The 138,354-nt window shown below is 52.7% G+C and overlaps 7 protein-coding genes across 13 annotated transcripts; 3 read left to right on the top strand and 4 right to left on the bottom strand.

The window, feature by feature from the left end:
- The first annotated feature begins 30,760 nt into the window (after positions 1 to 30,760).
- SULT2B1 (sulfotransferase family 2B member 1) lies at positions 30,761 to 79,087 on the top strand. The gene is made up of 7 exons (XM_055370101.2): positions 30,761 to 30,925; positions 55,011 to 55,153; positions 66,961 to 67,169; positions 71,342 to 71,468; positions 72,458 to 72,552; positions 76,406 to 76,586; positions 78,805 to 79,087. The coding sequence occupies exons 1-7, from the start codon at positions 30,855 to 30,857 to the stop codon at positions 79,065 to 79,067; spliced, it is 1,089 nt and encodes a 362-aa protein (XP_055226076.1). The 5' UTR covers positions 30,761 to 30,854; the 3' UTR covers positions 79,068 to 79,087.
- A 1,080-nt stretch (positions 79,088 to 80,167) lies between these two features.
- FAM83E (family with sequence similarity 83 member E) lies at positions 80,168 to 94,247 on the bottom strand. The gene is made up of 5 exons (XM_055370099.2): positions 92,516 to 94,247; positions 90,301 to 90,468; positions 89,502 to 89,626; positions 83,110 to 83,527; positions 80,168 to 81,046 (listed from the first exon to the last, which is right to left on the bottom strand). Exons 1-5 carry the CDS (start codon positions 92,978 to 92,980, stop codon positions 80,786 to 80,788), a joined length of 1,437 nt encoding a protein of 478 aa, XP_055226074.1. The 5' UTR covers positions 92,981 to 94,247; the 3' UTR covers positions 80,168 to 80,785.
- SPACA4 (sperm acrosome associated 4) lies at positions 85,882 to 87,341 on the top strand. Its single transcript, XM_055370105.2, has one exon. It carries the CDS (start codon positions 86,599 to 86,601, stop codon positions 86,980 to 86,982), a length of 384 nt encoding a protein of 127 aa, XP_055226080.1. The 5' UTR covers positions 85,882 to 86,598; the 3' UTR covers positions 86,983 to 87,341.
- A 737-nt stretch (positions 94,248 to 94,984) lies between the features above and the next one.
- Positions 94,985 to 98,921, bottom strand: RPL18 (ribosomal protein L18). The gene is made up of 7 exons (XM_055370104.1): positions 98,783 to 98,921; positions 97,434 to 97,520; positions 96,959 to 97,066; positions 96,368 to 96,466; positions 95,733 to 95,856; positions 95,531 to 95,600; positions 94,985 to 95,101 (listed from the first exon to the last, which is right to left on the bottom strand). Exons 1-7 carry the CDS (start codon positions 98,783 to 98,785, stop codon positions 95,026 to 95,028), a joined length of 567 nt encoding a protein of 188 aa, XP_055226079.1. The 5' UTR covers positions 98,786 to 98,921; the 3' UTR covers positions 94,985 to 95,025.
- Positions 98,922 to 98,959: 38 nt separating this feature from the next.
- SPHK2 (sphingosine kinase 2) lies at positions 98,960 to 109,665 on the top strand. 7 transcript variants are annotated; one of them, XM_055370093.2, is made up of 7 exons: positions 98,960 to 99,186; positions 100,044 to 100,195; positions 105,155 to 105,626; positions 106,950 to 107,099; positions 107,233 to 107,327; positions 107,420 to 107,535; positions 107,942 to 109,665. In XM_055370093.2, the coding sequence occupies exons 2-7, from the start codon at positions 100,157 to 100,159 to the stop codon at positions 109,032 to 109,034; spliced, it is 1,965 nt and encodes a 654-aa protein (XP_055226068.1). In that variant the 5' UTR covers positions 98,960 to 99,186; positions 100,044 to 100,156; the 3' UTR covers positions 109,035 to 109,665. The 7 variants fall into 7 exon arrangements, with proteins under 7 accessions (XP_055226068.1, XP_063557622.1, XP_055226069.1 ...); XM_055370094.2 differs by lacking the exons at positions 98,960 to 99,186; positions 100,044 to 100,195 and adding an exon at positions 103,492 to 103,690; XM_055370095.2 differs by lacking the exons at positions 98,960 to 99,186; positions 100,044 to 100,195 and adding an exon at positions 103,492 to 103,699.
- A 156-nt stretch (positions 109,666 to 109,821) lies between these two features.
- DBP (D-box binding PAR bZIP transcription factor) lies at positions 109,822 to 116,819 on the bottom strand. Its single transcript, XM_055370103.2, has 4 exons — positions 116,126 to 116,819; positions 114,850 to 115,260; positions 112,705 to 112,916; positions 109,822 to 110,312 (listed from the first exon to the last, which is right to left on the bottom strand). Exons 1-4 carry the CDS (start codon positions 116,262 to 116,264, stop codon positions 110,097 to 110,099), a joined length of 978 nt encoding a protein of 325 aa, XP_055226078.1. The 5' UTR covers positions 116,265 to 116,819; the 3' UTR covers positions 109,822 to 110,096.
- Positions 116,820 to 117,282: 463 nt separating this feature from the next.
- CA11 (carbonic anhydrase 11) lies at positions 117,283 to 125,666 on the bottom strand. Its single transcript, XM_055370102.1, has 9 exons — positions 124,845 to 125,666; positions 124,682 to 124,756; positions 123,708 to 123,850; positions 119,360 to 119,545; positions 119,053 to 119,148; positions 118,814 to 118,886; positions 118,570 to 118,724; positions 118,153 to 118,318; positions 117,283 to 117,411 (listed from the first exon to the last, which is right to left on the bottom strand). The coding sequence occupies exons 1-9, from the start codon at positions 124,909 to 124,911 to the stop codon at positions 117,386 to 117,388; spliced, it is 987 nt and encodes a 328-aa protein (XP_055226077.1). The 5' UTR covers positions 124,912 to 125,666; the 3' UTR covers positions 117,283 to 117,385.
- Between the last annotated feature and the right edge of the window lie 12,688 nt (positions 125,667 to 138,354).

Here is a 138,354-nt window from a genome sequence, read left to right as displayed (position 1 = left end):
CTGGAGTGCAGTGTGCGATCTTGGCTCACTGCAACCTCTGCCTTCTGGTTTCAAGTGATTCTCCTGCCTCAGCCTCCCTAGTAGACGGGATTACAGGCGCCCACCACCACGCCTGGCTGATTTTTGTATTTTCAGTAGAGATGGGGTTTCACCATGTCTGCCAGGCTGGTCTCGAACTCCTGAACTCGTGATCCGCCCCTCTCGGCCTCCCACCAAAGCTGCTTTTTTCTGTGTGTGACTGAGCCTTGCTCTGTCACCCACGCTGGAGTGTAGTAACGCGATCTTGGCTCACTGCAACCTCCGTTCCCTGGGTTCAAGCAGTTCTGACTCAGCCTCCTGAGTTGCTGGGACTACAGGCATGCACCACCACGCCCTGCTAATTTTTGTATTTTAATAGAGTTAAGGTTTCACCATATTGGCCGGGCTGGTCCTGAACTCCTGACCTCAAGTGATCCGCCTGCCTCTGCCTCCCAAAGTGTTGGGATTGCAGGTGTGAGCCACTGCACCTGGCCCCAAAGATGCTTTTTGATGTACACACACACACACGCCCAGCAAAAGGTGTGCAAGGATGGTATAGTAATGAAACTCGGGGTGCACATGAAATGTGAGGTCTGTATCACTCAATATTTTTGTTGTTTGAGATGGAGTCTCTCTCTGTCACCCAGGCTGGAGTGCAGTGGCATGATCTCAGTTCGCTGCATCCTTTGCCTCCCAGGTTCAGGTGATTCTCCTGCCTCAGCCTCCTGAGTAGCTGAGACTACAGGCATGCGCCACCACGCCCGGCTAATTTTTTTGAATTTTTAGTAGAGACAGTGTTTCCCCATGTTGGCCAGGCTGGTCTCAAACTCCTGACCTCAAGTGATCTGCCCACCTTGGCCTCCCAAAGCGCTGGGATTACAGGCATGAACCATTGTGCCTGGCCTCAAATTTTTAAAAAAGAAGACTATATTCATACATACTAAGTATCCCTATATTTTTATTTGTTCATTTTTATTTATTTATTTTTTAAGAGACAGGATGTTGTTCTGTTGCCTAGGCTGGAGTACAGTGACACCACCACGGCTCACTCTAGCCTTGCCTTCCTGGACTCAAGCAATCCTCCTGCCTCAGCCTTCTGAGTAACTGGGACTACAGGTGGACACCACCACGCCTGGCTAATAATTTCATTTTTGTAGAGACAGGGTCTCACAATGTTGCCCAGGCTGGTCTCGAACACCTGGGCTCAAGCAATCCTCCCACCCAGGCCTCTCATAGTGCTGGGATTACAGACATGAGCCACCGCGCCCGGTCTCTCTCTCTCTCTCTCTCTCTCTCTCTCTATATATATATATATATTTTTTTTTTTTTTTTCTCTTCGAGACGGAGTCTCACTCTGTCGCCCAGGCTGGAGTGCAGTGGCGTGATCTCCGCTCACTGCAACCTCTGCACCCTGGGCTCAAGCAATTCTTCTGCCTCAGCCTCTGTAGTAGCTGGGATTACAGGCATGTGCCACCACGCCCAGCTAATTTTGTATTTTTAGTAGAGACAGGGTTTCACCATGTTGGCCAGGCTGATCTCAAACCCCTGACCTCAGGTGATCGGCCCACTTCAGCCTCCCAAAGTCCTGGGATTATAGGCATGAGCCATCGCGCCCTGCTTTTCTTTTTTTTTTTTTTTTGAGACGGAGCGTGGCTCTGTTGCCCAGACTGGAGTGCAGTGGTCGATCTCGGCTTGCTGCAACTTCTGCCTCCCGGGTTCAAGTGATTCTCTTGCCTCAGCCTCCCGAGTAGCTGGGATTACAGGGACGCTCCATCACGCCCGGCTAATTTTTGTATATTTAGTAAAGGTGGGGTTCCACCATGTTGGTCAGGCTGGTCTCAAACTCCTGACCTCGTGATCTGCCCACCTTGTCCTCCCAAAGTGCTGGGATTACAGGCTTGAGCCACCGTGCCTGGCCCCGGGCTCCATATATTTTAAATTGTCGTTTAAAACTTAGGTGGTCAGGCGCGGTGGCTCTTGCCTGTAATCCCAGCACTTTGGGAGGCCAAGTCGGGTGGATCGCCTGAGATCAGAATTTCAAGACCAGCCTGACCAACATGGTGAAACCCCGTCTCTACCAAAAAAATACAAACATTAGCTGGGTGTGGTGGCACGCATCCATAGTCCCAGCTACTTGGGGAGGCTGAGGCAGGAGAATTGCTTGAACCCTGGTGGTGGAGGTTGCAATGAGCTGAGATCGCGCCACTACACTCCAGCCTGAGTGACAGAGTGAGACCCTGTTTCAAAAAAACAAAAACAAAAACAAAACAAAACAAAACAAAAAAACAGAAAAGGAAGGAGAAGGAAGAGGAGAGGTGGATAATTGATGTTGGGTATCAATAAGGAGGATCTGCATTTTAAGTTAGGCCTGTTCATAAAATATCTTGAATGCCAGGACAGTTGCTTGGATTGTATTCTCTGGGCAGTGGTGAGTCATGGGAGGTTTTGGAGCAAGGTAGAACATCCATACCCCAGCACAGCAGTTAATCTTTTTCTTTTTTTTCAGGGACAGGAGTCTTGCTATGTTGCCCAGGCTGGAATGCAGCGGCTATTCACAGAATAATCATACCACACCACACCCTTGAAACCCCGAGCTCAAGCAATCTTCCCACCTCAGCCTCCCAAGTAGCTGGGACTACAGGCACCCACCACCATGCCTGGCTTAGCAGTCACTTTTTAAGAGATGACTTCCTTGGCACCACAATCTAGATTATTTCCTTTTCTATATGCTCTCAAAGAACTTGGCTCCTTTATTTCATAGCATCTTGTTTTATTAGCATATTATATTGAGTAATATAATTAGGTAGTGTAATTATAAATACTTGACTCCCACTGCAATGCTGGTGTCAGGCAAGCAGGGACTGCCTTGGTCTTGATTGTAGTTATAGATCTGGAAGCTAGCTTAATAATTATCTGCTGAACAAATGAATGAATACTCTAGAGCTGTTGTTTAAAAGATAGCAACTCTTCCATCCTTCCAGAAGTTCTCATGACTGAACCCACCTAACTGTGGTTCAAAGGTTCTTGGTCGGGGGTCCAGGGACCCTCAAAAGTCTTGTGGATATAATTCATGGGGTCCACGGCCTTAGATAAGAAGAAAAATCACAAATCACATTTTCCTTTTCCCCAAGCTCTAATTGATATCTAGTATTTCTTCGTATTTTGTTTTTGTTTTTGTTTTTGTTTTTTTGAGACGGAGTCTCGCTCTGTCACCCAGGCTGGAGTGCAGTGGCATGATCTTGGCTCATTGCAAGCTCCGCCTCCCAGGTTCACTCCATTCTCCTGCCTCAGCCTCCCAAGTAGCTGGGACTACAGGCGTCCGCCACCACGCCCGGCTAATTTTTTTTTTTTGTATTTTTAGTAGAGACGGGGTTTCACTGTGTTAGCCAGGATGGTCTCGATTTCCTGACCTCGTGATCCACCCGCCTCAGCCTCCCAAAGTGCTGGGATTACAGGCTTGAGCCACTGCGCCCGGCTATTTCTTCCTATTTTCATGTCAGATTGTATTTTCCAAAGATAGCCTCAATAATATCTCCCATTCCATATGCTCTTCCAGATCTTGCCACTTCCCCATTGGGAAGTGAAGACTATGGGAAGTGAAGACTATGTCTCTACACCTTGAACCTGAAGGGACTACCTCAACCAACAAGGATTCAATAGAAGTGCTTCTGTGTGACTTCTGAGGTCAGGTTGTAAAAATGCCATGCCTTGTTTTCTTAGTACAAACACTCTTACAATTCAGCTTCCATGATGTGAGGAAGCCCAAGAGTCTGTGAGGAGGCCCACATGGAGAGGAAATGAAATCCCCAGCCCTCAATTCCCTCTGAGCTGCTAGCCAACGGCTAGCACCAATTCTTAGAACTCAGCCTCCGTGCTGTGAGGAAGCTCAAGAGTCCACGAGGAAGCCCACAAAGAGAGGAAATTATGTCCCCAGCCCTTAGTCCCCACTAAGTTGCTAGCCAACAGTCAGCACTAACTTGCCAGCCATGTGAGCCATCTTGAAAGTGGTTTCTTATTAGATGCACTGAAGACATGAATAGAAAAATAAAAATAAAATACAGAAAGTGGGTTCTTCATCTCCCAGAGGAGCTGCCTCAATTGTTGCCTCATTGATCAGAGATGAGCTGCCTCTGCTGAATTCCACCCAAATTGAAGACCTACAAACAAAATAAATAACTACTATTGTCTTAAGCAATTAAGTTTTGCAGTGGTTTGTTACACAGCAGTAGATGACTCATACAATTATGAATACAGGTAACATTAGCAAGACCTGTGATTTTGTTTATTCTGGAATTTATTATTCTAGCAACATAAATCACAGATATTTCCAAATCACATCATGGTTGTTGCAAATACTTGAAATATTCTTTTGCTTCCTCACTGTTTTGAAATATCAATTATAGGCCAGACGCGGCGGCTCACACCTGTAATCTCAGCACTTTGGGTGGCTGAGGCAGGCAGATCACCTGAGGTCGGGAGTTCGAGACCAGCCTGACCAACATGGAGAAACCCCGTCTCTACTAAAAATACAAAATTAGCCTGACGTGGTGGCATGTGCCCGTAATCCCGGCTACTCAGGAGGCTGAGGCAGGAGAAATCCTTGAACCTGGGAAGCAGAGGTTGCAGTGAGCCAAGATCGCACCATTGCACTCCATTCTGGGCAACAAGAGCAAAACTCTGTCTCAAAAAAAAGAAAAGAAAAGAAAAGAAAAAGAAATATCAGTGATTAGACTTGCTATTAGATCTGCTAGATTTTTTTTTTTTTTTTTGAGATGGAGTCTCACTCTATTGCCCAGGCTGGAGTGCAGTGGTGCGATCTCGACTCACTGCAATCTCTGCCTCCCAGGTTCAAGTGATTCTCCTGCCTCAGCCTCCCGAGTAGCTGGGATTACAGCCGCACACCACAACACCCAGCTAATTTTTGTATTTTTAGTAGAGAAGGGGTTTCACCATGTTGGCCAGGCTGGTCTTGAACTTCTTACCTTGTGATCCGCCCACCTCGGTCTCCCAAAGTGCTGGGATTACAGCTGTGAACCACAACACCCAGCCTGATTTTTTTTTTTTCTGTTTAAATAGCGACAGTGTCTCCCTATGTTGCCCAGGCTAATTAAACTCCTGGGCTCAAGCGATCCTCCTACCTGGGCCTACCAAAGTGCTGAGATTATAGGCATAAGCCACTGCACATGGCCAGATCTGCTAGATCGTGTTATTTAATGTTAATAAAGAAGCGTATATATTATATAAAAATGTGACTTTTGAATATTTTGAAAACTGTTTTAGTTGGTTTTGTAAGCCTATGAATTTTCTTTTATACACTTAACTTTTTTGAGAAGGTATTGTCAGGGTATAATATTCAAAAAACAGTTAAAAACATGATTCATACAAATATACAGTAAGCACACATCTAGGATTTATTTAATACATTAATGAGAGAACCAAAAGAATGACAGACTTGTTCAAAGGAGGATAGGACAGGCCAGGCACAGTGGCTCACGCCTGTAATCCCAGCACTTTGGGAGGCTGAGGCAGGCAGATCATCTGAGGTCAGGAGTTCAAGTCCAGCCTGGCAACATGGCAAAACCCTGCCTCTATTAAAAAAAAAAAAAAATAGCTGAGCATGGTGGTGCGAGCCTGTAGTCCTAGTTACTTGGGAGGCTGAGGAGAATCACTTGAACCCAGGAGGTGGAGGCTACAGAGAGCTGAGATTGCGCCACTGCACTCCAGCCTGGGTGACAGAGCAAGACTCTGTCTCAAGAAAAGAAAAAGAGAGAATTCTAGATGAAAATGATTAATTTATAGAGAAAAACAGTTAATAACATTCAGAACAATAACTTTTGGGATTTTATGTCTACCCAAAAAACAATAATTTCGATGCATTGGTTCTGAACAAGTTAACATATAACTTTACAGAGTTTAGACCCTTAATCAATAGAAAGTCATACAAATTCCCCCAGAGTAGTGGTTGGCAAATTGTGGCCCACAGATCAAATTCTGCCCATTTTTGTAAATAAAGTTTTATGGGAACATAGTCACATACATTCATTTATGCATTATCTTATTATCACTTATGAGCTTTTTGCACTACACCAGTAGAGTTGAGTAGTGGTAACAGAGACCACATGGCTTCAAAGCCTTAAATATTTATCTGACCCTTTATAGAAAAAAATTTGCCTCCCCATTCCTAGAATATCAGATGCTACTTAAGTGGTCTTGTTAGACAGTGCCCTTAGAGCCCTAATGTCCAATAAGGTAGCCACCAGTCACTTAGCTATTTAAATTTAATTCAGATGAAATAAAAAACAAAAAATTCGGTTCTCAGTTACACTCTCTATTTCAAGTCTTCAATAGTCACATGTGGCTAGTGGCTTTTGCACAGTTCAGGTGTGTTGCAAAGTGTTACCCTGGGAAGCACTGATGTTGAATAACATAGGAAGTATACACTGTTTGCATTATATCCAGAGTTCAGTTAATCTTTCTCAACAAGGCCCAAGGCCTGCTAAAGAAATATTTCAGTTATTCATTACTCCATTAAAAAAAATCCCCCCAATATGTAGTGTCTTAAACAACAATGATTTATTATTTTTCATGATACCATGTGTTGACTGGGCTCTGCAAGGCAGTTCTTCTGTTCATCTCATTTCTCTTGGAGTCTCTGGTCAAATTGGAGTCAGGTAGTGGCACGGACTGGAACTTTTTTTTTTTGAGGCGGAGTCTCACTCTGTCACCCAGGCTGGAGTGCAGTGGCACAATCTTGGCTCACTGCAACCTCCGCTTCCTGGGTCCAAGCAATTCTTCTGCCTCAGCCTCCCAAGTAGCTGGGACTACAGGCATGCACAACTGCACCCAGCTAATTTTTGTATATTTTTTTTAGAGATGGGGGTATCACCATGTTGGTCAGGCTGGTCTCAAACTCCTGACCTCATGATCTGCCCACCTTGGCCTCCCAAAGTGCTGGGATTACAGGCGTGAGCCACCGTGCCCGGCCCCCAGGGAATGGAACTTCCCAGATGGTTTTATTTGTACATCTGGTGTTGTGGTGGGGTAGCTGGGAGGGTTGCAATGATCTCTCTCCATGTAGTCTCTTCATATGGCTGCTTGGACCCCAAAAGGGAGTGTTTCAAGAGGACAAGCCCAAACATACAAGTACTTTACCAAACTTCTGCTTGCATAATGTTTGATAATGTTGTACTGGCCAAGCCCAATATCCCATGGAGGGGACTCCACAGGGTGCAAACATCTGGAGGTGTGGTTCACTGAGACCCTTCAGGGTCCATGGTGCAAGAACAGGTTGAAGACCCCCCCTTGAATTTCCACCTGTTGTATGAGTCCCTTTCACCCATCCTGAGCAGCCATCACATCCCACTGAGTCTACATAGCTCCTCAACCTAGGTAATGCCTGGTGCTCAGTGTGGGTCCTAGTGCAGCTGCGGCAGGCTCTCTGTCCTGGTGACAGGCTGGCTTCCCTCCATCAAGATTTGGAAGGGAGGGCTCTACCTGGTGACTTTTCTCTTGTCCAAGGGGGTCTTTCCAGATCTGGGCTCCTTGCCCCAGCACCACCAGTCCCATTTTTTTTTTTTTTTTTTTTTTGAGACACAGTCTCGCTCTGTTGCCCAGGCTAGAGTGCAGTGGCGCGATCTCGGCTTACTGCAAGCTCCGTCTCCCAGGTTCACACCATTCTCCTGCCTCAGCCTCCCGAGTAGCTGGGACTACAGGCACCTGCAACCACGCCCAGCTAATTTTTTGTATTTTTAGTAGAGATCGGGTTTCACTGCGTTGGCCAGGGTGGTCTCGATCTCTTGACTTCATGATCCACCCGCCTCAGCCTCCCAAAGTGCTGGGATTACAGGAGTGAGCCACCGCACCTGGCCTACCAGTCCCACATTTCTAATGTCCTATCAGCTCCTCCAGTCTCCCTGGAATCTCTTCCTCTAAATCTATTGTCTCTGCCCTGCCCAGGACTTTTGAAATTCAAAAGCCAAAACTGGCCTTCTTTGTCGTCTGCATTCTGCCTTTTCCTGTGATATAGCCTCAGAAAGCTACAGCTGTTGCCTGAACGAATGGGTGAACAACAGTAAACATTTGTGTATTCAGTTACCTATTGCTGCATTAAAAAATCATCTCCAAGCCGGGTGCTGTGGCTCACGCCTGTAATCCCAGCACTTTGGGAGGCCGAGGTGGGTGGATCACATGAGGTCGGGAGTTTGAGACCAGCCTGACCAACATGGAGAAACCGTCTCTACTAAAAATACAAAAAATTAGCCAGCTGTGGTGGCAGGTGCCTGTAATCCCAGCTACTAGGAAGGCTGAGGCAGGAGAATCACTTGAACCTGGGAGGTGGAGGTTGCAGTGAGCCGAGATCACGCCATTGCACTCCAGCCTGGGCAACAAGAGCGAAACTTCATCGCAAAAAATAAATAATAAATAAATCAATCATCTCCAAACTCAAAACAATCATTGTTTATTATCTCATGATTTCTGTGAGTCCAGAGTTTGGTGTTTCATGTGGTTACAGTCAGATATCAACTGGGGCTGTGGTCATCTGAAAGCTTGACTGAGGCTGGATGATTTGCCACCTGGGCTTGTTCACATGGCTGGCATGTTGGAGCTGGCAAGATGGTTCCTCTCCACAGAGCTGCTTGAGTGTCCTCACAACATGGCAGCCAGCTTCCCCCAAAGCAAGTTATCTATGGTGGAAGTTGCAATGCCTTTTGTGACCTAGTCTCAGATTTCTTTTACTGTCACTTCTGTTACATTCCTTTGATCCCATAAGCCAAACCTGATTCCATAGGGAGGAGACTACACAAAGATGTGACCACTGGGTGGCGGGAATCATTAGGCGCCATCTTGGAATCTGTCTGCTGCAATCTGGGGCTGATATCACATGCAGTTAAAATAACTGAAACTTGGCCAGGCACGGTGGCTCACACCTGTAATCCCAGCACTTTGGGAGGCCAAGGCAGGCAGATCATGAGGTCAGGAGTTCAAGACCAGCCTGACAGACATGGTGAAACTGCATCTCTACTAAAACCATAAAAATTAGCCGGGCATGGTGGTGCGCTCCTGTAATCCCAGCTACTCAGGCTGAGGCAGGAGAATTGCTTGAACCCAGGAGGCAGAGCTTGTAGCGAGCCGAGCTCGCACCACTGCACTCCAGCCTGGGTGACAGAGTGAGACTCCCTCTCAAAAAATAAATAAATTAAATAAATAAATAAATAAATAAATAAATAAAACTCATCCATCTCCAATTGTCTAGGACACTCTGATCTTTCCTTCCTTCCTTCCTTCCTTCTTTCTTTCTTTTTTTTGACACAGTTTCGCTCCTGTTGCCCAGGCTAGAGTACAGTGGCGCAATCTCGGCTCACCACAACCTCTGCCTCCCCGGTTCAAGCAATTCTCCGGCCTCAGCCTCCCGAGTAGCTGGGATTACAGGCATGCGCCACCACGCCGGGCTAATTTTTGTATTTTTAGTAGAGACAGGGTTTTTCCATGTTGGTCAGGCTGGTCTCGAACTCCTGACCTCAGGTGATCCGCCCACCTCAGCCTCCCAAAGTGCTGGGATTACAGGCGGGAACCATTGTGCCCGGCCGATTTATCTTTCAAAGCTGTGGCTGAGACGTTCCCCACTGACCAATGACACTGCTGCCAGTCCCTGGGGGACCACGTTGCTCTGTCCCCGGTGACGTAGCTGCCTTGATGCGTCCAGTGGGTCGTCCCAATTCCCCTCTGGCTTTGCGCTTGTGTGTTTGCACATCTGCTGTTAATTTAAATGAGACAAAAATCCTCACTCTCTTTAAATGCAGAGAATACAGAGTTGTGGGTTTTATTTTACCTTTTTTTACAAAGAGAAAAGAGCGTGATGCATACTAAGGATCCTCTGTTGGCTCGACAAAGGCATCTTCTAAGTATGCCTTTGGAATTCAGAGCTGGCAGTTAAATTCTGATGACCAAATCTGAGAAGTAAGAGTCGTGGTTATCTTGGGGATGGAGGGAATGGGAATGAGGGCTCCTGGGATAAGGGATGGGGATGGGCTTTTGGGAGGCTAGGAATGTTTTTTTTTTTAAATCTGGTTGCAGCATAACTGATGTGTTCATTTGGAATTCATTCATCAAGCTGTACACTTCTGAAACGTGTTGTCTCTTTTTTTTTTTTTTTTTTTGTGACAGAGTCTCACTGTGTCACTCCGGCTGGAGTGCAGTGGCACAATCTCAGCTCACTGCAGCCTCCGCCTCCTGGTTCAAGCAATTCTCCTGCCTCAGCCGCCCAAGTAGCTGGGATTACAGGTGCCGTGTTGTCTTATGTTTGTACAGTATAACCCAATAAAAACTATAAAAAATGTTATTGACAGGGAAACAAATAATCAAATAAGATAACAAATCAGAGTCAAAGACTGTTTAGAAACAGGATTGTCCAATGGTTAAGAGCCTGGGCTGTTTATATTTGAATCCCAGTGTGCCACCAAGGCTGTGTAGCTTTGGGTAAGTTACTCAACTTCTCGGACCTTCAAGTTGTATATCTGTGAAATGAAGACAACACCTACATCTACCTCAATGAGAAGCAGGAAATATGATTAAGAATTGAGTTTAGGACTGGGCCTGGTGGTTCACGCCTGTAATCTCAGCACTTTGGGAAGCCGGGGAGGGCGGATCACGAGGTCAGGAGATCGAGACCATCCTGGCTAACACAATGAAACCCCATCTCTACTAAAAATACAAAAAATTAGCCGGGCGTGGTGGCAGTCGCCTGTAGTCCCAGCTAGTCGGGACGCTGAGGCAGGAGAATGGCGTGAACCCGGGAGGCAGAGCTTGCAGTGAGCCGAGATTACGCTACTGCATTCCAGCCTGGGTGACAGAGCAAGACTCCGTCTCAAAAAAAAAAAAAAAAAAAAAAAGAATTGAGTTTAAGACTGGGTGTGTGTGGTGGTTCACACTTGTAATCTCAGCACTTTGAGAGGCCGAGGCAGGAGATCACTTGAGTCCAAGAGTTTGAGACCAGCCTGGGCAACATAATGAGACTCCCATCACTATAAATTTTTTTTTTTAATTAGCTGGGCATGGTGGCATGCACCTGTGGTCCCAGCTATTTGAGAGGCTGAGGCAGGAAGATCGCTTGAGCCCAGGAGGTCGAGGCTGCAGTGAGCTATGACTGTGCCACTGTACTGCAGCCTGGGCCTGGAGTGAGATCCTGTCTCTAAAAAACACCAAAACAAAACACCAAAACACCAAAAAAAACACCAAAACAAAACAACAGGGTTTACTCAAGCACAAAGTTTGAGATAGCCAGACTCTGAAAGAATGTGGTGATTCTTAAGTGGGGAAGAAAAGGTTTCACTTATGTAGGCAGAAACAGAGAAGTTTAACAGCATTTAACATGTTCCATACAAAGCCAGTACACAACGTTCTGTGATATGATCGGTGGCAGTTTGCTAGATTTTAACGAAGATTTTGTTTTTGGTTTTTTTGTTGGTTTGTTTTTGAGTCTCACTCTGTCGCCCAGGCTGGAGTGCAGGGGCGTGATCTCGGCTCACTGCAGCCTCTGCCTCCTGGGTTCAAGCGATTCTCCTGCCTCAGCTTCCCAAGTAGCTGGGAGCACAGGCACATGCCACCATGCCTGGCTAAATTTTGTATTTTTAGTAGAGACGGGGTTTCACTATGTTGGCCAGGCTGGTCTCAAACTCCTGCCCTCAGGTGATCCGCCTGCCTTGGCCTCCCAAAGTGCTGGGATTACAGGCGTGAGCCACTGCGCCAGACTAAGGAAGATTATTTTAACATTCCAGGAAGAGGGATAGTGATCTGAGGGGGTCTCATCTCTGACGCCATTCCATTACTTCTCATCATTCACAGGAAGAAGCAGAAGTTGCAGTTGCTGGCTGCATGACTCAAGCCACTTAGATTTCTCTTGAGGCTCAAAATAATGTAATGTTCCAATAGCTTTAAGTTTGAATGATTTAATTTCACACCTACCGGGCAGAATTACCTGAGATAAATAGAACAAAGCATCTAGCCAGGTAGTTGTCACAGAGCAGATGTTCAATCAATGATATTCGTATCGTTTTGGTGGTAGATGTGATAACACGGGTAAAGAAATAGAAAATGGGCCGGGAGTGGCGGCTCACGCCTGTAATCCCAGCACTTTGGGAGGCTGAGGTGGGCAGATCACTTGAGGTTAGGAGTTCAAGACCAGCCTGGCCAAAATGGTGAAACCCTGTCTCTAGTAAAAATACAAAAATTAGTCAGTTGTGGCGGCGTGTGCCTGTAATCCCAGCTACTCAGGAGGCTGAGGCAGGAAAATCACTTGAACCTGGGAAGCAGAGGTTGCAGTGAGACAAGATCATGCCACTGCACTCCAGCCTGGGTGACAGAGGGAGACTCCAGCTCAAAAAAAAAAAAAAAAAAAAGAAAAGAAAAGAAAGAAAGAAATAGAAAATGCAGAACTGTTATGCCAATAAAAAATGGACAAGGACGTGAACAGACAAGTCACAAGGCAGAATGACAGTAGATTACAAACTGGTGGGAAGGTATTTATCCTCAGTACTCACTGTTTTTAAATTTCTTTGTGTGTGTGTGTGTGTGAGAGAGAGAGAGTCTCACTCTCTTGCCCAGGCTGTAGTACAACAGCTCAATTTCAACTCACTGCAACCTCCATCTTCCAGGCTCAAATGATCCTCCCACTTCAGCCTCCTGGAAAGCTGGGAGACTACAGGCAATCGCCACCACGCCCGGCTAATTTTTTTTTTTTTTTTTTTTTTGAGACGGAGTCTTGCTCTGTCGCCCAGGCTGGAGTGTAGTGGCGCAACCTCGACTCACTGCAAGCTCTGCCTCCCGGGTTCACGACATTCTCCTGCCTCAGCCTCCCGAGGTAGCTGGGACTACAGGCGCCCGCCACCACGCCCGGCTAATTTTTTGTATTTTTAGTAGAGACGGGGTTTCACCATGTTAGCCAGGATGGTCTCCATCTCCTGACCTGATGATCTGCCTGCCTGGACCTCCCAAAATGCTGGGACTACAGGTGTGAGCCATCACACCCAGCCACGCCCGGCTAATTTTTTGTATTTTTAGTACAGACAGGGTTTCACCATGTTGCCCAGGCTGGTCTTGAACTCCTGGACTCAAGCGATCCGCCCACTTTGGCCTCCCAAAGTACTAGGATAAAAAATTTATTATTATTGTTATTTTTTCATTTTTTGTAGAGGTGGGGTCTGGATATGTTGCCTCAGGCTGGTCTTAAACTCCCGGGCTCAAGTGAGCCTTCTGCCTCTGCCTCCCAGTGTGTCGAGATCACAGGCGTGAGTCACTGCACCGGCCAGTAGTAACTGTCTTCATAGCGTGCATTGTTCTCTGAAGTAATCAAGTCCACTTATTTGTCTGTATGTTTACTGTCCATCTCCCCTCTTCTCATCCCTTAGAAAATGAGGTCCCTGCCAGGCACAGTGGCTCAGGCCTGTAATCCCAGCACTATGGGAGGCCGAGGTGGGCAGACCACGAGGTCAAGAGTTCGAGACTAGCCTGGCCAGCATGGTGAAACCCCGTCTCTATTAAAAATACAAAAATTAGCCTGGGCTGGGCGCAGTGGCTCACACCTGTAATCCCAGCACTTTGGGAGGCTGAGGCAGGCGGATCACCTGAGGTCAGGAGTTGGAGACCAGCCTGACCAACATGGAGAAACACCGTCTCTACTAAAAAATACAAAATTAGCCGGCTATGCTGGCACATGCCTGTAATCCCTGATACTCGGGAGGCTGAGGCAGGAGAATCACTTGAACCCGGGAGGCGGAGGTTGTGGTGAGCCGAGATCATGCCATTGCACTCCAGCCTGGGCAACAAAAGTGAAACTCTGTCTCAAAAAAAAAGAAAATGAGGGTCCTCGATGGCAGCGCTTCTGTGTCAGTCTTGCTCACTGCTGTCTCCCAGTACCTACAACACAGGCTACCATACAGCAGGTGCTCAAGAAACTATTTGTGGACTCAATGAGTGAATACATAAATGAAAATGAGAGCCAACTCTTCACTTACCAAATTAGCAAAGCTCTCTAAAAGGCTTATATTCAGTGCCAGCGAGGATGCCGTGAGTGTGAATGAGTGGAGATTATTTTAACTTTTCTAGATGCCAACTTGGTACTCTTACCGAGTAATTCCATTTCTGGGACTCTGTTCTAAGGAAATAATATAAAATGTGCACAAAAGTTTATGCACGAAGATTTTCTCTATAGCATTATTTGTAGCAGTAAAAATAATAGAAACAGGTTTAATATTTGTATAATAAACATTATATATTTCTAACAATAAGGTCTAGAGAAAGGCTTTGTAAACTACAGAACAGCAATATTGTGAAATATCATGTAATTATTTTAATTAAAATGGAAAAAAGGTTTTATGATATATTAAGTAGAAATACGCAGGGCCGGACATGGTGGCTTATATCTGTAATCCCAGCACTTTGGGAGGCCAAGGTGGGTGGATCACCTGAGGTCAAGAGTTTGAGACCAGCATGGCCAACATGGTGAAATCCTGTCTCTACTAAAAATACATAAATTAGCCGGGTGTGGTGATGCGCACCTATAATCACAGCTACTAGTGGGGCTGAGGCAGGAGAATCACTTGAACCCCGGAGGCAGAGGTTGCAGTGAGCCGAGATTGTGCCACTGCACTCCAGCCTGGGCGACAGAGTGACACTCCATCTCAAAAAAAAAAAAATGTGTAATACAGCAAGATATAAAACGATATATGGTCATCCATTGGAATCCATAGGGGATTTGGTTCCAGAACCCCACCTACCCTACAGATACCAAAACCTGAGGATGCTCAAGCCCCTGATACAAAACGGCATAGTGTTTGCATAGAACCTGCGTGTATTTCCCCCGTTTATTTATTTATTTATTTGTTTATTTATTTATTGAGACAGAGTCTCTGTCACCCAAGCTGGAGTGCAATGGCGCGATCTCGGCTCACTGCAACCTCTGCCTTCCGGGTTCAAGAGATTCTCCTGCCTCAGCCTCCTGAATAGTTGGGATTACAGGCATGTGCCACCATGCCTGGCTAATTTTTGTATTTTTATTTTATTTTATTTTATTTATTTATTTTGAGACGGAGTTTCGCTCTTGTTGCCCAGGCTGGAGTGCAATGGCACAGGCTCCGCTCACTGCAACCTCCACCTCCTGGGTTCAAGCAATTCTCCTAGCTTAGCCTTCCAAGTATCTGGGATTACAGGCACACGCCACCACGTCTGGCTATTTTTTTTTTTTTTTTTTTTGAGATGGAGTCTCACTCTGTCATCCAGGCTAGAGTGCAGTGGCGCAATCTTGGCTCACTGCAACCGCCGCCTCCTGGGTTCAAGCGATTCTCCTGTCTCAGCCTCTGGAGTAGCTGGGACTACAGGCGCATGCCACCATGCCTGGCTAACTTTTTTGTATTTTTAGTAGGGACGGGATTTCACGGTGTTAGCCAGGATGATCTTGATCTCCTGACCTTGTGATCTACCTGCCTCGGCCTCCCAAAGTGCTGGGATTACAGGTGTGAGCCACCATGCCTGGCCTAATTTTTGTATTTTTAGTAGAGACAGGGTTCCACCATGTTGGCCAGGCTGGTCTTGAACTCGTGACCTCAAGTGATTCACCCACCTTGGCCTCCCAAAGTGCTGAGATTACAGGCGTGAGCCACCGTGCCCAGCCTCCTCCCTTATATTTTAAATCATCTCCACATTACTTGGAATGCCTAACACAGTGCAAATACTAAGTAAATAGTTGTTATACTGTATTGCATAGGGAATAATGACAAGAAAAAAAGTCTATACACATTCAGTACAGACACAATTTTTTTCCCCGAATATTTTTGATTCACTGTTGGTTGAATCCACGGATGCAGAAACCCACGGAACTGGTACGCAGTAGCACCTCCTCTCTCTCACACTATATATAGAGAGAGGGGATTTTATTTATATATGTCAACGTAGTGTAAATGTAAGTTTTCATATATACATGTGAAATTGGTAGGACAACAACAGGATGCTAACCACACAATTTTACAAAGATAAAACCTGGAAATACTGGAAGTAGATGTATCGGAATGCTATCACTGGTGAGAGAAATGTGACTCCTTGCTGGGGGACATACTGTTATCTGTGGGATGTATCTCCTCGCAGAGTTTTTTTTCTGTATATTTTTCCCACATATTTATTTATTTTTATTTTTTTAATTTTTATTTATTTATTTATTTTTGGGTGGGGAGACAGAGTCTCGCTCAGGCTGGAGTGCAATGGCATGATCTTAGCTCACTGCAATCTTTGCCTCCGGGTTCAAGTGATTTTCATGCCTCAGCCCCCCCACCAGTAGCTGGGACCACAGTCACCGGCCACCATGCCCTACTAACTTATGTATTTTTAGTAGAGACGGGGTTTTGCCGTGTTGTTCAGGCTGGTTGGTCTCAAACTCCTGACCTCAAGTGATCCGCCCACCTTAGCCTCCAAGTAGCTGGGACTACATCTGTATGCCACTATGCCTGGCTAATTTTTTGATTTTGTAGCGATGAGGTCTCACTATGTTGTCCAGGCTGGTCTCCCTCTCCTGGCCTCAGGTGATCCTCCCACCTTGACATCCCAAAGTGCTGGGATTACAGGCCTGAGCCACCGTGCATGGTCCTATTTATTCATTTATTTTGTAGAGACAGGGTCTTGTTCTGTTGCCCAGGCTGGAATACAGTGGTGTGATCATGGCTCACTGCAACCTTGACCTCCTGGGCTTAAGCCATCCTCCCACCTCAGCCTCCAAGTAGCTGGGACTACAGATGCATGCTACCATGCCTGGCTAATTTTTTTATTTTGAGGTCTCACTATGTTGTCCAGGCTGGTCTCCCACTTCTGGCCTCAAGCAATCCTCCCACCTTGGCCTCCCAAAGTGCCAGGATTTCAGGTGGGAACCACCGCACCCGGTCTCGGTTTGATCACTTTAATTGGCTGCATTGCATTGCAAGAATGACTGTGTATTGGTTTATTTAGTTTTTCCCTTATGCACGGCATCTGGGTTGTTTCCAGCTTCTTTCCCATGACAAACATAAACAACCCTGCAGTAAACATCACTGAGTTCACGTGATTTGGAGATGTGGAAATTCAGGAACGAAGGGGGCCCTTATCTAAATGTCAACCGACCTGTCCCATGGCCTCCAGAGAGACTGCATGTCCCTCCTCCTCCATTGTTTTGCAATTCTCAGCTTTTCTATTTTGAGCTTGTGTTATTTTTCTTATTTATTTATTTATTTTTATTTTACTTGAAGTTCTGGGATACATGTGCAGAACACGCAGGTTTGTTACATAGGCATACGTGTTTCATGGTGGTTTGCTGTATCCATCAACCCATCATGTAGGTTTTAAGCCCTGCATGCATTAGGTATTTGTCCTAATGCTCTCCATCCCCTTGCTGCCCACCCCCCACCGACAGGCCCCGGTGTGTGATGTTCCCCTCCCTGTGTCTATGTGTTCTCATTGTTCGACTCGCACTTATGAGTGAGAACATGCGTTGTTTGGTTTTCTGTTTCTGTGTTAGTTTGCTGAGAATGATGGCTCTCAGCTTCATCCATTTCTCTTCAAAGGACATGAACTCATTCTTTTTTATGACTGCATAGTATTCCACAATGTATATGTGCCATATTTTCTTTATCCAGTCTATCATTGATGGGCATTTGGGTTGGTTCCAAGTCTTTGCTATTGTAATGTTTATTTATTTATTCTTTAAGATAAGAGTTTTGCTCTGTCGCCCAGGCCTGAGTGCAGTGGTGCATTCTCGGCTCACTGCAACCTCCACCTCCCGGGTCCAAGCAATTCTCCTGCCTCAGGCTTTCAAGTAGCTGGGATTACAGGTGACCACCACCACACCTGGCTAATTTTTGTACTTTTGGTGGAGATGGGGTTTCACCATGTTGGCCAGGCTGGTCTCGAACTTCTGACCTCAGGTGATCCTCCCACCTTGGCCTCCCAAAGTGCTGGGATTACAGGCGTGAGCCACCTCGCCTGCCCTAAATGAGGCTTTATTAAGTTTGGGCTCAACATGTATGATGTGAATTCTTCCCAGTTTGTTGAGAGAACTGTGGGTCTACGGTGCTGAGGGGAGTAGACAAAGCCCCTCCTCCTGACACCCCAAACCAATGGGGGAGACAGACAGAGCTTCCGACTTCCTTAGCCTGGGGACTGGCTTTTAAAAACCGCACAGGGCTGGGTGCGGTGGCTCATGCCTGTAATCCCAGCACTTTGGGAGGCCAAGGCGGGCAGATCACGAGGTCAGGAGTTCAAGACCAGCCTAGCCAATATGGTGAAATCCCATCTATACTAAAAAATACAAAAAGTACAAAACATAGCCACGTTTGGTGGCCTATGCCTGTAGTCCCAGCTACTCGGGAGGCTGAGGCAGGAGAATCGCTTGAACCTGGGAAGCAGAGGTTGCACTGAGCCGAGATCATACCACTACACTCCAGCCTGGGCGACAGAGTGAGGCTCCATCTCAAAAAAAATAAATAAATTAAATAAAATAAAATAAATGAAAGTAAAAACTGCCCAGGAGCCGGGTGTGGTGGCTCACGTCTGTAATCTCAGCACTTTGGGAGGCCGAGGCGGGTGGATCATGAGGTCAAGAGTTAGAGACCAGCCTGGCCAACATGGTGAAACTCCGTCCCTACTAAAAATACAAAAATTAGCCGGGTGTGGTGGTGGGCGCCTGTAATCCCAGTTACTCAGGAGGCTAAGGAAGGAGAATTGCTTGAACCCGGGAGGCGGAGGTTGCAGTGAGCTGAGATTGTGCCATTGCATTCCAGCCTGGGTGACAGAGCAAGACTTTGTCTCAAAAAAAAAAAAAAAAAACAAAAAAAAAAACTGCCCAGGAAATTCTTATGCGCAGCCCTACGTGGGGACTAGCGGCACAGAGCTACTGCTTATTAAGCATTTATTATGAGCCAGGAAAGGTGCAAAATGTTTTATCCTTGAGTCCAGTTCATGCCTCCAGCAGAAGCCCAGGCCCCTGGGTTCTAGCACGGTCTTCTGCCAGCTTCTACTTGGACAAGTGACGTCAGTGCCCTGTATGTTGGTTTTCTCACTGGAAAGATGGAGATAATAATAGTGCCTACTCATAGGATCATCATGAGGCTGAAACGCATAGCTGTGCAGATCTCTTGGCACTGTGCCAGGCACTGAGTATGTTCTACACAAGTGTTTGACAAATATAATAAAACTGATGGCTGGGCACCTGTAATCCCAGCACTTTAGGAGGCCGAAGCAGGTGGACCACTTGAGGTCAGGAGTTCAGGACCAGCCTGGGCAACATGGTGAAACCCCCTCCCTACTAAAAATACAAAAATTAGCCGGGCATGATGGCGGGCACCTGTAATCCCAGCTACTCGAGAGGCTGAGGCACGAGAATCGCTTGAACCCGGGAGGCAGAGGTTGCCGCGAGCCAAGATCGCACCACTGCACTCCAGCCTGGATGAAAGAGCGAGACTCCATCCCAAACAATTAACAAAAATAACTGAGTGTGTATCTTGGAGTGACAGAGCTGTCCCTGCTTGTGTAATGTGCCTATCTATGCACTGGCGAGGCATGTCGATCCTGCAGCTGGGAGAGAGTTTGCATGGGAGGAGGCAGCGTGAGGGATCAGTCCCCAGGCACAGAGGAAAACTGAGCTGGGACTCAGCTCTCACGGTCCTGCCATTCAGCCAGCTGAAAGGCACAGTCCCACATCCAGACCTTTACCTGTGCTGTCTCCTCTGTCCAGAACACTCTTTCCTTTCCTCACCTCCTTCAAAGGCTTGTTCCAATGTCATCATCTCGGTTTAAAGTGGAAATTCAGCTTAACCCCTTCCCCACCTGTGTTTACTGTCTCTCGACTGGCCTTATTCTTCTCCATGGCCCTAAATGTACATGTTTACCTGGAAAGCGCTCCCTGCAAGGCAGCCGCATACCATTATTAAGACTCTGTGACAGGCCGGGCGTGGTGGCTCATGCTTGTAATCCCAGCACTTTGGGAGGCCGAGGCGGGCGGATCACTTGAGGCCAGGAGTTCCAGACCAGCCTGACCAACATGGTGAAACCCCGTCTCCACTAAAAATACAAAACTTAGCCTGGCATGGTGGTGAGTGCCTGTTATCCCAGGTACTCAGGAGGCTGAGGCAGGAGAATCACTTGAACCCGGGAGGCGGAGGTAGCAGTGAGCCGAGATGGAAACACTCCACTCCAGCCTAGGTGACAGAGCGAGACTCCGTATCAAAAAAAAAAAAAAGAAAAAAGAAAAAAAAGACTCTGTGACTACATATATATATATCTACACACACACGCATATATATATATAGATGCGTGTGTGTGTATATATATGTGTGTGTGTGTGTGTGTGTGTATATATGTAAAATTATACACACACACACACACACACACACACACAGAGACGAGGTCTCACTATGTTGTCCAGGCTGGTCTTGAACTCCTGAGCTCAACCGATTCTCCCACCTCACTCCCCCAAAGTGCTGGGATTACAGGCTTTAGCCACCGCACCTGGGCTACTAATATATATATATATATATATATATATTTTTTTTTTTTTTTTTTTTTTTTTGATACAGAGTCTTGCTCTGTCACCCAGGCTTGAGTGCAGTGGCGCGATCTCGGCTCACTGCAAGCTCCTCCTCCCAGGTTCACGCTATTTTCCTGCCTCAGCCTCCCAAGTAGCTGGGATTACAGGCACCCGCCACCATATCCAGCTAATTTTTTTTATTTTTAGTAGAGATAGGGTTTCACCGTGTTAGCCAGGATGGTCTCGATCTCCTGATCTCGTGATCTGCCCGCCTCAGGCTCCCAAAGTGCTGGGATTACAGGCGTGAGCCACCGTGCCCAGCTGATTTTTTTTTTTTTTTGAGACGGAGTTTCGCTCTTGTTGCCCAGGCTGGAGTGCAATGGCGTGATCTCGGCTCACTGCAACCTCTGCCTCCCGAGTTCAAGCAATTCTCCTGCCTCAGCCTCCTGAGTAGCTGGGATTACAGGCACCTGCCACCACGCCCAGCTAATTTTTTGTATTTTTAGTAGAGACAGGGTTTCACTATGTTGGCCAGGCTAGTCTCAAACTCCTAACCTCAGGCAATCCATGCGCCTCGGCCTCCCAAAGTGCTGGGATTACAGGCGTGACCCACCGTGCCCGGTCAATATCTTTGAAGGTCATTTTCTAACTGACACTAGGTGTGTGGGCCACCAGCTCCTCCCCCATGTTTTCTGCTCCGGCCACACTGGCCTCCTTTACATTCGTCTATCACGCCAGGCACCTTTCCACCACAGGACCTTTGCACTGGCTATTCTCAATGACTGCAATACTCTTGCCCCAGATATGCACCCAGCTTGCTGCCTCACCTCCATCAGGCCACCTCCTCTGAGAGGCCCACCTTGACTGCCCACCTTAGTTTAGCCAGGCATGGTGGTGAGCGCCTGAAGTCCCAGCTATTCAGAAGGCTGAGGCAGGAGGATTGCTTGAGCCCAGGAGTTCGAGACCAGCATGGGTAACATAGCCAGACCCCCATCTCTACAAAAATAAAACATAAAAAATTAAGGCCAGGTGCGATGGCTCATGCCTGTAATCCCAGCACTTTGGGAGGCTGAGGCGGGCGGATCACCCGAGGGCGGGAGTTGGAGACCAGTCTGACCAACATGGAGAAACCCCGTCTCTGCTAAAAATACAAAGTTAGCTGGGCATGGTGGTGCATGCCTGTAATCCCAGCTACTCGGGAAGCTGAGCAGGAGAATCGCTTGAACCCGGGAAGTGGAGGTTGCAGTGAGCTGAGATGGCGCCATTGCACTCCAGCCTGGGCAACAAGAGTGAAACTCAGTCTCAATAACAATAACGATAATAAAATAAAAAATTAGCTGGGTGTGGTGGCGCATGCCTGCCTGTAATCCCAGCTACTTGGGAGGCTGAGGCAGGAAAATCGCTTGAACCCAGGAGGCAGAGGTTGCAGTGAACCGAGATCGCGCCATTGCACTCCAGCCTGTGCAACAAGAGCAAAACTCAATCTCAAATAATAATAATAACAATAATAAAATAAAATAAAATAAAATAAAAAACTGGCTGGGCAAGGGGGCACGTGCCTGTAATTCCAGCTATTCAGGAGGCTGAGGCAAGAGATTCGCTTGAACCCAGGAGGCAGAGGTTGCAGTGAGCCAAGATGACACCACTGCACTCCAGCCTGGGCGACAGAGCGAGACTCTGTCTCAAAGAAAAAAAAAAAACCCTCACTCCATTACATCTACAGTCTCTTTTGTGGTGGGAGGTCACATGTTCGCACTTTCTAGGATTAGGACCTGAACATCTCTTGGGGGGGCAATGTTCTTCCCACCATGAGTCCGTTCTCACCTTTTTTTTTTTTTTTTTTTTTGCCACTGTGTCTCCAGCGCCTGGAACGGTGCCTGGCATGCAACAGGTGCTGGGGAATGAATGAACGTGAATGGATGGGGCCCAGCGGCAGGAAGGGCTGGAAGCATGTGTCATGGAGCGTGTTTTCAGGGACTGAGGGCCAAGGAGGAAGCCAGGCCCCTGGAGGAAGTGGGGGCAGTGCGCTGGCCCGAGGCAGGAGGAGGAGGAGCCGAACAGGGATGAGCAAGATGAGGGTGGGAGGTGGAAAGATGAAGCAGCGATTGGGGCGTCCTGTTCTCCTGTAATCCGGCCTCCTGCCCACCCGTGCACCACCCTCGGGCTGGGCGCAGGCCTCTCTGAAGCCACTGCAGGGAAGCGGGGTATCGGGGGGTGGTGGTGCACGGTGATTCCCAACTGGCACAGCTGGTTTGGCTGGTCCTGGCGTTTGGCAGAGGAGAGCACCGGGGACAGGTGAGGATGGTGCTGGGAGCACCCCAGGCCCAAAAGACACAGGGGAGGAGTGGCTACTGTGCTCACTGGTGTACCCCTATAGACCCCAGACCCCCCCAACACAACAATCCCACCGCACACTGCTCACTTGGCTCAGTCTGTCCCAGCCCAGGAAACCAGAAATCCAACCTCCCTGACCCCCAGTCCCAGCCCCTCCTCCCTCAGACCCAGGAGTCCAGCCCCTCCTCTCTCAGACCCAGGAGTCCAGGCCCCCAGACCCTCCTCCCTCAGACCCAGGAGTCCAGGCCCCCAGCCCCTCCTCCCTCAGACCCAGGAGTCCAGACCCCCAGCGCCTCCTCCCTCAGACCCAGGAGTCCAGACCCCCAGCGCCTCCTCCCTCAGACCCAGGAGTCCAGACCCCCAGCGCCTCCTCCCTCAGACCCAGGAGTCTGGGCCCCAGCCCCTCCTCCCTCAAACCCAGGAGTCCAGACCCCCAGCCCCTCCTCCCTCAGACCCAGGAGTCCAGACCCCCAGCGCCTCCTCCCTCAGACCCAGGAGTTCAGCCTCCAGCTCTGGTTCCCTGACACATTGTCACTACAGCCGTGGCCTGTTGGGCCCCCTGCTCTGTGTGCACCTGCCTCTCTCCCCACCCTGTTCTCCTTGTGTGACCATGCAGCCAGTAAGGACCCAGGTTCTGGCCTTCAGTCCCCCCACCCCACTCCCCCAGCATCCCTCCCCAGTCTCTGTCACCTTGGGGACCCAGGAGCTGGCACTCTCAGCGGCCCCCTCCCAAGAGAGGAGCCTAGGCGTGGTGTGGGGCCCACCCCCACGTGGCCTCCAGCCCAGCCCCAGCCCAGCTCAGGGCAGGCGGGGCATGAGTGTGAGCGTGAGTGTGCGGGGTGGGGCGGGCGGTGGTATCGGCCCTGGGGGCCTGTGCCGGCACATCGTGGGGATGGAGTAATCAGGGTGGGGTGGGGAGCAGACAAGGAGGTTTCGCTGCACCCCAAGATGGACCCACTGATTAGAGGGGGCGGCTGGGGGGAACCAGCGTGGCTTTGAGGTGTCAGCCACCATCTCTCACCCCACCCATCTGAGGTTGCCTGAGCCTCAAGGGGGCATTGTGTGGGCTTGGGGACAGGGGTGTCCTCTACCACCCGTAACCTCCCTCCAACCCCCTTCCCCAGGTCCACATGTCTAAGTGTCCCATTTTTGTCTGTCTGGGTCACTGGGGTCTGGCCCAGGCCCCCTCCTCCATCAAACCCAGGAGCCTGGCCCCCAGCTCTGGACCCTGCCCCCTTCCCACCCCATTCGGGTTCCTCCTTGGATCCTTCCTAACTTGGGATTTGGATGCCCCGCCGCCAGCCCCTGCCCCCTCGGGAACCCAGCCTCTAAGCAGCCAGGGCTGGCTGTCCTCGGGCTCCCAGCACTCCCGGCAATGACTGGCTTTTAATGGAAAGGTCGGGCTCTGGAGGTGACAATGGCCTCGATTCTGTGGAAACGTGACCTCATGACCCAGTGACCTCCCTTTGCCCATGTCTGAGCTCCAAGAGCAAAATGGCACATCCCAGGGCTTGGGGGGCAGATGGGCCCCCCCCAAGAGAGGCCAAAGAATTGCTCCAGGGTGGGAGTCCCCTGCTGTCCACCCTCAGCCCATTGGCAAGGCCATTTCCAATGCCCCCTTCGCAATCAGCCCAAGGTGTAGAACAGGAGACAGCCTCCTTGTGGTCGGTGGCACACAGGTGACGTGTCCATTGTGCTTTGGGTTTATGGGGGTGGAGGGCATGTCCTGAGTGGCCCAGCCCATCCCCACCTGCTACCCTTAAGCCCCCAAGCATGGGTGTGAGTGTCCCTGGACGCCCTCACAGTCAACCCCTACCCAGGAACCCAGGACTACCTCCCTATCCCCAATGCTATCCTTTGTTTTGGGGGCTTTTGTTTTGTTTTGTTTGTTTTGTTTTTTGAGATGAAGTTTCCCTCTTGTTGCCCAGGCTGGAGTGCAATGGCACGATCTCGGCTCACTGCAACTGCCGCTTCCCGGGTTCAAGCAATTCTCCTGCCTCAGCCTCCCGAGTAGCTGGGATTACAGGCATGCGCCACCACATCGGGCTAATTTTGTATTTTCAGTAGAGACAGGGTTTCTCTGTGTTAGTCAGGATGGTCTCGAACTCCCGACCTCAGTTGATCTGCCCACCTTGGCCGTCCAAAGTGCTGGGATTACAGGCATGAGCCACCGCGTCTGGCCTGTTTTGTTTTCGTCACCCAGGCTGGAGCACGGTGGTGCAATCATAGCTCACTGCAGCCTCAACCTCCTGGGCTCAAGTGGTCCTCCCACCTCAGCCTCCCGAGTAGCTGAGACCACAGGTGCACCGACACCATGCCCAGATAATTTTTAAATTTTTTGTAGAGATGAGGCCTTGTAGCCCAGGCTGATATCAAACTCCTGAGCTTCAGCGATCCTCCTGCCTCAGCCTCCCAAAGTGCTGGGATTACAGAGGTGAGGCACTGAGCCTGGCCCCCAGACGCCCCCTCTTTGGCCTGGAGGAAACACCTCCCAATGTCTTTCCAGCCTCTAGGCCTTTGTCTCTGCCAGGCTCTCTAACAAGACGCCTTTTCCACCACTCAAGTCCCACTTACCCATCTGGTGAGTTCCTCTGTCCTTGGTTTCACCTACTGGGGCATCCTTTTCCTGGGAAGTCATTCCTGGCCTCCCAAGAAGGTCCTGGCCTCTACAGCCAGGGTATCAAGCACATGGAACTTAGCCCAAGCCAGCAGTCAATACAAATAGCCTCCAAGCCACACACCAAAAGTTGCCACATTTTTTTAAAAAAGCAAAAAGAAATAGGTGGCCAGGCACGGTGGCTCACGCCTGTAATCCCAGCACTTTGGGAGGCTGAGGTGAGCAGATCATTTGAGGTCAGGAGTTCAAGACCAGCCTGACCAACGTGGTGAAACCCCATCTTTACTAAAAATACAAAATAATTAGCTGGGCATGGTGGTGCGCCCCTGCAACCCCAGTTACTCGGGAGGCTGAGGCGGAAGAATCACTTGAACCTGGAAGGCAGAGGTTGCAGTAAGCCGAGATCGCACAGATCGTGACAGAGTGAGACTTTGTCTCAAAAACAAACAAAAAAAGAAACAGGTAAAATTAATTGTAGTTTTCTCCAGCTTTAAGACTGGAAGGGCCAGGTGTGGTGGCTCACCTGTAATCCCAGCACTTTGAGAGGCTGAGGCAGGAGGATCATGAGGTCAGGAGTTCGAGACCAGCCTGGCCAACATGGTGAAACTTCATGTCTACTAAAAATACGAAAAAAAAAAAAAATTAGCCGGGCATGGTGGTGGGCGCCTGTAATCCCAGCTACTCAGGAAGCTGAGGCAGGAGAATTGCTTGAACCCGGGAGGCGGAGGTTGCAGTGAGTCAAGATTATGCCACTATACTCCAGCCTGGGTGACAGAGCAAGACTCCATCTCGAAAAAAAAAGACTAGAAGGAAAAAAGAAAAAAAAATAATTAATTGTAGGAATAGATTTTATTCAATTTGATGTATCTAAAATATCACCACTTCAGCATGTAATCAATATAAAAATTACCCATGAGATGTTTTATATGCTTTGTATCTCAATTTTGATGCTCAGTTTCGAAAAGGTACATTAAAATGGAGACTTACCAAAGCATTAATGTCATGTTTAAGGAGAAAGTATTTTATGCTGTTTCTGTTTTTAAAGTTAAATTTAAATTAATTAAAATGAAATAAAATGGAAAATTTTCACTTTCTCAGTCACATTGCACATAGGTGCTAAATAGCCACCTATGGCCAGTGGCTTCTGGGATGGACAGCACAGGTCTGAGCCGTTTACTTACATGTCTTGTTTGTGGACACAATACCAGAGACTGACCCGGAGGAGGTCTCTACAGATATTAGTTGGAGAAATAGACTTTTGGATGCCTGGATGAATGGATGAGTGGATGCATGGATGGATGGATGGATGGATGGATGGATGGATGGATGGATGGTCGAATGGATGGGTAGATGGTTGGATGGATGGATGAATGGATGGAGGATGCATAGAAAGATGGATGCATAGATGGCTGGTTGAATGGATACCTGGCTGAGTGGATGAATAGAGGATGGATGGATGGATAGAAGGATGGTTGAGTAGATGCTTGGATGGATGAATGGATAGACAGTGATGAATGGATGGCAGGATGGGTGGATGGATGGATGGATGGATGAAGGAATGGTTGGGTGATGGGTGAATAAATGGCTGAATGAATGGAAGATGGATGGATAGATGGATGGTTGGATGGTTGGGTGGCTAGATGAATGGATGGAAAATGGATGGATGGGTGATGGATGGCTGGATAGATGGATGGTTGAGTAGATGGTTGGATGGATGAATGGATGGATAGATGATGAATGGATGAAAAGGTGGATAGTTTGATGGCTGATGAATGGATGGAGGGATGGATGGTTGGATGGGTAGATAGATGGATGTTGAATGGATGATTGGATAAGTGGTTGGGTGGCTGGATGAATGGTTGGGTGGATGGTTGGGTGGATGGATGATGGATGAATAGAGGGACAGGTGGATGCATAGATAGAGGGATGAACAGCTGGAGGGATGAATGGATGTATAATCCTTGCTCCTGTCACTACCCATGACCAAGTGGCTCTGGGTTTTCCACTTGCATTTTCCCACCTCTTCATCCTTTTTTTTTTTTTTAATTGAGACCGAGTCTTGCTCTGTCGCCCAGGCTGGAGCGCAGTGGCACAATCTCGGCTCACTGCAATCTCCACCTCCTGGGTTCAAGCAATTCTCTGCCTCAGCCTCCTGAGGAGCTGGGATTACAGGCATGCACCACCACTCCCAGCTAATTTTTGTATTTTTAGTAGAGACGGGGTTTTTACCATGTTGGCCAGGCTGGTCTTGAACTCCTGACCTCATGATCCACCCGCCTGGGCCTCCCAAAGTTCTGGGATTACAGGCATGAGCCACCAAGCCCAGCCCACTCCTTCATCCTTCTAGTCTCATCCTTGTCTCCCAGATGTCCAAGCCCCTCAGATTCATTTCTGGGGGTTGATGGTCTCCACTAGTATCCCTGCACTCCCACAATTGGCTAAAATGTTACTCTGGTGTCTTCCGGTTCCTCCTTGCCACCTCTGTAGGAGTCTGGATCCCTCGCCTTCCAGAATCAGGCTTTTGCATCTCCTCAGCTCCCTCCTCATTCTCCACAGAGATTCAATGGACTTCTCCTTGCACCACCATGACCTTTACTTGTTCCATCACGTCTTCCTGTGACGTTCATTCATTCCATCAACAGGCACTTATTGAGCATTTACTATATTCCAGGCTCTTCCCTTGGGAAACAACCGCAGATTTGACATAGAACAAGCCCTTCTTTCATGGGGTTGACAGTCTAGTGGGGAGATAGATGGTAAACAAGACAAAGAAGCAAAACATTTAGGAGGTCAGATGGTGACGAGTGCTATGGGAAAAAGTAAAACAGGAAAGAGGAATGGAGAAGTTGGTGGACGAGCCTGGGGGAGGTGACACTGGGCAGACTCAGACTATAGGAGCCCACGAAGCTCCCAGGTATCGGGAACATGCGGGAATAGCAAGGGCAAAGGCCCTGCAGTAGGAGCCTCCCCTGGGTCTTAGGCCACCTAGTTTGGCCAGTTTCTTTCCATTGCCCACTCAGGCACAACCTCAGGCCCTACTGCTCCCTTCCCCGACCTTCCTGTGCCCCAGGGCTGCCTCCCCACCTGCCTGCGAGTTTCCCTCTCAGGATCCCTAAGGACCTGGGCATTTCCTTCCCCAGACTCTCCCTACCCCCCCGCCCCAGCAGCACACAGAGCCAGGGACAAAGGGTCATTGAATAGAAAACAAAGGTGAAGACAGCCCAGGCGGAGGCCTGGTGGGGTGTCATGGTTCAGTCCCCTACCTCCGACATCAGAGGGGTTCACTCAGCCTCAGAGGGGGATGCCTGGCCCTCTCACCCTTCCACCCGCCCTGCAAGAGAGCCCTTTTCGCAGCAGGAACATCAAGGCTTAAGACTGAAAGTATCAAGGCAGAATGTTGAGGATGTGGACTTGGTAGTGGCTGGGGGCAGGGGCGGGCGCTCCCACAGCTCAGCCTCCTGGAGACCGGTCTTGGGGTGGTGAATTGAGAGATGGGATACCCCAGAACCCTCCTCTTCTGCTTACCCTCAGAGTGAAGGCGGGCAGTGCTGTGTGCCCTGGGGGAAGCCACATTACCTCTCTGGGCCCCCTTCCTGCATCCGTTAGGTGAGTCTGACGTCTTCCATCCCCCTCACCTATGCAACAATAATTGGTCAGTATATACAATTTTATTTGTTTTGGCTTTTTTTTTTTCTTTTTGAGATGGAGTTTCACTCTTGTAGCCCATGCTGGAGTGCAACGGCACAATCTTGGCTCACTGCAACCTCTGCCTCCAGGGTTCAAGTGATTCTCCTGCCTCAGCCTCCCGAATAGCTGGGATTACAGGCACCTGCCACCATGCCCAGCTAATTTTTTGTATTTTTAGTAGAGATGGGGTTTCACTATGTTGGCCAGGCTGGTCTTGAACTCCTGACCTCAGGCGATTCACCCGCCTCGGCCTCCCAGAGTGCTGGGATTACAGGCGTGAGCCATTGCACAGGCTTTCTTTTGGCATTTTTTTTTTTTTTTTTTTTGAGATGGAGTCTCTCTCTGTCGCCCAGGCTCCAGTGCAGTGATGTGATCTCAGCTCACTCCAACCTCCACCTCCCAGGTTCAAGCGATTCTCGTGTCTCAGCCTCCCAAGTAGCTGGGATTACAGGCACCTGCCACCACTGGTGGGGAGACTGGCTTCATGACTCCAGGACTCTGAGGGGTCAGGGACCAACAGCTGGGGAGGGCCAGGGTTTGGGGTGGGGGCAGAAGAGAAGAGAACACTGTCTATGCTGAGCTCACTGTGTACCAGATCCTCCACCAGCAGCTGAGAGTGTCTCCCTCAGTCCTCACAACAGCCCGATGGGTGCCATTCACAGATGGGGAAACTAAGGCAAGATGAGCCTATGAGCCTGGTTCCCGGCCCCACAGCTGGGAGGCACTGGAGCTGAGATTTGAACCAGGGCTGTGACCTTCAGACTCTCACGCCCAATCATATCTGGTAGTTGTCTCTCATATCTGTGTCTCTCCCTGTCCCTGACCTTTCTATGTATCTCTGTCTCTGCCCTCTGTATATCACTGTTGGGTCTCTCAGGGTCTCTGACCCCTGTGTGTCTCTGTCTCCTCTGGGTCTCTGTGTGTCTCTGTCTCCGCCCTCCGTGTATCTCTGTTGCATCTCTCAAGGTCTCTGGCCCCGGTGCATCTCAGTCCCCTCCTGGTCTCTGTCTCCCATGCCCTCTGCCCTCTCCCTCTCTCCCTGGCTCCCGCCCTGTCTGTGCTGCCGTGGTCCTGGCTGTGCCTCTGTCCCTGTGTCTGTTTCCAGGGTGCCCCTTAAGCGTCAGCCCGTGAGGGCGAGTTTCTGTCTGCCCCTTCCCCAGCGGTGGCCTAGTGCTTGGAACAGCGCCTGGCAGACAGGAGATGCTCAGTGAATATTTCTCAAATGAATAAAGGAATGAATGAGTGAATGAATGAATGAATGAACTCGCTGAGATGGGCGAGATCAGCGCCATTTCCCAAATGAGCAACGTGGGCTCCAGGTGGGTGCCCACAGGCCCAGAACTGCCAGCCCGGAAGGTTCTGGCGTGGGCTTGGCACTGACCCCCTGGACTCTGCCCCCAGCTGAGCACCAGACGCCAGGACGTGCCCATCACTGCTCCTCCCCGCCCTCAGAGCAGGGTGGCTCCCTCTGGCCTCTCCCCGCTGTTGGAGGCGTGGGTAGCAGCTGGGAGAACCGGCTGGGTGCTGCCCCTCCCCTTGGGCCGGGCACGGAGTAGGCACCTGGCGGGCTCCCCAGGTGGCAGACGCTGTCGCTGCGCACACCTGGCCTCTGTGCCGCCTGCTCCCTGCTCGTCCTCCCCTCCCCACCCTCACCCACCTGCCATGGACGGGCCCGCCGAGCCACAGATCCCGGGCTTGTGGGACACCTATGAAGATGACATCTCGGAAATCAGGTGAGGCCCAGACCTGGGCAGGAGCCAGGAGATCCCAGGGAAGAGGTGGCTGTTTGGGGGAGCCGGGGGCTGTGGCAAGGGTGGCCTCCAGCCACCCGCAGCCGCAGGCCTGGCCCAGACTTAGCTGGAGGGGCTGGGCTGGGCTGGGGCATCCAATGTGGTGTATAGGTCCCTCCTGAGAAGGGAGTGAGGACCCGACCGTGTTGAGTCACCAGTGGGGATGCCTGGGGCGTCCCTGCCCCTCTCCGGGCCTCAGTTTTTCTGTCTGTCAAAGGGGCCCACAAGCCCTGTGTCTCCCTGAGAGAGCAGTGGAAGACAGCAGGCAGCTTGGTGCATAGTAGTTGCTCAGGAAACACAACAGCCTGTAGTACCCAGGACACCCCATGCCAGCCCTGAAATAACGGGGGTGCTTGGGGGTGAAATGGGAGAGACTGGGATGCTGCTGAGACCCCCAGAGGGAGAAGCTGTGTTCTAGGGCACTTGGGGCCGAGAGGGCAGGCTCTGGACTCTTCAGGTCTCCTAACAGTGGTTAGGGCAGAGCACTGCCCACCTCCATGAGCTCAGCGTGACTCCCTGTTCCTGGGGATGAGTCAGACACTTTGACAGTACCTGCTTTCCAGATGGGGAAACTGAGGCTGGGAGGGAACGCAACATAACCGCAATTATGCAGCTAGAAGCAAATCTGAACCCGGACTGTCTCACACCAGAGCCTGTGGTTTCTCCTGCTCCTCACAGCCTTGGTGATGTCCCCTTTACACCCCTCCCCGTGGCTCCATCTTTTAGGGGAGCGTGCAGAGGCCCAGAGAGGGCAGGCAGCCTGCCCCAGATCACACAGCAAACTGCTGAGACAATCTCCAACCCCTCGTATCTTGCACTCTTGCCAAGTGAGACCTTCCTGGCAGCCTGGGCCCCTCCAGCCACCGTGGGCTGTGAGGAGGGAGACAACCAAGACCTGTTCTCGGCCCAGTTGCCTCATTCCTTTCTTATTTTATTTTATTTTTTTTGAAATGGAGTTTCGCTCTTGTTGGCCAGGCTGGAGTGCAATGGCACGATATCAGCTCACTGCAGCCTCCGCCTCCCGGGTTCAAGTGATTCTCCAGCCTCAGCTTCCCAAGTAACTGGGATTACAGGAGCCCGCCACCATGCCCGGCTAATTTTATTTTTGTATTTTTAGTAGAGAAACGGTTTCACCATGTTGGCCAGGCTGTTCTTGAACTCCTTGCCTCAGGTGATCCACCTGCCTCGGCCTCCCAAAGTGCTGGGATTACAGGCGTGGGCCACCACGCCTGGCCGCCTCATTTCATTCCACTGTTTCAGGCCCTCCCCTCCCCTCCCTCAGCCAGAAGCTGGGGCATGAAGAGGCCTTCCTGGGTGCCTGGGACTCTAGAGACAGGAGCAGTTCAATCCTGATTGCTGTGTGACCTAGACAAGCTTCCTGATGTCTCTGGGCCTCCTGGGCTGAGAGCGGTGACCAGGCTGGCCCAGTTCTGCTTGAGGGAGGCCCCAGCATTCTCTACTCAACATTGTCTAATCCAGACCTTCTGAGTTCTGCAATTCTTCCCTCCAGAGATAAACAGATAAGCCAGCTTGCCTCCAGGGTTCCCGCCTCTGGGAAGGCCTCACCCCCACCATAGCCAGGCACCTGGGAGACTTTTTTTATCTCTTTTTTATCAGCTGGCCCTGCCAGCTGGTCATAAAATGCCCTGAGTGACCTCGCTAAGTGGGTGACCTTGGTTTAGTCATTGACCCTCTGCAAAGCTCGGTTTCGTCATCGTGGGGGACAATAGCCCTCCCCTGCAAGACTCCTCCAGCCCTGATGGCTGCAGCGCCCTGGGGGGGTGCCCTTAGGACCTCAAACTTCCAGGCACTTCTGGAATCCCCTAGGCCTGGAAGCGTGCCTCTCCCCAGCGAGCCTGCTGGAGCATCCCCCTGGGGCCCACTTCCTTCTGGATGTGCCCCTCCCAGACCCCCTCAGATATGCCACGTACCCCCCAGATTCGCACCTCCTCCCGGGTTGCCCATCTCAGGGATGTCCCCTCCCCATCACTGGCTCAGATCCACAGGGCTTCTCCTGGCCCCGACTTCCCCCTCTGCTCGCCCCCAGCCTGTCAGTCCCCAACCCCCACCCCTGTCCCCTGACTCTCTGCCCTGGTTCTTCCTCTCGGTTGCCACAGCCCCAGCTCAGGCCTCCTCATCTCCCCCCAACCTCACCACTCCAGCCTTGGCTGTCCCAGGCTGCTCCTCCCCTCCTCCCAGACATCCAGTGAATTCCTCAGCGCCAAGCCCTCACCCACCCCACCCCCCCAGCCTCCTCACCTGCATTCCAGCTACTCTACTACTCTTTTTTTTTTTTTTTTTTTTTTTTTTTTTTGAGCCTGAGTCTGGCTCTGTCACCCAGGCTGGAGTGCAGTGGAACGATCTCGGCTCACTGCAACCTCCGCCTCCCAGGTTCAGGTGTATTACCTAATCTAATCCTCAGAGCCATCTGAGATGAACCCACTTTGACTGCTGTCATCCTGTGTCAGAGATGAGGCCCAGAGAGGTTGAGTGACTTGCCTAGGGTCACACAGCTGCCAAGCAGGGCACGGCCAGGATTTGAACCAGGGAAGCCTGACTGTTATCACGCCCTGGACAGGGAATTTAGGGATGATGAGCAAGACCAGGAAGGAGCGAGATCCAGGAGGTAGACTCAGCTCAGATGGGAGGTGAAGCGGGCACTCTGAGGTTCTAGCCTCCCGAGTAGCTGGGATGACAGGCGCGTGCCACTGCGCCCAGTTAATATTATTATTATTATTATTATTTTGAGATGGAGTCTCGCTTTGTCGCCCATGCTGGAGTGCAGTGGCACGATCTCGGCTCACTGCAACCTCGGCCTCCCAGGTTCAAGCGATTCTCCAGCCTCAGCCTCCCAAGTAGCTGGGATTACAGGCACCTGCCACCATGCCTGGCTAATTTTTATATTTTTAGTTAAGACAAGATTTCACCATGTTGGCCAGGCTGGTCTCGAACTCCTGACCTCAGGTGATCCACCCGCCTTGGTCTCCCAAAGTGCAGGGCTTACAGGCGTGAGCCACCGCGCCCGGCCTATCTACTCTATTACTTTGAATTCCCTGGCCACGCTTGTTCCCTGCCACAGTGCCTTTGCTTATCTGGCTCCTTCCTTAGGGATCCCAGAGACATCTTCTCTCTCTCTCTCTCTCTCTCTGTCTCTCCCTCTCTCTCTCTTTTGAGACAAAGCCTTGCTCTGTGGCTCACACTGGAGTGCAGTGGCACAATCTTGGCTCACTGCAATCTCTGCCTTCTGGGTTCAAGTGATTCTCTTGCCTCAGCCTCCAGAGTAGCTGGGATTACAGGCATGCGCCACCACACCCAGCTAATTTTTGTTTTTTTTTTTGTTTTTTTTGGAGATGGAGTCTTGCTCTGTCACCCAGGCTGGAGTACAGTGATGCGAACTTGGCTCATTGCAAACTCCGCCTCCCAGGTTCAAGCGATTCTTCTGCCTCAGCCTCCCGAGTAGCTGGGATTACAGGCACACTCTACCATGCCCGGCTAATTTTTTGTATTTTAGTAGAAACGGGGTTTCACCATGTTGGCCAGGCTGGTCTTGAACTCCTGACCTCAGGTGATGTGCCCACCTCAGCCTCCCAAAGTGCTGGGATTACAGGTGTAAGCCACCGCGCCCGGCCTAATTTTTGTATCTTTAGTAGAGAAAGGGTTTCACCACTTTCGGGACTTTGCGTGCACCAGCACAGTGTCCTTTGCCTGGGCTGACCTCTGCCCTCTCTCCTTCCTTTGCCAAACTTCTCAGGCGTTAAGATTCAACACAGGCAATTTAGGATTTTTGGCCAGGGGAATGAGAGAATGCAGGCAGACACCCACGCCAGGTCCCAGGTCCCTGATCACGCTGGTCTAGCTTCAGATCTGCCCCGTGGCACCAAAATATTGGCCTGTTCGTGGATAGGAAATGAATGTAGGAAATTTGTGAAAAGGACGTCAAGAATGAATGAATGAATGGAGGCTCCATTAAGCAACCTCTGAGCCGGAGCTTCCGGGATGAGTCAGGGTTAGCAGACGGGGAGGAGGGGCAGGGAGTGCTGGGAAAGGGAATGGTTGGGGCACAGGGACAGAGGTGGTTTCAGGAGAGTAAGGGGCAGCTGGGTCAGAAGAGGGCCAGCTGCAGTGGAAACTCCCCGTGGTGGGCCATCCTGCAGCAGACCTGAGTGGCTCTCAAATGGTTCGTTCTTTAAGCACCCCCAGGGAGAGAAACTATTGTTTTCAGAATACACGCATATGTGATTAAAAAAAAAAAAAAGTTGCCAGCTCAGTGGCTCACACCTGTAATCCCAGCACTTTGGGAGGCCGAGGCAGGTGGATCACTTGAGGTCAGGAGTTCAAGACCAGCCTGGCCAACATGGTGACACCCCATCTGTACTAAAAATAAAAAAATTAGCCAGAGTTGTGCCACACACCTGTAATCTCAGCTACTCAGGAGGTTAAGGCAGGAGAATCGCTTGAACCCAGGAGGCGGAAGTTGCAGTGACCTGAGATCCTGCCACTGTACTCCAGCCTGTGCAACAGAGCAAGACTCTGTCTCAAACAAAAAAAGTTGTCCTAGGCCAGGCATGGTGGCTCCTGTCCATTGCAGTACTTTGGGAGGCCAAGGCAGGAGTATCATTTGAGGCCAGGAGTTCAAGACCAGACTGGACAACACAGCAAGACCCCGTCTCTAAAAAAATAAAATAAAAACCAAACAAGGAATTGACCAGAATTTAATTCAGGATAGCAGCTCAAGGGACGGGTAGATGCCACAGGAAGGGGCCCAGAGATATCAGCAAGATGCATCGCTCAGAATGTTCTAGTTTATGGGGTTCGTTATGAATTATGCTTTAGAAATTTAATATGTGAGATCGGGCTCTGTGGCTCATGCCTGTAATCCCAGCACTTTGGGAGGCTGAAGTGGGCGGATCACTTGAGGTCAGGAGTTCAAGACCAGACTGGCCAACATGGTAAAACCCCGTCTCTACTAAAAACACAAAAATTTGCCAGGCGTGGTGGCACTTGCCTGTAGTCCCAGCTACTCGAGAGGCTGAGGCAGGAGAGTTGCTTGAACCCAGGAGGTGGAAGTTGCAGTGAGCTGAGATCGCATACTGCACACCAGCTTGGGTGACAAGATTGAAACTCCATCTCAAAAAAAAAAAAAAAAGAAATTTAATATGTGTTCCACATGGTCTTGTATGTAAAAAGGACTAAAAAAGGACAATAAGGGCTAAATTAAAATCGTAAGAGGCCGGGCCCGGCGGCTCACGCCTGTAATCCCAGAACTTTGGGAGGCCGAGGTGGGCGGATCACCTGAGGTCGATAGTTCGAGACCAGGCTGACCAACATGGAGAAACCCCGTCTCTACTAAAAACAGAAAAAAATCAGCCGGGCATGGTGGCGCATGCCTGTAATCCCAGCTGCTCGGGAGGTTGAGGCAGGAGAATCGCTGGAACCCAGGAGGCGGAGGTTGCGGTGAGTCAAGATCGTGTCATTACACTCCAGCCTGGGCAACAAGAGTGAAATTCTGTCTCAAAAAATAATTAAAATTAAAAAAATTTTAAAAAATAAAATCGTAAGAGGAAAACATTTGGCACAGGCGGTAGGCAGGATGGGCTGCTGACCCAGTAGGCTGACAAGCCCAGGATGTTATAATCCCTGTAACATCCTTGAAGTTGTTCTCAACCTGTTGAGTGCTGTCTGTATTACCTCATCTAATCCTTACAGCCGTCGGAGATTAACCCATTTTAACTACTATCATCCCCTGTAAGAGGTGAGGCCCAGAGAGGTTGAGTGACTTGCCCAGGGTCACACAGCTGCCAAGCAGGGCGTAGCCAGGATTTGAACCAGGGAAGCCTGACTGTATCACGCCCTGGATGGGGAACTTGGGGATGAGCAAGACCCGGAAGGAGCGAGATCCGGGAGGGAGACTCAGCCCAGACAGGAGGCGTAGCGGGCGCTCTGCGGTTCCAGGCGTTTCCTTGCATTCCCTGCGTGCTGGGCTACGGAGAGTGTCAAGGCCAGAGAAGCCACGCCGGCCTTTGGACCTGGGGCGCCTCGGGCAGCCAAGGAGAGCTGCGATGGCCGCTCCTCCCCGCGCTCTGATCTCGGGAGTCCCTGGCGCCGGCACCTTCTGATCTCTGCCTCTTATTGGCGGGGAGGGCGAGGAGGGGCCAGCTCTGGTTTTACAACCCCGGCCCCACCTTCCTTAGGGAGGGCTGAGCCACATGAATGATTTTATGGCCAAAGCCCTGCCAGTCACGAGGCTGCTTTTTCTTTTCTTTTCTTTTCTTTTTTTTTTGAGACAGAGTTTCACTCTGGTTGCCCAGGCTGGAGTGCAGTGGCACCATCTCGGCTGACTGCAACAGCCGCCTCCCGGGTTCAAGCGATTCTCCTGCCTCAGCCTCCTGAGTAGCTGGGACTACAGGCGTGCGCCACCACGCCTGGCTAAATTTTTGTATTTTTAATAGAGACGGGGTTTCACCATATAGGTCAGGCTGGTCTCGAACTCCTGACCTCGGATGATCCACCCGCCTCGTCCTCCCAAAGTGCTGGGATTACAGGTGTGAGCCACCGCGCCTGGCCTGAAGCTGCTTTTTCTGAGACAGGGGCTGATCAAGGGGTTTCAAACAATTAAGAAATAATAAGGCATCGCCTCCCCGCTGGGTGAGATTTGGGCAGGCAGACTAGGGAGAGGGGCTTCGGGGCCAGCGCTAGCGGATGCGGGGACTTGGGGAGAAGTGGAAAAAGATGTTCACGGTTCCCTCCTTCTCCACCCAGCCCTTGACGAGGGACTCAGCCTTGAAGAGTGAGGGACAGGATGCGTTTTCCTTTCCACTCGCTCTTTGGGGTGGGGGGAGGCAGTTGTGCCTGGTGGGCCTGTGTACGGACTGGCAGAGGAAAGGTTGGGAGTGGCGATGTTCAGAGTTCAGGACCCATTTGGTTTTGTTTTTTGGTTTTGTTTTGTTTTGTTTTGGAGACAGAGTCTTGCTCTGTCGCCCAGGCTGGAGAGCAGTGGCATGATTTTAGCTCACTGCAACCTCCGCCTCCTGGGTTCAAGCGATTCTCCTGCCTCAGCTTCCCAAGTAGCTGGGATTACAGGCATGTGCCACCATGCCTAGCTAATTTTTGTATTTTTGATAAAGACAGGGTTTCGCCATGCTGGCCAGCTGAGTTCAGGACCCATTTGGAAAGAACTAAGCAGCCCAGTTTGCCACCTGGAGGGTCTGGAGGAGGAAATGTGGGACCCAGTGGGTCACCCATGACATGGAATAAATGCCAGGCTGAGAAGGGAAACCCTTGCCTTGCCAGGAGGCCCTAAGAGAGGTGTGGCCAGTTACTTACGTGGGGACCAGAGCCCCAAGGATCTGGGAAAGTGGGGACCGTGACACCGCAGGCAAGAAAGCCTGCAGGGGCCAGGTGCCACAGCTCACGCCTGTAATCCCAACACTTTGGGAGGGCGAGGCGGGAGGATTGCTTGAGGCCAGGAGTTCAAGACCAGCCTGGGCAACATAGCAAACCCTCATCTCTCTTTAAAAAAAAAAAAAAAAAATTAAAAAGAAAAGAAGAATGCCCACAGGAAGGCAGTCCTGGGTTCGAATGCCGCCCCTATGGCTCAGGAGCTGGGACCCTCCTGGTAGAAAGGACTGCCCTCAGGGTTGAGCGTCTGTGAAACGGGCAATGACCGGGGAAGGGCCTGACCTGGGCTCGCAGCTGACTCAGCATTTGTGCTGTTTCTCTCTTTCCTCCTTCCCCAGTTCTGAGACCGCTGCTGAGCCAGAAACTCGAATGCTAGGAAGGGAGGGGATGGGTGAGGAATGATAATAATGACGAGCTTCCTGAGCATCTGCCCTGAGCCAGGCCCTGTGCTGAAGGCTGTGTGGGGATGAGCTCATTGAGTCTTCACGACAGCCCTGTGTGGTCCCAGTGTTACAATGCCCATTTTACAGATGGGAAAACTGAGGCCCCACTCATAACCCTCATGCCAGAGAAAGGAATCCAACAGGGGCTTGGAACTGCAGTCAGAGGCTGCCCCTCAGTGGCCATTTCTTCTCGGGGGGACTTGTCACCCCTATGGTTTCCATGACTCTGGCCAGCCTCCATAGATATATACCGTGAGCCCATAGGAAAACATTTTCTCGTAGCCACCTTTTTAAAAAAAACAAAAGAAACAAGTGAAATTAATTTTAATCACATATCTAATCTATCTGAAATATCATTTCCACATATAGTCAATTTCAAAAATTGTCAATGAGGCTGGGCGTGGTGGCTCATGCCTGTAATCCCAGCACTTTGGGAAGCCGAGACGTGTGGATCCCTTGAGGTCAGGAGTTCGAGACCAGCCTGGCCAACATGGTGAAACCCCATCTCTAGTAAATATACAGAAATTAGGACAGCCGTGGTGGCTCACATCTGTAATCCCAGCACTTTGGGAGGCCGAGGTGGGCCTATCATTTGAACCCGGGAGGCAGAGGTTGCAGTGAGCTAAGATCCTGCCATTGCACTCCAGCCTGGGCAACAAGAGCAAAACTCCGTCTCAAAAATAAAAAAAATAAAAATTAGCCAGGTGTGGTGGTGGGCGCCCGTAATCCCAGCTACTCGGGAGGCTGAGGCAGGAGGATTGTTTGAACCCAGGAGACGGAGGTTGCTGTGGGGCTGAGATCGCACCATTGCACTCCAGCCTGGGAGACAGAGCAAGATCTTGTCTCAAAAAAATAAATTCGGGCCCGGTGTGGTGGCTCATGCCTGTAATCCCAGCATTTTGGGAGGCCGAGACAGGTGGATCACCTGAGGTCGGGAGTTCCAGACCAGCTTGACCAACATGGAGAAACACCGTCCTACTAAAAATAGAAAAGTAGCCGGTCGTGGTGGCACATGCCTGTAATCCCAGCTACTCTGCGAGGCTGAGGCAGGAGACTCACTTGAACCCGGGAGGCAGAGGTTGCAGTGAGCCGAGATCGTGCCATTGCACTCCAGCCTGGGCAACAAGAGCGAAACACTGTCTCAAAATAAATAAATAGATAGATAAAATAAATAAATTAATTAAGATAAAATAAATAAATAATAAAGGTATGCTGGAAGGGAGAGAGAGAGGAGGTGTTTGAGAGAAAGGAGGAGAGAAAAAAGTGAAGAGCCCCAGGCGACAGGCGTCGCGCAGGGTGCGGTTCCGCGGTGTAGTGGAGCATGTGACATTCAGGGAACAAGCCAAACTGGACAGTGAGAACGGAACACTGGCAGCCCAGCTACAGCGGGACTCGGACGGGCAGGGCCTGCGATGAGACTGTCAGGCTTCAAGGGACAGAGCCAGGGACCTCGAACCTAACGTGTGTTGCCCATCAGGCAGATGTGGGTGAGATGCTCTACATCCCAGAGCCCCACTCCCTTCTTCTCCAAAATGGGCCTTGGCTGGGTGCAGTGGCTCATGCCTGTAATCACAGCACTTTGGGAGGCTGAGGCAGGCGGATCACCTGAGGTCGGGAGTTCAAGACCAGCCTGGTCAACATGGCAAAACCCCATGTCTACTAAAAACACAATAATTAGCCGGGCTCAGTGCTCACGCCTGCAATCCCAGAACTTTGGGAGGCCAAGGCAGGAGGATCACTTGAGGTCAGGAGTTTGAGATCAGCCTGACCAACATGGCGAAACCCTGTCTCTACTAAAAATACAAAAATTAGGTCAGGTGTGGTGGCTTATGCCTGTAATCCCAACACTTTGGGAGGCTGAGGCGGGCGGATCACCTGAGGTTAGGAGTTCAAGACCAGCCCGGCTAACATGGTGAAACCCCATTTCTACTAAAAATACAAAAAATTAGCCAGGCATGGTGGCACGTGCCTGTAATCCCAGCTACTTGGGTGGCTGAGGCAGAAGAATCACTTGAACCCCGGAGGTGGAGGTTGCAGTGAGCTGAGATGGCACCATTGCACTCCAGCCTGGGCAACAAGAGCGAAACTCCGTCTCAAAAAAATAAAAAAATTAGCAAAGTGTGGTGGTGTACACCTGTAATCCCAGCTACTGGGGAGGCTGAGGCAGGAGAATTGCTTGAACCCTGGGAGGTAGAGGTTGCAGTGAGCCGAGATCACACCATTGTACTGCAGCCTGGGTGAAGGAGTGAGGCTGTGTCTCAAGATAAATACATAAGTAGAAATAAAAAATCATATGAATGTTTATATGGATTTTTATTATTATTTTATTATTTATAGATCACAGTTTTACTTGTTTTGAGGATATATGCAATATTTATATAGACTTTATTTATTTATTTATTTTTTGAGACAGAGTCTCACTTCCTCACCCAGTCCAGAGTGCAGTGGCACGATCTCAGCTCATTGCAACCACTGCCTCCCAGGTTCAAGCAATTCTCTTGCCTCAGCCTCCCAAGTAGCTGGGATTACAGGCATGTACCACCATACCCAGCTAATTTTTGTATTTTTAGTAGAGATGGGGTTTCACCATGTTGGTCAGGCTTGTCTTGAACTCCCAACCTTAAGTGATCCGCCTGCCTCGGCCTCCCAAAGTGCTGGGATTACAGGCGTGAGCCACCATGACCAGCTGATATTTATATAGACTTAAAGTGTGCAGGAATTGGCAAGAAAAAAAAAAAGTTAAGGGGGAACTTTCCCTATCAGATCTTTTTTTAAAATATAAAATTTTATTAAAATAGATTTTTTGTGGAGACAGGGTCTTGCTATGTTGCCCAAGCTGATTTTGAACTCCCGGGCTCAAGCCATTCTCCCGCCTTGGCTTCCCAAAGTGGTAGGATTACAGGGGACTGAGCCACCGCACCCAGCCTCCTATCGGATCTTAAAACCTACTTTACAGCTACTACAATGCAAATCATATGATATCCACTCTGTGACCTAGCAATTCTGTTCCTAGTTATTTGCCCAAGAGAAATGAGAACGCCGGTTCCCACAAAGACAGGAACAACTGTGGCAGCTTTGGGAGTAATAGCCTGACCTGGAAACCGCCCAGAAGTCCATTAACAGAGGACTGGATCAACACATTGTGAATTTATTTATGCAGTGGAATTCTACTCAGCCGCAAACGGGAGCAAGCTCTAATGTACACACAGACACGGAAAATGTCAGAAACATTATGCTAGGTAAAAACAACCAAAACACCAAAGAACCTCTTGTGTAAGATGACAGTTCCAGAACATGCAAGACTGGGCTGATGCAATCTGTACGGTGGGGGACGTAGAGGGGTGGCCTCTGGGGACAGGGCAGGGACTGATTGAGACAAGATGCAGGCCAGGGCGCAGGCGCCGTGGCTCACACTTGTAATCCCAGCACTTTGGGAGGCCGAGGTGGGTGGATCACTTGAGGCCAGGAGTTCAAGACCAGCCTGACCAACATGGCGAAACCGCATCTCTACTAAAAATACAAAAATTAGGTGGGCGTGTTGGCACATGCCTGTAATCCCAGCTACTCGGGAGGCTGAGGCAGGAGAATCGTTTGAACATGGGAGGCAAGGTTGCAGTGAGCCAAGTTGATGCCATTGAACTCCAGCCTGGGTAACAGAGACTTCCTCTCAAAAAAAAAAAAAAAAACAAAAGAAGAGGAAGAAGAAGAAGAATACTGGGCTGAGGTGGGTTCATCGCGAAGTCAGGAGATCGAGACCATCCTGGCCAACATGGTGAATCCCCATCTCTACTAAAATACACACAAAAAATGAGCCAAGCGTGGTGGCAGGTGCCTGAAGTTCCAGCTACTTGGGAGGCTGAGGCAGGGGAATCGCTTGAACCCAGGAGGTGGAGGTTGCAGTGAGCCGAGATAGCACCACTGCACTCCAGCCTGGCGACAGAGCAAGACTCTGTCTCAAAAAATAAAAATAACAATAAAAAAGTAGGTCGGGTGCAGTGGCTCACGCCTGAAACCCCAGCACTTTGGGAGGCCGAGGCAGGCAGATCACGAGGTCCAGAGATCGAGACCAGCCTGGCTAACATGGTGAAACCCTGTCTCTACTAAAAATACAAAAAATGAGCTGGGCATGGTGGCAGGTGCCTGTAGTCCCAGCTACTTGGGAGGCTGAGGAAGGAGAATCACTTGAACCCAGGAGGCAAGGTTGCAGTGAGCCGAGATCACACCACTGCACTCCAGCCTGGGCGACAGAGCGAGACTCCGTCTCAAAAGGTGCAGTGGCCCCATCATAGATCACTGCAGTTTAGAACTCCTAGGCTCAAGCAGTCCTCCCACCTCAGCCTCCCAAAGTGCTGCAATGACAGATGTGAGCCACTGTGCCCAGATTCCTTTTTTACGTAACTAAGATATGACTTTCTATCTGTCTCCACCCTTGCTTTTCTGTTCTTTGTAATATCTCAGACATCTTGCCAAATAAATGCCACCTCCTCCTCCCAACCTGTTATTATGAAATTTTTTTGAAACTTACAAGAACATGGCCGGGTGCGGTGGCTCACGCCTGTAATCCCAGCACTTTGGGAGGCCGAGGCGGGCGGATCACGAGGTCAGGAGATCGAGACCATCCTGGCTAACACGGTGAAACCCTGTCTCTACTAAATATACAAAAAATTAGCCGGGCATGGTGGCGGGCACCTGTAGTCCCAGCTACTTGGGAGGCTGAGGCAGGAGAATGGTGTGAACCCGGGAGGCGGAGCTTGCAGTGAGCCGAGATCGCGCCACAGCGCTCCAGCCTGGGTGACAGAGCGAGACTCCGTCTCAAAAAAAAAAAAAAAAAAAAAGAAAGAAAGAAAAAAGGAGAAACTTACAAGAACAATGGAAGGATTACCCCATGAACGCCCCTATACCCACCACCACTAAAATTTGGGGTTTTTAAAATTTTTTAAATTTTTTTCTTTTTTACAGTGTCCCTTTCAGGATACACTTAAATTTTATTATACAGTACTTGTTTTATCACAGATCTTTGCATCCCTCTAGCCATCTATCAATCCTTCTGGGTTTGTTGTTGTTGTTGTTTTGAGATGGGGTTTCACTCTGTCACCCAGGCTACAGTGCAATGGCGTGATCTTGGCTCACTGCAACCTCTGCCTCCCAGGTTCAAGCGATTCTCCTTCCTCAGCCTCCCGAGTAGCTGGGACTATAGGTGCGTGCCACCATGCCTGGCTAATTTTTGTATTTTTAGTAGAGACTGTGTTTCACCATATTGGTCAGGCTGGTCTTGAATGCCTGGACTGATGATACACCTGCCTCAGCCTCCCAAAGTGCTGGGATTACAGGAATAAGCCACTGAGCCCAGCCTAATTTTTGTTTTTTTTAGTAGAGACAGGGTTTCGCCATGTTAGATGGGCTGGTCTCAAATACCTGACCACAGATGACCCGCCTCCGTAGGCCTCCCAAAGAGCTGGGATTACAGGCATGAGTCACGGTGCCCGGCCTAATCCTTACTTTTGATGCATTTCAAAGTAAGTTACAGACATCTGAATGTTTCACCCTAAACATTCCAGGCTGCATATTATTAACTACTTCAGTATTTGTTTATGGGGGTGTGTGTGTGTGTGTGTTTGTGTGTATGTGTGAGAGAGAGAGACAGAGAGATGGAGAGAGAGAGATGGAATCTCCCTCTGTCACCTAGGCTGAAGTGCAATGGCTAGGTCTTGGCTCACTGCAACCTCCACCTCCCAGATTCAAGCGATTCTCCTGCCTCAGCCTCCCGAGTAGCTGGGATTACAGGTGTGCACCACTACGCCCGGCTAATTTTTGTATTTTTAGTAGAGATGGGGTTTCGCCATGTTGGCCAGGCTAGTCTCAAACTCCTGACCTCTGGTGATCTGCCTGCCTCAGCCTTCCAAAGTGCTGAGATTACAGATGTGAACCACTGCATCTAGCTAGTGGTTTTTTTTGTTTGTTTGTTTTAATAGAAGTTTACCTACAGTAAACCACACAAATCTAAAGTGTGCTAGTTTTTTGTTTGTTTGTTTGTTTGTTTGTTTTTGAGACAGGATCTTGCCCTGTCACCTAAGTGGTACAACCACAGTTCACTGAAGCCTCGACCTCCCCAGCTCAGGCAATCCTTCCACCTCAGCCTCCCAAGTAGCTGAGAAAACAGGCACATGCCACCACACCAGGCTTTTTTTTTTTTTTTTTTTAGACGGAGTCTCACTCTGTTACCCAGGCTGGAGTGCAATGGCGTGGTCTTGGCTCACTGCAACCTCCGCCTCCTGGGTTCAAGTGATTCTCCCACCTCAGCCTCCCAAGTAGCTGGGACTACAGGCGCACACCACCACACCCAGCTATTTTCGTATTTTTAGTAGAGACGGGGTTTCACTCTGTTGGCCAGGCTGGTCTCAAACTCCTGGTGTCGAACTCCTGACCCCGTGATCTGCCTGCCTTGGCCTCCCAAAGTGCTGGGTTACAGGTGTGAGCCACCGCACCTAGCCTAAATTTTTTATTGTTATTTGTAGAGACGGAGTCTCACTATGTTGTCTAGGCTGGTCTCAAACTCCTAGGCTCAAGCGATCTTCCCACTTTGCTTCCCATTTTGGGAGCATTTGGGCTCCCAAAATGCTGGGATCACAGGCACTAGCCACCGCACCCAGCCTAAAGTGTGCTCATTTTGAGAAATATATGTACGGCTGGGCACAATGGCTCATGCCTGTAAAGCCAGCACTTTGGGAGGCCAAGGCTGGTGGGTTGCTTGAGGCCAGGAGTTCGAGACTATCCTGGCCAACATGGCAAAACCCCATCATTACTAAAAATACAAAAATTCGAGGGATGTGCCAGGCGTGGTGGCTCACACCTGTAATTCTAGCATTTTGGGAGGCTGAGGCGGGTGGATTGCCTGAGCTCGGGAGTTCCAGACCAGCCTGGGTAATATGGTAAAACCCCGTTTTTACTAAAATATAAAAAATTAGCTGGGCGTGGCGGTGTGCTCCTGTAATCCCAGCTAGTCAGGAGGCTGAGATGGGAGAATCACTTGAACCCAGGAGGCAGAGGTTGCAGTGAGCCGAAATTGTGTCACTGCACTCCGGCCTTGGTGACACAGTGAGACTCTGTCAAAAAAAAAAAAAAAAAATTAGAGGGACGTGTTGGCACACACCTGTAATCCCAGCTACTTGGGAAGTTGAGACATGAGAATCGCTTGAACCTGGGAGGTGCTAGTTGCAGTGAGCCGTGATTGTGTCACTGCACTCCAACCTGGGCGATAGAGCAAGACTCTGTTACAAAAAAAAAAAAAGAGAGAGAGAGAGAGGGAGAGATGTATGTATAACCCAAGTCCCTGTCAAGATGTAAACTCCTTTTGAGTGGCTGAATTCCAGCGCTTTTCCAGGTCCAGACTCATTTACCCCGTCCCCTATTGTTTCTGGCCCCTCTTGGAACATCATTGCCATGATCGCCCTGGGATATATTTCACTGCGCGCTTCCTCAAGGGCATCTGTCTATTCCTTATGTTTCTAGGGGGTCAGGTTCATTTGGGGATCTGGCAAATAGAACACAGTATTTAACCAGGCACGGTGGCTCACACTGGTAATCCCAGCACTTTGGGAGGCTGAGGCGGGCAGATCACGAGGTCAGGAGTTTGAGACCAGCCTGACCAACATGGAGAAATCCCGTCTCTACTAAAAATACAAAAATTAGCCAGGCGTGGTGGTGCACGCCTGTAATCTCAGCTACTCAGGAGTCTGAGGCAGGAGAATCGCCTGAACCCAGAAGGCAGAGGTTGCAGTGAGCCAAGATCATGCCTGGGCGACAGAGCGAGACTCCGTCTCAACAACAACAAAAAAAGAACAGTGTTACCCGTGTGTTGGACATTGGCTTTTAAGGTAGGAAGGACATGGCACAGGGAAAAATTCTGCCACTTCCCAGCTCTCCTGCTAGTGAGGAAGGCAGATTTAAAGAAGGCAACAGACCAGGTGCAGTGGCTCACGCCTGTAACCCCAGCACTCTGGGAGGCTGAAGTGGGAGGGTCGCTTGAGCCCAGGAGTTCAAGACCAACCTGAGCAATGTGGTGAGACTCTATCTCTACAAAAAATGTAAACATTAGCCAGGTGTGGTGGTGTATGCCTGTAGTCCCAGCTACTCAGGAGGCTAGGCTGAGGCAGGAAAATCACTTGAGCCTAGGAGACTGAGGCTGCAGTAAGCTGGGACCGCATCACTGCACTCCAGCCTGAGCAACAGAGCAAGGCCCTGTATCCAAAAAATAAAAATAAGCAGGGCATGGTGGCTTATGCCTGTAATCCCAGCACTTTGGGAGGCCAAGGCAGGAGAATCCCACGAGCCCAGGAGTTCAAGACCAGTCTGGGCAACATAGCGAGACCCCTGTCTCTACAAAAAATTTAAGAATTAGCTGAGTGTGGTGGCACACACCTGTAGTCCCAGCTACTGGGGAAACTGAGGTGGGAGGATCGCTTGAGCCCAGGAGCCGGAGGGTGGAGGTCGAGGGTGCAGTGAGCCAAGATCAAGCCACTGCACTCCAGCCTGTGCAACAGAGTGAGACTCCGTCTCAAAAAAAAAAAAAAAAAAAAAAAAGTATTAAAAAGGGCCGCAAAAGAGGCCAGCAGGATGCGGAGATGGGCAGTAATGTGCACGGGGTGGGAGGTCTCTTGCTTTCGCCAAGGTGGTCAGGGAAGACCCAAGCCCTGAAGACAGAGAAGGAGCTGGCCTTGAATCCTGTAAATGTTCCCAAACGATCTCCCTAAGAGGTTATGCCAGTCACACTCCTGCCGAGAGAGTATCTCTGCGCCACGGCCAAGGGTGAGTCATCCTGCTGAGAGGTTGAGCTGGGGACGCCTGCCCAGATGGGCTCCAAGTGAGGGAGAGCCTGGCGGGGAGAACAGCCCGGACAGAGGCAGGGCAGGGCGCCGGGACGCTGCTTGGCGCGTCCTGGGAGTGAAGCGCATTGAACCCAGCTCAGGCTGGTGGTGGGGGAGTCTTGGCAATGCTCTCTCTCCGAAGGCGAGTTGATCACAGACGCCGGCAGTGAGTCAGCGGCACCGCCAGGGCTGCTGAGAAATCCCTCCTGCTGTCCGATCGCATTCCTGGAAGGGTGGGCCGCTCAGGGCCCCCCAGCTCCAACCCCACTCAGACCCCAGAATCCCAGCAGCCCACCGCTCACTTCCTTTGCGCGCACTCTTCCTTCTGGTCCCCACACACCGCTCCCTCTCTCGCTACCTTCAGTCTTTGCTCAGATGTCGAGTTCCCAGAGGGGCCTCCCTGACGCCACCGTTCTAGCAGCGTTTAGCATTTAGATAAATGACAAATTTTAGATTAAATGTTACATAAATTTTAGGCTGGGCATGGTGGCTCACGCCTGTAATCCCAGCACTTTGGGAGGCTGAGGCGGGCAGATCACAAGGTCAGGAGATCGAGACCATCCTGAGTAACATGGTGAAACCCTGTCTCTACTAAAAATACAAAAAATTAGCCGGGCGTGGTGGCGGGCGCCTGTAGTCCCAGCTACTCAGGAGGCTGAGGCAGCAGAATGGCGTGAATCCAGGAGGCGGAGCTTGCAGTGAGCCAAGATCGCGCCACTGCACTCCAGCCTGGGCGACAGAGCGAGACTCCGTCTCAAAAAAAAAATTTTGTTTATATATATATAAATATATGAGATAAATTTTAGATAAATTTTTATCTAAAATTGCAACTCACTGGATTCAGTGACACCTGTAATCCCAGCACTTTAGGAGGCTGAGGTGGGAGGATTGCTTGAGCCCAGGAGTTTTCTTTTTTTTCTTATTTTTTAAAGAAATTGGGGTCTCGCTCTGTGTAGCCCAGGCTGGTCTTGAACTCCTGGCCTCAAGCAGTCCTCCCATCTAGGCCTCCCAAAGTGTTGGGATTACAGGCATGAACCACCATGCCTGGCCTCAAGATTTTTTTTTTTTCTGAGACACAGACTCACTCTGTCACCCAGGCTGGAGTGCAGTGACATGATCCCAGCTCACCGTGACCTCCGCCTCCCAGGTTAAAGTGATTCTCCTGCCTCAGGCTCCTGAGTAGCTGGGATTATAAGCATGCGCCACCACGCCTGGCTAATTTTGTATTTTTAGTAGAGATGGGGTTTCGCCATGTTGCCAAGGCTGGTCTCAAACTCCTGATGTCAAGTGATCCACCCGTCTCGGCTTCCTAAAGTGCTGGGATTAGAGGCATGAGCCACCTTGTCAAGATTGTTGATCACATCTGCAAAGTCCATTTGGCCATTTGTGGAACACAGTCTCAGATTTCAAGGATTAGGACGACAACATTATTGGAGGCTGTGATTCGGCCAACCACAGTCACAGAGATGGAACTACACAGAGTTTACCTTCCAAGTCTGGCTCTTTCACTCAGTGCAATGCCTGGGAGAGCCTTCCCTGTGGCTGTGGGAACCACTGGTTTGTTCTTTTTTTTTTTTTTTCTGAGGCAGAGTTTCACTCTTGTTGCCCAGCCTGGAGTGCATTGGCGCGATCTGGGCTCACTGCAACCTCCACCTCCCAGGTTCAAGTGATTCTCCTGCCTCAGCCTCCCAAAAAGCCGGGATTACAGGCGTGCACCACCATACCCAGCTAATTTTTGTATTTTATTAGAGACGGGGTTTCGCCATGTTGGCCAGGCTGGTCTCAAACTCCTGACCTCAGGTGATTTGCCTGCGTCAGCCTCCCAAAGTGCTGGGATTACAGGCGTGAGCCACCGAGCCCGGCCAGTTCTTTTTCATCGCTGAGTAGTATCGCATGGCACAGACATACTGCTGTTTATCCACTTACCCATGCAAGGACGTTTGAGCTGTTCCCAGGGTTTGGCAATTATGAGTAAAGTGGCTATAAACATGAGTGTAGATGAGGGTCAAGTGCAGATGTTTGTTTGAACATATAGGCTTCCATTTCTCTTGGACAAACACCCAGAAGGGAGAGTGACTCTGGTTTTTGCTGGTTTTTGTTTTCTGTTTTTTTGTTTTTTTGTTTTTTTTTTTTTTCTGAGACAGAGTCTCACTCTGTTCCCCAGGCTGGAGTGCAGTGGCGCGATCTCAGCTCACTGCAACCTCTGCCTCACGGGTTCAAGATTCTCCTGCCTCAGCCTCCCCAGTAGCTGGGACTACAGGCGCCCGCCACCATGCCCGGCTAATTTTTTGTATTTTTAGTAGAGACGGGGTTTCACCATGTTAGCCAGGATGGTCTCGATCTCCTGACCTCAGGTGATCCGCCCACCTCAGCCTCCCAAAGTGCTGAGACTACAGGCATGAGCCACCACACCTGGCCTATTATTATTTTTAGAGATGAGGTCTTGCTTTGTCACCCAGGCTGGAGCACAGTGGTGAGATCATAGCTCCCTGTAGCCTTGAACTCTGGGCTCAAGTGATCTTCCCACCTCAGCTTCCTGAGCAGCTGTGACTACAGGTACAGGCCACCATGCCTGGCTAATTTATTTATTTATTTATTTATTTTTTTGAGATGGAGTTTCGCTCTGTCCCCAGGCTGGAGTGCAGTGATGTGATCTCAGGACACTGCAACCTCTGCCTCCCGGGTTCAAGCGATTCTCCTGCCTCAGCCTCCCGAGTAGCTGAGATTACAGGTGCCCACGACTGTGCCCAGCTAATTTTTGTATTTTTAGTAGAGATGGGGTTTCACCATGTTGGCCAGGCTGGTCTTGAACTCCTGACCTCAGGTGATCCGCCCACCTCAGCCTCCCAAAGTGCTGGGATTATAGGCTTGAGCCACAGTGCCCAGCCTGCCCAGGCTGGTCTTGAATTCCTGGCTTCAAGTGATCCTCCTGCCTGGGTCCTTCAATAAATATTGACAAGCACCTCCCTGCTGCCACGCTCTGCTGAGAGTACTTTAGGTACATAGGCAAACAAGACAGAACAATAACAAAAAAAAAAAAAAAAAAAACACCAGATTTTTTAAATTCCCAGGCTCATGGAGCTTACTTGCAAGCGGAGAAGATGGTCAATAAACCATCAATGTCATATGTCAACTGTAGAGTAGCTCAGGAGTGAGTGACAGGTGTGATGGTAGGCAGAGCAGGGGAAGAGGGTGCAGGGGGTCTAGCTGTAAACAGGATGCTCTAGGGTAGCCCTCATGATAAGGGGTGACATTTGGAACAAAGACTTGAAAAAGGTGAGGACAAGAGGCATGAGGCACCACGCCTGGCTGCACTTGTGTTTAATGAAAACTATGATGGCTGCTGTGTGACCTTAGGGGACTATATTAACCTCTCTGGGCCTCCATTTCTTGGAGCATGAAGTGGTCATCTCACTACCCACTTCCTGAGGTTCTGGGAGAAGTCTAGGATCATGCATGTTCTTGGCATAGAGTTTCTGTACAGGTGGCTCCCCTCCTGGTGCCAGGCCTTTTCCTGGGATTGGAGGGGGATGGGCAGAGGGAATTCAGAGGTTTAAGGAGGCTGTGGCCCCATCTCCTGGGGCAAGGAGGCTATTGGTCTAGAAGGTCTGCATTTAGAGGGTGACATCTGTGCTGGGAGCGGTGGCTCATGCCTGTAATCCCAGCACTTTGGGAGGCCGAGGTGGGCGGATCATGAGGTCAGGAGACTGAGACCATCCTGGCTAACACAGTGAAACCTCGTCTCTACTAAAAATACAAAAATAAGCCAGGCGTGGTGGCACGCACCTGTAGTGCTAGCTACTAGGGAGGCTGAGGCAGGAGAATAGCGTGAACCCAGGAAGGCGGAGGTTGCAGTGAGCCGAGATCACACCACTACACTATAGCCTGGGCGACAGAGCGAGACTCCGTCTCCAAAAAAGTGAAAAAAAAAGAGGGTGATATCTGACCTGTGTCGAGGTGGAAGGAGGAGATGGGAAGGGCACTCAGAGAGTGGAAAATGGGCGTGCCTGGAGCTGGTGTCTGCAGCAAGGAGGCCAGAGGAGGAGGCACTGGCCTAGGCTTTGACCTGAGGGCACTGAGGTGCCACAGGAGGGCTGGGAGCAGAGGAGGGGCAGCGGAGAAGACCTGGAGGAGGCTGAGTCGAGGGCCCACAGGGAGAGAAGGCCTGAGGTGGGCAGGAATGCAGGGACAGAGAAGGAACCAGGACCCAGTAGTCCGTGGAGGAGGTAGGCAGGAGGGCTGGGAAGTTGGGCCTTTAAGAGTTGCATGTCTGCCGGGCACGGTGGCTCATGCCTGGAATTCCAGCACTTTGGGAGGCTGAGGCAGGCAGATCACCTGAGGTCAGGAGTTTGAGACCAGCCTGGCCAACATGGTGAAACACTATGTCTACTAAAAATACAAAAATCAGTTGGGCGTGATGACAGGCACCTGTAGTCCCAGCTAATCGGGAGTCTAAGGCAGGAGAATCGCTTGAACCTGGAAGGCAGAGGTTGCAGTGAGCCGAGATCGTGTCACTGTACTCCAGCCTGGTGACAGAGCAGGACTCCATCTCAAAAAAAAAAAAAAAAATTCACATGTCCAGGGGGCTTGCAGGCAGAGCCATTCACCCTCCAGGAGGCTGAGTCATTCCCGGGGATCACCTGCCTGCTGTGGCCACCCACCCGGAGAAGCTCTGTCTGCTGTCCCTGTCCCTGGCCTGTCGCTGGCTTAATCGTCCCTTTCATTCCTCCACTCAAATCGAGCGATATCAGCATGCCAGGCCCTGGACGTGTTTTGTGGGAACAAACAGGCCTGTTTGTCTACGTCCCAGGCGTAGAGAAGTTCATCCCAGGGCCAGATTTGTTTTACAAGGTGGACAGCAGGCGCAGGGTACCAGTTTTAGGAATGCGAGAATGCAGCCACGTAGGCATGTGGGTGGGGGGCTGCAGGGGGGTCCTGGCTCTGCGCTCAGGCCCAGAGAGTGGCAGGGTCGGGGGACATTTCCAGGAGCGGGAACAGCAGCTCCAGGGGCCCAGAGGTAGGACTACTGCTCGGTGCATTTGGAGGTCTTGGCTGGACTGTGGGGTTCATGGGGAAGGAGGGACTAAGTCTACCGGGCTGAGAGGCCACCACAGCTTGGGTTCAAATCCCAGCTCTGTTCAGTTCTTGTGTGGCCACAGTCAAATCGCTTCCCTCCTTGAAGCTCCATGTCCTCTCTGTAGCAATGGAAGCTACAGCGAGAGCCCAATTCTGCCCCACCCACTGCACGACAATTGGTTTGTTTGTATGTTTGTTACTAGAGTCAGGGTCTCACTCTGTCACCCAGGCTGGAGTGCAGTGGCGCAATCTCAGCTCACTGAAGCCTCAAACTCCTGGCTCAATTGATCCTCCTGCCTCAGACTCCCAAGTAGCTGGGACTACACGTGTATGCTACCACACTCGGCTAATTTTTTATTTTTATACAGAGACAGTGTTCTCACTATGTTGCTCATGCTGGTCTCGAACTCCTGACCTCAAGTAATCCTCCTGTCTTGGCCTCCCAAAGTGCTGGGACTACAGGTGCAAGCCACTGAGCTCAGCCCTTGAGGAGTTTTCAAAATGTCCACAGCACCCAGGGCTGAGAACTGCTACAGCAGCTGAAAGCCATAAGTGTCTTTGACTTTCCTTTTGTCCTGGTAAACCCCTTCATTCCTTCCTTCCTTCCTTCCTACACTCATTCAATCAAACACTGGTTGAACACCAACAAGTCCCAGCACTGTGGGCTCCACCCTGGCCTCTGGGGAGTGGGAGAGGGACCCCCGATTTGGAGATTGTAGGTGCCAAGAGGAATGGGCAAGATGCCCTCCTATTCATTCATTTATTCCTTCAGGGCCTCTCCAAGGGCACAGGGTCTTTTCTTGTTGGCATCTGGGTTTTCCTCTCCTGTAAGCTGGGAAGGAGATTTCTCCCTCAAGGAGCTGTTGGCCAGATCAAAGACTAAAATAATGCTAAACAGAGCTTCCGTTTCCTGATAAATGTATCAGGAGCCAAGCACTTAAAATATATTATCCCGTTGAATCCCCAAGTAGGATTAAAACCTCAAAGCAGAGATTGCTCTTATCCTCACATGACAGATGAGGAAACTGAGGATCAAAGAAGTGAAGTCCGCTGCCCAAGGCACAGAAAGGGCAAGTAGGACCTATGGAAGCCCAGCCAAGGCCCAGCAGGCGCTCAGTGGCTAATCCTCCTGAAAACTGATTACCTCACTGCGCCTGCCCGCTGGACTAAATTTGCCTGGTAACCGATGACATCATCACTAATTCCACGCCCACGCTCAACCTATGGGATAACTGATGACATCACTGAAGAAACAAAGTAACTGCAGTTTATTGAAGGCCTACTGTGTGCGCAAGGCTGTGCTAGGCAGGCTTCCTCTGAGTTCACATAAGGCCCCGTGGTGCCTGCTACTGCATGAAATAGCCGTAATAATTTTAGCTCAACGTTATGGAATGCAGACTATGAGCTACTCTCTGTTTTAACCTTTTTTTTTTTGAGACAGAGTCTCGCTCTGTCCCCTGGGCTGGAGTGCAATGGCGCAGTCTCGGCTCACTGCAACCTCCACCTCTTGGATTCAATCAATTATCCTGCCTCAGGCTCCCGAGTAGCTGGGATTGCAGGTGCCCACCACCACACCCGGCTAATTTTTGTTTTTGTTTTTGAGATGAAGTCTCACTCTGTTGCCCAAGCTGGAGTGCAGTGGCGCGATCTCAGCTCACTGCAACCTCCACCTCCTGAGCTCGTGATCCACCCGCCTTGACCTCCCAAAGTGCTGGGACAACAGGTGTCAGCCACCGTGCCTGGTATCTTTTTATTAACTTTTTAAAATTAAAACATATATATATATATTTATATATATTTTGAGATGGAGTTTCGCTCTTGTCGACCAAACTGGAGTGCAATGGTGCCGTGATCTCGGCTCACTGCAACCTCCGCCTCCTGGGTTCAAGCCATTCTCCTGCCTCAGCCTCCGGAGTAACTGGGATTAGAGGCATGCGCCACCACGCCTGGCTGATTTTTGTCTTTTTAATAGGGGCGGGGTTTCACCATGTTGGCCAGGCTGGTCTCAAACTCCTGACCTCAGGTGATCCACCCACCTCTGTCTCCCAAAGTGCTGGGATTACAGGAGTGTGCCACTGCGCCCGACCAGCTTTATAAAGTTTATAGGGACAGTGTCACCACTTTACAGAAGAGGGACTGAGGCTCTGAGGAGGAAGTTCCTTGCCAGGGTCCGAGTGTCGCCACCCTGAGAACTCCAGCACCCAGCTCCCTACTCTCCCTCATGGCGTCTCCCCCACCTTTCCACAGCCAGAAGTTGCCAGGTGAATACTTCCGGTACAAGGGCGTCCCCTTCCCCGTCGGCCTGTACTCGCTCGAGAGCATCAGCTTGGCGGAGAACACCCAAGATGTGCGGGACGACGACATCTTTATCATCACCTACCCCAAGTCAGGTACCTGCCGGGCTGCGGGCGTCGGGGGCTGGGGAGAGTGGGGAGGGGGTGCGGCAGAGGACAGGAAAGGCACATAGAGAAGGAGGGGAGGAGGAAAAGTGGGGCCGGGTCTGTTCAGAGAGGTGCCCCTGCCAGAAGTAGCCTCCCAGGGATACCGACCCGGTGTCCAGCCTCTCCCCTCCAGGTCAGTTCTCAACACTTCGCCTTCCCTGACCTCCCTGGCTGAAATAGCGTCCTCGGTCTGTTCCTCCCTGTCCCCTTTACCCTCTACTTTCCTTTTCTTTCTTTCTTTCTTTTTTTAGAGATGGGGTCTCGCTACATTGCCCAGGCTGGTGTTGAACTCCTGATCTCAAGTGATCCTTCTGCCTTGGCCTCCCAAAGTGCTGGGATTACAGGCGTGAACCACCACACCTGACCATTTTTATTTTTATTTTTTGAGACAAGGTCTTGCTCTGTCACTCAGGCTGGGGTGCAGTGGTGCAATATCAGCTCATCAAACCTCCCACATTGGCCTCCCAAATTGCTGGGACTACAGGTGCTGGTCACCACCAAATTGTATACTTTTTTTTTTGGAGGTCTCGCTCTGCCGCCCAGGCTTCAGTGTGATGGTACAATCTAGGCTCATTTCAGCCTCGACCTCCTGGACTCACATGATCTGCCCACCTCAGCCTCCTGAGTAGCTGGAACCACACGTGTGCACCACCATGCCTGGCTAACTTTTGTGTTTTTTGTAGGGACAGGGTTTCATCATGTTGCCCAGGCTGGTCTTGAACTCCTGGGCTCAAGTGATCTTCCTGCCTCAGCCTCCCAAAGTGCTGGGATTACAGGCATGAGCCACCGCGCCTGGCTAAATTGTATACTTTAAAGTGGTGAATTATATACAATCTGAGTGTTTGAGTTTGAGACCAACCTGGGCAAAATGGCAAACCCCCCTCTATTTTTTTTCTTTTTTTTTTTTGTGACGGAGTCTCTCTGTCGCCCAGGCTGGAGTATAGTGGCATGATCTCAGCTCACTGTAACCTCTGCCTCCCGGGTTCAAGCAGTTCTCTGCCTCAGCCTCCTGAGTAGCTGGGATCACAGGTGCCCGCCACCACGCGCGGCTACTTCTTTTTATTTTTTATTTTTTTGTATTTTTAGTAGAGACAGGGTTTCACCATCTTGGCCAGGCTGGTCTTGAACTCCTGACCTCATGATCCACCAGCCTTGGCCTCCCAAAGTGTTGGGATTACAGGTGTGAGCCACTGAACCGTCTTTTTTTTTTTTTTTTTTTTTTTTTTTTTGAGACAGAGTCTTGCTCTGTTGCCCAGGCTGGAGTGCAGTGGCGTGATCTCGGCTCACTGCAACCTCTGCCTCCTGGGTCCAAGCGATTCTCCTGCCTCAGCCTCCTGAGTAGCTGGGATTACAGGCGTGTGCCACTACACCCAGCTAATTTTTGTATTTTTAGTAGAGATGAGGTTTCACCGTGTTGGCCAGGATGGTCTTGATCTCTTGACCTCGTGATCTGCCGACCTCGGCCTCCCAAAGTGCTGCGATTACAGGTGTGAGCCCGGTCAATAAGTAGCATTTAAATGACCAAAGGGAAATAACAAAAACTCTTCCTTCTCTTTTTTCTCCTCTCTTCCCCACCTCCTCCAACAAGTATTTATTAAACACATATCATGTGCCAGGCAGTGTTCTAAGAACAAAGAAGGCTACAACTCTCCAGACAGACTGAAATGTCTCCCTTTATGGAGCTCACATTGTACTGGGGCAACCCAGAAAATAAATCAACAAATAAAAATATAACACTATGACTGGTGGCAATAAATGCTGTGAAGAAAAGTAGAGGGTAGGCGGGGCATAGTGGCTCATGCCTGTAATCTCAGCACTTTGGGAGGCTGAAGTAGGAGGATCACTTGAGGCCAAGAGTTCAAGCCCAGCCTGGGCAACATAGCAAGACCCCATCTCTAAAAAAAAAAAATTAGCCAGGCGTGGTGGTGTGCGCCTGTAGTCCCAGCCACTTGGGAGGCTGAGGCAGGAGGATCACTTTAGCTAGAGAGGTCGAGGCTGCAGTGAGCTGTGATCACACCACTGCACTTCAGCCTGGCCAACAGAGTGAGACCCTGTCTCAACAAATAGAAAAAGGTACAATTCAATGACTTTGCCACGTGCGTGGAGCTGGTCATCCATCACCACAATCAATTTTAGAATATTTTTCAGCTGAGCACAGTGGCTCACACCCATAATCCCAACATTTTTGGGAGGCCGAGGCAGGAGGATCTCTTGAGCCTAGGCGTTCGAGAGCAGCCTGGCCAACATGGCGAGACCTCATCTCTACAAAACATACAAAAATTAGCCAGGCACGATAGTGTATGCCTGTAGTTCCAGCTACTTGGGAGGCTGAGATGTGAGGATTGCTTCAGTCTGGGAGGTGGAGGTTGCAGTGAGACGCGTTCACCCCACCGCACTCCAGCTTGGGTGGCAGAGACTGTCTCAAAAACAAAAAACTGAGTGGGCCAGGCACGGTGGCTCATGCCTGCAATCCCAGCAGTTTGGGAGGCTGAGGCGGGTGGATCATTTGAGGTCAGGAGTTCGAGACCAGTCTGGCCAACATGGTGAAACCCCGTGTCTACTAAAAATGCAAAAACTATCCAGGCATGGTGGTGCGTGCCTGTAATCCCAGTATTCGGCAGGCTGAGGCAGGAGAATTGCTTGGAACCGGGGGGTAGAGGTTGCAGTGAGCCAAGAGTGCACCACTGAACTCCAGCCTTGGCGATAGGGCGAGACCCTGTCTCAAAAACCAAAAACAAATAAAAATAAAAATAAAGAACATTATCATCATCCAACAAGAAACTCTAGACCTATAAGCCATCACCTCCCAATCCTCATATCCCCTCCCCCCTGGGCCCTGGTAACCACCAATCTCCGTTCTGTTTCTATGGATTTTTCTATTTTGGGCATTTCATGGAAATGGAATCTACACTATGTGGCCTCTTGTGTCTGGTTTCTTCCTGAGCATCGACGTTGTCAAGGTTCAACCACATTGTAGCATGTGTCAGAGTCTCATTCTTTTTTATGGTCCAATAATATTTTATGTTATGTATAAACTATATTTTATGTATTCATCAGTTGATAAGCATTTGGATTATTTCCACTCTGGGGCTTATTATGAATGAAGCTGCTACGAACATTGCATGCAAGTTCTTTTTTTTTTTTTTTTTTTTGAGACGGAGTCTCGCTCTGTCGCCCAGGCTGGAGTGCAGTGGCGTGACCTTGGCTCACTGCAAACTCTGCCTCCCGAGTTCACGCCATTCTCCTGCCTCAGCCTCCCAAGTAGCTGGGACTACAGGCGCCCACCACCATACCCAGCTAATTTTTTGTATTTTTAGTAGAGACGGGGTTTCACCATGTTAGCCAGGATGCTCTCTATCTCCTGACCTCATGATCCGCCCGTCTTGGCCTCCCAAAGTGCTGGGATTACAGGCACGAGCCACCACGCCCGGCCTTTTTCCTTTCTTTTCTTTCTTTTTTTTTTTTTTTTTGAGACGAAGTCTCGCTCTTGTCCCCCAGGCTGGAATGCAATGGTGCAATCTCGGCTCACTGCAACCTCTGCCTCCCAGGTTCAAGCGATTCTCCTGCCTCAGCCTCCTGAGTAGTTGGAATTACAGGCACCTGCCACCATGCCCAGCTAATTTTTGTATTTTTAGTACAGACGGGGTTTCACCATGTTGGCCAGGCTGGTCTCGAACTCCTGACTTCAGGTGATCCACCTGCCTCAGCCTCCCGAAGTGCTGGGATTACAGGCGTGAGCCACCGCTCTCGGCCTTGCATGCAAGTTCTTGTTTCTATTTTTATTTTTTGAGGCAGGGTCTCGATCTTTCGCCCAGGCTGGAGTGCAGTGGTGCAGTCTCAGCTCACTGCAGCCTTGACCTCCTGGGCTCAAGCTATCCTCCCACCTGAGCCTCCTGTGTAGCTGGGACGACAGGTGCACACCACCACACCCAGCTAAGAAAAAAAACTGTTTTTTTTTTTTTCACAGACGAGATCTCACTGTGTTGCCCAGACTGGTTTCAAACTCCCGAGCTCAAGCAATTCTCCCTCCTTGGCCTCCCAAAGTGTTAGGATTACAGGAGTGAGCCTCTGCACTGGGCCCTGCACACAAGTTCTTATGTGGACATATGTTTTATTTTTTATGGAGACAGGGTCTCACTGTTGCCCAGGCTGGAGTGCAGTGGCGAGATCTCTGTTCACTGCAACCTCTGCCTCCACAGGTTCAAACAATTCTCCTGCCTCAGCCTCCGGAGTAGCTGGGACCACAGACATGCACCACCACGCCCAGCTAATTTTTGTATTTTTAGTAGAGACGGGGTTTCACCATGTTGGCCAGGCTGGTTTCAAACTCCTCACCTCAGTCAATCTACCCACCTCAGCCTCCCAAAGTGCTGGGATTATAGGCGTGAGCCACTGTGCCAGCCCGAAGTGGCTTTATCTTTTTTCATTCTTCCCAGCAATAGCTGATCCTCTATTGCCCCACATCTTCTCCAGTGATTAGCATCAACAGGGATTTACTTATTGGAGACAAGGTCTTGCTCGGTTGCCCAGGCTGAAGTGTAGTGGGAAGATCATGGCTCACTGCCACCTCGACCTCCTGGGCACAAGTGATGCTCCCACCCCAGCCTCCCTAATAGCCACCACACCCAGCTAATTTTTGTAGCGATAAGGGTCTCTGGTTGGTCTCGAATGCCTGGGCTCAAGCGATCTCCCTGCCTCAGCCTCCCAAAGTGCTGGGATTACAGGCATGAGCCACTGCGCCTGGCCAGCTTTTTTCTAAAGCTATTTTGATAGGTGCCTACTGGTGTTTCACTGTAGTATTAATTTGCATTTCCCTAACAGCTAATGGTGTTTGAGCATCTTTTCATGTGCTCATTAGCCATCATATATATTCCTTTTTTTTTTTTTTTTGAGACAGAGTTTCGCTCTTATTTCCCAGGCTGGAGTGCAATGGCGCGATCTCAGCTCACTGTAACCTCCACCTCCCGGGTTCAAGTGATTCTCCTGCCTCAGCCTCCCTAGTAGCTGGGATTACAGGCATGTGCCACCATGCCTGGTTTTTGCATTTTTTTTTTTAGTAGATCGGGGGTTTCTCCATGTTGGTCAGGCTGGTCTCGAACTCCCGACCTCAGGTGATCCACCCAACTCGGCCTCTGAAAGTGCTGGGATTACAGGCATGAGCCACCGCGCCCAGCCATATATTCCTTTTTGTTTGTTCTATTACTTGCCACTGACTTGAAGCTCACAAATATATTATTTGGTAAAGTGTTGAAATATTTTTCCTCTTTTGAATTGGATTGTTTTCTTATCATTGAGATTTGAGAGTTTTGTTTTTTTTTTTTTTGAGACAGTCTCACTCTGTCACCTAGGCTGGAGTGCAGTGGCGCGATCTCAGCTGCCTCCCAGATTCACGCCATTCTCCTGCCTCAGCCTCCCGAGTAGCTGGGACTACAGGCGCCCACCACCACGCCCAGCTAATTTTTTGTATTTTTAGTAGAGACGGGGTTTCACCGTGTTAGCCAGGATGGTCTCGATCTCCTGACCTTGTGATCCACCCGCCTCGGCCTCCCAAAGTGCTGGGATTACAGGCGTGAGCCACCGTGCCCGGCCGAGAGTTCTTTATATGATGTGAGTACAGATCCTTGATCAGATACTTGTTTTGCAAATATTTTCTCCCAATCTATGGCTTGTCTTTTCATTTTCCTATCAGCGTCTTCTCAGAGTATGTTTTATTATTATTATTATATTATTATTATTATTATTATTAGAGATGAAGTCTCGCTCTGTCGCCCAGGCTGGAGTGTAGTGGTGCCATCTTGGCTTACTGCAACCTCCGCCTCCTGGGTTCAAGCGATTCTCCTGCCTCAACCTCCCGAGTAGCTGGGATTACAGGTGCCCGCCACCATGCCTGGCTAATTTTTGAATTATTAGTAGAGACGGGGTTTTGCCATGTGGGCCAGGCTGGTCTCAAACCCCTGACCTCAGGTGATCCACCTGCCTCGGCCTCCCAAAGTGCAGGGATTACAGGCGTGAGCCACTGTGGCCAGCCTTGATTTTGCTTATGTTTTTCTTTCTCCTTATACCTTGACATCATCCCATCTTGGAACTTTAAACAAATAAGTTTCTGGTTTTTTTTAAATAGTTCCGTGGTATTTCATAACATAGGATATACAATAATTCTTGCTTAACCAGTTTCCTAGTGACTGATATTAATGTTCAATCTTTTGCCTATGTATACCATGTAAACTTTATACACAATGCCTTGTACATGCAGTACTTGGCATTCAACACACTTATCTCTAGGACAAATATCTGGACATAGAATTGCTTGGTCAGAGTCTGTACATTTGTAATTTTGATATGTAATGGCTACATTTCCCTCTATATAAATTGTGGAAGCTTGTTCTCTGAGCCGGGGGTGTGGTTCACACCTGTAATCCCAGCACTTTGGGAGGTCGAGGCAGGCGGATGACTTGAGGCCAGGAGTAGGAGACCAGCCTGGCCTACATGACCCCATATCTACTAAAAATACAAAAATTAGCTGGGCATGGTGGCGTGCGCCTGTGGTCCCAACTACTTGGAAGGCTGAGGCATGAGAATTGCTTGAACTGGGGAGGCAGAGGTTGCAGTGAGCCAAGATCGTACCAATGCACTCCAGTCTGGGCAACAGAGCGAGACCCTGTCTCAAAATAAAATGAAAAAAGAATTATTTGCAGTCAGGCACGGTGGCTCATGCCTGTAATCCCAGCACTTTGGGAGGCCAAGGCAAGTGGATAGCTTAAGCCCAGGAGTTCAAGACCAGCCTGGGCAACATGGCAAAATCCTATCTCTACAAAAAAAAAAAAAAAATTAGCCAGGCGTGGTCGTGCGTGCCTGTAGTCCCAGCTACTTGGGAGGCTGAGGTGGGAGAATCACCTGAGCCTAGAAGGTTGAGGCTGCAGTGAGCCATGATTGTGCCGTAACACTCCAGCCTGGGGAAGAGAGTGAGACCTTGACTCAGAAAACAAAAAACAAAACAAAACAAAACAAAACAAAACAAAACAGCCGGGCATGGTGGCATGCACCTGGAATCCCAGCTACTCAGGAGGTTGAGGCTCAATCATCACTTGACCCCGGGAGGTGGAGGTTGCAGTGAGCCGAGATTGCACCACTGAACTGCAGCCTGGATGACAGAGCGAGAGTATGCCTCAGAGAGAGAGAAAGAGAGAGAGAGAAAGAAAGAATTATTTGCACACATTAGGTGGCTATTATTTAGAAAATAACATGTGGCCAGGTGCAGTGGCTCATACCTATAATCCCAACACTTTGGGAGGCCGAAGTGGGAGGATTGCTTGAGCCCAGGATTTCAAGACCAGCCTGGGCAACATAGCGAGACCCCGTCTCTGTTAAAAAAAATTTTTTTGTAAGAAAAAAAATAGAATAGGCCAGGCGCAGTGGCTCATGCCTGTAATCCCAACACTTCGGGAGGCCGAGGCAGGCGGATCACCTGAGGTCAGGAGTTTGAGACCAGCCTGACTAACATGGAGAAACCCCAGCTCTACTAAAAATACAAAGTTAGCTGGGCGTGGTGGTGCATGCCTGTAATCCCAGCTACTCGGGAGGCTGAGGCAGGAGAATCGCTTGAACCCTGGAGGTGGAGGTTGCAGTGAGCCGAGATCACGCCATTGCACTCCAGCCTAGGCAACAAGAGCAAAACTCTGTCTCAAAAATAAAAAATAAAAGAAAAAACAGAATAGAAGAAAATACCAAGTGTGGCAAGGATGTTGAGAAAATGGGGCCCTTGTGCACTGTTGGTGAGCATGTAGAATGGTACAGCTGCTATGGAAAACAGTTTGGCAGTTCCTCAAAAAATTAAAGATAGAATTACCATATTAACTTAGCAGTTCCACTTCCGGGAATATGCCCCAAAGAACTAAATACTAGGTGAGGGCGCTCTGACAGATATTTGTACACCAATGTTCATAGCCACATTATTTGCAATGACCAAAAGCTGAAACTATCCAAATATCTGCCGTTCATGAATGAATGGATAAACAAATTATGCTATATTCACACAATGGAATATTATTCAGCTGTAAAAAGGAAGGAAATTCGTCCGGGTGCAGTGGCTCATGCCTGTAATCCCAGCACTCTGGGAGGCCGAGGCGGGCGGATCACCTGAGGTCAGGAGTTCAAGACCAGCCTGGCCAAAATGGCCAAACCCCGTCTCTACTAAAAATACAAAAATTAGCCGGGCCTGGTGGTGCACGCCTTTAGTCCCAGCTGCTTGGGAAGCTGAGGCATGAGAATCACTGGAACCCAGGAGGCGGAGGTTGCAGTGAGTGGAGATTGTGCCACTGCACTCCAGCCTGGGCGACAGAGCCAGACTGTCTCAAACAAACAAACAAAAGGCCAGGCACAGTGGCTTACGCCTGTAATCCCAGCACTTTGGGAGGCTGAGGCAGGCAGATCACCAGATGAAGAGATTGAGATCATCCTGACCAACATGGTGAAACCCCGTCTCTACTAAAAATACAAAAATTAGCTGGGCCTGCTGGCGTGCGCCTGTAGTCACAGCTATTCGGGAAGCTGAGGCAGGAGAATCACTTGAACCCGGGAGGTGGAGGTTGCAGTGAGCTGAGATCGCGCCACTGCACTCCAGCCTGGAAACACAGCAAGACTCCGTCTCAAACAAACAAAAAACACCACACACAGGAATAGCTAAAATAGGGCGCAGCCACTTCCTCTAGGGCTGAAGCCAAACTCCCAAGAAAGAAAGAAATTGGGAAGAAGGACTTGCCTGCCCAACCGGCTCCCCACACAAGATTAGAGTTTCGCTGCAGAGGTATGGCCATGACCCACTGGGTGACTGAGAAGTTCACTGAGGTGCAACAGGCCACTGAAATTTGCTAGGTGGAGGGGTAAACGTCACTGCGTGTCTAGTGCAGGGCTGGCCCCTGTCCATCACAAGATCCCGCTGAGAGGAGCCCGTGAGAATCAGGAAGAGCCCCATCCTCATTCAGTGTTCCTCCAGCGCCCTCTGCTGACAAGGTTTAACACTGAGCTAGCTGGCAGAGGAGAAATGTTTACATGATCCAGCTCCAATATCACAAAACGGGAGAGAGGCATGAAGTTGGTGCTACCAACCTGTAAACTGATAACTGGTACAAGGTGGTTGTTAGAATGAAATCCAGTGAATGGATTGGATGTGGTGGCTTACGCCTGTAATCCCAGCACTTTGGGAGGCCAAGGCAGGAGGATCGCTAGAGGCCAGGAGCTCCAGACCAGCCTGGGCAACACAGTGAGACCCCATCTCTACAAAAATTTTAAAAATTAGGTGGGCGCAGGCTGGGCGTGCTGGCTCATGCCTATAATCCCAGCACTTTGGAAGGCCAAGGCAGGTGGATCACCTGAGGTCAGGAGTTTGAGACCAACCTGGCCAACATGGCAAAACCCCATCTCTACTAAAAATACAAAAACTAGCCAGGCGTGGTGGCACACTTCTAGTCTCAGCTACTTGGGAGGCTGAGGCAGGAGAATTGCTTGAATCCAGGAGGCAGAGGTTTCAGTGAGCTGAGATAGAGCCACTGCACTCCAGCCTGGGCGACAGTGAGACTCCGTCTCAAAAAAAAAAAAAAAAAGCTGGGTACATGTGGTCTAGCTACTCCAGAGGCTGAGGTGGGAGGATCACTTGAGCCTGGGAGTTGGAGGCTGAAGCTGAAGTAAGCTGTGACTGCAACAGTGCACTCCAGCCCAGGTCACAGAGCGGAATCCTGTCTCAAAAAGAATTAAATGCAATGAATAGTAACAGAAAGTAATTTTGAACATAATTGTTTCTCTTCTGAACAGCCTGTGGTCTCCTGAAATTCAAAACTGTGAATTGGGTCCTTGATGAGGTCCCTTTCCACTAGGTAACATTCTGTGGCTCCCCACAGAAATAAAGAGGTGAACCTCAGCCGGGCGCAGTGGCTTACTCCTGTAATCCCAGCACTTTGGGAGGCCGAGGCAGGTGGATCACTGGAGGTCAAGAGTTCGAGACCAGCCTGGCTAACATGGTGAAATCCCATCTCTACTAAAAATACCAAAAATTAGCCAGGCGTGGTGGTGCATGCCTGTAACCCCAGCTACTAGGGAGGCTGAGGCAGGAGAATCGCTTGAAACTAGGAGGCGGAGGTTGCAGTGAGCCAAGATCGCGCCATTGTACTCCAGCCTGGGCAACAAGAGCAAAACTCCACCTCCAAAAGAAAAAAAGGGGGTGGGGGTGGGGGGAGGGATAGCATTAGGAGATATACCTAATGTTAAATGACGAGTTAATGGGTGCAGCACACCAACATGGCACATGTATACATATGTAACTAACCTGCACGTTGTGCACATGTACCCTAAAACTTAAAGTATAATAAAAAAAAGGGGTGACTCTCAAAAGTGGGCAGTGAAAAGTGAAAAGAGCAGAGATTTTTATGTCCAGACACCTGGGTTCAATTCCAGCTTTCTCCATGTATTAAAGGAGTGCCTGCTGGGCATGATGCCTCTGCTCCCAGCACCTTGGGAGGCTGAGGCAGGAGGATTGCTTGAGCCCAGGAGTTCAAGACCAGCCTGGGCAACATAGTGGGACCGTATGTCTACTAAAAATAAAAATAAGAAATTAGCCAGGTGTGGTTGTGTGCACCTGTGGTCTCAGCTACTCAGGAGGCTGAGGCGGGAGGATCTCTTAAGCCCGGGATTTCAAGGCTGCAGTGAGCTGTGATCACACCACTGCACTCCAGCCTGGGCGACAGAGCAAGATTCTGTCCCCAAAAAAATAAATAAGTAAAGCAATTCTGGCTGTACTAATAGATCAGCCTCAGAATTTCAGTGGCTGAAGCCAAGTTTGTTTCTTGTTCCTATAAACTGTAGTTCGTGCAGGAAGGGTGGAAGGAAGTTGGTGGGGGGATATCCATGCATTCCCAGACATTTGCTTCCTTCCATCTTATGGCTCTGCCATCCCCGGGAGTCCCAGATTCTCCCCCTGGAGTCTCTGTATCCAGGAGCAGAGAGGGAGTGGAGAGTCACGTGGCGTGCGTTTATGGGCCAGGCCTGGAAATAGCCGCACATCACATCGCGGCCACCTACACTTCCTTGGCCAGACCCAGTCTCTTGGCCCCACACATAGCAGCAGGGGAGAAGAGAAAAGGTCATCACGCCATGTTCCCAGCAGAAAAATGAAATGGGGTTGGGTGGACAGCTCACCAGTCTCTGCCCTGCACCACTTTCCTAGCTTTGTCCCCTTGGACGAGCGACATGGTTTCCGTAAGGCTCAGTTTCTGGCTCCGAAAATGAGGTTAAGCAACCTTGCCTTCTCTGCCAGCTGTAAGGAATCAGTGTGATAAAATAGGTGGTAAATTGCTCAATAAATGCTGTCAGGCAGGGTGTGGTGGCTCACGGCTGTAATCCCAGCAGTTTGGGAGGCCGAGGTGGGCAGAGCACCTGAGGTCAGGAGTTCGAGACCAGCCTGGCCAACATGGGGAGACCTCGTCTCTACTAAAAATACAAAATTAGCCGGGCGTGGTGGTGGGCGCTTGTAATGCTAGCTACTCGGCTGAGGCTGAGGCAGGAGAATTGCTTGAGCCTGGGAGGTGGAGGTTGTAGTGAGCCGAGATCGCGCCATTGCACTCCAGCCTGGGCGACAGAGTAAGACTCTGTCTTAAAAAAAAAAAAGGTGGCAAATTGCTCAATAAGTGCTGTTGTGATTATTCTGATGATATCCTCCCTCTTCAGCCCTCCCGCACCCAATTAATCTGCTCGATTTCTCCCAACAGGCACGACCTGGATGATCGAGATCATCTGCTTAATCCTGAAGGAAGGGGATCCGTCCTGGATCCGCTCCGTGCCCATCTGGGAGCGGGCACCCTGGTGTGAGACCATTGTGGGTGCCTTCAGCCTCCCGGACCAGTACAGCCCCCGCCTCATGAGCTCCCATCTTCCCATCCAGATCTTCACCAAGGCCTTCTTCAGCTCCAAGGCCAAGGTTGGGAGGAGGGGTGTGTGTCAGTTGGGAGGGGCTGCATGGGTGTGTGGGGTAATGGGGGGACGGAGCATAACTCATTGATTCATTCAGCACCTATTTGTTAAGCACCTACTATGTGCCTGACTCTGATCTAGCACAATGGTCAATATACACACAGAAATGCCTGCCCTTTGGCAGGGAGCGATGGCTCACGCCTGTAGTCCCAGCACTTTGGGAGGCTGAGGCGGGAGGATCACTTTGGGCCAGGAGTTTGAGACCAGCTTGGGCAACATAGTGAGACCACGTCACTACAAGAAATTTTAAAAATCAGTCAGGCGTGGTGGCACACGCTTGTAGTCCCAGCTACTTGGAATGCTGAGGTGGGAGGATCACTTGAGCCCAGCAGGTCAAGGCTGCACTGAGCTGAAATCACCTTACTGCACTCCAGCCTAGGCAACAGGGCAAGACTCAGTCTCAAAAAAAAAAAAAAAAAAAAAAAAAAAAGCCGGTGCCGGCATGGTGGCTCATGCCTGTAATCCCAGCACTTTGGGAGGCAGAGGCAGGCAGATCACTTCAGGCCAGGAGTTCAATACCAGCCTGGCCAACATGGTGAAACCATGTCTCTACTAAAAATACAAAAATTAGTCGGATCTGGTGGTGGGTGCCTGTAATCCCAGCTACTCAGGAGGCTAAGGCAGGAGAATTGCTGGAACCTGGGAGGTGGAGGTTGCAGTGAGCTGAGATGGCACCACTGCACTCCAGCCTGGGAGACAGACCGAGATTTCATCTCAAAAAAAAAAAAATTACAGCCAGGCGCAGTGGCTCACATTTGTAATCCCAGCACTTTGGGAGGCCAAGGTGGGCAGATCACCTGAGGTCAGGAGTTTGAGACCATCCTGACCAAAATGGAGAAAACCTGTCTCTACTAAAAATACAAAGTTAGCTGGGCGTGGTGGCACATGCCTGTAATCCCAGCTATTCGGGAGGCTGAGGCAGGAGAATCGCTTGAACCCAGGAGGCAGAGGTTGTGGTGAGCCGAGATCGCGCCATTGCACTCCAACCTAGGCACAAGAGCGATACTCCATCTCAAAAAAAAAAAAACCATATATTATATTACATATTATAATAATTTAATAGTATTACAATATACTTTAATTATATTTAATATTTATATATTTAATATATAATAACAATACAATATAATATATAAAATATCTGATGGGATAAATTTACATTGGGGGGAGAGGGCTGGAGATAGAGTTAGAGGTGGGTGTGGGGCTGCAATTATAAATAAGGAGGTCAAGGGGGCCCCCAGTGAGTAAAAACCCGGGAGCTGATGGTGGGAGCCACAGAGGTTTCTAGACGAAGAGCATTTCAGGCAAGAGGGAAAAGCAGGTGCAAAGGCCCTGAGGTGGGTGTATCTGAGGTGCAAGAAGGCGGTCGGTGTGGCCGGAGCCAAGTGAGCAAGTGGGGAAAGGAGTGGAGATGAGGTCCGGGTGGGGAGGCAACAGGGGCCAAAATGTGCAGGGCCGCGTGGGCCCGGTGAGGACTTGAGCTCTGACCGAGTGACGAGGCAGCGCGGCAGGGATCGCAGCAGAGGAAGAGCCCGAGAGGACTTAGGCTTCGCCGGCGCCCTCTGGCGGTCAGATGGGGACCGACTGTCGAGAGAGCAGAAGCCGGGAAGCCCGAGGCGCGGCGCTGGCCAGGGTCCAGGGGAGGGGACGGTGGCTGGACTAGGGTGGTGGTCACGGAGGTATTTTGAAGGTGAGACCGGGAGGATTTGCTGACAGACTGGATGTGGGTGTGAGAGAAAGGGATGAGTCAAAGGTGACTCCAAGGTTTCGGCGGAAGCAACTGTCAGGATTGGGCAACTGGGAAGGGGAGGAGAGAGGGGAACAGGCGGGGGAGGAAGACACGGGCTCTGCGGCGGCCCATCCCACGTCCAGCAGAGGCTGCCGGTGGGCACAGAAATGCACCCATCGGGATCTGAGGGGAGAGACTTGGGCTGACACGTCCATTTGCAATTCCTTGGCACATATATTCTGTAATTAATCGAAGCTCCAGGACTGGGTGATATCGCCAAGGAGTTGAGCGTGGACAGAGCAGAGAGGGGGACTGCAATCGGGAAGTCCCCAAGACCACCCTCAGGCTCAACGACTTAGCAAAACTCATAGTGTTCAGCAAAGCTGCTGGACTCCCGGGTTATAGTCAATTACAATGAAAGCAGACGTGAAAATCAGGCAAGGGGGCCGGGCGCGGTGGCTCACGCCTGAAATCCCAGCACTTTCAGAGGCCGAGGTGAGCAGTTGATTGAGCCCAGGAGTTCAAGACCAGCTGGGCAACTTAGAAACACCCATCTCTACAAAAAAGTTTAAAAATTAGTCACGTGTAGTGGCATACACCTGTAGTCCCAGTTACTTGAGAGGCTGAGGTAGGAAGATCACTTGAGCCTGGGAGTTTGAGGCTGCAGTGAGCCATGATTGTGCCACAGGCACTCCAGCCTCAAGGACAGAACAAGACCTTGTTTCTTTTTTCTTTTTCTTTCTTTTTTCTTTTTTCTTTTTTTTTCTTTTTTTGAGACAGGGTTTCCCTCTTGTTGCCCAGGCTGGAGTGCAATGGCACGATCTTGGCTCACTGCAACCTCTGCCCCTCTGCCTCTAGGGTTCAAGCGATTCTCTTGCCGCAGCCTCCCAAATAGCTGGGATTACAGGCGCCCACCACCATGCCCAGCTAATTTTTTTGTATTTTCAGTAGAGACGGGGTTTCACCATGTTGACCAGGCTGGTCTCGAACACCTGACCTCAGGTGATCCACCCGCCTTAGCCTCCCAAAGTGTTGGGATTACAGGTGTGAGCCACAGCGCCTGGCGGACAAGACCTTGTTTCTAAAAAATAAGACTAGGCTGGGCATGGTGGCTCATGCCTGTAATCCCAGCACTTGGGGAGGCCGAAGCAGATGGATCACTTGAGGTCAGGAGTTTGAGACCAGCCTGGCCAACATGGCGAAAACCCATCTCTACTAAAAATACAAAAATTAGCCAGGCATGGTGGCACGCACCTGTAATCCCAGCTACTCGGGAGGCTGAGGCAGGAGAATTGCTTGAACCTGGGAGGCAGAGGTTGCAGTGAGCTGAGATCGTGCCACTGCACTCCAGCCTGGGAGACACAGCGAGACTTCGTCTAAAAAAAACAAAACAAAACAAAAAAATCCAAGGGATTAGGAAATACCTCTCAGGACCTAGGGGCAAGGACCAGGCCTTTCTCTGGGCAGAAAGGAATCCTCTACAGCACAGGAATCAGGAGGGAGCCCTGGAAAGCACCAACGTTATTACAAGACCTCACACCAGCAGCCACGTTTCTCTAAGTCTGTTTTCATTTAGTTTTTGGTGGATCTGGGGGTGTTTTGTTTTTTTTTTTTTGGTTTATTTGTTTTTGAGGCAGGGTCTCGTTCTGTCGTGTAGGCTGGAGTGCAAGTGGTGTGATCACAGCTCACTGCAGCCTCGACCCCCCGGGCTCAAGTGATCCTCCTGCCTTAGCCTCCCGAGTAGCTGGGACCACGAGCACGCACCACCACACTCAGCTAATTTTTGTATTCTTTGTAGAATGGGGGTCTCATTATGTTGTCCAGGCTGGTCTCGAACTCCTGGGTTCAAGTTATCCTCCTGTCTCGGCCTCCCAAAGTGCTGGGATTACAGACATGAGGCACCGCAGCTGGCCAAGTGTTCTTTCTCAGCCTCCCTCCCTTTATGCCTTTGTCATTCCCTCAAGCAATTTCCAGAGCCTCCTGTGTGTGGGGCTCTGGGCTAAGGCTCTAGGAACGAGTAAGACCTCGCCTGTCCTCAAGGGGTTCCTCAGTCTGTGAGTAACCAACATGGTAAAACCCCATCTCTACTAAACATACAAAAATTATCCTGATGTGGTGGCACGCTCCTGTAGTCCCAGCTACTCAGGAGGCTGACGCAGGAGAATCGCCTGAACCCAGGAGGCAGAGGTTGCAATGAGCTGAGATGGCGCCACTGCACTCCAGCCTGGGCGAAACAGAGTCAGACTCCATCGCAAAAAGAAAAGAGTCTGCCCTGAGTCCTTCCTGCTTCAGGGTCAGAAAAAAAGGGGTCTCCAGGGCAGGAGGCCTCAGGGGCTGGGGTCTTGCCTGTGTCTGACGCCTTCTCCCCTCTCCTCATCATCCGCACACAGGTGATCTACATGGGCCGCAACCCCCGGGACGTTGTGGTCTCCCTCTATCATTACTCCAAGATCGCCGGGCAGTTAAAGGACCCGGGCACACCCGACCAGTTCCTGAGGGACTTCCTCAAAGGCGAAGGTGAGGACAGGGTAAAGCGGGGCAGGAGGGGTGGGGAGGAGCCCCAGAGGACCCTGATGGGCAGAGGGACAGAGGAGGGGTAAGAAAGGGAGAGAGACAGAGACACAGGGCATCAAAAGGGGCAATAGAGACAGAGAGCAGGCGGCCAGGAGAAGAAGAGACGGAGGGAGAGAGGCTGAGAGACCGAAAGACGCAGGACAGGCAAAGGACAGAGGAGACAGAGACAGGGAGAGACACAGATACAAAAAGACTGAGAGAGAGGGCAACAAAAGAGACAGGGGCCCGGCACGGTGGCTCATGCCTGTAATCCCAGCACTTTGGGAGGCTGAGGCAGGCGGATCACAAGGTCAGGAGATTGAGACCATCCTGGCTAACATGGTGAAACCCCGTCTCTACTAAAAATACAAAAAATTAGCCGGGTGTGGTGGCGGTGCCTGTAGTCCCAGCTACTCGGGAGGCTAAGGCAGGAGAATGGCTTGAACTTGGGAGACGGAGCTTGCAGTGAGCCAAGATCGTGCCACTGCACTCCAGCCTGGGCAACAGAGTGAGACTCCGTCTCAAAAAAAATAAAAAATAAAAAGAGATAAGGAACTAAATGCAGAAAGAGAGATGGAGTCAGAGAGAGACAGGGAGAGACAAGGAAACAGGAGGAGACAGGCCCCTGGTACTAAGAAAGGCAGCGCCCTTTGGCCACGTGTTCCTTTCTCTGCTGCTGTCAGAGACCCTGGCTTTGGAGGGAAATCCAGGTGTGTGGAGGCGGACTGGATGGACAGATAGACAAACGCCCCCCAAGACGGGCAACCAGGGGAGAAGCAGGTTGGAAGAGCCCCAGAACTTGGTGGAAATGTGGGGGCTCTGGGGGAGGGCATCCAGCTCTGGGGGCTGGACCTGGGGGTTTGTGAGGCACAGCTAGTTAGACCCATGAGCCCCAGTGGGGCTGGGGGAACCCCGCCACTCAGCCCTCACCCCACTTGTCCCTCTGCCCACAGTGCAGTTTGGCTCCTGGTTCGACCACATTAAGGGCTGGCTTCGGATGAAGGGCAAAGACAACTTCCTATTTATAACCTACGAGGAGCTGCAGCAGGTGAGTCCCCACCTCCTCCAGGTGCAGCGTCCCCCCTATACCCTCTGCTCACACCCCACACTCTCCCCTTCCCGAGGGTCTCAGGACCCCTCCGCCTCCCCATGCAATGCACCAGCCCCTGGGGATACTGCAGGAACAGAACAGAGGCCCTGAGCCTGTGAGCAAGACCACAGACAAAATCCCTAAACCACACAGCGGGCTGGCGGGGCAGACGAGCTAAGGAACAAAGGCGAGTGGGAAGGAAGATAAGGAATGGGCAGGGGCGAGATTTAACCCAGGAGGGTTGGCCGGACACAGTGGCAGTGGCTCACACCTGTAATCCTAATGCTTTGGGAGCCTGAGGCGGGAGGACCCCTTGAGCCCAAGAGGTCAAGGCCACAATGAGCTATGATGGTGCCACTGTACTCTGGCCTGGGCAACAGAGAAAAACCCTGTCTCAAAAGAGAGAGAGAAGGCCAGGTGTGGTGGTTCACACCTGTAATCCCAGCACTTTGGGAGCCCAAGGCAGGTGGATCACTTCAGGTCAGGAGTTCGAGACCAGCCTGGCCAACATGGTGAAACCCCATCTCTACTAAAAATACAAAAATTAGCTGGGCACAGTGGCACATGCCTGTAGTCCCAGCTGCTCAGGAGGCTAAGGCAGGAGAATGGCTTGAACCTGGGAGGCGGAGGTTACAGTGGGCTGAGATCGCACCACTGCACTCCAGCCTGGGCGACAGAGCAAGACCTTGTTCCAAAAAATAGAAAGAAAAAAGATTGAACCACATGAAATGCCTGTATTCAACCAGTTTTTATTTATTTTTATTTATTTTATTTAATTAATTTATTTATTTTTGAGACAGAGTTTCGCTCTTGTTGCCCAGGATGGAGTGCAATGGCATGATCTCGGCTCACCACAACCTCCATCTCCCACGTTCAAGCAATTCTCCTGCCTCAGCCTCCCAAGCAGCTGGGATTACAGGCATGCGCCACCATGCCCGGCTAATTTTGCATTTTTAGTAGAGACGGGGTTTCTCCATGTTGGTCAGGCTGGTCTTGAACTCCTGACCTCAGGTGATCCACCCACCTCGGCCTCCCAAAGTTTTTATATTTGGACCAGTTATATATTTATATAACTGGTCGGCACTGCCAACTAGTTTTTATTTTAAGATGGTAATTTTGGCTGGGCACGGTGGCTCACGCCTGTAATCCCAACACTTTGGGAGGCCGAGGTAGGCAGATCACCTGAGCTCAGGAGTTCCAGACCAGCCTTGCCAACACGGTGAAACCCCGTCTCTACTAAAAATACAAAAAAATTAGGCGGCCATGGTGGCGGGCGCCTGTAGCCCCAGCTACTCGGGAGGCTGAGGCAGGAGAATCGCTTGAACCTGGGAGCTGGAGGTTGCGGTGAGCCAAGATCGCACCATTGCACTCCAGCTGGGTTATAGAGCAAGACTCTGTCTCCAGAAAAACAAAAACAAAAAGGTAATTTTATATGGTTTTCCCAAATGTTGTTATTATCCCTATTTTATCGACGAGGAAACTGGAGGTTTGTAACTTAAGAGAGGGTTGATAATTTGCCCAGGGCACATGGCTCTTGCCTGCAGACTCCATGTTTATTTTTTCCCACCCTGGTAACTTTCTTTTAATGGAAAGCTCCAGAAAAGGTGTCGGTGCTACTCCTCCCCCTCTTTTCCAGCAAGCATTCTTCTCCAAACCCAGAACTGGGCCACAGAGCCTAACAGCTTCTGGGCTGCCCCTGGGTGTGAGGCGCCGCCCACATGTTAGAATTTCTGGGACACCATCAGTGGTTCAAGAAGATAAAGAGATGGAAGGTTATGAAACCAGGAATGACCTGGAAAATCGGAGCCATGGGGTTGGCGGAGCTGACCAGAGGGCTGACCATGCTGGGTGCTGCATATCAGAAGGTAGTGATGGCCGGGCATGGTGGCTCATGCCTGTAATCCCAGCACTTTGGGAGGCCAAGGCAGGCGGATCATTTGAGGTCAGGAGTTCAAGATCAGCCTGGCCAATGTGGTGAAATCCTGTCTCTATTAAAAATACAAAAATTAGCCAGGCATGGTGGTGCATGCCTATAATCCCAGCTACTTTGGAGGCTGAGGCAGGAGAATCACTGGAACCCAGGAGGTGGAGGTTGCAGTAAGCCGAGATAGCACCACTGCACTCCAGCCTGGGTGACAGAGCGAGGCTCAGTCTCATTGTAATCCCAGCACTTTGGGAGGCCGAAGTGAGCAGATCACCCGAGGGTGGGAGTTCGAGACTACCCTGACCAACATGGAGAAACCCTGTCTTTACTAAAAATACAAAATTAGCCAGGCGTGGTGGCACATGCCTGTAATCCCAGCTACTCGGGAGGCTGAGGCAGGAGAATCGCTTGAACCCGGGAGGCAGAGGTTGCGGTGAGGCGAGATCACGCCATTGCACTCCAGCCTGGACAAAAAGAGCGAAACGCCGTCTAAAAAAAAAAAGCAGAGGGGCACAGGGGAGGACTAAGGGCTCCAGGGACCTGAGCTCCTCTCTGGCTGTGTGGCCTTGGACAAGTGTCTCTCCCTCTCTGGGCCTCTGTTTACCAATTGAGATAATGACACTTCCCTTGCAAAGCTGATGGTGGGATCAGCACAAATGTATGGGGGGGCTTGAATCAGAGCTTGGTACATAGTAGACACTCAGAAAGGAAGGTGATATTTGAGCTGCAGCCGTGGCAATGGGCCCTTCTGGAAGCCCCATGCCAAGGCCCAGAGGGAGGAATGTGTAGGGAATGGTGAGTCCCAGAAGGAGAGGGTGGGAAAGGTATTGGAAGAGCTGTGACCAGACCACATCTGTTCTTTTTTTTTTTTTTTTGAGATGGAGTCTCACTCTGCCACCCAGGCTGTAGTATAGTGGTGAGATCTCGGCTCACTGCAACCTCCACCTCCCAGTTCAGACGATTCTCCTGCCTCAGTCTCCCGAGCACCTGGGATTACAGGTGCCCGCCACCACGCCCAGCTAATTTTTGTATTGTTAGTAGAAACAGGGTTTTACCATGTTGGCCAGACTGGTCTCGAACTCCCGACACCCGTCTCAGCCTCCCAAAGTGCTGGGATTACAGGCATGAGCCACTGCATCTGCCCCACATCTGTGCTTGAAAGCCGGGTCTGGGTCTGGGACTCTGTCCCAGGGCACTCGGGAGCCACGGAAGAGTTGGGAGCCAGTGAGGAGCAGGGTCAGCTGGGGTGTGGGGGATGAGCTGGAGGGGGATGGAGACTGGAGGCAGGGAGGCTGTGGAGCAGCCGGCTGGGGCATGGGTCCAGGAAGGGGAGGATGAGGCCTAAGCAGTTCTAGGCTACAGGGACACAGAGGAGGGGATATGGCAAGGGGAGGCAGGTGGGGAGGGACAGGGCTCATGACGGACAGGGTTTGGGGGTGAGGGGTACCCAGAGAGGGAGGCCAGGTTCCTGGGTGGATGGTGGGGCCATCCTGCAATGGGTGCCTGGGGGAGGAGCAGGTTTGAGATGTAGACCAGCCAATGCCTGTCTCTAACCCGAAGGAGGGTGATTCCGGGTAAGGTGATGCACTGACCTCTGCCCCCGGCTGTGACCTCTGCCCCCGGCTGTGACCTCTGCCCCCTGCTGTGACCTCTGCCCCAAGCCCACCTATTCCCTCCCACCTAGAGAACCTTCCAAAGACAGAAACTGCAAAAACCCTTAGAGGCAATATAGCCCAACCCCTCAGTTTGGAGTTGGGGAAACTGAGGCAAAGAGGCAGCGTCCCTCAGGCAGCCCCAGGTTAGGACCCAGACATGCGGATCCCAGGTTCCACGCTCCTTCCTTGGCCGAGTGCCCTCCCTCCGCTGACCCCTCTCCCCTGCCTGCAGGACTTACAGGGCTCCGTGGAGCGCATCTGTGGGTTCCTGGGCCGTCCGCTGGGCGAGGAGGCACTGGGCTCCGTCGTGGCACACTCAACCTTCGGCGCCATGAAGGCCAACACCATGTCCAACTACACGCTGCTGCCTCCCAGCCTGCTGGACCACCGTCGCGGGGCCTTCCTCCGGAAAGGTGCGGGGGCTCTGGGGTTCAGAGCCCACTAGGCCACTGCCCGGCTGTGTGACCTGGGAGAGCTACTTAACCTCTCTGGGCCTCAGTTTCTCACCCAGCTGTAACATTGGGTGAACAGGGTCACTGTGGCCCCAGGGTTGATCACACACAGGGCTTAGCACTGACTCAGCACACGTGTCGGCCACCCGAGGCGTCCCCATCCAGAGAACTCCCAACAACAGCAAAACATCCAGGAGTGCTGCCAACGCCAGGTTTACCCGAGAGAGATTTGGAGTCTTCATGAGTCCTCCTCCACGGCCATGTTCACGGCAGAAATACTCAAGCACTGGGTTACGGGGCGCAGGCGGCAGCATAGTTGTTTCCTCTTCCTGCTGTAACGAACACCGCAAACTCCATGACTCAAAACAACCCGTTTACTCTTTTTTTTTTTTTGAAACAGTCTCGCTCTGTCGCCCAGGCTGGCTGGAGGTTGCAGTGGCGCGATCTCGGCTCACTGCAACCTCCACCTCCCAGGTTCAAGAGATTCTCCTTCCTCAGCATCCTTAAGTAGCTGAGACTACAGGCACCTGAAACCATGTCAGGTTAATTTTTGTATTTTTAGTAGAGATGGGGTTTCACCATGTTGGTCAGGATGGTCTCAATCTCCTGACCTTGTGATCCACCCGCCTTGGCCTCCCAAAGTGCTGGGATTACAGGCGTGAGCCACCGTGCCCGGCCTTTTCTTTTTTCTTTCTTTTTTTTTTTTTGAGACGGAGTTTCACTCTTGTTGCCCAGGCTGGAGTGCAATGGCGCGATCTCGGCTCACTGCAGCCTCCGCCTCCCAGGTTCAAGCAATTCTCCTGCCTCAGCCTCCCAAGTAGCTGTGACTATAGGCGCCCACCACCACACCTGGCTAATTTTTTGTATTTTTAGTAGAGACAGGTTTTCACTGTGTTAGCCAGGATGGTCTTGATCTCCTGACCACCCGCCTCTTCCTCCCAAAGTGCTGGGATTATAGGTGTGAGCCACTGCACCCGGCCAAGTGAAGCATCTTCTAATCTCTGACCCTCCTCCCTTCTATAGGGACCCAGGTGATGACACTGAGCCCGCCCAGATACTTCAGGGTCCTCTCCTCATCTCCAGATCTTTAGCTTAATCCTATCTGCAAAATCCCTTTTGCCACATAAGGTCACATATTCACAGGTTCCAAGGATTAGAACGTGGATATGGAAGGAGTCCTTATTCAGCCCACCCCAGGGAACCCCTCCCCACAACCTCATTAAGGGTGCTGGGTAACATGGGGCACGTGCATTTGCTAAAAGGCAAACTACAGTCCTCTGAATGCCATGAGCCCCAGGTTTCCAGGTGAGGGGTGATGCCCCTGTGATAGCCCCACAATGAGAAAACTGAGGCTTGGGCGGGGTGCAGTGGCTCACACCTGTAATCCCAGCACTTTGGGAGGCCGAGGCAGGTGGACCACCTGAGGTCAGGAGTTTGAGACCAGCCTGGCCAACATGGTTAAACGCCATCTCTACTAAAAATATAAAAATTAGCCGGGCGTGGTGGTGCGTGCCTGTAATCCCAGTTACTCGGGAGGCTGAGGCAGGAGAATCGCTTGAATCGGAGGTTGCAGTGAGCCGTGATCACACCACTGCACTCCAGCCTGGGCGACAGAGCGAGACTCCATCTCAAAAAGAAAAAAAATGGAAAACTGAGGCTTGGAGGGTTCCTGAGGCTCGCTTGCTGCGCCAATCAGCAAATTGGTTGCAAGGCCTGAGCACAGAGCCTGCAGAAGGGGGTCCCTTCCATGTCCAAGCAGTAATGGCTGCAGCATGGAGCGTTGTGGGGGCATTGAGACAGGAGGCCTTGTTCTAGCAGGGGAGGTTTGGGACTGGTCGCAGAGGAGGTGACACAAGCTGTAAGGTGGGCAGGAATTCAGGGTTGGAGACAGAGGTTCTGGGCAGACTTAAAGGGTCTGGGATAAAGGGGAGGACTGGCAGGAATCCTGCAGTAGCAGAGGCAGTGAGGGCGGAGGTGAGAACAGCGCCAGGTGACAGACCAAGACTCTGCCACCATAGGACACAAAGGGGGCAATGTGGAGGGCAGGGAGGACGGTGTTTCTGGCAAAGGGAACACCTCGCCAAAGGCCGGGAAGGGGAAAGAGGTTGCTGGAATGTTGGAGGTAGGGGCGCAGTGCTCCCCAGAGGCTCCTCACCCCCTGGTGCCCCCTCTTCTCCAGGGGTCTGCGGCGACTGGAAGAACCACTTCACGGTGGCCCAGAGCGAAGCCTTCGATCGTGTCTACCGCAAGCAGATGCGGGGGATGCCGACCTTCCCCTGGGATGAAGACCCGGAGGAGGACGGCAGCCCAGACCCTGAGCCCAGCCCTGAGCCTGAGCCCAACACCAGCCTGGAGCGTGAGCCCAGACCCGAGCCCAGACCCAACTCCAGCCCCAGCCCCAGCCCCGGCCAGGCCTCTGAGCCCCCGCACCCGCGACCCTGAGAATAAACACATCGCTTCTGCCCAGGTTCCTTGATGCGCTGTGGCAGGGCAGGCAGCGGGGCGTGGAGAATCCTCACCACACCAAGGCTTCCAGAGGCCGGGGTCCCCGACTCAGAGTCCCGCCCAGAGGCAAAGGTGCTGCAGGAACCCAGCGCTGGGCATCTCACTTCCCGGGGTGGGGGCCTGACTCCCCAGTCTGAGGGAGGAGGGGGCTGGGGCCCTGGACTCCTGGGTCTGAGGGAGGAGGGGCTGGGAGTCTGGACTGCTGGGTCTGAGGGAGGAGAGGGCTGGGGGTCTGGACTCCTGGGTTTGAGGAAGGAGGGGCTGGGAGGCTGCACTCCCGGGTCTGAGGGAGGAGGGTCTGGAGGCCTGGACCCCTCAGTCTGAGGGAGGAGGGGTTGGGGGCCTGGACTCCCGGGTCTGAGGGATTAGTATCTGGGGGCCTGGAGTCTCGAGTCTGAGGGAGGAGGAGCTGGGGGCCTGGACCCCTGGGTCTGAGGGAGGAGGGGGCTGGGTTGTGGACTCTTGCATTCAGAGCCAGTCTTTAGTAACGCACGTTTTTGGCATGAAGTGGTTTTATTCCGAGCAGAGGTAAACGGGAGCTCCGGCAGACCCGCCCTCTCAGCGCCCACAGAAAGTCCCACCACCCACCCTGTTCCCCTGTGGCTGCACCACATTCCACTCCCTCAGTATTCAGCTCCTTGCCTCAGTTTCCCCACAGCTCCTGAACACAGTGTGCCTGGCAGCGACTCCCCATCTTCCCCTCCACAGCTCTAGCAGCTCTAGCTCGGGGCCTCACCCGCGCCCCTCATCAGGAAGGCCTGACCCTCGGGAGCTGTGTGTGTCTTCTTTAGGATCTGCTGCCTGGGGACGCTGCCAGCCCATCTTCTGGGTTGTGACACTGAGGTCTGGTGCAGGCAATGGGCTTGCCCAAGTCCTTTTTTTCTGTTTGAGACGAAATCTCGCTCTGTCACCCAGGCTGGAGTGCAGTGGCGTGATCTCAGCTCACTGCAACCTTCGCCTCCCGGGTTCAAGCGATTCTCCCGTCTCAGCCTCCTAAGTAGCTGGGATTACAGGCGCCCGCCACCACACCTGGCTAATTTTTGTATTTAGTAGAGATGGGGTTTCACCATGTTGGTCAGGTTGGTCTTGAACTCCTGACCTCAGGTGATCCACATGCCTCAGCCTCCCAAAGTGCTGGGATTACAGGAGTGAGCCACCTCGATCAGCCTTTCTTTTTCTTTTTTCTTTTCTTTCTTTCTTTTTTTTTTTTTTTAAAGAGATGGCCTCTCACTGTGTTGCCCAGGCTGGAGTGCAAGGGCATGATCTTGGCTCACTGCTGCCTCCACCTCCTGAGCTCGAGCGATCCTCCCACCTCAGCCTCCTGCGTAGCTGGGACCACAGGCGTGCGCCACCACGCCCAACTAATTTGTTTTTTTAATTGTAGAGATGGGGTCTCACTATGTTGCCCAGGCTGGTCTCCAACTCCTGGCCTTAAGCAACCCTCCCACCTTAGCCTCCCAAAGTGCAGGGATTACAGGCATGAGCCACCACTCCTGGCCCAAGTTGCAGAACAAGTGACAAACATCCCTTCTGCTTGACAGACGCTGAGGCCAGAAGCCTTGTCCAAGGCAGGGCATTGAGGCAGGGGGCTCTGAGCCGACAGTTGTCCGGCACTGCTCCTTGGGTGGGCCAGCAGATTTGGCTTGGGCTCCTGTTCAGGGTTGCCCCCCAAGTCCTGCCCGGGGGGCCCAGTCTGACGGCCTGACGCCTCTGGGCTCTTGAAGTTTGAATGTAGCATCCCCACCGAACCGCTTTTGGGCTGGGGACAGATAGCGGAGACGGTGGGAGGGGGGCAGGGGCAGGGCACCACCCCACGGGGGTCGGGAGTCCACTTCCCCCCAGGGGCCTCCTCCAGTGCCCCGCTGCCTCATCAGAGCCTTGGCTGGAGTGTCCTTGGAGCCCCAGGATTTCTTGAGCTGTGGAGGGAAAGAGAGGGAGGTGAGAGGAGGCTGGGGTGGGGCCCTGGGGGCATCCCAGATCCAGGGAAGGCAGGAGGTGAGGCAAGAGAGAAGCAGTGAAAGTGACAGACGGCCAGGCACGGTGGCTCACGCCTGTACTCCCAGCACTTTGGGAGGCCGAGGTGGGTGGATCACCTGAGGTCAGGAGTTCAAGACCAGCCTGGCCAACATGGTGAAACCCTATCTCTACTAAAAATACAAAAATTAGCTTGAGGTGGTGGTGGGCGCCTGTAATCCTAGCTACTTGGGAGGCTGAGGCAGGAGAATCGCTTGAACCCAGAAGGGAGAGATTGCAGTGAGCTGAGATAGCACCACTGCACTCCAGCCTGGGCATCAGAACAAGACTCAGTCTCAAAAAAAAAAAAAAGGAAGTGATAGAGGATTTGAGGGAGGTGGAAGGAGATGGTGGAGGAGGGAAGGGAGGGAAGAGAGGAGAGAGGGAGGAGAGAGATGGAGGCCGGACGCGGTGGCTCACACCTGTAATCCCAGCACTTTGGGAGGTGGGAGGATTGCTTGAGCTCAGGAGTTCGAGACCAACCTAGGCAACACAGTGAGACCTCATCTCTCCAAAAAATACAAAAATTAGCCAGGCGTGGTGGCATGGGTCTGTAATCCTAGCTACTTGGAAGGCTGAGGTGGGAGGATCACTTGAGCCCAGGAGGTTGAGGCTGCAGTGAGCCGAGATCACGCCACTGTACTCCAGCCTGGGAGACAGAGCGAGACCCTGTCTCAAAAAAAAAAAAAAAAAAAGGGTGGAGGAGGTAAAAGAAGAGGAAGGGGTAAGGGAGAAGGTAAGGAAGGAGAAAGAAGGAGAGGAGGGAGAAGGGGAGCCAGGAAGGAGAGAGAGGAGACAGAGGGGGTGAAAGGGGAAGGATGAGGTGAGGAAGAAGCAGGAAGGCAGCAGGAGGAGGAGGGACAGAAAGGAGAGGGATGCAGAGGAGGCAGGCAGGTAAGGAGGACGGTGTGGGGAGCCTGAGAGGGAAGGGGGGAAGTGAGAGGGCAAACCTGGGACCCCCTAACCTACAGAGGGACAAGGAGCTGGGTCCCCACCTCTGCAGCTGGGGAGGAACCGGAAGCGCCGGCATCTGCCAGCCGGGATCAAATATTTGCCAAGGGAGGGGATGCTGGGTGAGGGTGCTTAGGACCAGGTGAAGGTGAGGACCTTGCCCCTGCCCATCCCCCGTCTCCTCTCCAGCTAGGAGCCTTCCTTGCCTGGGACGGAGGGAGATGATTCCTGATTCCCAAGACATTGCAGAGCAAGACCCTATCTCAAAAAAAAAAAAAAAAAATTATATATATAGCCTTCTTTGGCCTGGGATGAGGATGTCACAAAATAAATAAATTCCACTTCAGGAATGTATTTATTTATTGTTTATTATTATTATTATTATTTTGAGACAGTCTCGCTCTGTCACCCAGGCTAGAGTGCAGTGGAACGATCTCAGCTCACTGCAACCGCCGCCTCCCTGCCTCAAACGATTCTCCTGCCTAAGCCTCCGGAGTAGCTGGGACTACAGGTGTGCACCAACACACCCAGCTAATTTTTTTGTATTTTTAGTAGAGATAGGGTTTCACTATGCTGGCCAGGCTGGTCTTGATCTCCCTGTTTCAGGAATGTATTGTTGTTGTCATTACTACTCTATTTCATTTAGCCACGTGGATTCCTCCCACAACCAAACTCAGAATGAGCGCCCTTGCTCTGCTCCTTCCTAGATGAGGATACCGAGGTTCAGAGAATTCAAGTCCTCGGCTTCCCCCCACCTAGTCTGTCATGCCAGGATTTGCACCCAGGGCTCTCCTGTCTCTGCCCCATGCCACCCAGCGCCCACCTGCCCAAAATGCAGCAGGCGTGTAGGAAATGAACAAACGATGCCATTATGAATTTAGGGGTGCAGGCCCTCAGGAAACGCCTCCTGCTCTGTGGCTGGGAGCAGGGCCCCTGGAGCCTGGCTTGCACCACCCTGGGCAAACGCCTTCCCCTTCCTGGGCTCCATCTTCTGGCACCAGCTACAAGGTCTCACCTCGTTGTCCCCATCGCTGGAGCCAGACAGCTGGGACAGGCGGCTTAGGTCCCACATGGAGCGGCTGGGCCGGGCCGGGGGGCCGCTGGGGGTCCGGGCACGCTGCACACTCCTTAGAATGTCACTGAGTGCCGGCCCCGGGGTAGCAGGGGAGACGCGGCAGGCGGCCAGGCGGTGGGCCAGCGGGCCGTCAGGCGGCGGAGGCGACGCGGGGGCCACGGAGCGGCGGCGGGACACGCGGTGCGGGCTGCGGCCCCGCTGCAGGCCACCTATGACCGAGGGTTTCTGGGGGGGCGCAGGTGGGAGCGGACAGGAGGCCGCGTACAGCGTCCGGAACTCAAGGCTGAAGGCGTCAACAATTTCACCAGTCAGCAGGGTCACCAGGCCTCGGTGCAGGCGTGCGTCACTCCACGTGAAGCTGGGGGTCGGGGAGTAGGGGGTCAGAGTCTCCAACCCTGAGGGCCCAGCCCGGCCCCCATCCTCAGCCAGGTCCCAGGGGAGACCGTAGGACCTCAGGCGAGTCCTGACCTCTCCAGCCTCAGCTTCCCCGTCTGTAGAATGGGCACAACTGAAGTACCTACTCTGGAGGGGTGGAGTGAAGACAGCCCAAGTTAAGACACTTATATAATCAGGGCCAGGTGTGGTGACTCACGCTTTGGGAGGCTGAGGCAGGAGGGCTGCTTGAGCCCAGGAGTTTGAGACCAGCCTGGGCAACATGGTGAGACCCTATCTCTACAAAAAAATTTAAAAAACTAGCCAGGTGTGGTGGCGCACACCTGTACTCCCAGCCACTTGGGAGACTGAGGTGGGAGGATCCCTTGAGCCTGGGATTTTTTTTTTTTTTTTTGAGACGGAGTTTCGCTCTTGTTGCCCAGGCTGGAGTGTAGTGGCATGATCTCGGCTCACTGCAACCTCTGCCTCCTGGCTTCAAGCAATTCTCCTGCCTCAGCCTCCTGAGTAGTTGGGATTACAGGCACCTGCCGCCATGCCTGGCTAATTTTTTGTATTTTTAGTAGAGATGGGGTTTCACCACATTGGCCAGGCTGGTCTCGAACCCCTGACCTCAGGTGATCCACCCGCCTCGGCCTCCCAAAGTGCTGGGATTACAGGTGTGAGCCACCGTGCCCGGCTGAGCCTGGGAAATTGAGGCTGCAGTGAGCCGTGATAATACCACTGCATTCCAGCCTGGGCAGCAAAGCAAGACCCTGTCCCCCTCCCCCCCCCCCAAAAAAAAGCCAGATGCGGTGGCTCACGCCTGTAATCCCAGCACTTTGGGAGGCTGAGGCGGGCAGATCATGAGGTCAGGAGTTTGAGATCAGCCTGACCAACATGGTGAAACCCCATCTCTACTAAAAATACAGAAATTAGCTGGGTATGGTGGCACATGCCTGTAAGTCCAGCTACTCAGGAGGCTGAGGCAGGAGAATTGCTTGAACCCGGGAGGTGGAGGTTGCAGTGAGCTGAAATCACACCACTGCATTCCAACCTGGGCGACAGAGTGAGACTCTGACTCAAAAAAAAAAAAAAAAAAAACTTATCTGGAATCAGACTGGAGTTTAAACCCAGGCTCTACCTGGTCCCCACTTAGGAACACCTCAGTGCCTCAGTTTTCCCCTTTGGAAAGAGACGGAATTCACTTCCAGACACTAACAGGGATTGTTTTAAGACCCAGCTGCTTCCTAGAATGACTGCCATTTAGTCAGCCCTGGCTGTGCACCAAGCTCTCCACGTTGCTGCTCCCTGCAGTGCTCATCTGCAATCTGGAGCAAAAACCTAGGAAGGCCGTGTGCAGTGGCTCATGCCTGTAATCCCAGCACTTTGGGAGGCCGAGGCAGGAGGATCACTTGAGGCTAGGAGTTTGAGACCAGCCTGGGCAACGTAGCAAGACCCCATCTCTATAAAAAATTTTACAAAATTAGCCGGGCATGGTGGTGCACGCCTATAGTCCCAGCTACTCTGGAGGCTCAGGGAAGAGAATCACTTGAGCCTGGGAAGTTGAGGCTGCAGTGAGCCAAGATCGCGCCACTGCACTCCAGTCTGGGCAACAGAGCAAGATCCTATTTTTTTTTTTTTTTGATATGGAGTCTTGCTCTATTGCCTAGGCTCAAGTGCAGTGTCACAATATTGGCTCACTGCAACCTCCACCTCCCAGGTTCAAGCAATTCTCCCTGCCTCAGCCTCCCAAGTAGCTGGGATTACAGGTGCACACCACCATGCCCAGCTAATTTTTGTATTTTTAGTAGAGATGGGGTTTCACCACGTTGGCCATGCTGGTCTTGAACTCCTGAGCTCAGGTGATCCACCCGCCTCGGCCTCCCAAAGTGCTGGGATTATAGGCATGAGCCACTGCGCCCGGCCAATTTTTTAAAATAAAAAATAAAATTAAGAAATAAATACATCATAGGAAGATTCAAATGACTGAATTTGAATCAAGCCCCCTGCACGTAGCTGGCCCTGAGAGCCTGTGAGCTGTGGGGGCCGGTGCCCTAACACTTCCTGTCATCACAGTAGTTGTTATTGAAAGCACCAAGCGCCAGGCGTGGTGTGGTGGCTCACGTCTGTAATCCCAGCACTTTGGGAGGTCGAGGCGGGCAGATCACTTGAGCTCAAGAGTTCGCGACCAGCCTGGCCTACATGGTGAAACCCTGTCTCTACTAAAAATACAAAAATTAGCCAGATGTGATTGCATGCGCCTGTAGTCCCAGCCACTTGGGAGGCTGAGTTACGAGAATCGCTTGAAGCTGGGAAGCAGAAGCTGCAGTGAGCTGAGATCACGCCACTGCACTCCAGCCTGGGTGACAGAGTGAGACTCTGTCTCAAAAAAATAAAAGCAAGCAAGCACTGAGCATGAATCCTGGCACACAGCAAGTGCTCAGTTAATACACCCTCTTATTTCCCAGCCTCTTTGGAATTCAATGAACCTGGCTCTCATCCTGGCTCGGGGACCCTGGATACATCACTTTCCTTTCGCCAGCCTCAGTTTATCCATCTGGAATATGGGGTCACTATGGGAGGTGTGAGGCTGAAGTCAAGCCTTTGGCGGGTGTACAGCACAGAGAATGTGGACAAGCTTGTGGCCAGCGTCCTCTGGGTTCAGGGCATCTTCACCTTGGCAGGGGTGGCAGAGCCCTCTTGCACCCTGGCAGGTCGGTGGGGCAGACCACCCCTTGGATTGTGACACCCACTCCTCTCACCTATGACCTCATCCCCAGAGTGGCCAGTGGGAATCCTGAGGGATCTGTGAGATCACTCATTCCATTCACAGACTCTTGTTGGGCAGCAGCCACCCGCTCACCTCCATCCCCAGGACTTAGAGGGACGCAGGGCGTTGGGAACAGAGGACACTCCAGGCGCTGACCCTGGGAGGCCAGGACCAGGGCCAAAGTCCCGTGGGCAAGAGGAGTCCTCAGAGGTCCTTCATTCAGCGGTTCCGGGAGGTCTGGGAAGCCCACGGCCTGGCTGGGGCAGCGTCAACGCCGCCAGGCCGCCATGGTCCTGTGCTGGCTGCTGCTTCTGGTGATGGCTCTGCCCCCAGGCACGACGGGCGTCAAGGACTGCGTCTTCTGTGAGCTCACCGACTCCATGCAGTGTCCCGGCACCTACATGCACTGTGGCGATGACGAGGACTGCTTCACAGGCCACGGGGTCGCCCCGGGCACTGGTCCGGTCATCAACAAAGGCTGCCTGCGAGCCACTAGCTGTGGCCTTGAGGAACCCGTCAGCTACAGGGGCGTCACCTACAGCCTCACCACCAACTGCTGCACCGGCCGCCTGTGTAACAGAGCCCCGGGCTCCTCGAGCAGCCAGACAGTGGGGGCTACCACCAGCCTGGCACTGGGGCTGGGTATGCTGCTTCCTCCACGTTTGCTGTGACCAACAGGGAGGACAGGGCCTGGGACTGTTCTCCCAGATCCGCCACTCCCCATGTCCCCATGTCCTTCCCCCACTAAATGGCCAGAGAGGCCCTGGACAACCTCTTGCGGCCCTGGCTTCATCCCTTCTAAGGCTGTCCACCAGGAGCCCGGTGCTCGGGGAAGCATCCCCAGGCCTGACTGAGCGGCAGGGGAGCATGGCCTGTGGGTTTGATTATATTACTCTATTCCGCTGGTTCTAAGACGCAGAGCTTCTCACATTTCAATCAGGATGCTTCTCTCCATTGGTAGCACTTTAGAGTCCACCAAATATGGTAAAAAATATATATATCATAATAAATGACAGCTGATGTTCATGGAGCATTCTTTGTTTTCTTTTCTTTTTCTTTTCCTTTTTCTTTTTTTTCTTTTTGTAGAGATAAGGTCCAGCTATGTTGCCCAGGGTGGTCTCAGATTCTTGGGCTCAAGTGATCCTCCCACCTCAGCCTCCCAAAGTGCTGGGATTACAGGTATGAGCCACGGCACCTGGCCAAGCCTGTCTTATGTTACGTGCCACTGAATCCTCACACCAAGCTGGGAAGGTAAACACTCTTTCAAACATTTCAAACATCCTGGTCTCAACTCTAGTCGTTCTCAAAGTGTGGTCCCTGGACCAGAAACAGCAGCAGCAGCAAGTAGGAACTTCCTGAAAATGCAGATTCTCAGGTCCTGTTCCAGGCACGATGAATGGCAGTGGGGTCCAAAAGCTGTGTATTGTTCTCTCTTTTTCTTTTTGAAACAGGGTTTTGCTCTGCTGCCCAGGCTGGAGTGCAGTGGTGCAATCTTGGCTCATTGCAGCCTCTACCTCCTGGGCTCAAGCAATCCTCCCACCTCAGCCTCCTGAGTAGCTGGGACTACAAGCATGCTCCATCATGTCTAATTTTTATTTTTTTTAATTTTTGTAGAGATGGGGTCCTGCTATGTTGCCCAGGCTGGTCTTGAAGTCCTGGGCTCAAGCGATCCTCCTGCCTCAGCCTCCCAAAGTGCTGGGACTACAGACATGAACCACCACGCCTGGCCTTTTTCTGTTTTCTTTTTCTTTTCCTTTTTTTTTTTTTTTTTTTTTTTTTTTGAGACAGAGTCTCACTCGGTCACCCAGGCTTTAGTGCAGTGGCGCGATCTTGGCTCACTGCAACCTCCACCTCCCAGGTTCTAGCGATTCTCCTGCCTCAACCTCCCGAGTAGCTGGGACTAGAGATGCATTCCACCAGGCCCGGCTGATTTTTTGTATTTTTAGTAGAGACAGGGTTTCACCATGTTAATCAGGCTGGTCTGAAACTCCTGACCTTGGGTGATTCACCTGCCTCGGCCTCCCAAAGTGCTGGGATTACAGGTGTGAGCCACCACGCCCAGCCCAAAAGCTGTGTTTTAACAAGCGCTCCCAGGGATTCTGGTGCATGCACAGGGTTGAAAGCCACTGTTCCTGAGCAGTGTTCTCAGCTGGGCACCTGTGCTCCCCAGTGGGCATCTGCGCTGTCTGGAGAGGTTTTCGGATCTCTAATTGGCAGGGAAAGTCGGGGGTATGGGGCGTGTGATGCTACTGACCTCTGCTGGGTGGAGGCTGAAGATGCCGAGGAGCCTCCCACAGTGCACCCAACAGCTCCTGCAACAAAGACTTAGCCAGCCGGAGCGTGGGTGCCACCCCTGTTGAGGGACCTGGTTCTAGAGGCTCTAACCCTATCAGCCCGTGACATAGAGGGGGAAACTGAGGCACAGAGAGGTGAAGTAAGTTGCCTGAAGTCACACAACGAGGAACTGAGAGAGCTAGAATTTGAATCCAGGCCGTCTGGTCCCAGAGGCCACACCCCTCTCCTCCCCAGCTGTGCTGTGACCCTGTGAGGTAGGTGCTGTTATTATTTGCAGTTTCTTTTTTTTTTTTTTTTTTTTTTTTTTGCTTTTTTGAGATGGAGTCTTGCTCCGTCTCCCAGGCTGGAGTGCGACAGCACGATCTCGGCTCACTGCAACCTCTCCCCTGGGTTCAAGCAATTCTCCTGCCTCAACCTCCCAAGTAGCTGGGAATACAGGGTTTCACCATGTTGGCCAGACTGGTCTTGAACTCCTGACCTCAGCCAATCTGCCCGCCTCAGCCTCTCAAAGTGCTGGGATTACAGGTGTGAGCCACCATGCCCTGGCATTTTCTTAGATGCTCAGAGAGGTGGAGTTATTTACCCGAGGCAGAGCTTAGATCCCAATCCAGGTGCTCCTGATTTTGAACAAACCCCACCGCCAAACTGTTTGCCCAGTTTTCCAGATGAGAAAACACCAGGTCAAAGAGAAGCAGACTTACCCAAGACCACTAAACAGGCCAGCACCAGGTCCGGCCCCGGCACCCACCTCCTCCCCAGGGAAGAGTGTTTTGCCCCCATTACACAGATGAGAAAAGAGAGGCCTGGGCAAGGGGATGCCAGCTGTTCTCTGAGCACACTGAGGGAAAGTGGGGTATAGGACGCCAGGAGGTGGGGGGCGGGGCGGGGGCTACACCTGTAGGATCCTGAGATGACCCTCTCGCCGTCCAGCAGCACAAACTTCTCCCGCACGGTGCCGCTCACCTGCCGTCGCCAGCGGCTCTGGAAGCTGCAGCCCCGCACGACACGGACATCCACGTTCTGTTGGTGTGGGGAGTGGAGGGCACACCCTTGCGGAGGCCCACTGCATGGATTCAGGCTCCCTCCAGACTGGTTCTAACTGGGGGACCCATGACTCCATAGAAGTATCTGTCCAAGGCCAGGCGTGGTGGCTCACACTTGTAATCCCAGCACTCTGGGAGGCCGAGGCGGGTGGATCACCTGAGGTCAGGAGTTCGAGACCAGCCTGGCCAAACATGGTGAAACCCCGTCTCTACTAAAAATACAAAAGTTAGCCAGGCATGGTGACACATGCCTGTAATCCCAGCTACTGGGGAGTCTAAGGCAGGAGAATCGTTTGAACCCGGGAGGTGGAGGTTGCAGTGAGCCGAGATCACGCCACTGCACTCCAGCCTGGGCGACAAAGCAACACTCCATCTCAAAAAAAAAAAAAAAAAAAAGAAGTATCTGTCTCAGCTTCCTCAGAGCCACTGATATCAACCCTCAGGTGTTTCTTGGGGATACCCAAACTCAGTGACTCAAGATTCCTTGGGAATGCCCACCCCCACCTCCCCAGTGCTGTGGGCATCAGATCCCAGGGGACCATCCCTGCTAGCATCCATCTCAATGACCCGGAGCTCCATGGAAGGGTCTGCCCCAACTGCCCCCATGCCAGGGGAATGGGGACTCACAGGACCCCCTGGCCCGGCCCCTACCTCCGTGTTCCAGGGGTTCACCCCCAGCTGCTGGGCCAGTTCCAGGAAGGCAGGCAACTGCTGGCGGTCCAGGAGCAGGTAGACAGGTACCCAGCGGCGCGTGGCAGCATCCACCAAGTCCAAAAGCAGGTCTGGGTCAGTGAAGACGTCCATGACCACGGCCACCAGCTGGGCATGGGGAGAGGGGAGGTGGACGTGTGAACAGAAGCTGGCTCAGGGGACACTCAGAGGGTGTGGGAAACCTGACATCTGGAATCTGGGAGTAAAGTGCTCTGGGGGCTGGGAGTTTAACGTTCAGGGGGGCTAAAAGGGAGACCCCCAGACATACACTGCTGCTCAAACAGCACCTACGTGTGAATGAGCAAAACGCTGCCCCTCCATGAGATCCCCAGCCCCTCCTCAAGATTCCCGGCCCCTAAATGCTGGAAAACTGTCATCATAAATCACGTTTGCTTGTTTTTTTGTGTTTTTGTTGTTGTTGTTGTTGTTGTTGTTTTGAGACAGAGTCTCGCTCTGTCTCCCAGGCTGCAGCGCAGGGGCGCAATCTCAGCTCACTGCAAACTCCACCTCCCAGGTTCAAGCAATTCTCCTGCCTCAGCCTCCCAAGTAGCTGGGACTACAGGCGCCCACCACCATGCCCGGCTAATTTTTTGTATTTTTAGTAGAGATGGGCTTTCACCGTGTTAGCCAGGATGGTCTCGATCTCCTGACCTCGTGATCCACCTGCCTCAGCCTCCCAAAGTGCTAGGAGTACAGGAGTGAGCCACCATGCCCGGCTTTTTTTTTCTTCTTTTTTTAAAGACGAAGGCTTGCTCTGTTGCCCAGGCTGGAGTGCAGTGGCGCAATATCAGCTCACTGCAACTTCGGCCTCCGGGACTCAAGCAGTTCTCCTGCCTCAGCCTCCAGAGTAGCTGGGATTACAGGCACCCACCACCACGCCCAGCTAATTTTTGTATTTTTAGTAGAGACGGGATTTCACCATCTTGGCCAGGGTGGTCTTGAATCCCTGACCTCAGGTGATCCCCCAGCCTTGGCCTCCCAAAGTGCTGGGATTACAGGCCGTGAGCCACCGTGGCTGGCCTACAAATCACGTTTATAACACAGAACAGCGTCCCCTGAGCTGCAACACTGCGGTACCCAAATGTCCACGGCAGTTTGGCTCTAGGATCAGTGGTGGATGTCCCGTAGGGTACTGTGGGCAACTGCATTTCTGGGTCCTGCGGAATTTTCTGGGTGCTGGGTGCAGGACGGCTGACCTGCTAGGCCACTGTGGCGAACTTGGGGGACACGGAGGTGCTGAAGGCCTGGATCTTGCAGGCAGCATAAAGCAGTGGAAACCCTGACTCAGTAGCCAGACAGCCTGGGTTCAAATCCCCACTCGGCCACTTACAGGGAAGAGATTTAACCGCCCCCGTGCCTCTGTGGGCACAATAGTCCCTCTGGCGGTACAGGGTTCCGGGACGGTGATGCACATTAGCCCCTGAGAAACCCTTCACGTGGGAGCTGGCGGACGCTAAGGCTGTGAAGTACACAGCAGGCTTTCCAAGGGCTGCAGTGTGGACATCTGGGCCTTCCTTGGAGGGAGAGTGGAAACCCCTGGCTTGGTGATGAGGGGATGGGGGAATGACTGAGACTGGGGGTGTCATAATTAGGTTCAAGGGGCATCGATACCTAAGGGCATCCAGGTCTTGGGGGAGGGTAGGGGCCCCCATTTCTTTTTTTTTTTTTTTGAGATGCAGTCTCGCTCTGTCGCCCAGGCTGGAGCGCAGTGGCTTGATCTTGGCTCATTGCAACCTCCGCCTCCCGGGTTCAAGCAATTCTGCTTCCTCAGCCTCCCGAGTAGCTGGGACTACAGGCGCCCACACCATGCCGGGCTAATTTTTGTATTTTTAGTACAGACGGGGTTTCACTATGTTGGCCAGGCTGGTCTCAAACTCCTGACCTCGTGATCCATCCACCTCGGCCTCCCAAAGTGCTGGAATTACCGGCGTGAGCCACCACGCCCGGCCGGGCCCCCCTTTCTGAGAGTAAGGATGAGGTCTGGGGTTGTAGGCACCTGAGTCCCGGGGCTGGAAGGTGTGCACTCCTGGGTCCCAGGGGTATAGGTCCTTTAGGGTAGGGGTGTGGGCTTGCAACTCCCAGGAGGACAAGGGAGAGAATGCCTGGGTCCCCGTCCCAGTCTGGGGAATGGACACAGGGCCCCCGCGACACCCACCTTGTGGGCAGCCTGGATCTCCAGCCGCACCAGTTCCTTGAGGGGCGGCTGACCCTCTCCAGGAGGCTGGGTGTACAGCTGCGCCCGGGTGATGCCTTTCCACGCAGAGTCCACTGGCCAGCCCAACCGCAGGATGGGCGCCGGCTGTTCCGACTGCCCAGGCCAGTAGCTCAGGCTGCCCGCGTCCACATCGGCGGTGGTGGCTCCCTCTGCCATCCCGCTGGGCTCCTGCTTGGCCACTGTCCAGTCTTCAGCTGCCGCTGCCAAGCCCTGGACCTCATCCGCACTGAGGAAGGGCCACAGCTCCTCACGCTGCACACAGGCCTGGAACGCCTCCGCGCCCTTGCTCAACAGAGCCTCCAGTGCCAGCCGCTGGCCCTCGGAATACAGGAAGCCGGGGCTGGCCCCGGGCACCCTGGGACCGGAATCCACTCCCTCCAGCGCCGCCAGCTGGGAGGCCGCCATCGGGGTCACTCGGGTGGGAGGACTGACTGTGAGAGGCTGGGTCCCCGGGGGTCTGGCTGTCTCTGGGGACTGTGACCATCTGGGGGTTCTCCTGATAGGCAGACCCTATGTGGCCATCCGAGGCCTCCAGGGGGGCCCTGCAGATGTCCAAATGGCTCCCTGCAGCAGCCCCTGCCACACTGTTCTGACAATCACGCTGCCCAAATAAGCGACCATCCAATGTGTCAGGCCACTCAGATCCGCCACCTGCCTGCATCCAGTGGCACCATGCCTGGCTGGCCTTCCGTGACCTTCCTGCCAGCCGTCTCTGCTGGTCAGGTTGACCTCCTGACACCATCCCCAACTGTGTGACCCATCAGCTGGCCATCTCTGCTCAGCCACATGACAGCCTCCAACCCACCAGTCACACAGTGCCCAGTCAGACCCTTCAGCTGTCCTGAATTTGGTCAGGCTGACCACTTGATCATTTCCAGGCGGCAAGCTGTCTGCCTGTCTCCAATCACCCAAAGGTCCTTAAATAAAGGCACGACAGGCTGCCTGCCTGCCCCCGGCCAAGAGCACGACGAACTGACCCTCTCCTTCTGCTGTCTGGCAAACGCCAATGGCTTCCGACTGACAGTTGCAGTATCTGCCTGTTGGAGCATGTGTCTCTGGCCAAATCTGACAGCCCCCACGAGTTTCTCCTGCTCACCAGCTCTCACCCGCAGACCAGCCAGGATGCCTCTCCACTGGGCCTGCTCGCTCAGCCTTAAAGGCCGAAGGCTTGGCAAACCCTTCCCTACCCTGTCAATGGGGGACCCTGCTCCCTGGACCCTCACACTCCTTCCGGCTGCTGCAGTGGAGGGTGACATGCGCTACAGGGGTCTCCATTACTATGGGACACGTCTATGATCTTCGCAGCCCACCTAGGTGTGAGTGCCACCTAACCAGCCACCCTCCTCAGGCTGGCTGCCCCTGCCTGGGGCCTGGCCCTGGGACCTGTTCCAGGCCGTCCTCTGATCTGCGGGGAGCCCTACCCAAGCTGCCCCAAGCCTGGTTTCTGCCTAAATGCTATCTCCTGCCAGCTGCCCGGACGCTTCTTCCCGGACAGGGGCCAGTCTCTATCTCGCCCTGTCTCCCTCCCAAGCCTCAGTTATCCCCTTGAGGCTCCTGACCCAACCTCGGGGACCCTGGACCCTTGATCCCTGCAAACCAGAAGCCCTTCATTCCAATCCCACCAACCCAGGCTGCTGCTTCCTCCAGACCACAGCAGGGAGCTGCAAAGAGAAGGAAGGAGTCAAGGCAGGCCAGCCTCCCCACCCCACCCCCACCCATCCCCCCCATCGCCAGGGCTCACCCACACTGGCTAGTGCCGGGCTCAATGGCCTCCCTTCCAGTGCCTGCTTTTTCCGAGGACACAGGCTGTGGCTCCCTGGCTTCTACTTCTGCGGTGCTTCCCGGCTTCTGGCCTCTCAACAGGCCTCGACCTGGAATCCAGGGAGCCCGGCCCCTTCTGTAAACACAGGAGGGCCCCCACAGGCCCCTGGAGGAGGTCCGGGGGTGCGGCTCACATGCTTTCTTTACCTGTGCTCTCCCAGGGGGTGAACGCCCCTTAGACTCAGGCTTCCCGGTCCCGGGGCGGGTGGGGGGGAGTTGAGATTGCCTCACATGTTCCCAGGCAGTCTCTCCCTCCCCACAGCCCTGCCAGCCTGCACCCTGCACTTCCCGGTCCACACCCCACCCGCCATCCCAGCACCAGGGAGGGGCACAGGATCCTTTAAGAGGGGCAGGCGTGGCTGACCCAAGGAAGCCGGTGTGGGAACACCTGCTACCTGGCTGTTAGGAAGGAGGCAGGGAGCTTCCGGGGCGGTGGGGGCAGGAAGAGGGCTGGTCTTCACTGGGGGCAGTGGGGGCAGGAGGAGGGCTGGTCTTCACTGGCATGACGTCCCTGTCCCCAAACCAAATGCATTCTCACCCGCAGGCACCAATTCCCCAACCCATCCCCCAATAACACACACAGAGCACTGTCAGCAAAAATCTTTTTAATAAGAGAGTAGGATCCAGGGTTAGTTTTTGTAGCCTCGGCTGGCCCGTCGGCCTCTGGCACGCTCGAACTTCCGGCCCTTGGAGCGGACGTAGGGTCTGTGGGGAGAGGAGGGAGTGAGAGGGGGGCCCTCTTACAGGAGGCCATTGTGGAGTGGCACAGGAACACCACAAGCCTGTCACATTCAGCCCCAGGAGAGTCAATGCTGCTGGAAAAGCTTGGCAGAGTGGGAAGCCAAGGAGCCAGGAGGGGCTATGGAAGCACCTGCCCCACCACCTGGAGGGTCCCAGCCTGGGCTGGCAAAGGCCGGTGAACCGCATGCTCCCCAGGAGATGCCTGCTCAGGCCCTGGAAAACACAGCTCCAAGCAGTGTTGAAGGGAAAAGCAGGCAGGATGAGGCAGCTGAGAGTTCCAGAAGGCCTGGGGCTGGCTGGTACGAGGGACAGGAGAAGCAGCCCAAGTGTGGCCAGGCCTGGCCCTGCAGGCTGAGTCTGGGGAGAGGGCAGGGCTGGGGGCCTGATACTCACTTGGTGTGGCTGTGCGGGGTTCCTGGGGCCTTGCCGAAATGCCGGTACACCTCTCGGCCCTTGCGAGGACCTAGGGAAGGGGAAGGAGAACCGGGTGAGACAGGGATCTGGCGCCCAGCTTCTGGCCTCCCAGATCCAGGAGGGTGAAGGCTGCCAGTAGCCACACAGCTCACTCCAACCCCGTCGACCACGTATCACTCACCAGAGAGCAGGACAGTGCCGCGGCCCTTAGGGGAGTCCAGGGCCAGCTGGTCAAAAGTGAGGATCTTGCCCCCTGCCCTGAGGATGCGGCTGCGGGCCCGGCTGGTCACGCGCAGTGCACATACCTGGTGGAGAGGACAAGGCTGGCGGGTCAGACCCCCGCATGGTCACCCAGCGGCTGCCAGGACTCACCCTCCACTGCCTTGGCGCAGCAGAGCCCTGGTAACCAACACTATCATTTACTACCCGGAGCACCCTGGGCTGACAGCAGCTGTTCTCAACACTTTCTCTCTAGGAACTTTTACCACATCCCTGGTGTTATGCTAGAAACAACAGCAAGGAAGCTGGGCCAAAAAAAGACCTGTGCAGAGGTGACAAAGGAGTCTAGACTTGAGCCCAGGCTGTCTGGCTCTAGGGGCCAGCACTAACAGTTTACAACTTGCCCCAGAAGAAGTTTGCCCAGGGGACCCCACCATCAACCATGCCAGAGACGACCCACACCAATCCTCAAAGCCACTCAGACAGGCAGGATGCTTGCCTCACCAGCGGTGGCAAGACTGAGGATGGACCAGCACAGCACAGCACAGCACAGCACAGCAAGGATCTGATGGGTCTGCCCAGCCCCTGCCAGCTCACCTTCAGTTTGGGCACCTCCTGAACCCGCACATCATCAGTTATGGTCCCCACAACCACAGCCGTCTTGTTTTCCCGGCCAGGAAGCTTCATCTTCCGGATCTTAGGGTGGGGAGGATGTACATCGTAAGTTGCTCTGGTGTTTACATTCAGCACCGCTTGAGGCATCCCCAGACCAGGGCAGCTGTGCCCTTTAACGGGACCCCCCACTCACAGCACACCCCTTAAACCCCACAGGCCTCTCCTCAGGTCCAGCTGGGGAAAGCTCCAGATAAAAAAAAAAAATGCAGACTGTTCAATAGGGCCTCCCTCAGCAGGGCCTTTGACATAAAACTCAGTTATGACTTGGGGCAATCTCCTGAAGCCACCAGGACACCTCCACCTCACAAAGAGAAGGAGAGGAGGACCAGGAGACTTGCCCACTGCCCATGGACACTCAGTTCCAACCAACAGTCCAAGCTCTACGCTCGTGACTGGCTGAGACAAACCCCTGATGCCCCGGTTGCTCCCAGAGCTCCAAGTCCTGCCTCCCTTCCAGACAGACAAGACCCAGCGGCTCCCAGGTCTACCGTGCTCTCTGGACCAGCCACTCACCATCCGGGAAAGGGACAGAGGCGGCCGGTTGGTGCGACTCATAAACAACCTCTTCAACACAACCTGGTTGAATGTGGAGTTGGTTCTTCTGGCCAGAAACCTGTATAACTGGAGGGACGGGAAGACAGTGAGAAGCTGGGACAGCCTGCTCCCCCGCAGCCTTCCAGTGAAGGGGCAAACACATGATGATCTGGACTAAAAGAATCTTTATCCCTTTCCCCCAACCCACCGACCTAGAGGGAGAAAGCTGGCCCAGGTCCTTCCTGGCCAAGGACCTAGAAAATCCTGGCTCCACTCCCGAGCTGTACACAGCCTAGAGGCTGAAAATACAAATGCAGGAGACCCTGGAACAGAACCAGAGACCCGAGACTGCTCTGCAGGCCCCTGGGAGGAGCTTGGTGCCAGCACTAGAATGGAGGATCTGCAAGTCAGACCTGGGGTGACCCTTCCCAAAGACCTCAGGGCCCAGCCTCACCTTGACCAACAGCCTCAGGTAGATATCCTGGCTCTTGGGCTCCTTGCGCCGAACCTTTCGGTCCTTGTTGTGGCGGATGTCCACTCCCTGTGGGGGTGAAGAGGCAACCATGGACCCAACTACCCCCAACCATAGCCAATTATTACTTATTTCCGAAACTGAGAGCTGGGACACAAGCCCAGGTCTGAACACACCAGCTCAAATCCCAGGCCCACCACCAGGAGACCTGTGGGCTGCCACTGATCCCTCTGTAAAAAGGGACTGTTTACAAAGCCTTCAGCCCATGGCACACAGAACCCCGAAACATCGTAACACAGCAATCATATTAACTTAATACAAAAAGGTCAATTCTTTACAACTTGTATTTTGCAACAATGTTATCAAAACTGGTTCCCATACCCGGAGGATAACCAAAAATATCAAACCAATGGCAGTAATGATGAAAACGAATCCTTATTCAGAACCTAGCAATACTACTAGAACCACCTCTCCTACAGTATCAGTCAATCCAACAACCCTTACCAAATAGTGTCTTTTTAAAACATTGTTTTTAAAGTGGAGACAGGGTCTCACAATATTGGCCAGGCTGGTCTTGATCTCCTGGGCAAGGAATCCTCCCGCCTCGGCCTCCCAAAGTGCTGGGATAACAAGCGTGAGCCGCCTCGCCAGGCTCCTACCGCCCTGCTGCCTTTCTGAGCAACTTAAGTTTTTCAGCCTGTGTTGACAATTACAAGAACTATTTAATAGCTCCACTTATGCAGCACTTACTGTGTGCAAAACCCCGTGATGAGAATTTCCTGTGAATTATTTCTTCCCAAATTCACAAACTTGTCAGATGAGATTACTGTGTACCCAACGAACAGCCAGACACTGGGGCGAAGGCTCAAAAACCATCACAAGGTGGGAAGGGGCCTGAGACTCAGAGACCTGCCTGGTCCCCAGATCCAGTTATTCGACTCTCGATCCTCTCACCCGCCGCGGCCCCCATCGAACCCGACTTTTCATACTAGAAAGTGACAGGTCCAGATAAAGGCAGCAAAGCCAAGTAACTAAGAGTGGCTGCGGGGCCAGCCACCTGGGTCGGAATCCTGGCTCTGCCACTTCCTGGCTTTGTAAACCCAGTCATATCAGCCTCTGAGTACCTCCACTTGGTCATCTACTAAGTGGGGGCGGTAGGCTATGGCTGACCCATCCCTGCTCTCCTGGCCCCCAGAGTAGGTCCCCAGTATCGGGAGTTGCTCCCTCCGGGCAGCCGCAGACCCCTTGACGCCCTTCAGCGTGCCCCTAGCCCAAAACCACAGCGGATGGCAGCGGATTATCCAGCCCCGAACGCCGCAAAGCGAGCTCACCATGATGGCGCTTCCTTCTCGGCCAGGTCCGGAAAGAAGGAACGGGGCCGGGGTGGGCGGGGAAAGCCTCCAGTGAGTGGCGCCTTCGTGACGTCACATGGGTGCGACGCGGCGCTCTACCACGATCCGGACTTCTCTGTGGTGAGTTGGACGACTGACTAGCCGGGCGATAACGGCAGAGAGCATAGAGCGGAGGAACAAGCGCAACGTCCAAGAGGGAAGGGCCAGCACGTCGGGGGCCTCTCTGGCCCTACCCGGGCCGTGTTCTCGATAGCTTTCCGGAAGAAAGGGATCTGGGAGCGAGATGCGTGGAGCTAGCACGGCGCGTCGCGCGGTGACGCTCTGGCCCGACGCCGACGGCCTCTCAGTGGCTCCCGGAGGACCCGGCGGGCCCAGTGTTGGAGGTGAGGAGGCGGGGCTGGCAGGGCTAGTCGGGGCATCTGGAAATCTCCGACCTCACGCTTCGGGCGTTTCCTTATCAGGTTCACCGCTCCCTGATCTCGCGCTGCACTTCGTAGGCGCAGCCGCTGCTTGGGAAGTCCTACTTAAGGTCTAACCCGAGATGATCTTGCTGCACCTCAATCTATAGCATCCTGTATTCCCATCCTTTGAGTTCCGCTTCTCCTTCTCCCCCGGCCCCTAGATGGCCCTTCCCTGACCTAGAAAGAGGGAGACACAGTTTCAGAGGGGAGGAAACGTGGAGACTCCGTGGCTTGGGGGTGGGGGGAATGGAGGCCCAAAGGGTAGGAAGGAGACCTAGAAAGAGGGGTGAGATGGAGACCCAGGGAGAAGTAGTGGCAAAGAAAGATGGTGAGATGGGGCCTTGCAAGGCTATAACCAAATTCAAATCCTGACTCTGCTAGTTACTAATGGGGTGATTGGGCAAGTCATTTAACCTCTCTGTGATCTTGGGAAAATCACTTAACTTCTTTGGGCCTTACTCTCCTTATGGACAAAAAGGGGATGACAACAGGCCTGGCACACAGGGTGTTTTTCAGGATTATGAAAGTTAATAAAACTGCTGAGGTCGATATTTTGCACATAATAAGTGCTCAATAAAAATTAGCCTTCACTCCTATTATAGCATACATATTGTGTACAACCAGATGGACTGGCTGGGGCAGTGATTAAAATGACTTATCTACTCTTCCCCCCACCTGCCAGGGAGGCCCCTGCCTCTTGGTTCTCAGGCACATTGAGCCTGGAAGGGCCTCCTGCAGTTGGTTGTCAATGCTGCTCCTCACTCACCTCTCCTCCACAGAGCTGAAGGTCAGGCCAGGACAGTGAGACCTGACTCCTTGTTCTTACCAGCCTACTATGGCTTAAGACCCAGGGCCAGGGTCCCGTTGATGTAACAGAGCAGAGGACCAGCAGATGAATGGACACCCTGAAGCAGAGGAGCAGCAGGACCAGGTAAGGGACCATCTAAAAGCCAAGATCCTCATACTGTGGAAAGACAAAATCCGAAGCTTTTCTTTTTAAAAAAAAAAAAAAAAAAAAAATTGGAGGCCAGGCGTGGTAGCTCAAGCTTGTAATCCCAGCACTCTGGGAGGCCAAGGCCTGCGGATCACCTGAGGCCAGGAGTTCGAGATCAGCCTGGCCAACATGGTGAAACCCCATCTCTACTAAAAATACAAGAATTAGCCGGGCGTGGTGATGCGCACCTGTAATCCCAGCTACTCGGGAGACTGAGGCAGGAGAATCATTTGAACCCGGGAGGCAGAGGTTGCAGTGAGCCGAGATCGCGCTCTCACTCCAGCCTGGGTGACAGAGTGAGACTCCGTCTCAAAAAAAAAAAAAAAGAAAAAACAGGGTCTCACTCTTGCCCAGGCTGGAAAGCAGTGGCGCAATCACAGCCTACTGCAGCTGCAACCTCCTGGGCTAAAGTGATCTTCCCACCTCAGCTTCCCAAGTAGCCTCCACCATGCCTGGCTAATTTTTTTATTTGTATTTATTTATTTATTTATTTATTTATTTATTTATTTATTTATTTATTTTGAGGTGGAGTTTCGCTCTTGTTGCCCAGGCTGGAGTGCAATGGCACGATCTTGGCTCACTGCAACCTCCGCCTCCCGGGTTCAAGCACTTCTCCTGCCTCAACCTCCCAAGTAGCTGGGATTACAGGCATGCGCCACCACGCCCAGCTACTTTTGTATTTTTCATACAGGCATGAGCCACTGCACCCGGCCAATTTTTTTATTTTTTCTAGAGACTAGGTCTCCCTCTGTTGCCCAGGCTGGTCTTGAACTCCTGAGCTCAAGGGATTCTCCCATCTCAGTCTCTCAAAGTGTTGAGCTTACAGGCATGAGCCACCGCGCCCAGCCTGGGAGCCCTTCTATAAGTGATTTCAGACCTTCTCTCCAGGCAGGTGTTCCAGTGGGATAATTTAGGAATCAGAGAAACTGAGGGGTTGAGGAGGATACTTATTATTTATTATTTAGGTGCACTGGCCCAGTCAGATTAACATTGAAAAAGACTGAGCACCGAACAAAGAGTCAAGTTACCTTTTAAGTATTTCGTGGGGTAGGGGGAGATCTGTGCAGGGGGAAGCATATTATAGAAGCGAGAAACAAAGACAGTTATTCAATTGAGACATGCATTACATTATTTCTTACTTTTCAAGGAAAAACATGTTTTATGACTTGAGTTTATCCTGTCTAGTGACCTTGCAGCTGCACAGTTAGAGAAACAGGGTCTTCACGATGCCTGGGAAAGGGAGTTAGATAAGGCTCACTAGCCACAAACAGAAAAACAGGCAGTTAATTTTTAAAGTACTCAATCTCTTTCTCTTCCTCAGGGGGAATTGGGTTTTTTACATACAACTGAGTTTTTGCTTACACATTCTTTAATTTCTTTTAATTCCTGTTTCAGTGTGAATAGCTTTCTCCCTACTTCCCAGACAGGACAGCTGAGGCCAAGAATTCAGGGGCTTCCCAGCAGTCACATAGCAAGTGTGTGTGAGCCGCAGGGTCCTTTCTCCTTTTCCTCCTCCCTGTCCTCTCATCTGTGTGACTTAGGCTCTATGTTTGAATCTCAGCTTCTTTGCCCACTGTCTCTGCCTTTCCTTCTCCCAGGGCCCCAAGCTCAGTTGCTGTGCCCCAGTCTCAGTCTTACTGGGTTTCTGTTCCCCCTTCTCTCCGTGTCATTCCTTGGCACATACTATCTGGTGCTGTTGCTACTGTGGGTTGGATGCTAGGTACATGATTTGGCAATAAGCAAACTTCTTCCTACATTTGTCTCTCTTTTTTTTTTGGTTTTTTTTTGAGACAGAGTCTTGGTCTGTTGCCCAGGCTGGAGTGCAGTGGCATCATCTCGGCTCACTGTAACCTCCGCCTCTTGGGTTCAAGCAATCTCCTGCCTCAGCCTCCTGAGTAGCTGGGATTACAGGTGCGTGCTACCACACCTGGCTAATTTTTGTATTTTTAGTAGAGACGGGAGTTTTGGCCCAGTGAGGTGGCTCACGCCTGTAATCCCAGCACTTTGGGAGGCCGAGGCGGGTGGATCACGAGGTCAGGAGATCGAGACTATCCTGGCTAACACGGTGAAACCCTGTCTCTATTAAAAATGTAAAAAATTAGCCGGACGTGGTGGCACGTACCTCTAGTCTCAGCTACTCAGGAGGCTGAGGCAGGAGAATCGCTTGAACCAGGCAGGCGGTTCAGTGAGCCGAGATCGTGCCGCTGCACTCCAGCCTGGGTGACAGAGCCAGACTCCATCTCAAAAAAAAAAAAAAAAGAGAGAGAGACGGGGGTTTCTCCATGTTGGTCAGGCTGGTCTCGGACTCCTGACCTGGCGATCCGCCCGCCTCGGCCTCCCAGAGTGCTGGGATTACAGGCGTAAGCCACCGCGCCTGGCCTACAGCCTACATTTGTCACTTTCTAGTGAGCTCTGTCCTTGTCTCCTAATGCATATCTCTTTCTCTCTATGCAATTCTGTTTCTAAGTCTCCTAATATATACTCGCCTTTCTTTCAATTTCACCATGTCTTTGCCTCGGTGCATCTGTCAACATCTTCACTTTCTGTCCCAGTTCCTCCCAGCCCCTGGGCTTCCAATATTCTCTCCCTCCCTCACCTTTGACCTAGAGATACTGTCCCCATCTCTCTGTCTCTGTCTTGCCATGTGACTGGTTCATTCACTGGGCAGATGTTTATCTCATGCCGCTTCCATTCTGGTTTGAGCCTGAGATAAATAAGTCTGAATTAATGAGCCTCTCCTTCGCGGTTTCCATTCCAGAAGTGTCTGTCTCCATCTGTCTCCGTGTCTGTCATTTTCAGGGTTTTCTTGTATCCTTACCTTGCACATTCTCAATCCCACAGTTTTGGTCTCTTGTTTATATCTCTGCTTTTCTCTGGGTCTCTCTGACTCTGTAACTGTCCGAAAAAAAAGTATCCTTCACTTTCCCCACTCTCCCTCTCCTCCCAGCTCTCTTATTGCCTCATCCAACCTCTCTGGGTCTCTGCCTTGCTCTGTGTCTGGATCGGATCTCTGGGCCTTTGTTACGCGTGTTAAGAGTCTCTGTCTTTGCAGCTAAAGACCTCCTCCCTCACGCCCCTTTTCTTTTGTGAATTCAATGGATGAGACAGGCCCACTCTCCCTTAACAAAGATGGCGACAACGGCGCTGTCTATGGGGCCGCGACGTCGTCTCCGCTGCGCGTCGGCCCCCACCCAGGATGGCGGCCAGTCTCCCGAAGCGCGAGGCCCCGCCCAGTTCTCGGCCTCTCCCGCGGCCGGTCCCTGCACCAAGCTCGCGAGCTGACTGGCTCCACCCCCCGCGCCCTCGTATTGGTGCGGCATAGGCCGGCTGCACGGCCATTGGCTGAGCGGATGCACACCCTCCCCCCACCCCTAGGTCTGATGGGGGCTGTTGGTGCTGACTTGCGGGACCGCCTGGAGGAGGACCCGGCGTGTGAGGAGGGTGCGGGGGTCGGGGCAGGGACCGGAGTCTAGGGGACTGAGGGACCAAGAGGAACAGAGACGCAGGCCCGGGACTGGGGCACGGGGGTGGGAGATGGAAATGGAAAACCTGGGCCAGGACTGAACCCAGCCAGGCCTGGGACTGGGTTCTGGAAATAAGAGTGCGGATGGCGGCTTGGGGGCCCAGGGCCAGACACGCAGGCCTATGGATTGGGGACTAATGGATGGAGACCCAGGTCCAGGTCTCGGGGACCCAGGGACAGAGACCCAGGCCCAAGACTGGAGGACATCTAGGGCTCTGTGCTTGAACCTGATTTGAGGTTCCCATAATGGGGCTAGGGCAGGTTTGGGGGTGAAGCAGACGTCCTGGACCCGAGAGAGCCGCTGGGGATAGGGGGGCAGATGTAGTTCCTAAGGGTGAGTCCACAGGCGGTGGGGGGTGGGGGGCTGTCCTGGCGCTCTGGGCCTGGGGAATGTGAGGGGCAGGACTGGCAGGTGGCTGGGTGGAGCAGTGGGGAACAAAGGTGAGCGAAAGGAGGAGGCAGAATCCGGGCAGAGGGCAGGGAGAGGGCCTGTGGGGAAGGGACCTCAGTCCTGCTCCCACCCGCTCCCTGGAGAGCAGGCGGCCAGACACCCAGGTCAGTGCTCAGGGACCAGCTCTTGGCCCCTGCCCCTTGCAGGCGCTCGCATGTGGCTCCTCTCGGACTACGTAGTCCCTCTGTCATATCCCTTCTCTCCAGCTGTCTCCATGCCTGCCTCGTACCCCTCCTATTTGCTCTCCCTTCCACTCTGTCTTGCCTTTCTCGTTGGGGTGAAAAAGTCTTACTCTCTTAAGTATCTTTCATCAGCCTGAGTTTCACCTCATTGACCCTGTTTGTCTCCTCTCAGTGTTTCTCTGGCTCTCAGACCCTATCTCTATTGCGTTTGTGATTGTTTTGCTGTTGTTACCCACTGCACCGTATGGGGGGTGGGGGTGTCGGGGAGGTGTGTCTTTCAGTCTTTGCATGTCTGTTTCTGCATATCCAATCCCACTATCCATTCCCCTTCCTGTGCCTTCTTTTCCCCCAAAGCCCGTTATCATCACCCAACCACCTGTATATTTCAATCCTTTCTCTTGTTTATCTATTCCTATGAAGGCAAGGATTTGGGGCTATTTTGTCTCCTGCTGTGTTTGCTAGGCCTAGCACCGTGATTGGCACATAAAGGGTGCTGAATACTTACTGGGGAATAAATGATTGGATGTTTGCATGCCCGGGTCTCCGGCCCCCTCCAGGATGCTGGCCTCTGTCCCGCATCCTCAAGGTCTGCCCACACCTGTCTGAGCCTGTCTGTCTCTGATGCTCCTGTCTCACCTGCCACTGCCCCTCATTGTCTCCTCCTGTCCACAGCCCCTGCCCCTCCCTGCCCCTGCCATGGGGTCCTGAATTCTCACCCCTTCTCTCCTCCCTTCCCACAGAGGCCAGACCAGGAGCTGACCGGGAGCTGGGGCCACGGGCCTAGGAGCACCCTGGTCAGGGCTAAGGCCATGGCCCCGCCCCCACCGCCACTGGCTGCCAGCACCCCGCTCCTCCATGGCGAGTTTGGCTCCTACCCAGCCCGAGGCCCACGCTTTGCCCTCACCCTTACATCGCAGGCCCTGCACATACAGCGGCTGCGCCCCAAACCTGAAGCCAGGCCCCGGGGTGGCCTGGTCCCGTTGGCCGAGGTCTCAGGCTGCTGCACCCTGCGAAGCCGCAGCCCCTCAGACTCAGCGGCCTACTTCTGCATCTACACCTACCCTCGGGGCCGGCGCGGGGCCCGGCGCAGAGCCACTCGCACCTTCCAGGCAGATGGGGCCGCCACCTACGAAGAGAACCGTGCCGAGGCCCAGCGCTGGGCCACTGCCCTCACCTGTCTGCTCCGAGGACTGCCACTGCCCGGGGATGGGGGTGAGGTGCTGGGCAGCTGCTCTATCCTGGAGCCACCTTGGTGTCTCTGCAGAATTTCCTCCATAGGCAGCTGTGTCTTTATTTTTCTGTGTGTCTGGGTGATGTATCTCTCTGGATCCATTAGGAGTGATACACAGGGATGGGCTACAGAAGGAACAAAAAGACGAGAGGGCCGGATGTGGTGGCTCATGTCTGTAATCCTAGCAACTTGGGAGGCTGAGGCGGGTGGATCACCTGAGGTCAGGAGTTCGAGACCAGCCTGGCTAACATGGTGAAACCCCATGTCTACTAAAAATACAAAAAATTAGCCGGGTGTGGTGCTGCGCACCTGTAATCCCAGCTACAGGAGGGTGAGGCAGGAGAATCGCTTGAACCCAGGAGGCAGAGGTTGCAGTGAGCTGAGATCGCGCCATTGCACTCCAGCTTGGGCAACAAGAGCAAAACTCTGTCTCAAAAAAAAAAAAAAAAAAAAAAAGCACAGGCAGAGGTCGCGTGCAGTGGCTCATGCCTATAATCCCAGCACTTTGGGAAGCCAAGGCAGGCAGATCACCTGAGGTCGGGAGTTCGAGACCAGCCTGGCCAACATGGCGAAACCCCATCTCTATTAAAAATACAAAAATTAGCCGGGCATGGTGACAGATGCCTGTAATTCCAGCTACTCGGGAGGCTGAGGCAGGAGAATCACTTGAACCCGGGAGGCAGAGGCTGCAGTGAGCCGAGATCGCACCATTGCACTCCATCCTGGGCGACAAGACCGATACTCCCTCACAAAAAGCAAAACAAAACAACGCAGGCAGAGAAAAGTGATTTACATCTGCTGTTCTCTTGCTAGATATATGTTTCTGTCTCCTATCCTCTTCCCCTTTACATGGGTCTTGACCACAGGTGAGTCACCCAGGCTGGTGAGAGCAGCAGCCTGAGACAGGACCAGGTACCACCCAGAGTGATGGGTGCCAACAGAGGTCTAGGGCTTCCCTGGAGTTCAGAGGTGGCATCTAATCCTGCCTGGGGCCCCTAAGGGCTGGAAGTAACCTGATCCTGGGTAATAGGTGTTTGGGGTGAGGAAAGTGGGAACCACGGCTCTGAACTACAGCTCCTCCCACACATGGGGACAAAGGGCATTTGGTTTCACACCTAAGCCCTGCCTTTGTCTCAGCAGCTAGGAGTTGGGGCAGGGCTGCATGCCTAGGCCTGGCCACATGAGAGCCAGCAGGTCCCAGGGGCCAGCCCTCCACCAATTCCGTTGGGGGCTGATGAAGGGACTGTTTCCAAGTTGGGGGGCCTGGGTCACTGGCCTCTGCAGACCCTAACCTCTCTCCACAGAGATCACCCCTGACCTGCTACCTCGGCCGCCGCGGTTGCTTCTATTGGTCAATCCCTTTGGGGGGCGGGGCCTGGCCTGGCAGTGGTGTAAGAACCACGTGCTTCCCATGATCTCTGAAGCTGGGCTGTCCTTCAACCTCATCCAGACAGGTAAGGGCCAGTGAGAATGGGAGCTGGGGGCTGGGACAGCTGAGTCCTAAGGGAGCAAAGTGGTGGGTGGGACTCCTGGGTCTATGGGGCTGGGGTGGGACAGCCTGCCTAACAGCCCGGTATCCCACTTCAGAACGACAGAACCACGCCCGGGAGCTGGTCCAGGGGCTGAGCCTGAGTGAGTGGGATGGCATCGTCACGGTCTCGGGAGACGGGCTGCTCCATGAGGTAGAGCAGGAGCACCCTGCCCCTAGCCCTGGGCCCTGGGGGACTATAGAGACTGCCACCAGGACCCAGGCTTCTGGTCTCCCACCCTCCAGGTGCTGAACGGGCTCCTAGATCGCCCTGACTGGGAGGAAGCTGTGAAGATGCCTGTGGGCATCCTCCCCTGCGGCTCGGGCAACGCGCTGGCCGGAGCAGTGAACCAGCATGGGGGGTAGGTTGAGGATACCACGAAGGGAGGGATGAGCCCCTCCTGGGGTGATAGGGACCCTTATATCTCCCACTCAGCCAAACCCACAGTCAGTCAAGTAAATCAGCCTGCCTGTGGGATGCTTCACCCCCAGCTCCTGGACATTTTTGCCTGCCTGCTTCCCAGCTGTATCCCGAGCGCCCAGAACTCTGCCTGGCATGGGAGGCACTCAGTGAATTGTAGGGAGCAAATGAAAGAGATGACCAGGAACCTGGCCCCGTAAGGAGTCGCCTGGAGGTGGCCCCACGGCTGTGGTGGGCCTGGGCCATGGCCTTCGTGGTCTCATTGCCACCTGCTTTCCTACCTGTCTCTTTCCCCAACCGCTGTTTGCTCCTTCCTTCTGTGTGTCCGTCCATCTCCGGCTGTGAAGATTTGAGCCAGCCCTGGGCCTCGACCTGTTGCTCAACTGCTCACTGTTGCTGTGCCGGGGTGGTGGCCACCCACTGGACCTGCTCTCCGTGACGCTGGCCTCGGGCTCCCGCTGTTTCTCCTTCCTGTCTGTGGCCTGGGGCTTCGTGTCAGATGTGGATATCCAGAGCGAGCGCTTCAGGGCCTTGGGCAGTGCCCGCTTCACACTGGGCACGGTGCTGGGCCTCGCCACACTGCACACCTACCGCGGACGCCTCTCCTACCTCCCCGCCACTGTGGAACCCGCCTCGCCCACCCCTGCCCATAGCCTGCCCCGTGCCAAGTCGGAGCTGACCCTAACCCCAGACCCAGCTCCGCCCATGGCCCACTCACCCCTGCATCGTTCTGTGTCTGACCTGCCTCTTCCCCTGCCCCAGCCTGCCCTGGCCTCTCCTGGCTCGCCAGAACCCCTGCCCATCCTGTCCCTCAACGGTGGGGGCCCAGAGCTGGCTGGGGACTGGGGTGGGGCTGGGGATGCTCCGCTGTCCCCGGACCCACTGCTGTCTTCACCTCCTGGCTCTCCCAAGGCAGCTCTACACTCACCCGTCTCCGAAGGGGCCCCCGTAATTCCCCCATCCTCTGGGCTCCCACTTCCCACCCCTGATGCCCGGGTAGGGGCCTCCACCTGCGGCCCGCCCGACCACCTGCTGCCTCCGCTGGGCACCCCGCTGCCCCCAGACTGGGTGACGCTGGAGGGGGACTTTGTGCTCATGTTGGCCATCTCGCCCAGCCACCTAGGCGCTGACCTGGTGGCAGCTCCGCATGCGCGCTTCGACGACGGCCTGGTGCACCTGTGCTGGGTGCGTAGCGGCATCTCGCGGGCTGCGCTGCTGCGCCTTTTCTTGGCCATGGAGCGTGGTAGCCACTTCAGCCTGGGCTGTCCGCAGCTGGGCTACGCCGCGGCCCGTGCCTTCCGCCTAGAGCCGCTCACACCACGCGGCGTGCTCACAGTGGACGGGGAGCAGGTGGAGTATGGGCCGCTACAGGCACAGATGCACCCTGGCATCGGTACACTGCTCACTGGGCCTCCTGGCTGCCCGGGGCGGGAGCCCTGAAACTAAACAAGCTTGGAACCCGCCGGGGGCGGGGCCTACATTCCAATGGGGCGGAGCCTGAGCTAGGGGGTGTGGCCTGGCTGCTAGAATTGTGGTGGCAGGGGCCCTGGCCCCGTCTCAGGATTGCGCTCGCTTTCATGGGACCAGACGTGATGCTGGAAGGTGGGCGTCGTCACGGTTAAAGAGAAATGGGCTCGTCCCGAGGGTAGTGCCTGATCAATGAGGGCGGTGCCTGGCGTCTGATCTGGGGCCGCCCTTAGGGGCAGGGCTCAGTCCTGACGCTCGCCACCTGCTCCTACCCGGCCAGGATGGCTGAGGGCGGAGTCTATTTTACGCGTCGCCCAATGACAGGACCTGGAATGTACTGGCTGGGGTAGGCCTCAGTGAGTCGGCCGGTCAGGGCCCGCAGCCTCGCCCCATCCACTCCAGTGCCTCCATTTAGCTGGCCAATCAGCCCAGGAGGGGCAGGTTCCCCGGGGCCTGCGCTAGGATTTGCACTAATGTTCCTCTCCCCGCGGGTGGGGGCGGGGAAATTCATATCCCCTGTTCGTCTCATGTGCGTCCTCCGTCCCCAATCTAAAAAGCAATTGAAAAGGTCTATGCAATAAAGGCAGTCGCTTCATTCCTCTCAGACCTTCTGCCCTTCCTCCATCCGACAGCCCGCGGGAGGACTCAGACTCCAGCACTTCCAGCAGCGCCTGCCCTCTATGGACGACAGCCCGGAGCTGCCCACGGGCTGCAGCCAGTATGCCAGGGAGCTGCCCTCTTCTTCCACAACAGCTGGCTCTGGGGTTCTCAAGATTTATTCAGGATCGTGTTAACGGAGGCGGTGGGAGGATAGGGTCCCTGACGTGCCGGGGACACACACAGAGAACCCTCCCCGCCCCCGCAAGGGAGGGGGGAGGCTCGCTTTTTCTTAAAAATATAAATGTATTTATCTGCATTATCACGTCCCTGGGGCACCCAGCTGGCCGGCCCGTGGGCCACAGGGCAGGAAGGGAAAAGGGCGTAAGTCTCAGCAAGGCGGAGGAGAGCTCCGCCAGGTGGGGATGTGGGGCAGCCTCACAGGGCCCCGTGCTGGGCCTGGTATCGGGACAGCACGGCGCGGTAGTGGGACAGCTCCTGGCGCACGGCCACCACTTCCTGCCGCAGCAGGGCGTTCTCCTTCTCCAGGAAGGCCGCCCGCACCGATATCTGGTTCTCCTTGAGCCGCCGGGCGTCACGGGACCGCTTGGCTGCCTCGTTGTTCTTGTACCGCCGGCTCCAGTATTTCTCATCCTGCAGGAGAAGAGGGGGAGAGCACTGAGGCCCAGAGGGACCCAGGTCCCAGCGAGAGAGGAAGGGAGCCCCAGCAGCAGGGCCTAAACCACACCAGGTCTCTGCTGGGATAGGTACCCAAGGGTCTGCCTTTCTAGGGCCCTGGTTGCTAAGGAGATTGGGCCCCTAGCAACAGTAAAGGCATGAGATAGACCCCCCACCCTCAAGCAACTCGCTTCAAGTCTCCACTCTGCAAAGCGGACCCCAGCCCTCCCCACATGATAAAGGCCTGCATGCAGTTAGCTCTTGCTTGCTAAGGATGCTTGTTCCCTAGCAACAAGGCCTTCATGGTCTGAGGGCTTCTCCCAATGAAGAGCACTGCCCTGCCCTGCACATTGCCTTTCCAGATCCTGGTTGCTAAGGAAAGCTTGGTGCCCTGGTGATGGGGTTTGGTGTCCCATAAAATCCTCGCAGAGCTGGGGCCTTCTGACCTGGTTGCCAAGGCAACCTCATCCATCCTTGGCAAACAAAAGTGAGATCTAAGTGGTTTCAATGACTGTGGCCAGCCTCTGACCTGCTGGCCTTGAACTGAGGCCAGAGAATAGCCTCCTCCCCAGTAGGACCTGACTGAGAGAAGAGCTGTCTCTTAGGAAAGGGGACTATCCTGAGACCTCCCCAGAGGATTATACCTAAAGTCCTCCCATCCTGGAAGTTGGTTCCTAAGAAAGACTCCTCCTTAGTAACCAAGGACCACTGGGCTCAGAAAGATGCTCTCTACTCCACTATTTAATTAAAGCCCAGTTCCTGCTTGTGAGGGTAAATCCAGTCCCTAGCAACAGGGCCCTCTAGAAGGAGAAACCACTGGTGTAGATCTGACTTCCAGGCCAGTCCTAGGTGCTTCAAGTAGCTATGTGTTACGCAAGGGTATGGCAAAGTCTTGTTTGTTTTTGAGATGGAGTCTCGCTGTGTCGTTCAGGCTGGAATGCAGTGGCATGATCTCGGCTCACTGCAACCTCCACCTCCCAGGTTCAAGCGATTCTCCTGCCTCAGCCTCCCAAGTAGCTGGGATTATAGGTGCCCGCTACCATGTCCAGCTAATTTTTGTTCTTTTTTTTTTTTTTTTGAGATGGAGTTCTCACTCTGTCGCCCAGGCTGGAGTGCAGTGGCGCGATCTCGGCTCACTGCAACCTCCATCTCCTGGGTTCAAGCGATTTTCCTACATTAGCCTCCCAAGTAGTAGGGACTACAGATGCGTGCCACCACGCCCAGCTAATTTTTGTATTTTTTTGTAGAGACGGGGTTTCACCATGTTGGCCAGGATGGTCTCCTGATCTCGTGATCTGTCCGCCTCGGCCTCCCAAAGTGCTGTGATTACAGGTGTGAGACACCACACCCGGAACATTTTTGTACTTTTAGTAGAGGCGAGGTTTCACCATGTTGGCCAGGCTGGTCTCAAACTCCTGACCTAAAGTGATCCGCCCACCTCAGCCTCCTAAAGTGCTGGGATTACAGGCGTGAGCCAACGCACCTGGCCCGGAATGACAAAGTCTTGTAACAGAAGCCCAAGCAACTCTTGCTAGGGAAGACTCCAGTAATGGCAAAAAACAAAATGATGCAAAGATGCAATGACTGCTCAAATCACCCCAAATCAGAAAGTGGCACTGGCTGCTAACAGAAGCCTGAAGTCTCCCACCAGTGAGAAGTCCAGGCCCAGGAAACAAGGCCTAAAAGGGCTGGCAGAGTCTTCATCCTAGCCAAATGCAATCACTCCAAAGGAAGTCCCACGTCAGAGATCAAAGGCCTGCTGAGTAAGGAGAGACAGGCCACAGGCTGATATCCCATTGCCAAGGGAAGACTGTCCTTCGCAATTGTGCCTTGTGGAGCTCTGGACCCAAGTAATAGGAGAAGCTCCAAGTCTCTACAAGTAGACCTAGCAGAGCTGGCTTAGTCAGCACCCCACAGTGACACTGTCTTTTGTTTTAAGACAAGGTCTCGCTCTGTTGCCCAGGCTGGAGTGCAGTGGTGTAATCTTGGCTCACTGCAGCCTCAGCCTCCCAGGCACAAGCAGTCCTCCCACCTCAGCCTCCCAAGTGGCTTGTAGAAATGGGGTTTTGCCATGTTGCCCAGGCTGGTCTTGAACTCCCGAGCTCAAGAGATCCTCCTGCCTCAGCCCCCTAAAATGCTGGGATTACACGAGTGAGGCCCCTCGCCCAGTTGACACTGTCTTCATAAACCTCAGGCCCCTGCCCCCTTGTGCCCCGTGGCCAAGGAGGACTAATCCGTGGCTGCAGGCCAGGAGAGGCTGAGCACTAATCCCAAGGAGAAGCCCAGGCTTGACTGTGAGAAAAGGCCCCTCCCTGGCTCTGGGGCATGTCTCCAGCCAAGTCTATGTCCCACATCCAGCTCTGCTCACCTTCTGCTCCTCTGGCACCTGGATTTTCCTTGCCTTCTTCATGATTGGCTGGGGCTTAAGTTCCTCTTCTGAGAAGCGATGTCTTCGAGGGTCAAAGGTCTCGTGGCCAGGAATGCTTGATAGGGCAAGATCAGCTGGGTCGGGTTCAAAGGTCATCAACACCTCCACGGTGTCTGGGTCCACAGGGCTGGGTGTGTCCCGAGAGGTCAGGCCTTGGGGAAACAGCACGTGTCAGCTGAGTGTGTATTTTAAGGAGGGGGTTTCCTGAAGCTACCTCTTGCTGTGGTATCATAGCCACATGGAAAGTCCTTCTGGGATCGAGCATAAATTCGGCCAGGGATTAATCTCCCTGATATAAAATATGAAGGTTCCCTTGGCCAGGCGCAGTGGCTCACGCCTGTAACCCCAGCAGTTTGGGAAGCCGAGGCGGCGAATCACCTTTAGTCAGGAGTTCGAGACCAGCATGGCCAACATGGAGAAACCTCATCTTTACTAAAAGTACGAAAATTGGCCAGGTGTAGTGGCGGGCGCCGGTAAGCCCAGCTACTAGGGAGGCTGAGGCTGGAGAATTGCTTGAACCCGGACCCTGGAGGTGGAGGTTGCAGTGAGCTGAGATCACACCACTGCACTCCAGCCTGGACAACAGAGCGAGACTCCGTCTCCAAAATAACGAGAAAAATGAAGGTTCCCCTAAGCCATAAAGATGCTTAGAGATCATGGAGCCATATCCACCTTTACAAACAAGGAAACTGAGTCCCAGTCATAACTGACTTGCCCTAGGTAACACATGAATCAGGGCTATTGCTTCTACACTTGATCTTAGCCAAAAGGCCGAGAAGCAATGGGGCTATTGCTTCTAAAACCTCAGGACTTCAGATGCACAGTCTAGCCTGAATCCTACTTACCGAATCCACGACCTAAGCTTAGACCCCAGACTGTCCAGAGAAAAAGAATCTACTGCACTGACAAGCTCTCAAGTTAGAGTCTAAGAGCTACTCGCTGGGAAGAGGAGGAGAAGCTGCTCTAAGGTTCCAGAAGATTGGTTCGAAAGGAGGCGCCTGTACCTTTAAGCACCAGCCAGCCGGGGCCAGCTAAGGACACAGGTTCAGGGCCGAGTCACGTGCTGACGCCTGCTTCCCTCCTCCTCCCTTCCTCCCAGGCCCCCCTGCCATCGGCGCCCTCACGTTCCCCCGGCCCCGCCCCCTCGCGCTTGAAGGCGCCTGCGCGAAGCGCGGAGGAGGGATGGGAGGACTCACGTGGCGCAGGAATGTGCCGCTGGGAAGGGTAGGGCCCTGGTTCGGCCCGGAGGTCGGACCTGGAGCAGGTGTGCCTAGGAATCCCCGACCTGCAGTCCGTCCCTGGAGACCTCAATGTGCCCAAAGGGAAACATCTTTCCTCTTGCTCTTCCAGTCACTTAGTTCCACTCAACCTCCAAAGATTCCCAACCCCCTGCTCTCCGGGGAGCATCGGCCTCCTGGACCTTCCCAGAACCCCCGCCACTGGGCTACCCACGATTCTGGGATCCCAGGCCTCTCCTAGGAATATAGGAAGCTTGGCCCCAGCCCCAATTGGAGGATCCAGAAACAAGATCCCTAACGTTTTCCCTTCTGAAGAACTCTGGGACCCGGGGCTGCAGCACGCCCCACTGGGGGACCCAGGGACCTGGGCTGCCAGTCTCTTATGTCCTGGGTAAACAGAATTCTGTGCCCCTCCTTTGCCTTTGCCCCTGTAAAGGACCTAGGGGGCTCCAGTCCTATCCGAGTTCCATCGATTATAGGCCCAGATTCGGGGGTCAGTCCACTCCCCAGTAAATAACTCTGGTGTTCCGGACTTCCAGTTCTGGCTTCACGAGTATCCACATCGTTTGTCCCCAAGTCCCACAGAAAAACCCACAAAATCTCATTGGGCAGGCTTCCTGGAATTTAGGGTTCCAAGTCTCTCCTCCCCTATGGATCCAGAAGACCAAGTCCCTGACCCATTAAGAGACACCGAATCTGGCCCCCTCCCACGACACCCCTCGACAACTGGACACAGAATTCGAGGCCGCAGCCGGGTCCCACGGTCCCAGCCCCCAGCGTCGCACAGCCCCGCCCCCTAAGTCCAAGCCCCGCCCCGTCAGGACCCGCCCCGCCCCCTTCGCCGCACCTGCGCGGTGGCCGCTGGCGGTCCCGAGGGCAGCCCGGGCGGGGGCGTGCCCAGGAGAGGAGCGGGGGGAAGCCGAGCCGCACGAACCCGGCCCTGGGGAGGGTGCGGGCGTCCGCGCGGGCGACGGCTCCGGCGACGGGCCACCGGGGGGCGGCGGGCTGGGCGGGAGCCCGTGCTCCAGCAGGAAGGCGTCCAGGTCTACGTACTCCACATCGCCGAACGGCAGCGTGCGCTCCCACAGCAGTGGCGCCAACAGACCCGGCGCGGGCACCGGCCCCGGGCGCCCCCGCGGGGACCCGCCGCCCACCACTGCCCCAGCCGGGGCATCCGCCGGGCCCGCAGTCTCCAGGCCTGGCCCAGGGGTTGTGGCTGCAGGCAGGGCCGCCTTGCGCTCCTTTTCCTTCAGGAGACCTGCGGGCCGGGAAAGACGGGTTGGGATGAGGGTGAGGTGGGGGAGATAGAGATGGAGAAGAGACCCCGAGTCCGAGAGGCACAGGGCGGAGATCCAGAGAAAGAGGGGACGGGGGGTCGGAGAGGAGAGACGGGAGAAAAAGGGACGGAGACGCAGAGTGGGAGAGAGACCCAGAAAGAATGGAGACGGGGGTGGCAGAGACAGGTGGACAGATTCACAGAGATGGGGACAGAATGCCGGGAAGGAATAGACACACAGAAAGACAGCGAACCAGAGAAAGAGAGACGGAAGTTCAGGAATAGGGGGGCAGGGACAGGGTAGGTGGAGGGTTGGGCAGGTGAGAGAAAAAATGACAGCTCTGTAATTTCACTGTAATTACCCAACCCCCATCCCCTGCGCGCTGTACCCCCTTCCCCTCCCCCACCATCTGTAAGGGGCAGGAAGGGGCTCTATTCCTGGGGCACATTCCTCATCCCTAGACTCCATGTGACCCCATGACGCCCCGCCCAAGCCCGTGTCACCACCGTGTGAGCACCCGACACACCCCCTCCCTGGGACCCCAGGGGTCCAGACTCCCGGACCAAAAGGAAGAGGAGGCTGGGGCCTACACTCTTGTGAACTAAGCGGGGAGGACGTTGGGGACGTTGGTGCCTGGGTCCTTAGGGTGGACGGGCTTCAGAGCCGGCGCTTTTGGGTCCTGGGCGCCGAGGGATCTAGGGGCCTAAACACCTGAGTAATTGAGTAGATTAAGGTTGGGAAGATGGACTCCCCGCACACAGGTTTCTGTGGGACCCCGCCCCACGGCACCTGAGTCCCTAAGGGGGTAGGGTGTCCGAAGTGGGTGAGATGGGGGTTAGAACTCACAGCTGGCCGGCTCTTTGGGCTTGCTGGTCCCCTGCAGAAGGCTCCGCAGCCCAAGCAGCGCTCCCCCGCCAGGGGGTGTCCCGGCCGGGCCGCCCAGCAGCAGAGGGGCCGGGGTCCTGTCGCTCACAGGCCGCGCCATCGCCTGGCACCTGCCCCCAGGCTCACGGGTTCATGGAGAGGCGAAGGGCTGGCCTGCCAGTCACCAGCACACTCCAGTGGTTTGGACGAGTGTCTGCCCAGGGGCGGGCGAGTGTAGCCTGCAACCCTCCAGTATCCAGAACGCTGCAAATCCTAGGAGCGACGGGGATTTGAGGTCCTCGGTGCAGAAACGTGCAACTCAAGAGGGTCCCGGGAGATCATGCAATCTGGGCGAGGGGGTGTCCAGATCAAGCGGCCGGCTCTTTGCAGCCGAGGGTGAGAGGGGACTCAAGGCGCTCCTTCTACAAGGTGGGCGAGCCTGGCTCTTGCAAAATCTGCAGCTCTCGCAACGGAAGGCGCTTTGCAATCTGCACCGAGAGGTGTGCGCGGAGGGGCGGAGGAGGGGGCCGGAGGAGGCGGACGCCTTGAGGCGTGGCCAAAGCAAACTTCTTTCGCGGAAAAAAAAATCCAAACCAAAACACCCGACGCCACAGCGCGCGCCCCTCCTCCGGGTCCCCGCCCGGCGCGTCCAGCCCCGCCCGCCTCTATGGGCATGCACCCCAGCCGCGTGCCTCCCTCCGGCTGCAAACACGGACCAATCGTCTCCGACACCTTGAGACGCACAGCCAATGGGGCCTCTGGGTCCGCGAGGGCCCAGGAGGGCGCGTGAGGGGCTCAGCGCGTGAAGTTGCCTTGCCTTTCGGTGGGAGGCGGGACACTGACCTACATTTGCCCAATGGGAGGCGGTACTGGGGGCGGGACCGTGACCCAGTTTGGGCCAATGAGGCAGGCGGGAGGGGGAAGCACATGGCTCTGCTCGTGCTGCCTGATGGCGAGGGGGGTGATGGGGGGAAAAGGGGCGCCGCTTAAAGGGCCGCGGTCCTAAAGATGATTTTGAGAAGCAGGAAGCCAAAATACCGAGAGCGGAGGTTTAGAAAGAGGAAGATTGGTTTCCGGAAGTAGTCTGTTCTTTAATACCCAAATGTTTCCCCACCGCGCCTAGAATCAGACCACTGAGAAACAGGAAGTATTCTGTCCCTTTAATAGCTTTGTTTTAGGGGTAACTCCCCTCGCCTTGTGGGGAGGCTTAGGACGGGCGGGTGCAGTCCTCGAAGGGGAGTCTCAGCGACCATGGGGGACACCATCCACTGTAAGACAGAGAACAACGGCAGGGGGCGTCAGTATAGGATGGAAGGGGCGGGGAGTGTGCAGGGGGCGTGGGCTGCGCCGCGCTGGGCTCTACCGTCGGAAGTCTGCGAGCGGGGAACCAGAATGTACCAGGTCGAGAAGCACTGGGCTGAACCACAAAAAGCCAGTAGGAGGGGGGAATCGGGACGTCCAGATTCAGCAGTAGGCTGAACTACTTGAAGGTCTTCATGGGGGGGGGGTGTGGACTGTACCATGTTGCGAAGCCGGGGGGTGTGTGAGATTCCTGGGCTAAACCACAGGGAGGCAGAGGTGGAGGGAAGGGGTTGTACCTTGTAGATTCTCAGTAAGGGGGAAGGGAGCATCAGATTGTCGAACAGCGTAAGGTAGTACGACTTGGAAAGGGAGAGAGGATCCAAATTGTACCATTTTGGAAATTCACAGTAATAGGAAGCACAGAACAGTAGGTAATTGGACCATAGGAAGGCAGGGGTCAAGGGTTATAGACCAAGTTACAAAGCAGTGAAGAGGAAAGACAAATCGTGGGCTAGCAATGGCCTAGGGCTGGCAGGTGGACTGTACCACATAGATATGTAGGGAAAGAGAGAAAAAGAGATAGCTCACGAGGCTAGACCATATAGACGCAGGAAGGAGGATGGGACTGAATCACACTGAGACACCAAGGGGAGACACATATAAGCGGGTTAGCCCAAGACTTAGAGGGGGTGCAGACTGGACCATACCATGCAGGCGGTAGTTGGGGCCTCGGCAGCGCCTCTCGGGGTGCCGGGGGTCCCTGTTGCCCCTCAGTGCCCTGTGGGCCAAGGGCTGCAGGGGCCGGCTGTTACCGCTGAGGCTCTGGAAGATCTGGGATGGAGGATTCTGGCTCAGGAGTCTCAGGGAGTGCATCTGCAGTGGAAGGAGGGTGGGAAACTGGGAGTGAATAGTGAATGGTCTTGGTGACGTCACGCAGGAAACCCCGCCCCTGGGAGCAGGTGGGCGGGGTCTGTTCTCAGCCCCACCCACCCCCAAGGTGGTCTGACCCTCTTACCTACTTGAGTTCAGTCTATGAGGAGAGGGAGGGCAGGTGAGCAAGGGGATGCCCAGGCCAGTGAGTGGAGTACCCAGGCCTAGGAAGGGCGGTGCGGACAGAGGGTCACCTGAAGGGAGGTGATATTGAGGGCCCGGTCAATGAGGATCCAGGTGACAGTCTCGGAGCAGGGCGGGGTGCTGAGAGAGCCCTGATAGGTGATGAAGCCGAAGGATTCAGGGAACAGGAGTTCCAGGCTCAGGTCTTGAAGAAAGTAGGCATCATCTACGGGAATATCAGGCCAGAGTAAAGAGGGGTGGCACTCTTGAACCCCCTCGTGTGTGACCACTGCCCCCAGCACGTCAGGGACTTACTCTTGTAGGAGATGCGAGTGATGGTGTCGCGGTTAAGGAGGCGACTGAGGAATGGGTTAGAGGTACTGGCAACCTGTGTGGGGGTACGAGGTGAGGACACAGGAGCCCAGAAGTCCAAGCCCTCAACCTTCTCCTCCCCCAGGACCCAGGAGTCTGGGCCTCCCAGCACCCCGCTTCCGTCAGACCCCGGGTTCCAGGCACCCAACTGCTCCCTCCCTCCGAATCTCGCCTCTGCTCACGTTGACAAAGAGGCTGAGAATGGCCAGGCCATTGGGGCCGCGGGAGGCAGCGCTGAAATTCCCGTAGAGTTCCTGGTTGAAGTGAATGAGCTGCACCTGGGGGTAGCACAGAGCATGGGGTCCCCCAGCAGAAGGGGAGGAGAGCATGACCCCAGCTTTGGGGGCCCGAATCAGGCTGAGGATTAGTGCTTAGGGTGGGAGGCCAGTTCTGTGGAGGAGGATGGGGTGAGACACTAAGAGGGTGAGGTGGGAGGAATTGGGGTGACTCAGGGCGGAGGGTCGCGGGTAAACAATCAGTGGCCACTACCTCAGCAGAGAAGCCCTGGTGGTTGATCTGATGTTCCGAGCCGGCTCCGTCGCGAGCTCCAAACAGCAGCCGCAGTTCACTGAGTCGGTGGCTGTAAAGGAGGGGACCTCCAGACACATTGACCACAGGTCGGGGTGCAGGCAGGAAGGAGACATGTCGGCCGGTGTTGTACAAGGTTCCCCGGAGCTGTGGGAGAGGCGAGAGCTGTCAGGGGGCAGGGAGAGATCTTTTATCTCTCGTTTCCCACGCCTACATTTTCTGATTCCAACAGTCTTTTTTTTTTTTTTTTGAAACGGAGTTTCGCTCTTGTTGCCCAGGCTGGAGTGCAGTGGTGTGATCTCGGCTCACCGCAACCTCCGCCTCCTGGGTTCAAGCGATTCTCCTGCCTCAGCCTCCCGAGTAGCTGGGATTACAGGCATGCGCCACCATGCCCGGCTAATTTTGTATTTTTAGTAGAGATAGGGTTTCTCCACGTTGGTCAGGCTGGTCTCAAACTCCCGACCTTTGGTGATCCACCCGCCTCAGCCTCCCAAAGTCTGGGATTACAGGCATGAGCCACTGCGCCCGGTCTTTTTTTTTTTTCTGGGGGGAGACGGAGTCTCACTCTGTCGCCTGGGTTGGAGTGCAGTGGCGCGATCTCCGCTCACTGCAAGCTCCGCCTCCCGGGTTCACGCCATTCTCCTGCCTCAGCCTCCAGAGTAGCTGGGACTACAGGCGCCCGCCACCACACCCGGCTAATTTTTTGTATTTTTAATAGAGACGGGGTTTCACCGTGTTAACCAGGATGGTCTGGATCTCCTGACCTCGTGATCCGCCCGCCTCAGCCTCCCAAAGTGCTGGGATTACAGGCGTGAGCCACCGCGCCCGGCTTTTTTTTTTTTTTTTTTTTTTTTTTTTTTTAAATAGAATCTCCCTCTGCTGCCGAGGCTGGAGTGCAGTGGCGAGATCTCGCCTCACTGCAACCTCTGACTCCTGGGTTCAAGCGATTCTCCTCCCTCAGGCTCCCGAGTAGCTGGGACTACAGGTGTGTGCCACCACACCCAGCTAATTTTTGTATTTTTAGTAGAGACAGGGTTTCACTGTGTTGGCCGGGCTGGTCTCAAACTCCTGACCTCAGGTGTTCTGCCCACCTTGGCCTCCCAAAGTGCTGGGGTTACAGGCGTGAGCCACCGTGCCTGGCCTCCAACAGTAATTTAATCATTCAACATAATTTGAACACTGACCACTTTCCAGGCTCTGTGCCAGTCTGTAAGTTGGTGCCCAATATTGGTGAATTTGTTTGATTAACAAATATTGACTGAGCTGGTGCTATGTGCCGTGGATGCAAGAATGGAGCAATAAACAAGTAGACAAAAGTTCTGGGCCTTATGGAGTTTATGTTCTAATGAAGGCAAGACAGACAATTGTGAATCACATAAGTAACTGCTTAATTAATTACATCCTGAGCTCATGTTTGGGGGAACTGGGAGCTCTGAGGTGTCATAGGGAGCTCAGCTTAGATGGGAGATGTCAGGAAAAGCTTCCCTGCAAAGGTGACATTTTATTTTTATTTATTTATTATTTTGAGACAAAGTCTCACTCTGTCACCCAGGCTAGATTGCAGTGGTGCCATCACAGCTCACTGCAGCCTCAAACTCTTGGGCTCAAATGATCCTCCTGCCTCAGCCTCTCAAGTAGCTGGGACCACAGTCACATACCACCATGCCCAACTAATTTTCAATTTTCATTTTTTTTTTTGGTAGAGAGGGTTCTCCCTATGTTGCCCAGGCTGGTCTTAAATTCCTGGGTTCAAGTCATCATCCTGCCTTAGCCTCTGAAAAATACTGGAATTACACACATGAAGCACTGCACCTGGCCAAAGGTGACATTTTAACGGGGACCTGAAGGATAAGCAGGGGTGACTTGCAAAAGAACAAAGAGAAGGGCATTCCAAGAAGAGGGAACAGCAAGTGCAAAGGCCCTGAGGTGGCCTGTTTGAGCAACAGCAAAGAGACTTCATCAAAGTCCAGTGAACAGAGGAGAGAGAGGTTATGGAGGCTGAATGGTGCAGGACCTTGTGGAAAACAGTAGAGAGATTTGTATTTTTATTTAAATAAACTGCATATGTAGGCTGGATGTGGTGGCTCACGCCTGTAATCCCAGCACTTTGGGAAGCTGAGGTGGGCAGATCACCAGAGGTGAGGAGTTTGAGACCAGCCTGGCCAACATGGTGAAACCCCATCTCTACTAAAAATACAAAAACCAGCCGGGTGTGGCGGTGGGCGCCTGTAATCCCAGCTACTTGGGAGGCTGAGGCAGGAGAATCGCTTGAACCTAGGAGGCGGAGGTTGCAGTGAGCTGAAATCGTTCCATTACACTCCAGCCTGGGCGACAGAGCGAGACTCCAACTCAAAAAATAAAATAAAATAAAAATAAATAAACAAATAAATAAACTGCATATATATAACACATTTGCCAGAGTGCCAAACATATAGTAAGTGCTATGTAAATGTTTGCTGTTATTACATATCCTAATAGGAGGATTTTGAGCAGGAGTGACATGATCTTATTTGTGTTTTAAACATCTCTCTAGCTGTGGGGTGAATAGATTGCAGGAAGTTGAGAGGCAGGCCAGTGAGGAGGGTACGCCACCAGTCCAGGTGGGAGATGATGGTGCCTACATGAGACTGGGAGCAGTAGAGGGCGTGATAGGTGAAAGGATTTGAATAATATTTAGCAGCAAGGCTAGGAAGAACATGGATTGGAAATGGACGTGAGGGAGAGAGGATAGGATGGGGAATGGCTTTGAGGCTTTTGGCTGGGGCAGCTAAATGAAAGGCAGTGCCGGCTCTTATAAGAAATGGTATTGGCCAGGCGCGGTGGATCACAGCTGTAATTCCAGTACCTTGGGAAGCCAAGGCAAGGAGGATCACTTGAACCCAGGAGTTCGAGATCAGCCTGGACAACATAGTGAGACCCCACCTCTACAAAAAACTTAAAAAGTTAGCCAAGCATACTGGCATGTGCCCGCAGTCCTGGCTTCTTCCTTCCTTTCCTTCCTTCCCTTCCTTCCTTCCCTTCCTTCCTTCCTTCTCTTTCTCTTTCTCTTTCTCTCTTTCTTTCTCTCTCTCTCTCTTTTCTCTCCCTCTCTCTCTGTATTTATTTCTTTCTGAGATGGAGTCTTGTTCTGTCACCCAGGCTGGAGTCCAGTGGCGTGATGTCAGCTCACTGCAACCTCCGCCTCCTGGGTTCAAGCAATTCTCCTGCCTCAGCCTCTCAAGTAGCTGGGATTACAGGCACATGCCACCACACCCGGCTAATTTTTGTATTTTTAGTAGAGATGGGGTTTCACCATGTTGGCCAGGCTGATCTCGAACTCCTAACCTCGTGATCCACCCACCTCGGCCTCCCGAAGTGCTGGGGTTACAGGCATGAACCACCACACCCAGGCATGTCCTAGCTATTTTTGAGGCTGAGTAGGAAGATCACTTGGGCCCAGGAATTTGAGGTTACAGTGAGCTATGACTGGGCCACTGCACTCCAGCCTGGGTCAGAGTGAGATCCCAATTCCAAAAAAAAAAAAAAAAAAAAAAGTATGGTTCCCAGCATGGTATTATAAAGCAGGTCCCAGCATTCATGCTACACTGCTTGGTTTGAATGCCAGTGCTGGCTCTCTGTGTGATCCTAGGCAAGTAACTTAACCTCTGTGTGTCAGTTTCTGCATGTATATAATAAGGTTAATAATTGTACCCATTTTGGCTGGACGCAGTGGCTCATGCCTGTAATCCTAGAACTTTGGGAGGCCGAGGCAGGTGGATCACCTGAGGTCAGGAGTTCAAGACCAGCCTGACCAAAATGGAGAAACCCCATCTCTACTAAAAATACAAAAAATTAGCTGGGCGTGGTGGTGCATGCCTGTAATCCCAACTACTCGGGAGGCTGGGGCAGGAGAATCGCTTGAACCTGGGAGGTGGAGGTTGCAGTGAGCTGAGATCACATCATTGCACTCCAGCCTAGGCAACGAGACCAAACTCCATCTCAAAATAATAATAATAATAATAACAATAATAATAATTGTACCCATTTTGTGGGGTGGTTATGAGATGAGAGGCTTATCAAGCTTTTAAATCTGCCTGGCACAGGAAATGTTCTGCTTTTCATTGCTTCTGCAGAGATGGGGAGACTAGGGGACCATGCTTGGGAAGGGAAGAATGGGTGATCCATTTTACAGTGTAAGCAGCCTCCTCTCCACCCACTGGGTGTCCCCTCCTCCCCCAAGGCTGCTCTCCTACCTCAGCACCCCATTCCCCAGCCTCTATTCATGCCCATCCCCAGTGGGTTCAATAGCTCCTCCCTCCAAGCCCCTTACCTTCTCTCCTCCAGTGCTGAGTCTTAATGGGGGCAGAAAGGGGTCATAAAGAACCCTCTTCAGCTCCACATCCACGGGGCTCTGCCGCTTCCCCACAGCACACAGACTCCACGCTGCATTCACCAGGCCCCAGAAAGGAGGCCCTGGGGGTGGGGTCGGAGTAGGAGGACAAGGGGTCAGAAATAGAGACTGGATCCCAGGACTGGTATCTGCTGAGTGGGCTGTGATCTGGACTCCCAGATCCCAGGGGAGGAGGGGCTAGGGACCTAGACTCCTGGGTCTGAGGGAGGACTGGGCACAGATCCAGAATTCTGGGTCCTAGAAGAATCTTGGAATAGTTTCCAAGTTTAGCAGAGACGGGTTTCACCAAGTTGGCCAGGCTGGTCTTGAACTTCTGACCACAGGTAATCCACCCACCTCGGCCTCCTAAAGTGCTGGGATTTCAAGCGTGAGCCACCGCGCCCAGCCGATCAAACCCATCTTAAGCCATTGTAGATGGAACTACAACTCCCAGCAGGCCCCAGTGCTACCAGCCTACCCCTCTGCTGCCTACCTGCCCCAGAGCCCCGTGGGAGTTGTAGTTCTTTTTTTAATCTCTCTTATCCCACAGCTGGATTATTATTAATGTGTTGGGGAGAGGAGCTGCAAGAGAAGGCTGGACAAGGTGGGGGACGGGGACACCCAGCCTCTGGTTCCTAGCAGGAGCCAGGACCTTCCTCTCCCGGCAAACACACACATAATCTCCACCCCCACACTTTCCTTCCACTCACTCCCACTCACTACTTGAAATGCGCATGTATAATGTCCCATGGTGAGCCCCTGGGGTTCAGAAGCTGGCCCGACTCCTGAGGGACAGAGGAGGGGGCTGGGACTCCTGGTCCTAGGGGGAGGAGGGAGCTGGGAACCCAGGTTCCTGAGTCTGAAGAAGGAGGCGCCGGGAGGGCCGGACTCCTGGGTCCCCGCCTTGGCGGCACCTGGCACGAAGTTTCCCTGGAGATTATCCTTGTAGCTCCACCAGTCCTCGGGGTCAGGTGCTGGTCCGATGTGAGCTGGGAAGAGAGCAGCCTGAATCCCTCTCCTTGTCATCCCCACCTCCACCCTCCCTCGGGGGCTCCTCCCGGGAACCCCAGGTCTTACCTGCTGCCCCCAGTGCAGCCCAGAGTACCAGCGCTCGAGGGGCGCTCAGACGAGCTGCAGCCCCCATCCCCAGGAGGCCTCCGAGGGACCCCTGCCCAACGCCCTGCCCCCCTCTCTCAGCTCCTCTGTCCCCTCCTTCTGGGACCCTGTCCCTCCAGGACTTCCAGCTTTCCTCTCCTCCCCACAGGGAGTCCCAGTTCCCCAAATGCCAAAGCAGCCAGGGACTGAGATCCCCCCTTCAAACCCACTCTTCTCTCTCCCGTCTCTCTGTGTCTTTCCTCTTTCCTCTGCTCTTTTCCCGGAACCCTCCAGTCTCCCTCTAGCTCCTGATCTTCCTACTTCTCTCAGCCTTCTGCTGCCCCCAGGGCTACCTCTTGGTTCCTAACCCACACCTCCTCTCCGTTCTCTTTTCATTAAGCTCTCCCAAGCCACCTAACTCCAGGTCTCCATCCCGCATCTCCTCCTCCTCCTCCCTCTCTCCTTTCCAGCTCCTGCCTCTTCTCCCCTCTCTCCTTCTTCACCTCCTCCCGCCCTCCCTCTGTGTCGGCCTCCAGCTTCGTGCTCTCCCCACCTCCTCCTCTCCTGCCTCTTCTCCCTGTTTCAGTCTCTCTTCTCTCTTGTCCCTTCCTCCCTCCTCCCCCTCCCTCTCTCCTCTCCCGTGGTGTTATTTAATTTTGTTGTTGGGCTGGGGGAGCAGGTGATCTCATAGCGGCAAACACTCCTCGGGTTGGCTTGGGGTGGGGTGTGCGAAAGGGCAGGATTCGGGAGGAGGTAGGGGGCTGGTCCTCGGCTCCCAGCCGCGCTGGGGCCACGCGGGCGGGGGTGGCCGGGACACCTGGGGCCGGGAGCAGGCTGTTTCCATCCTCCGCAGCAAGGGGAAGGGGGGGCGCTTAAGGTGGAGCTGGGAGTGGCTTCGGAAGTCTCCATGCTGGGGGCCGCCGGCCTTGGCGGATGCAGGGTCCCCCTGCTCGCTGGGACCCAGGTTGGAGCCGCCCCAGCGCCCGCAGCCCCCCTTCCCCGCCCCAGGGCTCCACTGGGTCCTCTGCCTGGGTCTGCCTTAACGGGGCCGGGGGATCCCCTGGGAGCCTGAAGTGCAGTGAGGGCTGCTCGCCGGGAGGGGGAGGCAGAGACCTGGCGAGGGAGAGAGAGGCGGGGAGGAGGAGCCGGGAGGGCAGAGGCGGAGAGCGGGAGGTGAGGACCCACATGTGCGGAGGCTGGGTAGGGGAGGGGAGCCTGAGATGGATACGGAGAGGAAGGGCGGAGGGACAGAGGGTTAGAGAGGCAAGAACAAACCGCCAGGCAGGAGTGAGGAGGAGGGGGAGGAGGAGGAGGAGGTGGGGGAGGAGGAGGAGGAGGTGGGGGAGGAGGAGGAGGAGGAGGTGAAGGAGGAGGGGGAGGAGGGAGAGGAGGGGGAGGGAGAGGAGGGGGAGGAGGGAGAGGAGGAGGGGGAGGGAGAGAGGAAGGAATGAATGAGAGAGATACAGATAGAGGCAGAAAAGGAGATACAGAGACGCAGCGAGACAGACATGGAGACATAGAGACACACACTTAGAGATAGACAGAAACTCAGAGACCAGGCAGCAGATGGGGTGGGGAGAGACAAAAAGAGAGAGAAAGAGCGATCCAAAGACAGAGAGAGACACCAGATTTTTGTATTTGGGGAGAAGAGATGGGGTCATGCTATGTTGCTCAGGCTAGTCTCAAACTCCTGTCCTCAAGGGATCCTCCCACCTTGGCCTCCCAAAGCATTGAGATTACAGGCATGAACAACCATACCCAGCCTCAGAGAGACCACATATTATTGTTGTTGTTGTTACTTATTATTTTTCACCCCGTCTAATGGTAGTGAAACTGCTCATTGTCTTCTTTTATTTTCTTTTTTGAGACAGGTCTTGCAATGTCACCCAGGCTGGAGAGCAGTGGTGCGATCATGGCCTGATCCAGCCTCGACCTCCTGGGCTTAAACACTCCTTCCACCTCAGCCTCCCAAATAGTTGGGACTACAGGCACATGCCACCATGCCAGGCTAATTTTTAAAAATTATTTTTTGTAGAGATGTAGTCTTGCTATGATGCCCAGGCTGGTCCAGAACCCCTGGGCTCAAGGGATCCTCCTGCCTTGGCCTCCCAAAGTGCTGGGATTACAGGTGTGAGCCACCTTGTCCAGCCTGACACCAAACATTAACGAGACAGAGAGACATAGAAAGAGACACACATACATCGGTACAGGTGGAGAGAGACACAAAGAGAGGGAGAGACATAGAAACACGCACACAGACTGAGCATGGTGGCTCACACCTGTAATCCCAGAAGTCTGGGAGGTCAAGGTGGATGGATAACTTGAGGCCAGGAGACTGAGACCAGCCCGGCCAACATGGCCAAATGCCATCTCTACTAAATACATAAAAACTTAGCCAGGCACGGTGGCTCACGCCTGTAATCCCAGCACTTAGGGTGGTCGAGGCGGGTGGATCACCTGAGGTCAGGAGTTCGAGACCAGCCTGACCAAAATGGTGCAACCCCATTTCTACTAAAAAATACAAAAACTAGCTGAGCGTGGTGGCACACACCTATAATCCCGGCTACTCAGGAGGCTGAGACAGGAGAATCGCTTGAACCGGGTAGGTGGAGGCTACAGTGAGCCGAGATCCCAACAGTGCACTCCAGCCTGGGCAACAGAGTGAGACTCCATCTCAAAAAAAAAAAAAGAAAGAAAGAAAGAAACACACACACAGAGCTAGAGACAGAGACCTGGGAACAGGCACACACACATCTATAAATAGAGACACTCGTGCAGAGAAAGAGACATCAACAGAGAGGAACAGATGAACAGAGATAGAGAGACCCAGATGGAGAGAGGACCAGAAACAGACCAACTGACATGATGGGAGAGACTACAAAGGAATCAGAAAGACAGAGGTATTCAGAGATAGCAAATTGGGATGGACATTCAAAGACCTAGAGATGGAGAGAGACACCCAGAAAGAAACCCAGAGAGAGTCAGGGGTGGAGAGAGACACAAAGAAAGAACACAAGAAGGAAAGGTACATACTAATAATTTATTGCTGGCGGGGCTTGGTGGTTCATGCCTGTAATCCCAGCACTTTGGGAGGCTGAGGAGGGAGGATCACTTGAGATCAGGAGTTTGAGACCAGCCTGGGCAACATAGTAAGACCTCATCTCTATTTTTTATGAAAAAGAAAAAAACAGGCCAGGCACGGTGGCTCACACCTGTAATCCTAGCACTTTGGGAAGCTGAAGCGGGCGGATCACGAGGTCAGGAGATTGAGACCACGGTGAAACCCCATCTCTACTAAAAATACAAAAAATTAGCCGGGTGCAGTGGCGGGCGCCTGTAGTCCCAGCTCCTCGGGAGGCTGAGGCAGGAGAATGGCGTGAACCTGGGAGGCGGAGCTTGCAGTGAGCTGAGATCACGCCACTGCACTCCAGCCTGGGCGACAGAGCGAGACTCCGTCTCAAAAAAAAAAAAAAAAGAAAAAGAAAAAAATAGTTGGGGAACAGCAGCTCATGCCTGTAATTCCAGCACTTTGGGAGGCCGAGGAAGGCAGATCACTTGAGGTCAGGAGTTTGAGACCAGCCTGACCAACATGGTGAAACCCCGTCTTTACCAAAAATACAAAAATTAGGCTGGGCGCAGTGGCTCACGCCTGTAATCCCAGCACTTTGGGAGGCCAAGGCGGGCGGATCACAAGGTCAGGATTTCGAGACTGGCCTCACCAGCATGGTGAAACCGTGTCTCTACTAAAAATACAAAAATTAGCTGGGCATGGTGGCACGCGCCAAGATGGCGCCACTGCACTCCAGCCTGGGCGACAGAGCGAGACTCTATCTCAAAAAAAAAAAAAAAAAAATACAAAAATTAGCCGGGTGTGGTGACGCATGCCTCTAGTCCCAGCTGCTCGGGAGGATGAGGCATGAGAATCACTTGAACTCAGGAAGTGGAGGTTGCAGTGAGCCGAGATCACACCACTGCCCTCCAGCCTGGGCGAAAGAGTGAGACTGTCTCAAAAACAACAACAAAACGAAACAAAACAATGACAAAAAATCTGTTGTTGTGTGACAAATTACCCTAAAACTCAGTGGCTTAAAACAACAAACATTTATTGTGCTCACAGTTCCTGAGGGCCAGGAATGTGGGAATGGCTTCATTGGGTGGTTCTGGATCCTTCTTGAGGGTGCAGTGAAACTGTTGGACAGGGCTGCAGTCATCTCAAGTCTTTTATGACCTAGTCTCCCAAAGTCACACATCTTTTATTCCACGCATCAGAAATGAGTCACTAGATCTAGCCTACACTCAAAAGGAAAGACGTTAGGATCCTCTGCTCTTGGGCCGGGAGCGGTGGCTCACGCCTGTAATCCCAGCACTTTGGGAGGCCGAGGCAGGCAGATCACTTGAGGTCAGGAGTTCAAGAGCAGCCTGGCCAACATGGTGAAACCTCGTCTCTATTAAAAATACAAAAATTGGCCGGGCGCATTGGCTCACGCTTGTAATCCCAGCACTTTGGGAGGCTGAGGTGGGCGGATCATGAGGTCAGCAGATTGAGACCACGGTGAAACCCCGTCTCTACTAAAAATACAAAAAATTAGCCGGGCATGGTGGTGGGAGCCTGTAGTCCTAGCTACTCCGGAGGCTGAGGCAAGAGAATGGCGTGAACCCGGGAGGCGGAGCTTGCAGTGAGCTGAGATCGCGCCACTGCACTCCAGCCTGGGTGACAGAGCAAGACTCTGTCTCAAAAAAAAAAAATACAAAAATTAGCCGAGCATGGTGGCGTGTGCCTGTAATCCCAGCTACTCAGGAGGCTGAGGCAGGAGAATCGCTTGAAGCTGGGAGGCAGGGGTTGCAGTGAGCCAATATCGAGCCATTGCATTCCAGCCTGGGCGACAGAATGACACCCTGTCTAAAAAAAAAAAAAAAAAAAAAAAAAAAATCCTTTGCTCTTGAAAGGAAAAGTATCACAGAATTTGGGGACTAATTTTCAAACCACCACAGGTGGGGAGAGGAAGAGAGACACAGAGTTGTGGAGAGATGGACCCTTGAAGACTTGGGAGGGGCCGGGTGCAGTGGCTTATATCTGTAATTCCAGTGCTTTGGGAAGCTGAGGCAGGAGGATCACTTGAGCCCAGGAGTTTGAGACCAGCCTGGACAACACAATGAGAACCCATCTCAGCAAAAAAAAAATTTTTCTTTTTTTCGAGACAGAGTCTCGCACCATTACCCAGACTGGAGTGCAGTGGTGCAATCTCAGCTTACTGCAACCTCTGCCTCCTGGGTTCAAGCGATTCTCCCGCCTCAGCCTCCCAAGTAGCTAGGATTACAGGAGCCTGCCACCAAGCCTGGCTAATATTTTGTATTTTTAATAGAGACAGGGTTTCACTATGTTGGCCAGGCTGGTCTCGAACTCCTGACCTCATGATCCTTCTGCCTCGGTCTCCCAAAATGCTGGGATTACAGGTGTGAGCCACCGCGCCTGGCCTCTGCAAAAAATTTTAAAAACCTTGTCGGGCATGGCGGTGCACAGTTGTAGTCCCAGCTACTTGGGAGGCTGAGGTGAAAGGATGGCTTGAGCTCAGGAGGTCGAGGCTGCAGTGAGCCAAGATCACAGCATTGTACTCCAGCCTGGGCAACACAGCAAGACACTATCTCCAACAACAACAAAAAAAAGTTAAGGATCTTGAGACGCAATCATCCTGCATTATCTGGGTAGACTCTAAATCCAAAGACAAATGTCCTTATAAGAGAAAAAAAGCCATAGGGAGATTGGGAGAAGGCCGTGTGAAGATCGAGGCAGAGGTTGGAATGAGGCAGCCACAAGCCAAGGAATGCCAGGAGCCACCAGGAGCTGGAAGAGGCATGAAACATTCGCCCCTGGAGTCTGTGGAGGGAGTATGGCCTTGCCAACACCTTCATTTTGGACTTCTGACCCCTAGAGCTGTGAGACAATACATTTCTGTTGTGATAAGCCATCATGTTTGTGGTCATTTTTTGTGACAGCCAGCCTGGGGCTGGGGAGAAATTAAGACATGGAACCTGGCTGGGCGCGATGGTTCACACCTGCAATCCCAGCACTTTGGGAGGCTGAGGCAGGCGGACTGCTTGGGCTCAGGAGCTCGAGACCAGCCTGGGCAACATGGCGAAACTCCATCTCTATTTGTATTTAGTAAAATTTAAAAAGAAAGAAAGAAAGAAAGACATGGAGTCCGACAGAGGCAGAGGCAATGAAGGAACTAGAGCTACACAGAAAGTGAAAGGCTGACTGATACTGCAGGAAGAGCGGACTCTACCTAAAATGTAGGGCTTTCCTCCTCCAGGAAGCCTTCCCTGACCGCCCCCCCCCCCCCGCCCCCGGCTGGGTCAGTGCTTGCTGTGAACATTCACAATGCCCTGTGCTACCTCCATGAGAGCATACATCTTGTTAGAAAGGGACTGTGTCCCCATGTGTTCCACCGGAGGGCCCAAGCCTGACCCGTCTCTGAGTCCCCAGCCTCACTGCACACAGAGCCTGGCGTACAGGGGTCCTCAGGTGAGAACTCAGGCATTATTGAATGAAACCATGCTCATGATGTCTTTCCCTGGAGAGTCTGCTAGTTCCCATGTGCCTGGGTGACACTCGGGTTTTCTGCAGTGCCCATGGAGGGCCTTGCCTCCTCCAGGACGTCTTCCCTGAACTGCAAGCCATGGCCAGGTGCCTCTTCCGGGCTCCCACAGTGCCCTGCGCTGCCTCCATTGTTGAATATCCTACCAAATCTCACTGTACCAAGGTCTCTCTCCTACCCCACCCTCCCAGACTAGGCAAGTCCCTAGTCCGACTCAGGTCAGGGTGTCAGAATTTTCCAGGGAGACCACAGGAGAATATGTTGAATGAATAAATAAGTGAGTGAATGAAATAAAAACACAGGGACTGTGGCACTGAGAGACAGGTGAGAAAATAATGTTTTTGTATAGGGCTTAAGAGGAAGGCTTCGGCCGGGCGTGGTGGCTCCCGCCTGTAATCCCAGCACTTTGGGAGGCTGAGGTGGGCAGATCACGAGATCAGGAGATCGAGACCATCCTGGCTAACACGGTGAAACCCTGTCTCTACTAAAAATACAAAAAATTAGCCGGGCATTGTGGCGGGCGCCTGCTGTGGTCCCAGCTACTCAGGAGGCTGAGGCAGGAGAACCTGTGAGGCAGAGCTTGCAGTGAGCCGAGATAGCGCCACTGCACTCCAGCCTGGGTGACAGAGCAATATTTTGTCTTTAAAAAAAAAAAAAAAAAGAGGAAGGCTTCCTGATCCTGGTGTGATAGAACATTTAACTTTCTTTTTTTTTTTTTTTTTTTTTTTTTTTTGTGAGGCAGAGTCATTCTGTCACCCAGGCTGGAGCACAGTGGTGGCAGAGTCTCATGATCTCAGCTCACTGTAACCTCCACCTTAGGGTTCAAGCGATTCTCCTGCCTCAGTCTCCCAAGTAGCTGGGATTACAGGGGCCCACCACCACGCCCAGCTAATCTGTGTATTTTTAGTAGAGACGGAGTTTCACCATGTTGGCCAGGCTGGTCGCTGGTCTTGAATTCCTGACCTCAGTTTATCTGCCCACCTTGGCCTCCCAAAGTGCTGGGATTACAGGTGTGAGTCACCGTGCCTGGCCAACATTTAACTTTCTGACTATCTCCATAATCCTAACCAGTGCTCAGGATGCATCTTTTCCCCTCAAGTCCTCCCCGCAGCCTCCTTCTCAGCTTCTCCCCCTCCAGTTTCCCTCCCCTTGCAATCCACGCCCCACAGATCCCAGAGGGTTTTATTTTTATTTTTATTTTTTTTTTTGAGACGGGGTTTTGCTTTGTCACCCAGGCTGGAATGCAATGGCGTGATCACAGCTCACTGCAACCTCAACTTCCTGGGTTCAAGTGATCCTCTCATCTCAACCTCCCAAGTAGCTGGGACTACAGGTGTGTGCCACCACACCCAGCTATTTTTTAATTTTTCTTTTTAAACTGTATTTACTTATTTACTTATTTATTTAAACAGGGTCTTGCTCTGTCACCCAGGCTGGAGTGCAGTGATGTGATCATAGCTCACTCCCAGGCTCCAGGGATCCTCTTGCCTCAGCCTCCCAAGTAGCTGGGGCCACAGGTGCATATCACACACCCAGCTAATTTCTGTTTTTTTTTTTTGTAGAGACAAGGTTTCACCGTATTGCCCACACTAGTAATTTTTTTTTTTTTTTTTTTTTTTGAGACAGGGTTTCAATCTTGTTGCCCAGGCTGGAGTGCAATGGTGCGATATCGGCTTGCCGCAACCTCCGCCTTCTGGGTTCAAGCGATTCTCCTGCCTCAGCCTCCCGAGTAGCTGGGATTACAGACATGCGCCACCGTGCCCAGCTGATTTCGTATTTTTAGTAGAGACAGGATTTCTCCATGTTGGTCAGGCTGGTCTCAAACTCCCGACCTCAGGTGATCCGCCCGCCTTGGCCTTCCAAAGTGCTAGGATTATAGGCGTGAGCCACCGTGTCAGGCCAACACACTAGTCATTTTTTATTTTTTTGTAGCGATAGAGGTCTCACTATGCTGGCTGGGCTGGTCTTGAACTCCTGGCCTCAAGCAGTCCTCCCACCTTGGCCTCCCAAAGTGCTGGGATTACAGGCGAGAGCCACCCTGAGTGGTTGTGTTACATTCAGAGTGGACCCTGCCTCTCCCACAGCTCCCCTGCACCTCTGGACAGAGTCCCCCTCCTCAGCCTTTCTTGTCGTGACCAGATTCTTCTAATGTCCTTGAAGATCCACCTCTGAGAGAAGTTTTCTGACCTGTAGGCTGGGTTTGGGGTATTCTCTGGGCTCCCCCAGTGAGCTGAGCCACCTCAATGATGATGATGATTGCCCGTATCACTCTGTTTTAACACGGTTTGTCTCTCACACAAAGCTGCTTCTGCCCCTCCCCTGCTCACAGACTTCCCATGGCTCCTCAGTGCCCTGGGGGAAAAAAAACCCAGGTCCTCAGCCTGGTCTGAGAGAACCCACATGCCCTGGCCACCCCCAGTCCCCAGCCTCATCTCTTCTCTCACCACACAGACCTCCTGCCCTGGGATCTTTGCCAAACTGTTTCCTCTAACTGGGCTCCCTTTCTCCCTTCTCTGCTGGGCAAATTCCTACTCAGACTTCCGCACACTTCAGGAGTCCCCTCCTCCAAGAAGCCATCTGGCAATGCCACGAGGTGGGCAGGGGCCTCCTCAGAGCTCTGGAAGCCACCTGTGCTGCCTCCATTATAGCGCAAAGACAGACTGGGCTTGATGCCCAGAGGGGGAGGGAACGAGCAGGCCGGAGGTGGGTCCCAGATGTGGATTTCATGCCTATTCGTCTCGGGTGCTGGGAACAAAGTTTGGTTCATGAGGAACATATGGGGCCTGCTCTGCACCATGCTTTCATCTCCTATCTCCCCAGCCCCTGAGTGGGAGGCGGCAGCGCCAGGCCTCTACAGGCCTGGGTGGTTCCCACAGCCCCTCTTGGCCTCCTCACTGCTATCTCCCTGCCTTCAACTCCCACTGCTCCTGGGAGCCTAGAAAAATCCTCCCTGATCTATACTCTCGCCTTCTGGGTTCCAGTCTCCTGGAGGAGGTGTGGACTGTGGACTCTGGGTGTTTAAATTTTATATATATATATATATATAGAGAGAGAGAGAGAGAGAGAGAGAGAGAGAGACAAGAGTCTTGCTCTGTTGCCAGGCTGGAGTGCAGTGGCGCAATTTTGGCTCAGTGCAACCTCCACCTCCTGGGTTCAAGCGATTCTCCTGCCTCAGCCTCTAGAGTAGCTGGGACTACAGCTGTGCACCACCATGCCTAGCTAATTTTTCTTTCTTTTTTTTTTTTTTTTTTTGTTGTTGTTGAGAAGAAGTCTTGCTCTGTCGCCCAGGCTGGAGTGCAGTGGTGTGATCTCGGCTCACTGCAACCCGCCTCCCGGGTTCAAGCAATTCTCCTGTCTCAGCCTCCCGAGGAGCTGGGACTACAGGCACACACCACCACACCCAGCTACTTTTTGTATTTTTAGTAGAGACGGGGTTTCACCATGTTGGTGAGGCTGGTCTCGAACTCCTGACCTCAGGTGATCTGCCCACCTCGGCCCTCCAAAGTGCTAGGATTACAGGCATGAACCACCGTGCCCAGCCTATTTTTTCTGTGTTTAGTAGAGACGGGGTTTCACCATGTTGGCCAGGATGGTCTCAAACTCCTGACCTCAAGTGAGCTGCCTGCCTTGGCCTCCCAAAGTGCTGGGATTACAGTCGTGAAAGACCACGCCCAGCCTAAATAATATTAATAACAAACTCAAGGCCCTGAGCAGTGGCTCACACCTGGTGATGGGATTACCCAGCACTTTGGGAGTCTGAGGCGGGAGGATTGCTTGAGCTCAGGAGTTCAAAGCCAGCCTAGGCAACAGGAAAACCTTGCCTCTATTTAAAAAAAAATAAAAACAAAAAAAACCTAGCCTGGTGGCTTGCGCCTGTAGTCCTAGCTACTTGGGAGGCTGAGGCAGGAGGATCCCTTGAGCCTGGGAGGTTGAGGCTGCATTGGGCTGCAATTGTGTCACTGCACTCCTGCCTGGAAGACAGAGTGAGACCCTATCTCAAAATAAATAAATAAATAATAAACTCATACAGCTGTCAGTCTGCGCTAGGCACTGTTCTAAGCCCATTATATATATTAACTCATTTAATCCTCAAAACGTACCCTGTAGATTATTTCCTATTATTATTATCATCCTCATATTATAGATGAGAAAACTGAGCGATGTGGCTCAGCAGGGCTGGGATTTGTGGTTTTGTTGTTTGTTTTTTGTGTTTTTTTTTTTTTTTTTGAGATGGAGTCTCGCTGTGTTGCCCAAGCTGGAGAGCAGTGGCATGATCTCGGCTCACTGCAACCTCCACCTCCTCGATCCAAGCGATTCTCCTGCCTCAGCCTCCTGAGTAGCTGGGATTACAGGTGTGCACCACCGGGCCTGGCCAATTTTGGGGGGATTTTTTTGTTTTTGTTTTGTTTTGTTTTTTTCTGTTTTTTGTTTGTTTGTTTTGGCTTTTTGTTTGTTTTTTTCTGTCTGGCGGAGGTTGCAGTGAGCCGAGATCATGCCACTATACTCCAGCCTGGGCAACAGAGCGAGAATGTCAAAAACAAAAGAGACCTTGAGATGGGGAAGAGATTATTCTGGATTATCTGGGTGGCCCCATCTCCCATCCAAGAACTAACAGGGTCTGACCCTGCTTAGCTTCTGAGATCAGACAAGATCGGGTTCATTCAGGGTGGTATGGTGGTAGACCGGGTGCCCCTCGTCTAATTACAGGAGTCCTTAAAAGCAGAGAACCTTTCCCAGCCATGGTCAGAAAGAGATGTGAGGATAGAAGAGGCAGGAAAAATCTGAAATGTGGAAGGGACTCGACCTGTCGTGGTTGGCTGTGAAGATGGAAAAAGGGGTCATGAATCAGGCAGTGTGGGTGGCCTCCAGAAACTGGGAATAGAAAGGAAACAGATTCTCTCTTAGAGGCTCCAGATGGAATGCAGCCTCGTTAGCACCTTGATTTTAGCCCAGTGAAACCCATGTGAGGCTTTTGATCTGTGGCATGTAAGATGATAAATTTGTGTTGTTTCAGCTGCTGAGTTTATGGTAATTTGTTATGGCAGTAACAGGAAAGGAATTCGACAGTTCTTCTCTGTTACTGAGCACGTGAGGGAATTCTACATCCCCATCTTTATACAACTGAGTGGAACCACATGAGTAATCCCGATGAATGAGCTGTGATTGGAAGGGCCGGGAGTCGTTCCTGGGCCAAGGCTGTTTTGCTTGCATAAGACCATTCAGTGCTTTTCCTCCTTCCTTGTCTCAGTGATCAAGGATGCCCTGGGTTACGGCTGGTGCTACAAGGTGGTGAACACCTCTCAGCCTGGGTCCTTGACTGTGTGGAAAACCAACCTTTGCCAACTTGCATGGAACATGTATATGAACAAGAAAGAAACTTTGTGTTTTCTTTTTCTTTTCTTTCTTTCTTCTTCTTCTTCTTTTTTTTTTTTTTTTTTTTTTTTTTTTGAGACAAGGTCTTGCTCTGTCAACCAGTTTGGAGTATTGTGGCCCAATCATAGTTCCCTGCAGGCTGGACCTCCTGGACTCAAACAATTCTGCCTCAGCCTCCCAAGTATGAGGACTACAGGCAGGCACACACCACAATGCCCAGCTAATTTTTGTATTTTTTGTAGAGATGGAGTATCACCATGGTGCCCACGCTGGTCTAGACCTGGGCTCAAGTGATCACCAGCCTCGGCCTCCTAAAGTGCTGAGATTACAGGCATGAGCCACCACACCCAGCCAGAACTAAATAAACTCCGTAGAGCCAACAGAGCTAGCCTAAGCTGCCTAATGGAAGGTCTCAATGAAGTAAGGAAACTGGCTTGCCATAACATGAAAAGGTGTGTTCCAGGAAGAGAACAGCAAGTGCAAAGGTCCTGGAGCCCAGTGTGCTTTTTTTTTTCCTTTGAGACGGAGTCTTGCTCTATTGCCCAGGCTGGAGTGCAGTGGTGTGATCTCAGCTCACTGCAAGCCCCACCTCCCTGGTTCACGCCATTCTCCTGCCTCAGCCTCCAGAGTAGCTGGGACTACAGGCGCCCATCACCACGCCCAGCTAATTTTTTTGTATTTTTAGTAGAGACAGGGTTTCACCGTGTTAGCCAGGATGGTCTCGATCTCCTGACCTCATGATCTGCCCGCCTCGGCCTCCCAAAGTGCTGGGATTACAGGCGTGAGCCACCGCGCCCAGCAAGTGTGCTTTGTTTTTAAGGGAATAGGAAGAAGACCAGTGTGGCTGCAGTGATGTGAATGAGGAAGACTTATAAGAGGTGAGGTCGGTGATGTGGTGGAGGTAGATCATGCAGGGCTTTGTGGGGCAGGGCAGGGACTTTGGGTTTTATTTTGAGAGTGATGGGAAGCCATTCAAGAGTTTATTTTTTGTGTTTTGTTTTTTGTTTTTTTCTGCATTAAAAAATGCAGAAGAAAAAAAAGAGTTCATTTTTAGCGATGGGGTCTCACTCTGTTGCCGAGGTTGGAGTGCAATGCCACGATCATAGCTCACTGCAGCCTCCGACTCCTGGATTCAAGCAATCCTCTGCCTCAGCCTCCCAAGTAGCTGGGACTACAGGTGTGCACCACCATGTCCAGTTAATTTTTTTTTTTTTTTTTTGAGATGGGGTTTTGCTATGTTACCAAGTTTGCTGGTCTTGAACTCCTGGCTTCAAGTGATTCCCACCTCAGCTTCCCAAAGTGCTGGGGTTACCGGCATGAGCCACCATGTCTGTCCTGACATGATTTAAAGTGATCATCCTGGCTTCCATGTGAAGAAGACTTTCAGGGGGTAGTGATGAGAGCAGTGTGGGGACTATTGTAATAATCCGGACGAGCAGTGATGGTGGCTTGGACAAAGGTGGTAGCAACAGAGATGGTAAAAATGGTTGAATTATGGGAGATATTTTGTGGATGTGGACAGG

This window comes from Gorilla gorilla, chromosome 20, assembly GCF_029281585.2.
Source record: "Gorilla gorilla gorilla isolate KB3781 chromosome 20, NHGRI_mGorGor1-v2.1_pri, whole genome shotgun sequence".
In the NCBI taxonomy this organism is placed as follows: Eukaryota; Metazoa; Chordata; class Mammalia; order Primates; family Hominidae; genus Gorilla; species Gorilla gorilla.
This window is presented reverse-complemented; position numbering and strand designations above follow the sequence as displayed.

Bases quoted from the DNA above. Each gene is read 5' to 3' on its own strand.
- SULT2B1 (XM_055370101.2), top strand. From the start codon at position 30,855: ATGGACGGGCCCGCCGAGCCACAGATCCCGGGCTTGTGGGACACCTAT. The intron at 30,926-55,010 runs GTGAGGCCCAGA...ACCTTTCCACAG, and splicing joins GATGACATCTCGGAAATCAG to CCAGAAGTTGCCAGGTGAAT. The intron at 76,587-78,804 runs GTGCGGGGGCTC...CCTCTTCTCCAG, and splicing joins CGGGGCCTTCCTCCGGAAAG to GGGTCTGCGGCGACTGGAAG.
- SPACA4 (XM_055370105.2), top strand. From the start codon at position 86,599: ATGGTCCTGTGCTGGCTGCTGCTTCTGGTGATGGCTCTGCCCCCAGGC.
- FAM83E (XM_055370099.2), bottom strand. From the start codon at position 92,980: ATGGCGGCCTCCCAGCTGGCGGCGCTGGAGGGAGTGGATTCCGGTCCC. The intron at 90,469-92,515 runs GTGGGTGTCGCG...CCCCATGCCCAG, and splicing joins AGATCCAGGCTGCCCACAAG to CTGGTGGCCGTGGTCATGGA. The intron at 81,047-83,109 runs GTGAGACCTTGT...TTCCCTCCACAG, and splicing joins CCAGCGATGGGGACAACGAG to CTCAAGAAATCCTGGGGCTC.
- RPL18 (XM_055370104.1), bottom strand. The intron at 96,467-96,958 runs GTGAGTGGCTGG...CCCCACCCTAAG, and splicing joins CTCTGTCCCTTTCCCGGATG to ATCCGGAAGATGAAGCTTCC. The intron at 95,102-95,530 runs GTGAGTATCAGG...CTCTCCCCACAG, and splicing joins ACCCCGCACAGCCACACCAA to ACCCTACGTCCGCTCCAAGG.
- SPHK2 (XM_055370090.2), top strand. From the start codon at position 104,930: ATGATTGGATGTTTGCATGCCCGGGTCTCCGGCCCCCTCCAGGATGCT. The intron at 107,100-107,232 runs GTAAGGGCCAGT...ATCCCACTTCAG, and splicing joins CTTCAACCTCATCCAGACAG to AACGACAGAACCACGCCCGG. The intron at 107,536-107,941 runs GTAGGTTGAGGA...CCGGCTGTGAAG, and splicing joins GCAGTGAACCAGCATGGGGG to ATTTGAGCCAGCCCTGGGCC.
- DBP (XM_055370103.2), bottom strand. From the start codon at position 116,264: ATGGCGCGGCCTGTGAGCGACAGGACCCCGGCCCCTCTGCTGCTGGGC. The intron at 112,917-114,849 runs GTGCGGCGAAGG...TGTTTCCCCAAG, and splicing joins CGCCAGCGGCCACCGCGCAG to GCCTGACCTCTCGGGACACA. The intron at 110,313-112,704 runs GTGAGCAGAGCT...CTTCTCCTGCAG, and splicing joins AGGTGCCAGAGGAGCAGAAG to GATGAGAAATACTGGAGCCG.
- CA11 (XM_055370102.1), bottom strand. From the start codon at position 124,911: ATGGGGGCTGCAGCTCGTCTGAGCGCCCCTCGAGCGCTGGTACTCTGG. The intron at 118,725-118,813 runs GTAAGTCCCTGA...ATATTCCCGTAG, and splicing joins CACTCGCATCTCCTACAAGA to ATGATGCCTACTTTCTTCAA. The intron at 118,319-118,569 runs GTGACCCTCTGT...CTTCCACTGCAG, and splicing joins TCAATATCACCTCCCTTCAG to ATGCACTCCCTGAGACTCCT.